Below are 144,179 nucleotides of genomic sequence, written 5' to 3'. Positions count from 1 at the left end.
CAGATCCCAGTATTTAGGAAAAAAAAAAGCTTCAGTTAGAGTTGAATCAACCACTATAGCCTCAAGCTCGCTCCTCCGGCCAGCAGCTACTCTGTAGATGCAGCCCTGGGCCTATGGTAAGTATCTATCCATGTACAGGCGTGTAATGGTAAAGGCCAGGGTTCCCTTGGATCTGCAGAATGGAGTAGCTTGCGCCAAGTCTGTCCGAGAAAGCCTTTTTGAGCTGATGGATTTAAACAAATTTCAACATGTAGGAAAAAAGCATTAATCTATTTCAGTTAGAGTTAATTCAATTACTCTAGCATAAAGATCCTAATTCACTTTGTCTAAAGGAAGTTAGTTGGCAAATTTTTATTGTGTGAGCAATGAGGTTATGGAACTCTCTACCACATGAACTTGAAATACTTAATTTTCTAAAAAAAATTCAAGGAGGGCATATGTGTGCCTTTCTTGAATAATATAAAATTGCAGGTTATCCGTACTAGATTTTGTTATGGGACGTTGATCCAGGGAACTAGTCTGATTGCCATATGTGGAGTCGGGAAGGAATTTTTCCTCTAATATGGGGCAATTAGCATCTGCCTCATGGGGTTTTTGCCTTCCTCTGGATCAACACATTAGCTTTTAGGTTGAACTTGATGGACTTGTGTCTTTCAACCTTAAAACTATGAAACTGTCCATGTATTGAGGTTCAAGGGTGAAGCCCAGGGTTCATTTGGAACCATCAGAAATGGTGTGTTTTGCATCCAGTCTGTCCAAGGAGACCTGTTTGAGCCAACGGCCTCAGAAATATCCTAACATTTAAGAAAGTAGCAATAGTTAGGGTTGGCTGAAACATTCTAGCCTTAAGTTTGCCCCTCCAGTCAGTATCTACTATGTAGATGCAATCAAGGCCCTGCAATAAGTCTTTATCGCTGTACAGAGCTGAAAGAGTGAAGGCCAGAGTTCCTTTGGAACCTGTAGGATAGACTGGCTTTTGCCAAGTCTTTCCAAAGAAGCTTTTTTGAGCCATAGGCCTCAGACAGGTCCTAACAAGAAAGTGGCATTAGATAGGTTTTTCTTTAGTTAGGATTGATTCAACTACTCAAGCCTCAAGCGCACTCCTCCGGCCAGCAGCTACTCTGTAGATGCAACCCTGGGCCTATGGTAAGTATCTATCCCTGTACAGGGGTGTAATGGTAAAAACCAGGGTTCCCTTGGGATCTGCAGAATGGAGTAGCTTGCGCCAAGTCTGTCCGAGGAAGTCTGTTTGAGCCAACAGCCTTAAACAGATCCCAGTATTTAGGGAAAAAAAGCTTTAGTTAGAGTTGAATCAACCACTATAGCCTCAAGCTCGCTCATCCGGCCAGCAGCTACTCTGTAGATGCAGCCCTGGGCCTATGGTAAGTATCTATCCCTGTACAGGGGTGTAATGGTAAAGGCCAGGGTTCCCTTGGGATCTGCAGAATGGAGTAGCTTGCGCCAAGTCTGTCCGAGAAAGCCTTTTTGAGCTGATGGATTTAAACAAATTTCAACATTTAGGAAAAAAGCATTAATCTATTTCAGTTAGAGTTAATTCAATTACTCTAGCATAAAGATCCTAATTCACTTTGTCTAAAGGAAGTTAGTTGCCAAATTTTTATTGTGTGAGCAATGAGGTTATGAAACTCTCTACCACATGAAATTGAAATACTTAATTTTCTAAAAAAAATTCAAGGAGGGCATGTGTGTGCCTTTCTTGAATAATATAAAATTGCAGGTTATCCGTACTAGATTTTGTTATGGGACGTTGATCCAGGGAACTAGTCTGATTGCCATATGTGGAGTCGGGAAGGAATTTTTCCCCTAATATGGGGCAATTAGCATCTGCCTCATGGGGTTTTTGCCTTCTTCTGGATCAACACATTAGCTTTTAGGTTGAACTTGATGGACTTGTGTCTTTCAACCTTAAAACTATGAAACGGTCCCTGTATAGAGGTTCAAGGGTGAAGCCCAGGGTTCATTTGGAAACATCAGAAATGGTGTGTTTTGCGCCCAGTCTGTCCAAGGAAGCCTGTTTGAGCCAACGGCCTCAGAAATATCTTAACATTTAAGAAAGTAGCAATAGTTAGGGTTGGCTGAACCATTCTAGCCTTAAGTTTGCCCCTCCAGTCAGCATCTACTATGTAGATGCAATCAAGGCCCTGTAATAAGTCTTTATCGCTGTACAGGGCTGTAAGAGTGAAGGCCAGAGTTCCTTTGGAACCTGTAGGATAGACTGGCTTTTGCCAAGTCTTTCCAAAGAAGCTTTTTTGAGCCATAGGCCTCAGACAGGTCCTAACAAGAAAGTGGCATTAGATAGGTTTTTCTTTAGTTAGGATTGATTCAACTACTCAAGCCTCAAGCGCACTCCTCCGGCCAGCAGCTACTCTGTAGATGCAACTCTGGGCCTATGGTAAGTATCTATCCCTGTACAGGGGTGTAATGGTAAAAACCAGGGTTCCCTTGGGATCTGCAGAATGGAGTAGCTTGCGCCAAGTCTGTCCGAGGAAGTCTGTTTGAGCCAACAGCCTTAAACAGATCCCAGTATTTAGGAAAAAAAAGCTTTAGTTAGAGTTGAGTCAACCACTATAGCCTCAAGCTCGCTCCTCCGGCCAGCAGCTACTCTGTAGATGCAGCCCTGGGCCTATGGTAAGTATCTATCCCTGTACAGGGGTGTAATGGTAAAGGCCAGGGTTCCCTTGGGATCTGCAGAATGGAGTAGCTTGCGCCAAGTCTGTCCGAGAAAGCCTTTTTGAGCTGATGGATTTAAACAAATTTCAACATTTAGGAAAAAAGCATTAATCTATTTCAGTTAGAGTTAATTCAATTACTCTAGCATAAAGATCCTAATTCACTTTGTCTAAAGGAAGTTAGTTGGCAAATTTTTATTGTGTGAGCAATGAGGTTATGAAACTCTCTACCACATGAAATTGAAATACTTAATTTTCTAAAAAAAATTCAAGGAGGGCATGTGTGTGCCTTTCTTGAATAATATAAAATTGCAGGTTATCCGTACTAGATTTTGTTATGGGACGTTGATCCAGGGAACTAGTCTGATTGCCATATGTGGAGTCGGGAAGGAATTTTTCCCCTAATATGGGGCAATTAGCATCTGCCTCATGGGGTTTTTGCCTTCCTCTGGATCAACACATTAGCTTTTAGGTTGAACTTGATGGACTTGTGTCTTTCAACCTTAAAACTATGAAACGGTCCCTGTATAGAGGTTCAAGGGTGAAGCCCAGGGTTCATTTGGAAACATCAGAAATGGTGTGTTTTGCGCCAAGTCTGTCCAAGGAAGCCTGTTTGAGCCAACGGCCTCAGAAATATCCTAACATTTAAGAAAGTAGCAATAGTTAGGGTTGGCTGAACCATTCTAACCTTAAGTTTGCCCCTCCAGTCAGCATCTACTATGTAGATGCAATCAAGGCCCTGTAATAAGTCTTTATCACTGTACAGGGCTGTAAGAGTGAAGGTCAGAGTTCCTTTGGAACCTGTAGGATAGACTGGTTTTTGCCAAGTTTTTCCAAAGAAGCTTTTTTGAGCCATAGGCCTCAAACAGGTCCTAACAAGAAAGTGTCATTAGATAGGTTTTTCTTTAGTTAGGATTGACTCAACTACTCAAGCCTCAAGCGCACTCCTCCGGCCAGCAGCTACTCTGTAGATGCAACCCTGGGCCTATGGTAAGTATCTATCCCTGTACAGGGGTGTAATGGTAAAAACCAGGGTTCCCTTGGGATCTGCAGAATGGAGTAGCTTGCGCCAAGTCTGTCCGAGGAAGTCTGTTTGAGCCAACAGCCTTAAACAGATCCCAGTATTTAGGAAAAAAAAGCTTTAGTTAGAGTTGAATCAACCACTATAGCCTCAAGCTCGCTCCTCCGGCCAGCAGCTACTCTGTAGATGCAACCCTGGGCCTATGGTAAGTATCTATCCCTGTACAGGGGTGTAATGGTAAAGGCCAGGGTTCCCTTGGGATCTGCAGAATGGAGTAGCTTGCGCCAAGTCTGTCCGAGGAAGCCTTTTTGAGCCAATGGCCTTAGACAGAACCCATCATTTAGTAATAAAAAAGCTTTAGTTAGAGTTATAGCCTCAAGCTCGCTCCTCTGGCCAGCAGCTACTCTGTAGATGCAACCCTGAGCATGTGGTAAGTCTCCATTCCTGTAAAGGGGTGTAATGGTAAAGATCAGGGTTCCTTTTGACCTGCTTATGCCAAGTCTGTCAAAGGAAGCCTTTTTGAGCTGATGGCTCTACACAGATCCTAATGTTTAGGAAAAAAGCTTATGTGTATTTCAGTTAGATTAAAAGTAAAGCCAACAAAAGAGAATTTAACTTTCCTCAAAAAATCAATTATTAATATAGCATTTACCTGCCCAGATCTCAGAACTAATGCACTATTAGGATGTAGCAATCCCATATAATTTTGTGTGCAGTTTTAATACTATGTAATCACCCCCCTCCATTAATTGGTAATATGTGAGTGGTTGTCGCATCAGTATTTTGCACCTGTATTGCTGTCATCGTTATTATATGGTATGATTAGTACTGAGACCTAGGCAGGTAAACACTGTTGCCCTTTTTTCCTGTGTTAATTCTTGAATTTTGGTGGGAATTTAAATTTGTCTTTGCTTTTAATGTTAGTGTAGGGACTCGCAAGTATGAGGACCCTTGACGCGGGTTGCGAGCTTGTGTATTTTGGCCAAAATATTTACTAATACCTCATATATATCATATATATTTTTTGCACGTTATTTTTATTCAGGGTGCAGCCAGACCCATCAATGTTGGCCTTGTAAACTAGGGTGTCTGTCTTCATGGGGTGCACTTAAAAAGTGCTGGGCAGCCCGCCTAATCTAATAGTTTGGGCTTCACTAATAGGCTGTAAGCCAGACATTGTGCACTACCTATGTGTGACCAGTGCCCTATACAAGGCTTATTTGTGTGCAGTTTTAATACTAAGCAATCACCCCCTCCATGAATTGGTAGGTTGTGAGTGGTTGTCTCATCAATATTTTGCACCTGTGTTGCTGACTTCTTCATTATATGGGTTTGCTGCATCCTTGTAATTATTGTTGCTGTATTTGCGGTGTTAATTCTTGAATTTTGGTGGGAACTTTAATTCCTTGTTTTTGTGACTTTGCTTTTAATGTTAGTGTAGGGACTCGCAAGTATGAGGACCCTTGAGCAGGTTGCGAGCTTGTATATTTTGGCCAAAATATCGACCAATACCTCATATATATCATATATTTTTTTTACATGCTATTTTTATTCAGGGTGCAGCCAAGCCCATCTACAGGTGCATCTCACAAAATTAGAATATCACCAGAAAAGTTAATTTATTTCAGTTCTTCAATACAAAACGTGAAACTCATATATTATATAGAGCCATTACACACAGAGTGATCTATTTCACGTGTTTATTTCTGTTAATATTGATGATTATGGCTTACAGCCAATGAAAACTCAAAAGTCATTATTTCAATTAATTAGAATACCTTATAACAACAGCTTGAAAAATGTTTTCAAAATCCAAAATGTTATCCTACTGAAATGTATGTTCAATAAATGCCCTCAATACTTGGTCGGGGATCCTTTTACATCAATTACTGCATCAATGCGGCAATGTGGCATGGAGGGATCAGCCTGTGGCACTGCTGAGGGGTTATGGAAGCCCAGGTGGCTTTGATAGAAGCCTTCAGCTCGTCTGCATTGTTTGGTCTGGTGTCTCTCATTTTCCTCTTGACAATACCCCATAGATTCTTTATGGGGTTAAGGTCAGGTGAGTTTGCTGCCAATCAAGCACAGTGATACTGTTGTTTTAAACCAGGTATTAGTACTTTTGTCAGTGTGGACAGGGGCCAAGTCCTGCTGGAGAATGAAATTTCCATCTCCAAAAAGCTTGGCGTAGCTAAGGTTTTGGTTCAGGGGGCCGAAACTTCTGAGTAGGCCTCTAACCAGGTAACCCTGATTACAACTATAGCGGCGCACCCAGATAGTGGATGTAGGAAAACCTCAGCAGATGACCGCGCTGTTACTAAAAATAATCTCTATACAAAGACCAGCACTGATATTACCGCCATATGGTGACATATATTGATAGATGCCAGTCCTGCAGAACATATAAGAGATCACAGCTCAGTTATATATAGTACCTTACAGCTGACGTTCTTTCTGATTAAATTGTTCACTTTTCCCGTCTTTTCCATCTGGCCCAGACCGACACGACAACTTCTCCAGCCAGGACTCAGAGTCTCAGGTCTGCAGAGATCACAACAAAGACACATTTGACTCCTTACATTTCAGGCACTGACCACATCTATCCCCAACCTGCACAAACTTCTCATCCTGCTGATACCCCAATACTGAGCCTCTGCTGCAAAATGTGTCCCTATTACTGCACCTACTGTGTGCCCTCTAGATGGTAAAACAAACCTCTAAAATAAAGTAATGCCTGTGCAAGTGTCCTAGAAAACAGTGCCCACATTGTGCCCCCTAGAAAGTAATAGTGCCCCTTCGACAGTCACGATAACCTGAGTTCTCCTATAACAATAAGTGCCCACCTAAGATTTAATAATGTCCTGAGTCTCCCCCCATGTAGAGCTCCGCTCTAACCAGTATGATGTTCTCCTATTCACGATATAATTCCCCCTCACTGTATAGTACCCCCACAAAGTATACTGACCCCTTAGTAGCCCCCAAGCTGATGGCTCCAACACTGTATGATGGCCTCCACACTATACAAAGACCCCACATTATCTCCCACACTGTATGATGGCCCCCACGCTGTTCAAAGAACCCACATTATCTCCCACACTGTATAAATAGCCTACATATAGTATAATGCACCAGATAGTCCTCAATATAGTATAATGCACTCCCCATAGTCCTTCGTATAGTATAATGCGCCCCTATAGGCAGAGTCTGTAGTAAAATGCTCCCCCCATTGACAGAGTCTGTAGTATAAAGCTCCCCCCCATAGGCAGAGTCTGTAGTATAATGCTCCCCCCCTCCTCATAGGCAGAGTCTGTGGTATAATGCCCCCCCATAGGCAGAGTCTGCAGTATAATGCCCTCCCCATAGGCAGAGTCTGTAGTATAATGCTCCCCCCTCCTCATAGGCAGAGTCTGTAGTATAATGCCCCCCCCTCCTCATAGGCAGAATCTGTAGTATAATGCCCCCCCCCCATCTCATAGGCAGAGTCTGTAGTGTAATGTGCCCCCCCTCCTCATAGGCAGAGTCTGTGGTATAATGCCCCCCCCATCTCATAGGCAGCGACTGTAGTATAATGCCCCACCTATAGGCAGAGTCTGTAGTAAAATGCACCCCCCATAGGCAGAGTCTGTAGTATAATGCTCCCCCTCTTATAGGCAGAGTCTGTAGTACAATGTCCCCCCCATAGGCAGAGTCTGTAGTATAATGCTCCCCCCCTCCTTATAGGCAGAGTCTGTAGTATAATGCCCCCCCATAGGCAGAGTCTGCAGTATAATGCCCCCCCTTATGCAGAGTCTGTAGTATAATGCTCCCCCCTCCTCATAGTCAGAGTCTGTAGTATAATCCCCCCCCCTCCTCATAGGCAGAATCTTTAGTATAATGCCCCCCCATCTCATAGGCAGAGTCTGTAGTATAATGTGCCCCCCCTCCTCATAGGCAGAGTCTGTGATATAATGCCCCCCCCATCTCATAGGCAGCATCTGTAGTATAATGCCCCACCTATAGGCAGAGTCTGTAGTAAAATGCACCCCCCATAGGCAGAGTCTGTAGTATAATGCTCCCCCTCTTATAGGCAGAGTCTGTAGTACAATGTCCCCCCATAGGCAGAGTCTGTAGTCTACTGCTCTCCCCTGCTCATAAACAGAGTCTGTAGTATAATGCCCCCCATAGGCAGAGTCTGTAGTAGAATGCCCCCCCATAGACAGAGGCTTTAGTATAATGCTCCCCCCCTCCCCATAGACAGTCTGTAGTATAATGCCCCCCCTCCCCATAGGCAGAGTCTTTAGTATAATGCCCCCCCTCTCTGTGGGCAGAGTCTTTAGGATAATGCTCCCCCATAGGCAGAGTCTGTAGTATAATGCACCTCCCCCTTCCCATAGGCAGAGTCTGTAATATAATGCCGCCCCCCACCCGGCAAAAAATAAATAAACAGTACTCATCTCTCCTCCTGGTTCCCTCGCTGCTCAGAGCACCCAGCATGCACACATCTTCAGCACAGCGGGCTGGGCGCCAAGTGATGATGTCAGAGACGTCAGTCACAGAAGGGACTAATGGGAGAGAGATCCGCGCTCCCTCTCTCATCAGTAAACTTGCGGCGGTGGCGGGCAGTGGGGCCCGATGCTGGCACCAGGGGCATGCTAGATACAGTTACACTGGCGTAGCCCTGGATGGGCCCCCTAAGAGCGAGGGGCCCGGGGCCACCGCCCCCTTTGCCCCCCTGGTAGCTTGATACTGTGGCAGAGGGAAGCATGAAGTGCTCTAAAATTTCCTGGTAGACGGCTGCGCTGACTTTGGTGTTGAAAAAACACAGTGGACCTACACCAGCAGATGACACGGCTCCCCAAACCATCACTGATTGTGGAAACTTCACACTAGACCTCAAGCAGCTTGGATTGTGGCCTCTCCACTCTTCTTCCAGACTCTGGGACCTTGATTTCAAATGAAAATTGGAACTCTGGACATCTGTCAAGTCAGCAGTCTTCACCATGATTGTCATGATTGTGGAGCCTACTAAAACAGACTAAGGGACCTTTTTAAATGCTTAGGAAGTCTTTGCAGGTGTTTTTTGTTAATTATTTTAATTTACTGAGTTAATGACTTTTGTGTTTTCATTGGCTATAAGCCATAATCATCAACATTAACAGAAATAAACACTTGAAATAGATCACTGTGTTTGTAATGACTCTATATAATATATGAGGTTCACTTTTTGCATTGAAGAACTGAAATAAATTAACTTTTTGATGATATTCTAATTTTGTGAGATGCACCTATATGTTATGGCCTTGTAAATTAGAGTGTCTATCTTCATGGGGTGCACTTAAATAGTGCTGGGCAGCCCGTGTTCTTGCCTCAGCAGCGAATTTAGCTATCCAGGGAATCTAGTCACTTTATGTGTATATCAGTTCTGACATTATGTTGCTTGCATTTGAATCCTGTCTCTTTTTATTGTTTGATAACTGCACTGTCTGCTAGTGATTTAATGTATTTGCTATAGTTTCAATTTGCAATGCATTATGGGAAAGTTCCAAGAGCATTGTGAGACAGTTCTTGTTGCATTGTGGTCCTGTTCTTGTCACAGTTTGGGCAGCGACCATTATTTCCTCTTCTCTTCTGATGGAGAAGTTCCCTTATCACTCATCTTGTAAAGTGGCACAGAGCGGTAGTCGTGACTGAACGTCGGTCTGATTTCGCTCTGGCACTTTACAGACAATGGGTGTCCCAGTCCCAGTGTGCTCTAGGGTGTGGGGTGCAGCACACTCTCTTGTAGGCCGCAGGCCTCCACTGCCTTCAGGCTTCTGTCCTCAGAAGCCGCCGCACACAATTTAGGGAACACGAAGTTCTTTGTAACAGTCAAACATATACTTGACAGTTCAAGTTCATCAGGTGGGTACAGATGGGATAAGGCACAGCAATTCACATTATCCTCCTTCTTAGCATAACTCCTCTTCAGCCCTGTTGCTAGCTCATCCTGTATTTCTCGTCCACCTCTGCAGTGCACCCGGGACTGGCCTTCAACTTCCATCTATGCAGGTCCCTGTCCATCTTCCTTTGTACTTCAGAGCACACAAAGTGTCCGGCAGCTCCTATGCCAGACCTTAGGCTCTGGACGTGACTGGAGCGACTGCTCTGGATCCCAGTAATGCCTCCCACTGCCTGGAACATTGAGTACTATATACAGTGGGTACGGAAAGCATTCAGACCCCTTTACATCTTTCACTCTTTGTTTCATTGCAGCCATTTGGTAAATTCTAAAAAGTTCATTTTTTTTCTCATTAAAGTACACTGTGCACCCCATCTTGACTGAAAAAAAAACAGAAATGTAGAAATTTTTGCAAATTTATTAAAAAAGGAAAACTGAAATATCACATGGTCATAAGTATTCAGACCCTTTGCTCATATTTAAGTCACATGCTGTCCATTTCCTTGTGATCCTCCTTGAGATGGTTCTACTCTTTCATTGGAGTCCAGCTGTGTTTAATTAAACTGATAGGACTTGATTTGGAAAGGCACACACCTGTCTATATAAGACCTCACACCTCACAGTGCATGTCAGACCAAATGAGAATCATGAGCTCAAAGGAACTGCCTGTTACGATGTTAGTAGATACCCTGAAGTCCAATGGCGTGGGCCAAAAGCAGAGACTGAGACAAGAGTAGTGTGAAAGTCTATTTTAAACTCAAGTGCAAAAGATCACAGCAAACAGTTTATGAAGGTAAGTTCATTCCAAACAACACTTCTTAGAACCTAATCTGTAAGGCACGGCCTTCATTACTATTAGGGTATGTAAACGTTAACGATAGTCCAAGTTTACTTAGGTACAGTAATATGCAAACAGAAATAAGGATAGTAAGCAGACGTAGGCATTCCTCAGTTGATTGTGGACTCACGTAGTGCAGAAGAGAAGACAAACTGGAATATGGATCTGGATATTGAAGAATGCAGGAGGTGCAGCGGAGGAAACAGCGATGTCTTAAGCAGAGCTGGAGCCGGGTATTTAAACACAGAGCAAGATGGTGACTATACCAGAGGTGTAGAGATCCAGGAGAAGTTTTCTTCAGGAAGACAAAAGTTCAGAGATCCCAGCGTGAGTGAACAACAGCCAGTGGTTCCTTTCAGCAGAAGTCCCCTTAGCAGAGGATTCAGGCAGCAATCCTTTCAGCGGATGACTAGGAGTAAACACAAGGTCAGCAAGACTCTATTCAGAGGGCTAGCACAGGTGAGTAGAAAGCTAAAAGCACACAATACTCAGGCAAGGCATGATTGCAACACATGCAGTTTAAGTAGGTCCACAGGCAGGAAACACATGACCCCAGTGAGGCAATGGAAGCCATCTTGGCTAAGGGAAAAACTACTGGCAAAGTAAAATTAAACCTGGCATCCTGACACTGCCCAAGGAGCTTAGAGACAGAATTGTGGCAAGGCACAGATCTGGCCAAGTTTACAAAAGAATTTCTGCATTAGTCAAGGGTCCTAAGAACACAGTGGCCTCCATAATCCTTAAGTGGAAGAAGTTTGGGACCACCAGAAGTCTTCCTAGACCTGGCCGTCCAGCTAAACTGAGCAATCGTGGGAGAAGAGCCTTGGTGAGAGAGGTAAAGATGAACCCCAAGATCACTGTGGCTCAGCTCCAAAGATGCAGTAGGGAGATGGGAGAAAGTTGCATAAAGTCAACTATCACTGCAGCCCTCCACAAGTCGAGCCTTTATGGCAGAGTGGCCCAACGGAAGCCTCTCCTCAGTGCAAGACATATGAAAGCCCGCACAGAGTTTGCTTAAAAACACATGAAGGACTCCCAGTCTATGAGAAATAAGATTCTTTGGTCTGATGAGACTAAGATAGAACTTTTTGGTGATAATTCTAAGGGGTATGTGTGGAAAAAACCAGGCACTGCTCATCACCTGCCCAATACAATCCCAACAGTGAAACATGGTGGTGGCAGCATCATGGGGGTGTTTTTCAGCTGCAGGGACAGGACGACTGGTTGGAATTGAAAGAAACATGAATGCGGCCAAGTACACAGATATCCTGGATGAAAACCTCTTCCAGAGTGCTCTGGACCTCAGACTTGGCCGAAGGTTCACCTTCCAACAAGACAATGACCCTAAGCACACAGTTAAAATAACAAAGGAGTGGCTTCAGAACAACTCTGTGACCATTCTAGACTGGCCCAGCCAGAGCCCTGACCTAAACCCAATTGAACATCTCTGGAGAGACCTGAAAATGGCTGTCCACCAACGTTCACCATCCAACCTGACAGAACTGGAGAGGATCTGCAAGGAAGAATGGCAGAGGAACCCCAAATCCAGGTGTGAAAAACTTGTTGCATCATTCCCAAGAAGACTCATGGATGCACTAGCTCAAAAGGGGGCTTCTACTCAATACTGGTCATTTGGTCTGACATGCACTGTGAGCTGTGAGGTCTTATATAGACAGGTGTGTGCCTTTCCAAATCAAGTCCTATCAGTTTAATTAAACACAGTTGGACTCCAATGAAAGAGTAGAACCATCTCAAGGAGGATCACAAGGAAATGGACAGCATGTGACTTAAATATGAGCAAAGGGTCTGAATACTTATGACCATGTGATATTTCAGTTTTCCTTTTTTAATAAATTTGCAAAAATTTCTACATTTCTGTTTTTTTCAGTCAAGATGGGGTGCACAGTGTACTTTAATGAGAAAAAAAAATGAACTTTTTAGAATTTACCAAATGGCTGCAATGAAACAAAGAGTGAAAAATTTAAAGGGGTCTGAATGCTTTCCGTACCCACTGTACTTCAATAAAACTCACCCTATAGATACCCTAGCCTGAACCTGAATATCAACGGAGATGGGCATCCTACATATAGATGACAATGGCACCCTTGCTGAACGGCAGCTGCCCCTAGACCCTAAAAGTCCCTTATTCGTACTTACATAGACCAAAGATCTGACAGTCTACCAGAAACTGGTACAGATATCACATCAAACAATCAATCCTCAGTGTGTACTAAATGATTAAAGTGACAACAGTGAATAAAGTGACAATGTGCAAATTTATAAAAACACCCAAGAACGGTCCTAATATCTTTGGACCTCCAAGCCAAAGGATACATTCGGGCATCCAAACAAAGGCTACAATCAGCCCTGTTCAACACCCTAGATGCTGATTACCTGCCTTATAGTGGAGGGTGACACCCTAGTTAATGTTGACACTGTGGCGCCCCGCTCCACGGCGGCTATCCCTGGATAACCCTAGCCAGCCCTGGAATTAATCACCCATAGAGGTATCAATGACATAAATGATCACAAGACTAAACAATAAAAGGAACTTATCTTGATAAAGTGCAATACTGATGCGGATCATCTTTATGCCGCATGTCCCGATTTTAAAGAGATTTAATAAAATTTGTATTTTAGGGTTTATGTTATACTTATGTCTTATGGTATCCTAAGCTTATCTTATGCTATACTCACATTATGCATTAACACTTCACATGCTGTTACATCACCATTATACATTACATAAGACACATATCACTTTTAGATATAAAACCGCAAGACAGTATTCACATGACGCGTTTGTTGTCTTCAGGGGCAGGAACAGGGTAAGACAGTCCACATCCCTACAGTTTTGTATCTTGGGCTCTGTGCACACAGCCTGCTCCAAGCTTAGCCGGTAAGAGTCCTATCTATGTGGTACAATACTGGGGTTCATCGTATGTTTTCCGCATCTACTGTATGGAGGTTTCTCTACTATCAATAAAGAGAAGGGTTTTCGCAGCCTTATTCTTAAGAAGACAGGGGGTTTAGCTCCATGTCACACTACACACCGTGGTAAGGTGTATGAGGGGAGCATAGCCCGCCTAATCTAATAGTATGGGCGTCACTAATAGGCTGTAAACCAGACACTGTGCGTGACCAGCGCCAAAATATCTACCAGTACCTCATATATAGATTTTGCACGTTATTTTTATTCAGGGTTCAGACAAGCCCATCAATGCTGGATTTGTAAACTAGGGGGTCTGTCCTCATGGGGTGCACTTAGATAGTGCTTTGCAGCCTGCCTAATCTAACAGTATGAGGGTCACTAATAGGCTGTAAGCCCTATATTGAGCACTATCTGTGTTAGGCGTCAGGTGTTTTCTGGATCCGAAATGGGTTCAGAATCATCAGTGGATTCTGTGGTCTCCCATTCCGGTCCAGATGCTTCTCAGCATCGTCATCGGTCCCAACGCCTAGCTGGTGCACGAGATGTACAAGCTGTCTCTCGGGTCTTTGTTCCTAGCAACATGAAGGATAGGTTGCGGAGGGAAACAGGGCTGTTACAACCTAAGTCCAGGATACACTGCACTGAGCATGCCCGTGACATGGCGGACCGTGATTGGTGGTTTGGGAGTCAGCTGATCCGGTGACGTGGCACCGCCTGATTGGTCGCGGGTGACGTCACCAATAATGTGACGATGGGCAGGGCTTAATATTTAAATAGCACGCCCACAAACATGGCGGCGCACTCTGATCATTGAGCTGAGTTGGTGTTATTGTGTGGACGCTTGGTCGTTTCGGCTCCACGTGTGCTTTTGCTGTTATAGCTTCTGACAGGCAGGTTTAGCAGGGGATAGACAGCCTTAGATGGAGGGAGGCAGGTAGCTTCGTCTGACACTCTGGCTCCAACAAGGGGGTCGCTATACACCCCGAGCAGACTGCGGACTCCGTATTCCCGGCACCGCCTGTTAGCCACGTGGAGAGATACTCCTCAGTCCGGTAGCAAGCCGGCTGGGAGCACGTATAAGCCGACGTGAATCACACACGCATCCGAGCGCCTGCTGCGTAGCCTCTGTGCAGTTAACAGGGCTACGGCTCCATTATTTGTCGCACATCTCTCGTGCAGTTAACGGAGATAGTGCGAATCCCTATTCCTGTTCCGGTGTGCAGTAACACGGGGGGGATTGTTATTTCAGTTGGTTGTTTTACCTTCTTACCCGGAAGGTGTTCGTCCGCAGTCCTCCAGGCTGCATCACGGACCCCGGGTTCGTTTGCTTTCCATTATTTAATAAAGTTGTTTGCAACCATTCCCCTAACAATCTGTGTGTGACCAGTGACCTATACAAGCCATTTTTTGTGTGCAGTTTTAATACTAAGCAATGACTCCCTCCAAGAATTGGTAGGTTATGAGTTGGTTGTCTCATCAGTATTTTGCACCTGTGCTGCCCCTGCCTTTATTATATGGTTTGCTTCATCCTGATTAGTGCATTAGTTTTGAGACCTGGGCTGGAGAATAAATACTGTTCCTCTTTTTTGCTGTGTTAATAATTTTTTTCAGTTTTAATTCAACTACTCTAGCATCAAGCTCCTAATTCGCTTTGTCTAAAGGAAGTTAGATGGCAATGTTTTATTGTGTGAGGTATGGAACTCTCTACCACATGACCTTGTAATACTTAATTCTCTAAAAAAAAGTTCAAGGAGGTCCTGTGTGACTTTCTTGAATAACATTACAGGTTATTCATACTAGATTTTGTTATGGGACGTTGATCCAAGCAACTAGTCTGATTGCCATATGTGGAGTCGGGAAGGAATTTTTCCCCTAATTTTGGGCAAGCAGCATCTGCCTCATGGGTTTTTTTGACTTCCTCTGGATCAACACATAAGCTTTTCACAGGTCTCTATATATAGTGTGATGGCTCCCACAGCTCTTTATATACAGTACTAGATGGTGGCCCGATTCTAACGCATCGGGTATTCTAGAATCTGTATGCGGCCGACCAGGCGCAATCAACAGAGTGGTGTTTAAATGTGGCGCCAAAATCGCTGATTGGTCGCGGCCGCCGGCCACGACCAATCAGCAGAGCGGTGTTTAAATTTGGCGCCAGTATCGCTGATTGGTCGCGGCGCCAATATCGCTGATTCCGACCAATCAGCGAATCGTATTACTGAGGACCGGGCAGCGACGCTACCTGTGCGGGTACTTCCGCTGCAAGGAACCGGGAGATGGCCGGCTGCTCACAGCCGAAGTTTCCCGACTGGCGGCGCCGCTCCCCGGTCCTCGCTTCACACTTGCCGTCGGGAGATCAGCGGCCCTAGCCATTGATCTCCCGACGGTAGCCGCATGGAGGTCAGCGGCGCCGCCGGTCGCGGTACTTCTGCTGCGAGCAGCCGGGAGATGAGCGGCTAACGCCGGTCATCTCCCGGCTGCATCGCCTCTGACCTCCGTGCGGCAGATGAGCTGCTAACGGCCGCCATCTTTTTCTGAAATCCCGCGTCGCTGATTGGCCGCGGCTGGACCAATCAGCGACGCAGGATTTCCTGGACAGAAGGACAGACAGACAGACGGGATAAGACGATTATATACAGTACAGACCAAAAGTTTGGACACACCTTCTCATTTCAAGATTTTTCTGTATTTTCATGACTATGAAAATTGTACATTCACACTGAAGGCATCAAAACTATGAATTAACACATGTGGAATTATATACTTAACAAAAAAGTGTGAAACAACTGAAAATATGTCTTATATTCTAGGTTCTTCAAAGTAGCCACCTTTTGCTTTGATGACTGCTTTGCACACTCTTGGCATTCTCTTGATGAGCTTCAAGAGGTAGTCAATGGAAATGGTCTTCCAACAATCTTGAAGGAGTTCCCAGAGATGCTTAGCACTTGTTGGCCCTTTTGCCTTCACTCTGCGGTCCAGCTCACCCCAAATCATCTCGATTGGGTTCAGGTCTGGTGACTGTGGAGGCCAGGTCATCTGGCGTAGCACCCCATCATTCTCCTTCTTGGTCAAATAGCCCTTACACAGCCTGGAGGTGTGTTTGAGGTCATTGTCCTGTTGAAAAATAAATGCTGGTCCAACTAAACGCAAACCGGATGGAATAGCATGCCGCTGCAAGATGCTGTTGTAGCCATGCTGGTTCAGTATGCCTTCAATTTTGAATAAATCCCCAACAGTGTCACCAGCAAAGCACCCCCACACCATCACACCTCCTCCTCCATGCTTCTCGGTGGGAACCAGACATGTAGAGTCCATCCGTTCACCTTTTCTGCATCGCACAAAGACACGGTGGTTGGAACCAAAGATCTCAAATTTAGACTCATCAGACCAAAGCACAGATTTCCACTGGTCTAATGTCCATTCCTTGTGTTCTTTAGCCCAAATAAGTCTCTTCTGCTTGTTGCCTGTCCTTAGCAGTGGTTTCCTAGCAGCTATTTTACCATGAAGGCCTGCTGCACAAAGTCTCCTCTTAACAGTTGTTGAAGAGATGTGTCTGCTGCTAGAACTCTGTGTGGCATTGACCTGGTCTCTAATCTGAGCTGCTGTTAACCTGCGATTTCTGAGGCTGGTGACTCGGATAAACTTATCCTCAGAAGCAGAGGTGACTCTTGGTCTTCCTTTCCTGGGGCGATCCTCATGTGAGCCAGTTTCTTGCAGCGCTTGATGGTTTTTGCATCTGCACTTGGGGACACTTTCAAAGTTTTACCAATTTTTTGCATTGACTGACCTTCATTTCTTAAAGTAATGATGGCCACTCATTTTTCTTTACTTAGCTGCTTTTTTCTTGCCATAATACAAATTCTAACAGTCTATTTAGTAGGACTATCAGCTGTGTATCCACCAGACTTCTGCACAACACAGCTGATGATCCGAACCCCATTTATAAGGCAAGAACTCCCACTTATTAAACCTGACAGGGCACACCTGTGAAGTGAAAACCATTTCCGGTGACTACCTCTTGAAGCTCATCAAGAGAATGCCAAGAGTGTGCAAAGCAGTCATCAAAGCAAAAGGTGGCTACTTTGAAGAACCTAGAATATAAGACATATTTTCAGTTGTTTCACACTTTTTTTGTTAAGTATATAATTCCACATGTGTTAATTCATAGTTTTGATGCCTTCAGTGTGAATGTACAATTTTCATAGTCATGAAAATACAGAAAAATCTTTAAATGAGAAGGTGTGTCCAAACTTTTGGTCTGTACTGTATATTAGATGATGACCCCACAGACCCTTTACACAGCATTATGTTTCCACAGCTCCTTGTATACAGTATGATTCCCTCATTGTTCCCTAAATACAGTATGATGTGCTCACAGCTCCATATACACCGTATGATGTCCCCACACATGCAGATACACAATATGATACCTATACACAGTATGATGCCCCTACATCTCCCTATACACAATATGATGCCCCTACATCTCCCTCCATCTGAACAAGTCTCTCCAGCTTCAGAAAGATTATGGACGCATCACATTTTTTTTTACGGACAGGGAAAAAAGTGCCCTATTTTTATGGACTGTCCAAGAATTTCTGGACAGTTGGCAACCCTGCTATTAGTTCCACTGGGGTGGCAGCCTAGGTGGATGCTGGAAGCACAACCGTCTCTCCCTAAGATTCGGAGAGGGAAGGCCACCGATTCCTGACCCTTGCTGTGGCCTTTTCGTTGAGAGGGATGGTTTATTGAGGGCCCATATATACACACAGTCATGGCCGGAAGTGTTTAGCAACCTTGAGACTGTTCCAGAAAGTGAAGTATTTCTCCCAGAAAATTATTACAATTACACATGTTTTGTTATACATTTGTTATAATATTTATTTCCTTTGTGTGTATTGAAACAGCACAAAAAAATGGGAAAAAAAGGCAAATTGGACATAATTTCACACAAAACTCCAAAAATGGGCCAGACAAAATTGTTGGCACTTTTCCAAAATTGTGGAAAAACAACTTTGCTTCAAGCATGTGATGCTCGTTAAAACTCACCTGTGGCAAGTAACAGTCGTGGGTAATATGAAAGTTATACCTGAGACCAGATAAAAAGTGGAGAAGATAGATAGATATGAGATTGATAGATAGATAGATATGAGATAGATAGATGGATATGTGGCACCCCAGGGTCTGGTTACCACTGTAATAGAAATATTATGTCTGAGAGCAAGTGGGAGGTTTCCTGGTTCGGAGCCCTTAAACATGCAACACCTCCTGTCCCAGACCAGATAGGGGAGGAACCTGCCCTATATAAACTGGATCTGGGGCGGGGTTAGTGAAGTCAGAGCCTGGAGTTAGTTCCAGACACAGGGAAAGTAACAGCGAGGAGCTCTGTAGGAGCAGGAGCTGAAGACCAGGGACTTGAGCTAAGCGGAGTTCGTCCTGGCAGAAGACTCTGAGAACCGGACACAGGAGTCCGAGGTTGCGGGGACTTATATATACCCAGCAGCAGAAACCCGCCGGCAGGGGATTTCAAGTCCTCTGGCCATAGAAGCCCGGAGGCTCAGTCACGCGCAAGGGACCAGCACTGCAATCGAGGAGCGGGGGCTATCAGAAGGACCCAAGTCACCAGCCATACAGGTGAGCACCACACGGAACACTCAGGGACGTGGGCTACTTCCACTCGCTTACAGCAAGGTAGCCAGGAAGAGTGCAGATAGTCAGGGAGGCCTACAACTCCACCTGGCCAGGGGAACTCCAGTTTGCTCACAGACTGACCAGGCCTCTTATGCTAGCCAGTACTCCCGGGAGGGTCTGCCTTATCACCATCAGTAAAGACCCTGAACTGCACTGCAAAGCCTCTGAGTCGTTCCTGCTGCGCTCGTGCACCATCACTCCTATCATCCACACTCACTAGCCTGAGGCTATACTCCTCCCGTGGGGAGTTATACTACACTCTGCTGCCCTCACAACATCAGCCTCAGAGGTCTGCTCAGCAGCGGCGGTTCTTATTGACCGCAATCCACGGGTGGCGTAGTCGGACATTGCATTATACTGATACAGAGACTGCCACAATATTGGTCTGGCCACCCTGAGCCACGGGACCGGGTCGCCACTACTACTCCCAGCATTGCCCTGAAGTCCGGTCCCGGGTGCCCCATGGCCCAGGGGGCGCGTCATATAGATAATAGATAGATGATAGATAGTCCTATGATATGAGATAGAGGTCGTTATAGACAGGTTTATACACTCTCTCCCGAAGTCGGTAAAATCCTGGGTTGCCCAGGGAGATCCCTATAATGCTGATGACTTGGTGGGGTTGGTGGAAAGATACCAGGCGGTTGAGAGTCCGTTGGGAAAACAAGGGGTCGTAGCCTCTCAATACTGGGGTTCCCAAAAGGTGGCGGACACCCAAAAGAAGCGAGCTAGCGCCACACCTGGGGGGCATCCTATAGTTCAGGAGGGGTCTGAGTTGCTGCCCAAGGTCCCACCCCATAATATAGTGTGTTGGAGATGTCATACCCCTGGCCATATTGCCTCCCGGTGTCCCATAACCTCTGAACCAATGGACTGTAACATGGGCCGGCGTTGCTCTTATTTTGCCTACCCCGCCTGCAGCGCGGTTCATCAACATGGCGAGGGCCCTCAGGCATGCTCAGTGTCAGTTAACGGGGCACAAGTCTCTGGACTATTGGTCTCAGGAAGTTTGGTGACCCTGATAAGGGCCACACTCCCTCATCGGCTGGTTTCTGGGAAGGTGGTGGATGTCCGGTGTATCCATGGGGACGCTAAGAACTATCCTGTGGCCCAGGTGGATGTAAACACAGACTGTGGCACTACATCTCATGAAGTGGCGGTCGTTAAGGACCTATTGCATCCCATAATAATTGGACGTTACTTTGCATTATTCTGGGAAATGTGGGGGAAAGCGGGGACACCTGGTTGCTTGGACGACAGCCAGATCGCCCCTAAGGAAACTTACCCGCAGAACATAGTAGATGAGTTTCCCATGTGTGTGCTGGTGGGCAATGAGGATGAAGTAGCATCCCCTGAGTCCAATATCCCTGAGCTGGAGGTGTCCGAGGGAAACTTTGGAACTGCCCAACTCAGGGATTTAACTCTGAAAGGGGTCTTTGAAAATGTTACTGTGTTAAATGGGGTGCCTCAGGAACCGGGGGCTGACACTCGGTTCCCTCATTTTGCTGTGAATGGGGATTTGCTGTACAGAATAACCAAGCCAAGGGGTGAGGTAATAGAACAGTTGCTGGTGCCAGGGCCCTATAGACGCAGGGTGTTAGACATGGCTCATTCTCATGTGTTGGGTGGTCACCTGGGTGCAGACAAGATTCAAGAACGGATCCTCCAAAGATTCTACTGGCCAGGTTGCTATAGAGAAATATAGAGTTATTGTCGTTCCTGCCCCACATGCCAGATAACCTCCCCAGTGGCCCACTTCCGCAGTCCCCTAGTGCCACTACCAGTCATCGAGGTTCCATTCGAACGCATAGCAATGGATCTAGTGGGGCCTCTGGTCAAGTCCGCCCAAGGGCATCAGTATATCCTGGTGGTATTAGATTATGCTACATGGTATCTGGAGGCCGTACCACTACGAAACTCCTCCACCAGGCGTATAGCCCGGGAGTTAGTCCACATGTTTTCAAGAACCGGGTTGCCTAACGAGATCCTAACAGACCAAGGAACTCCATTTATGTCGAAGGTCATGAGGGAATTGTGCAAGACACTGCAGATTGCACAACTGAGAACCTCCGTGTACTCTCCCCAGACGGACGGACTGGTAGAGAGGTTTAACAAAACCTTGAAAGCAATGTTGAGGAAAGCAGTGGAAAAGGATGGCCGAGACTGGGACTATATGTTGTTCGCCATGAGGGAAGTTCCCAAAGCTTCCACAGGTTTCTCCCCGTTTGAACCACTCTATGGACGACACCCTCAGGACTCCTGGAGGTGGAGAAAGAGTCCAGGGAAGCTGAGACCACTCCCTATAGGAGAGTGGTGGAGCACGTTGCCCAGATGCAAGAGAGGATTGCCCATGTGATGCCCATTGTGAGGGAGCACCTCCTCAAGGCACAAGAGGCACAGTCCAGGGTGTATAATAGGTCGGCCAGGGTGAGATCGTTCAACCCAGGAGATCGAGTGCTTGTGCTAGTCCCACAGTGGAGAGCAAGTTCATGGCCAAGTGGCAGGGCCCCTATGAGGTGGTAGAGAAAGTGGGGGAAGTCAACTTTAAGATCCACCAACCAGGGAAGAGGAAGCCCTACCAAATTTACCATGTTAACTTGATTAAGCCATGGCAAGATAGAGAGCCTGCGGAAGCTCCCTGTTTAGTGGCTGAGGCTGAGGCCGATGTGAAAGAGGTCAAGGTGGCAGAGTCACTGTCACATGCCCAAAAGCAACAGTGCAAAGAGTTGTTACAGCGAAATAAAGACATGTTTTCGGAGTTGCCAGGACTCACTCAGGTCATAGAGCATGAGGTTCTCACAGAGCCTCATGTTCGCGTCAATCTAAAACCATACCGGATCCCCGAAGCCCGCAGAGAGGTGATCTCTAAAGAAGTAAGGCGGATGCTAAACCTGGGAGTCATTGAAGAGTCCAAAAGTGGATGGTCCAGTCCTATAGTCTTAGTGCCGAAACCAGATGGGGAATGGCGGTTTTGCAACGACTATAGGAAGCTGAAGGAGGTCTCAAAGTTCGACGCCTACCCAATGCCTAGGGTAGATGAGCTTATCGAAAGGCTAGGACCCGCTCGGTACATCACCACTCTGGACCTCACCAAAGGATATTGGCAAATTCCCCTGTCCAAAGAGGCTAAGGAGAAGACAGCCTTCTCGACGCCAATACGTCAGGATGCCGTTTGGGTTGAAGGGAGCTCCGGCCACCTTCCAGAGAGCCATGGACCGGATCTTAGCACCCCACAAACAGTATGCAGCGGCCTACCTAGATGCTATCGTCATATTTAGCCAGGACTGGGAAAGTCATCTGGACAAAGTTCAAGCCATACTTGATGCCCTAAAGAAGGCGGGCTTTACTATCAACCCGAAGAAATGTGCCATGGGGATGGAGGAAGCCAAGTACCTAGGGTACGTGGTTGGTAGAGGGGAAATAAAACCACAAATAAATAAGGTCGAGGCGATCTTGAACTGGCCACAGCCCCTCTCGAAGAAGCAGGTCAGGGCGTTTCTAGGCATTGTGGGCTACTATCGAAGATTTGTCCCTAACTTTGCCCTGAAAGCAGCCCCACTGATGGATCTTCTGAAAGGGATGAAGTCAGCTATGGCCAAGTGGTCCCCGGAAGCAGAAGCGACCTGCCAGGAATTGAAACTGGTCCTCTGTAAACAACCAGTCTTGGTGGCACCCAGCTTCTCCAAGGAGTTTGTGGTCCAGATGGATGCATCGGATGTCGGGCTGGGAGCAGTCTTGTCCCAGGAGATTAACGGAGAAGAACACCCTGTAAAATACCTCAGTCTGAAGCTCTCCGCTTGTGAGAAGGACTACTCCATTGTAGAAAAAGAATGTTTGGCCATTAAGTGGGCGTTAGACACTCTGAGGTATTACCTATTAGGTAGAAGGTTCAGGTTAGTGTCAGACCATGCCCCATTGAGGTGGATGCGAGAAAAGAAGGGAAACAATGCCAGAGTGACTAGGTGGTTCCTGGCTCTACAAGATTTTAGTTTCCGGGTAGAGCATAGGCCTGGGAAACAACATGGGAATGCCGCTGCCTTGTCAAGGATTTATTGTATGGTGACAGAAGGTGCCAAGCCCTACGGCTTTGGACAGAGGGGGGGTGTATGTAAGGTTGCTGCCTAACAGATCGTGGACGGGAGGTATGTGTCCTCGAAGTGCCATGCTTCGGTGATGTAGGATCCGGAGAAGCAGGCTCCAGCACACATAGTGCTGAGAGGAATTTAATGGGTCCGGATTACAGGGCCGGGTTTTATGAGCAGCTGAAAGAGCACCTGTGGCACCTAACAGGTGTTGGCAATAACTAAATCACACTTGCAGCCAGTTAACATGGATTAAAGTTGACTCAACTTCTGTCCTGTGTCCTTGTGTGTACCACATTGAGCATGGAGAAAAGAAAGAAGACCAAAGAACTGTTTGCGGACTTGTGAAACCAAATTGTGAGGAAGCATGAGCAATCTGAAGGCTACAAGTCCGTCTCCAAAGACCTGAATGTTCCTGTGTCTTCCGTGCGCAGTGTCATCAAGAAGTTTAAAGCCCATGGCACTGTGGCTAACCTCCCTACATGTGGACGGAAAAGAAAAATTGACGAGAGATTTCAACGCAAGATTGTGCGGATGGAGGATAAAGAACCTCGACTAACATCCAAACAAGTTCAAGCTGCCCTGCAGTCCGAGGCTACAACAGTGTCAACCCGTACTATCCGTCGGCGTCTGAATGAAAAGGGACTGTATGGTAGGATACCCAGGAAGACCCCACTTCTTACCCCGAGACATAAAAAAGCCAGGCTGGAGTTTGCCAAAACTTACCTGATAAAGCCTAAAACTGGAAGTGCATTGAGGTGAAGGTGAAGAGGTATTGGGAATCCTGCAGAAAATACCTGTGTGAATTGCGTGAAGAGGTATTGGGAATCCTGCAGAAAATACCTGTGTGAATTGCGTGAAGAGGTATTGGGAATCCTGCAGAAAATACCTGTGTGAATTGCGGTGAGTGCTGCATTGTGATCTGCTGAGTGCTTTTCTACCTGTTTAGATTTATTGGGCTTTATAAAATCTATTTTCTCACTACAGTTTTAGTTTCTTAGTTTACTACCTGTGTATTTAAGGGTTAACTACATTGCACTAAAATCCTGAGGTGTAGATTTACTCACAAGGGGTTAATTAAGGGGAAGGGGTCATAATTAAGGGTTTATAAGGGGCAGCTGGTTGGGCATAAAGTCCTTTGGAAGTGCATTGAGGTGAAGGGTACATTGCTGGAAAAGGAAAAAAAAAAAAAAAAAACACTTTAAATCTCTTAGTTTGCGAGTGTGAACGAGCTGCGTGTGTCCGGAGCGTAAGTGCGAACGAAAGTAAGTGTGTGACTTGTTTTTCAGTGAAGAGGTATTGGGAATCCTGCAGAAAATACCTGTGTGAATTGCGGTGAGTGCTGCATTGTGATCTGCTGAGTGCTTTTCTACCTGTTTAGATTTATTGGGCTATTAAAAATCTATTTTCTCACTACAGTTTTAGTTTCTTAGTTTACTACCTGTGTATTTAAGGGTTAACTACATTACACTAAAATCCTGAGGTGTAGATTTACTCACAAGGGGTTAATTAAGGGGAAGGGGTCATAATTAAGGGTTTATAAGGGGCAGCTGGTTGGGCATCAAGTCCTTTGGAAGTGCATTGAGGTGAAGGGTACATTGCTGGAAAAGGAAAAAAAAAACAAACAAAAAAAACCACTTTAAATCTCTTAGTTTGCGAGTGTGAACGAGCTGCGTGTGTCCGGAGCGTAAGTGCGAACGAAAGTAAGTGTGTGACTTGTTTTTCAGTGACTTTGGATTCAGGGAGTTTGGAAGGGAGGACTTAGGACTGAATTGCTGACTGTATTTCATTCTTTCTTTACTTTACTTTTTACTTAATTAATCCACCTGACCTACTTAGCTGATTCCCCCGTCCATACTTGATACTTAATTGATCCCCCGTCCATACTTAACTGATCCCCCGCCGATATCTAATTGATACACTTGCACATCCCTAATTGATCCCCGTCCATACACCTATATATAAATAATTGTGTTTTGTACTTGTATATATATACTGACTGTATCCCCATATTTAGAATGACGTCCATGTTGGACGGAGCCGTGCAGTGTACATCTTGCGCAATGTATGCATTCCGTGAGCACCCGCTCGAGGATCCATACTGCTGCGAGAGATGTGAGCATATCGTGCACTTGGAAGCCCAAATTCTGGATCTAAGTGCTCAGATAGCGGTACTGAGGAGCATCGACAACATAGAACGGAGTTTGCTGCTCACCGAGCAGACACTCAATGGGTCAATACTGGGGGTGGAGCATAGAGGGGAAGTGCAGGCTGAACAGGCAGGGAGCTGGATAACAGTAAGGAGGGATAGAGGGAAGAAGTATAGGAAGGCTGGTTCAGAACCGGCATTATTGGAGCACGACAGATCCTCTGACCGCCGGGGGAGTGTATGCTCCAGTAATGAGGGGGAGGGGGGAAGTGTAGGGCAGGCAAGACAGGTTCTGGTAGTGGGTGACTCTATTATTAGGGGGACAGACAGGGCAATCTGTCACAAAGACCGGGATCGCCGAACGGTGTGCTGCCTCCCTGGCGCTCGAGTCCGGCACATCGCGGATCGGGTTGACAGGTTACTGGGTGGGGCTGGCGAAGACCCAGCGGTCATGGTCCACATCGGCACCAATGACAAAGTGAGTGGTAGATGGAGGGTCCTTAAAAATTATTTCAGGGACCTAGGTAGGAAGCTTAGGGCAAGGACCTCCAAGGTAGTTTTCTCAGAAATACTACCAATCCCGCGAGCCACACAGGAGCGCCAACAGGAGGTTAGGGAGGTGAATAAGTGGCTAAAGAGTTGGTGCAAGGCAGAAGGGTTTGGGTTCATGGAGAACTGGGCCGACTTCGCGGTCGGCTACAGGCTCTACCGTAGGGACGGGCTGCACCTCAATGGGGAGGGTGCAGCGGTGCTGGGGAAGAAGATGGCTAATAGGTTGGAGGAGTTTTTAAACTAGAGACGGGGGGGGGGAAACCAAGGAAATAGGTGGGATGTGAGGCAAGCAAGGGGGAAGGGGAGAAGTGAATATAATGAGGGTGGAGAGGGGGGTGGGGATAGTACAGTTAGATCGTTAGAGAAGAATAGGATGCTAAATAACCACAAAGTTTTATCTTGCATGCTGACCAACGCAAGAAGCCTGACCAATAAGGCGGATGAGCTGCGGGCGCTTATGTGGGAGGAGAGGTATGACATCGTAGGTATAACAGAGACTTGGCTAGACGATAGCTACGACTGGGCGGTAAATTTATTAGATTATAGTTTATTTAGAAGGGACCGGAAACAGGGGAAAGGCGGAGGAGTCTGCTTATATGTAAAGTCATGTCTAAAACCCAGACTAAGGGAAGATATAGGAGAGGGAGAAGAGGGGGTTGAGTCCATGTGGGTAGAGATAGAGGGAACTAAAAATAATAATAAAATATTACTGGGGGTCTGCTATAAGCCACCCAATATAACAGAGGAGAATGAGAAACTGCTATTAGGACAAATAGACAAAGTAGCAAAACATAATGAAGTGATTGTAATGGGGGATTTCAACTACCCGGATATTGACTGGGAAACAGAAACCTGTAGATCTCAGAAAGGAAAAAGGTTCTTGACAAATATTAAGGATAATTATCTCTCCCAACTAGTGCAGGAACCAACGAGAGGGAAGGCCGTGTTAGACTTAATATTGACTAATAGGCCTGATAGAATAACTGAGGTACAGATAGGGGGGCACCTAGGTAATAGCGACCATAATATTATCGACTTCAAAATGCCCTTCAGTAGGGTTATCAATAAGGGAACAACAAAAACATTAAACTTTAGGAGGGCGAAGTTTGATCAGCTGAAAGAAAGCCTTCAACTTATTGACTGGGACAAAGTTCTTAATCAAAGGAATACGAATAGTAAATGGGAAACCTTCAAAAGAATTCTGAATACTCAGTGCGAGAGGTATATACCGTATGGGAATAAAAGGGCCAGAAATAAGAGGAAACCAATATGGTTGAACAAGAACGTAAAAGGGGCGTTAAATAGCAAAAAAGAGGCATTCAAGAGATTAAAACAGGAAAACAGTAAGGAGGCACTAATGTGTTACAAGGAAAAAACGAGAACCTGCAAAAAACAAATAAAAATAGCGAAGGAGGAAACAGAGAGACGTATTGCTAGGGAAAGTAGATCAAATCCCAAACTGTTCTTTACGTATATAAATAGTAAAAGGATTAAATCGGATAATATTGGACCGATAAAAAGTGAGGAAGGCAAAATCATAGAGAAAGATGAGGATAAAGCTAATCTATTAAATAATTTTTTTTCGACAACTTTCACAAAGGAAATCGAACTAACAGGAGAAATGAGAAGTGACAAACTTAATCCTCCACTAAGTATGACAAATCTAACCCAAGCTGGGGTACAGAAACGCCTCAGTAACATTAAAATAAACAAATCACCAGGACCTGATGGCATACACCCACGGGTACTAAGGGAACTAAGTAATGTGATAGACAGACCGTTATATCTTATATTTAAGGACTCTGTTGAGACTGGGTCTGTGCCACTTGATTGGCGACAGGCGAATGTAGTGCCAATATTCAAAAAGGGAGCGAAAAGTGACGCCGGAAACTATCGGCCGGTGAGTCTGACGTCCGTTGTGGGCAAAATTTTTGAAGGCTTTATTAATGAGGCAATCATGGAGCATCTTGATGCTAATAATCTATTAACCCCGAACCAACATGGATTCATGAGGAATCGCTCCTGCCAAACTAACCTGATTGACTTCTACGAGGAGGTTAGCTCTCGAGTAGATCAGGGGGAACCAGTGGATGTCGTGTATCTCGACTTCTCAAAAGCGTTCGATAGCGTGCCACATAATAGGTTGGTATGCAAAATGAGAATGATGGGGCTGGGGGAAAATGTCTGCAAGTGGGTAGCTAACTGGCTAAGGGATAGAAGGCAGAGGGTGGTTATAAATGGAATATACTCAGATTGGGTAAGCGTCACTAGTGGGGTACCACAGGGGTCTGTACTAGGCCCAATGTTATTTAATATCTTTATTAACGACATAGTCAACGGGATAAATAGTAAAATATCAATATTTGCAGATGACACAAAGTTATGTAAAACAATTAATACAAAAGAGGACAGTGCAGACCTACAGAGGGATTTGGATAAGCTGGGTAGGTGGAGCATTAAATGGCAAATGAGGTTTAACGAGGAGAAATGTAAGGTCATACATATGGGAAGGAAAAATGGAAGTCACCAGTACTCACTGAATGGGAAATCATTGGGGAATTCAGAGATGGAGAAGGACTTGGGCATCTTGATTGATGGCAAACTAAATTGGAGTGCCCAAAGTCAGGCGGCTGCTGTAAGGGCAAACAGGGTAATGGGATGTATCAGAAGAGGTATAGCTGCAAAGGATGAGAACATTGTTCTTCCACTGTACAAAGCTCTGGTCAGACCACACTTGGAATACTGTGCTCAGTTATGGGCCCCAATATATAGATAGGATATAAATGAGCTTGAAAAGGTACAAAGGAGGGCAACAAAATTAATAAAGGGAATGGAGGGACTGCAATACCCAGAATGGTTGGCAAAACTAGGACTATTCAGCCTGGAAAAGAGAAGGTTGAGGGGGGACATAATAAATGTGTACAAATATGTTAGGGGACAGTATAGAGACCTTGCCAGGGATTTGTTCAAAAGGAGGAATATTACGGTAACAAGAGGGCATTCACTAAGACTGGAAGAGAAAAGGTTTCAGCACCAGCATAGGAAGGGGTTCTTTACGGTAAGAGCAGTGAGAATATGGAATTCACTGAGTGAGGAGACGGTAATGTCGGATTCACTACACCAGTTCAAGCGGGGACTGGATGCATTTCTAGATACCAGGCAGATTTCAGCATATACTTAAAAATAAAATAAAATAGTAGGTTGATACAGGGATTTATTCTGACTGCTGGTTTCAGAGTCGGGAGGGAATTTTTCCTCAGGTGAAGATTGGCCAAATCATTTGGGGTTTTTGCCCTCCTCTGGATCAACTTTAGCAATTACAGAACTAACAGGTCGAACTTGATGGACGCAAGTCTTTATTCGGCTTTACTAACTATGTAACTATGACTACAGCTGTGATCAGCTTATTGTCAAGGGACCCTTCAAACGAACCAAAGGGGGTCCCCGTAAAGTGAACCTGTCAGGTCCTTCAGGCATGCCAAATTCCTGCATTGACATCCACGGTATATATCTGGCAAAAATGTTTCTACCTTAAAAGACTAAACTTTTTATGTGCCGGCCGTCATATGCAAATTAGGCATGTGAAATTAAGTATTATACACCTGTCTTGGGTATCCGAGCTCTGCTTCCTTCACTTCGGTCTGCTGCCCCGTGTTGTGCTCCACGTCAGGTTTTACAGGTTGTCCTGTGTAGCTCAGTGACATAATCTCCTAAATCCTATTTATGGACCATTAGGACACACACCTGGGTCTTAGGATTGAGTTTTTAGACTTTTGTTTGGTGTGCTCCACCTTCTGCGTTAACTTTCTTCCATTCCTACTGGGTTACGCTACATCCATCCTGCAGCTCCCAAGATTCCTGAGTGCCAATTCCTTGCTGCTCATGTGCCTTCCTGCTTGCCACACCAACACCCAGGGTCCGTGTGCCCACCCAGACCCGAGGCTTAGAAGATCCACCTCGCCAGGTGAGACTAAGATGCCATGATTTGGGTGTGATCACAGCATCTGAGGTCGGATTTGTTTGTGGGAAGTGACGTCCCGCTGGACTAGTCCTAGATAACTTGTGTAGCACCCCGAGGACTCGGCTGCTACAGGGGTATTGCACCTCGAACCAGAGGTGTGGTATTCCACTCCCGGGTAAGGATGGAGTGTGGAACTGAGCTCAGTTAGCTGCATGCACTACACTCACCTCATTTCCGGGGGACAGACCAACGGTACTCCCACCAGATAGATGTGCAGGTACGACAGCTTCTGTCCCTGGCTGGAGTGGGGAGGGGGGAGGAACATCCCAGTGGTGTAGGAGCAGAGAGGGGAGGGACTCTGGGCATAGGTAGGAGCCCATTGGGTGCTAGTCACCTGGGCTCGGGTGTCAGAAGGGAGTATATAAGGTGGGCACCATCTTAGATCAGGGTCTGTTAAGAGAGGAGCTCAGCCAGAGAGGGCTGACAGGGAGCTGTGGCTCAGTCCGGGCCCAGCTCCAGAGTCAGGCCTGGAGTGGAGGCCTGAAGCAGAGAGACAGAGGAGGGAGAAAGAACAGAAACGCCAGGAGAGGCCCAGAGACGCAAGAGAAGAGGGAACCCTGAGATCCCACGAGCTAACGGGTGAAGGGTTGGCAGAACAGGGTACCGGATCCCAAACTGGTGGAGGCCAAATATCCTCATTTAGGAACCGGAGGTCGTGGACAAGTTTTGGCGCGACCCCTCGCCACATCCACCAGAAAGGCAAACCACGTATAGGGTCAGGGAAGCCGGGAAAGGTTTCACCACCAGAAGGCCCGAGGGAGCCGGACAAAGGTGGATCCCTGGTGGGGACGGCCAGTAGGAAGGAGGAGAGGGGAGATCAGGACCACGCTCTGGAACTGCCTGGGAGTTGGCCGAGTCCCGCACCTGGTGGACGCAGCACGGCTCGGGTCGTCATCACTTGCAGGACTGACGTTAATAACAACTGTGAGTAAAGCTGTAACGGGTCCGGGAGGCGGAACCTCTGAGCTACTATACAAGGGGGCGGCCCTTGTAAGGGAGCGGGTGGCAGTCTCTGGGTGAACGGACAGGGAGTTACGGCAAGTGATCAGGGCAGTCTCTGGGTAAGGGGTAGGTACGACCTGTGATGGCAGAGCCTCCGGGTAGGCTAGCAGGCAGATGGTAGATGTGTGCTCCCAGGTGAGCAAGCGAGAGTCTCTGGAATAGCAGGTGGTCACGGCACGTGACGGCGGAACCTCCGGACTGGCAGGCAGGTAGGTAACGGAGAAGCGCTCCCAGGTGAGCGGGCAAGAGTCTCTGGAATAGCTGGTGGTCACCGCACGTGACAACGGGACCTCCGGGCTGGCAAGCAGGCAGGTAACGGAGATGCGCTCCCAGGTGAGCGGGCAAGAGTCTCTGAGATAGCTGGTGGTCACAGCACGTGACAACGGAGCCTCCGGGCTGGCAAGCAGGCAGGTAACGGAGATGCGCTCCCAGGTGAGCGGGCAAGCTGGTCCATAGACAGACTGACCGGAGTAGTAAGGCAGACCGTCGGACCTCAGGCAAGCAGGCAGGTAGCTGATATGCGCTCCCAGGTGAGCGGACAGGCTGGTCCTTTAGACAGACTGACAGGAGTAGTAAGGCAGACCGTCGGACCTCAGACTGGCAGACAGGTAACAAGTATTCAGGCAGGAATCAGGCAGGTAACTGGCAGGTAACTGGCAGGAAACTGGCAGGTAACTGGCAACGGGACCTGAGGGCTGAAGCACAGGTGAGACACAGGTGCAAACAACATTGCTCGGGCACCTCCATTTTGGAGGAGGTGCCTTATATATGATGAAGTCCTCCGGCCATTGGCCGGGGACTCTTTAGGGCGGCGCGCGCGGCCCCTTTAAGAGGAGGGGAGCGCGCGCGCGCGCGCCCTAAGCACAGGGACCGGGAAGGAGCGCGCGCTGAGAGCAGAGCAGGAGGAGGACGCCGGGACGGAGCGCGTGCTGACAGCAGAGCGGGGAGAGGACGCCGGGACGGAGCGCGCGCTGACAGCAGAGCGGTGAGGGGAGCAGCGTCCCTGCCTAGCAGAGGGCAGGGACGCCAGCGCTACAGTACCCCCCCCTTTAGGCCCCCCCTTTTTTAGGCCAGACAGAAATTTAGCTAGGATGAGAGGGGCATGGATATTCTCCCGGGGCTCCCACGTTCTCTCCTCAGGACCAAACCCCCTCCAATCTACCAAGAAAAAGGTCTTTCCTCTTACCCTTTTGGTGGCAAGAATGTTCTCTACCTCAAACTCGTCCTCAGCAGAAACCGGAGCAAGAGGCGTACCTGTAGACTTAGAAAAAGAGTTAAGTACCACAGGTTTGAGGAGAGATACATGGAAGGAGTTAGGGATCCGTAAGTTGGCCGGGAGTTTCAATTTATAGGCCACCGGGTTGATCTGACTGATAACCTCCAGTGGGCCGATGAACCGAGGCCCCAACTTATAGGAAGGGATCTTGAGCCGGACATATTTGGACGAGAGCCAGACTTTATCCCCAGGACGGAATTGAGGAGGATCCAGACGTCCTTTGTCAGCGTGCCTTTTCATACGCTCGGATGACAGAAGGAGTGCGGACCGGGTACTCTCCCATATGGAGGAAGACTCGCTCTCGTGATTGTTGTACGAGAATTCGGCCCATGGCAGGAGATCCACCCAGTCAGAATGGTGAGCATTAACGAAGTGCCGGAGGTAACTGGTCAGGTTCTGATTGATCCGCTCCACTTGACCATTAGACTGTGGGTGGTAAGCGGAGGAGAAGTCCAGAGTGACGTCTAGCAATTTACAAGTGGCTCTCCAGAAACGAGAAGTGAACTGTACTCCTCGATCCGACACGATGTGACGGGGCAGGCCATGAAGACGGAAGATGTGGCGGATAAAGACTCTAGCCAGCTCGGGTGCAGACGGAAGACCTGGCAGGGGAATGAAGTGAGCCATCTTGGAAAAGCGGTCAGCGACCACCCAAATGACCGTACAACCGGCAGAGACGGGCAGATCAGTTACGAAGTCCATCGCTATATGCTGCCAGGGGGCAGCAGGTGCTGGCAGAGGAAGAAGGCGGCCGGCCGACAGGTGTCTCGGAACCTTGTTGCGGGCGCAGGACACACAGGCAGAAACAAAGTCCATAACATCCTTGTGCAGGTTAGGCCACCAGTAGTGCCGGGTAATAAGCTGGAGGGTCTTTTTCTGACCGGCGTGGCCAGCTAGTTTAGACGAATGACCCCAGTGTAGGATCCTCTCCCGATCAGGTACCGATACGAACGTCTTACCAGGAGGGAGACAATTTAGACTCACGGGAGCCACCTGCATTACTCTGGCGGGATCGATGGGGCAGTCACATGGTCTATGAGGTGGTAATGTCTCTGCCTCCTCCATATCAAAGACATCAGCACAAGACCAATAAGGAATCGGAAGTCCAGGTAGATTAGCTGGGATAGGAGAGGGACGGACGGAATGGACGGGAACCAGACAGGTTTTATGACAGTCTTGTCCCCAGCGAAGGACTTCTCCGGTTTGCCAGTCAAGCACGGGTGCATGTCTCTGGAGCCAAGGCAGACCTAGCAAGAGGGCGTGAGAGAGTCCAGGCAGAACGTGAAGGGAGATACTCTCTGAATGCAGCATACCCACTTGCAGAGTAATGGATTCGGTGATGAATTGGATGGGGCGAGATAAGAGGCCCCCATCCACGGCAACAACAGACAAGGGTACAGCCAGAGGTTTGGTGGGGATGCGGTATTTCTCCACCAGGGACAGTGAAATAAGATTTCCGGCTGCTCCAGAGTCAAGTTGGGCTAGTTCGGAAAAACGATTCTCCCCGCAGATGATTGAGACAGACAGCAGCAGGGATGGAGAGGATTTATTTTTGTCTAGATCAAGTCCTCTGAGCGAACCTAGACACAGGCGTTCTCCCGACCTCTCCGGGCAGGCACGGATCCGATGCTCCTTACTGCCACAGTAGAAGCAGCTCCCCTCGGCACGGCGAAAGTCCTGACGGGATTTGACCATCTTGGTCTGGTCGACCTGCATAGGCTCAGGAGAGTGTACCTGGGGAGAAACGGAAGGAGTGACGGGTTTCAGAAAAGTAGGAACCAGACGTGGAAGCCCCTTTCCACGGGTGACCTCTTTGGCACGTTCCTGGAACCGTAGGTCAATCCGGGTGGCAAGAGTTATTAGGTCATCGAGAGTGGTAGGAATGTCCCGACCAGCAAGTTCATCTTTAATACGGCCGGACAGACCCTCCCAGAAGACGGATACCAGAGCTTCGTTATCCCAGGCCAGCTCCGAGGCAAGGGTACGGAACCGTATGGCATATTGACCCACGGTGAGGCTTCCCTGACGGAGGCGTAGCAGAGATGATGCGGATGAGGTCCTCCGTCCGGGTTCGTCGAAGGCTTTCCGGAAAGCCGTGAGAAAGGCAGGCAAGTCGGACACCAGGGGGTCTCCTCTCTCCCATAGAGGATTTAGCCAGGCCAGAGCCTCCCCGGTGAGATGGGACATGATGAATGCAATTTTGGCTCGGTCGGAGTTAAACTGGTGGGACAATAGTTCAAAATGCAGGGTGCACTGATTTATGAAGCCCCGAGCCAGGACGGAGTCGCCTCCGAAGCGAGGAGGTGCAGAGAGCCGGGGTCCGGAAAAGGATACCATGGTACTGGCCGTAGTTGCAGGTGGTGTTGTCAGAGTATCCAGGCGAGTATTGACATTCCGCAGGTGACCCAGGATGGACTCCTGTTGGGACCTTTGACGGGACAGTTCATGACACAGGTCCGTGAGCGAGGGAGCTTGGGTGCCACCGGGTTCCATGGCCCGAGCAAACTGTAACGGGTCCGGGAGGCGGAACCTCTGAGCTACTATACAAGGGGGCGGCCCTTGTAAGGGAGCGGGTGGCAGTCTCTGGGTGAACGGACAGGGAGTTACGGCAAGTGATCAGGGCAGTCTCTGGGTAAGGGGTAGGTACGACCTGTGATGGCAGAGCCTCCGGGTAGGCTAGCAGGCAGATGGTAGATGTGTGCTCCCAGGTGAGCAAGCGAGAGTCTCTGGAATAGCAGGTGGTCACGGCACGTGACGGCGGAACCTCCGGACTGGCAGGCAGGTAGGTAACGGAGAAGCGCTCCCAGGTGAGCGGGCAAGAGTCTCTGGAATAGCTGGTGGTCACCGCACGTGACAACGGGACCTCCGGGCTGGCAAGCAGGCAGGTAACGGAGATGCGCTCCCAGGTGAGCGGGCAAGAGTCTCTGAGATAGCTGGTGGTCACAGCACGTGACAACGGAGCCTCCGGGCTGGCAAGCAGGCAGGTAACGGAGATGCGCTCCCAGGTGAGCGGGCAAGCTGGTCCATAGACAGACTGACCGGAGTAGTAAGGCAGACCGTCGGACCTCAGGCAAGCAGGCAGGTAGCTGATATGCGCTCCCAGGTGAGCGGACAGGCTGGTCCTTTAGACAGACTGACAGGAGTAGTAAGGCAGACCGTCGGACCTCAGACTGGCAGACAGGTAACAAGTATTCAGGCAGGAATCAGGCAGGTAACTGGCAGGTAACTGGCAGGAAACTGGCAGGTAACTGGCAACGGGACCTGAGGGCTGAAGCACAGGTGAGACACAGGTGCAAACAACATTGCTCGGGCACCTCCATTTTGGAGGAGGTGCCTTATATATGATGAAGTCCTCCGGCCATTGGCCGGGGACTCTTTAGGGCGGCGCGCGCGGCCCCTTTAAGAGGAGGGGAGCGCGCGCGCGCGCGCCCTAAGCACAGGGACCGGGAAGGAGCGCGCGCTGAGAGCAGAGCAGGAGGAGGACGCCGGGACGGAGCGCGTGCTGACAGCAGAGCGGGGAGAGGACGCCGGGACGGAGCGCGCGCTGACAGCAGAGCGGTGAGGGGAGCAGCGTCCCTGCCTAGCAGAGGGCAGGGACGCCAGCGCTACAAAAGCATTGAAAACTGCAATCAGTCTCTGTGTTCCATCGCACCACCAGCACCATAGGTACCGGGACGCTCTCACTATCACTCCCTTCTCCCGCACCAGCTGCCCTGAGGCTATACCTCTCCCGTTGGGGGTTATACCACCATAGCTGCACATATATACCACCGGCCTCAGCGGACTGTTTTGCAGCGGCGGCCTTGTGACCGCAAATCAACGGGTGGCGTAGTCGAACTCTATAACAACATTACAAATAGACTGCCGTCGGTTTGACCACCCTGGGCACGGACCGGGTCCCCGCCACTCGGAGACTACAACCCCCGTCGGATCTGGCTCCGGGTATCCCCCGCATGCGCAACGCAGCACAACATGGCCCAGGGGGTGAGTCAACTTTGGCGTAGTCGGCAGGATTTCGTGCCCGCAACCACCGGGTACTGCGTGCCTGAAGAAAAGTGCATATATACCTCAAAAAGGAGTCTCCCGCCAATTCCAGAGGGTTCCCGCCATCGGACGCCGTCCGGAGTCGTTTCCCGCCGTTTGCCCGCCATTTGCAGCCTTTACCCGCCATCCGCGGAGCTTCCCGCCATCAGGAGACGATTCCCGCCATCTGAAAAGGTTTCCCGCCCTGGCAGAGCGGACGCCATTATGGGCGTGCCAGAGGGTGGCAAGAGACCACCTCCCATCGTGGGCATGGCCCCAGAGTGGCGCCAAAGGAAGAGACCGCCCCCACCAGCCGAGACTACAGTAATGGAGTTGTCCATCAGAGTGGGGGGTCTGCCCCTGAAACTGACAGTCACCAAGTTGCCCCGGGACCACTCCCAATGGGGGCGGAGAGAGAACAAAGCTGAGAAGATGGGTGCGGCCTGGAGGAGTCTGGACAGATCGCACCCGGAGATGGAGGGAGAGTCGAGCAGCACCGACCCCGTGGTCCGGAGCCTGTTGCAGGCCGCCACCCCAGAAGGCCTGGTGGAGATCCTGGCACAACTCCCCAGAGATCGGGAGCGTGCACAGACCGCGCTGGAGGCCTTGGCCCGGAAGATGGCCCGAGTACAGCAAGAAGCACTGGCCGAATGGAGAAGGGAGATGGCCCAGCAGGCTGGAACCCGCCAGCAGAGGACGCCACCCGCAACGTGGGGCATGTCTGCCCCTGAGGATGGTGCAGGAGGGACGAAGGCCGGAGACGACGCCGCGGAGGGAGCTGCAAGGATGGAAGCAGGTAATGGGGACGTCATCACCCCGTGCCCAGTAGCCGTAAGCCTGCCCCAGCTCCCCGTCGCAGAGCCCGAAGTCATACTCACCGAGCCCGTTGCCGCACCGCCGCTGCTCCCAACTAGGCCTCAAGCGGCAGGAGCCGCGGTCACGCCCTCTGTTACGCCACGCCCCTTGACCCTGAGCGCGGCAAAACAGGAAGTGCCACCGGCCTGGGCGCAAGGCCGAGTACCCCCGGGCGCCGCAGTTTCCACAGCGCCCTCTACCTCCACTGTGCCGCCGGCCTGGTCGCAAGGCCTGGTGCATCCGGGCGCCGCTGCCCCCACGGCGCCCTCCTCTCCAAAGGTGCCATACCTGGACCCAAAGAGGATGCCTCCGGCCTGGACGCAAGGCCGGGTACCTCCGGGCACCGCTGCCCCAGCGCCCTCAACTTCCACAGTGCTGCCCCTGGGCGAAGATCTCTTCGCGCAGCATACTAGCCCGGATGGGCTGCCCTTTGTGTGGCCACCGGAGTACATCAACCCCCGACTCCGGAGGGAACGACCCCTGTGTGAGCCTCTGATCCCGGCACCGGCGCCCGCCAAAATTGTCCCGATCCCGTTGGAGGACGCCCAATTTGCATGGGACCCGACCGGTGAGGACCTCATGGGGTTCACCAAGGAGACCCGGGCGGCCGCAGCCCGGCGTGAGGAGTGCTGCCGTCAACAGCTAGAGGTCTTTGGGAGAGAACGGCGAGAGAGGCGGATCCGCGAGGAACAGCTGCAGGTCCAAAGCGCGGAGCAGAAACGCCGGGCCCGACGAAACCCCCGTACGGCCCACGGTCCCCGCGCCAACGGGACCGTAATAAAGTTTCAACTGGAACACGGCTGGGGCTTTATCCGAGACCACCGAACCCCCGGCGACGTCTTTGTCACCCGCAGGGATGTCGAGAGCCACCTGCCGGAGGGACACCGTGGACGTGACCTCGACCCGGGTGATGTGGTCACCTTCACCCGGCATCAGTGTGCTAAAGGACCGTACGCCCTCCACGTACACCGGCTGACTGAGGAGGAGTTGCAGGATGAGGAAGACCAAGAGGACCCGGACGGGTCTGAAGACTACCCTCAGGAAGGAGCAGGAGGACATCGTTACTAATGTACGGTAACTGAAACTGTATATAGTTACCCGTAAGGGAACCTGTCATGCTGCTAATTGGAGTGTGGTCCCCGTTGGGACTAGCGTGGAACTGTTTCCTGTGTGCCCCTATCCCTAACCAGGCTGAGGACTGTGAGCAGCCGTTTCCTTATTCCCCACTGGCCGAGGACTGAGAGCGGTCACCCTGTAAATAGTTGCGCTTCCTAAAGCGCCCCCTATTGGTTTTATAAAGAACTGTTTTTCTATCACGAAATTAGTGACTGTTGCACTTTACCTGGTCACAAGTTGCACGGTGGCCAGAGATCAAGAACGTGTTGGTCAAGAATGTTTTATATGAAAAAGTTTTATATGATGCTAAAAGAGTTAATGGTATTTTATAAGTGTGTGCAGAAAGTCTGATAATGTTTCCGTAATGTTTTATACCTGTAACGTTAAGAAGAACAGAGTACCTCCCATAAAGGGATGAGTTCATAGTTGATATGTCTTACATGCAAGTGTACACTTTAAAATTATTGTATGTTTTATATTGTTTTGCTCTGTTTCAGCCCGAGGACGTGCTGTGATTTACCAGGGGGAATGTAGCACCCCGAGGACTCGGCTGCTACAGGGGTATTGCACCTCGAACCAGAGGTGTGGTATTCCACTCCCGGGTAAGGATGGAGTGTGGAACTGAGCTCAGTTAGCTGCATGCACTACACTCACCCCATTTCCGGGGGACAGACCAACGGTACTCCCACCAGATAGATGTGCAGGTACGACAGCTTCTGTCCCTGGCTGGAGTGGGGAGGGGGGAGGAACATCCCAGTGGTGTAGGAGCAGAGAGGGGAGGGACTCTGGGCATAGGTAGGAGCCCATTGGGTGCTAGTCACCTGGGCTCGGGTGTCAGAAGGGAGTATATAAGGTGGGCACCATCTTAGATCAGGGTCTGTTAAGAGAGGAGCTCAGCCAGAGAGGGCTGACAGGGAGCTGTGGCTCAGTCCGGGCCCAGCTCCAGAGTCAGGCCTGGAGTGGAGGCCTGAAGCAGAGAGACAGAGGAGGGAGAAAGAACAGAAACGCCAGGAGAGGCCCAGAGACGCAAGAGAAGAGGGAACCCTGAGATCCCACGAGCTAACGGGTGAAGGGTTGGCAGAACAGGGTACCGGATCCCAAACTGGTGGAGGCCAAATATCCTCATTTAGGAACCGGAGGTCGTGGACAAGTTTTGGCGCGACCCCTCGCCACATCCACCAGGAAGGCAAACCACGTATAGGGTCAGGGAAGCCGGGAAAGGTTTCACCACCAGAAGGCCCAAGGGAGCCGGACAAAGGTGGATCCCTGGTGGGGACGGCCAGTAGGAAGGAGGAGAGGGGAGATCAGGACCACGCTCTGGAACTGCCTGGGAGTTGGCCGAGTCCCGCACCTGGTGGACGCAGCACGGCTCGGGTCGTCATCACTTGCAGGACTGACGTTAATAACAACTGTGAGTAAAGCATTGAAAACTGCAATCAGTCTCTGTGTTCCATCGCACCACCAGCACCATAGGTACCGGGACGCTCTCACTATCACTCCCTTCTCCCGCACCAGCTGCCCTGAGGCTATACCTCTCCCGTTGGGGGTTATACCACCATAGCTGCACATATATACCACCGGCCTCAGCGGACGGTTTTGCAGCGGCGGCCTTGTGACCGCAAATCAACGGGTGGCGTAGTCGAACTCTATAACAACATTACAAATAGACTGCCGTCGGTTTGACCACCCTGGGCACGGACCGGGTCCCCGCCACTCGGAGACTACAACCCCCGTCGGATCCGGCTCCGGGTATCCCCCGCATGCGCAACGCAGCACAACATGGCCCAGGGGGTGCGTCACTTGCATATGATGAACGGCGCATAAGCAGTCGATTTTTACTAGAAACATCAAAGCCAGTGCAGGGATGAGTCAATTTAATGACGGTTCGAGATAATATGCAAGAAGGTCCAATATGTAAAAAAAAAAAAACAGATTATGATCACACATACAGTACAGACCAAAAGTTTGGACACACCTTCTCATTTAAAGATTTTTCTGTATTTTCCTGACTATGAAAATTGTACATTCACACTGAAGGCATCAAAACTATGTATTAACACATGTGGAATTATATACTTAACAAAAAAGTGTGAAACAACTGAAAATATGTCTTATATTCTAGGTTCTTCAAAGTAGCCACCTTTTGCTTTGATGACTGCTTTGCACACAGTTTCTACTTTCTCCGCGGCTGAACCATCCACCAGCCAGCTGAAGCTTTCAACTATCAAATAATATAACACAGAATTTATAGTTGTATCTAGACTCATCTTAATATCGGGCGGAGAAAACTTTCAAAGAGGATTATACAGCTGATCGGACATGGATTTTTGAAAGCGAGTTCTCTGGCTTCATCAGGTCTAAGAAATCAATTTGATAATCTACATTTATATGGTGAAATCTAGAGACAGATCCTCTTTGAAGTGCTTGTTAGACCAATGATATATAGTATTTCTGCATGATAATGTCTGATAGATGAGGATCACACCTCTGGGAACCCCTAACACTGAGTTCAATGGCTTTTGGAAAGGTATCAGGATCAAAGCGTCCACAGGAATATCACGCTGCAAGCGCCGGCAGGAGATTTCTGATTGTGATTGTTCCATCCCTTTAATACTAGATTCACGTCCAGCTTCCCATATGTTCCATCGCTTTAATACTTACGATTCACGTCCAGCTTACTGTATGTACCATTCTTTTAATTATTCGCGGCCAGCTTACCATATGTACCATCCCTTTAATGACTCATGTCCAGCTTACCCTATGTACCATCCCTGTAATGACTCATGTCCAGCTTACCGTATGTACCATGCCTTTAATGATTCGCAGCCAGCTTACCGTATGTACCATCCCTTTAAAGACTCACGTCCTGTTTACTGTATGTATCATCCCTATAATGATTCACGTCCAGCTTACCGTATGTACCATCCCTTTAATGACTCACATCCTGCTTACTGTATGTACCATCCCTATAATGATTCACGTCCAGCTTACAGTATGTACCATCCCTTTAATGGCTCACGTCAAGCTTACCGTATGTACCATCCCTTTAATGATTCACGTCCAGCTTACCATATGTACCATCCCTTTAATGACTCATGTCCAGCTTTCCGTATGTATCATCCCTTTAATGATTCACGTCCTGCTTACCGTAGGTTTGGAAATGCCTGAATGGCTGGTGTAGATTGTGGCTGACGGCCTCCTTCAGCTTCAGCGCGGCAGAATCAAAGATGTAATCAGGGAGTTTGGCCTCGATGATCTGAACCGTGTTACTACCAGAAAGCCACGGCTGCACCGTCTGAATATTCTGGACAAAGAAGAACGTTCTATAAAGTGACATGAATACTGCAGAAGTCTCTAATATAAACCCCCTGAACATCCACCTATTGTGATATAAATAAATCAAAAACTCCATACAAAGCTCCATATCCTCAGCATAGACATGGAATAAAAGCTGCCATGCTGTGTATCCTCAGTGGCCACTAAAGGGAGCTTAAAGGGCATCTGTCACCCCAAAAATTCAGATTTAACCACTTATACATTTAAAACGCACCTGTCAGCAGGATTGAGCTCAGTAAAACACATACATTGTTAGGTGGGTGCCACTACACTGATTAAAATGGTATCATTTTACTCTGTGTAATGTCGCCCTCCTGACAGTGTATGTGGTTTACTGAGCACACTCCTGCTGACAGGTGCACTTTAATAGGGGACTGGAGTGGAGAGCCATCCCTTCATGGGGGCCCACCGGAGGATTCTCCATTTCTCCTGTTGGCCAGTCCGAGCCTGTAAAAGTGTTTATGCTACCCAACTCTTCTACTTATAATTCTCATATATTTTTGCAATGTGTATTACAAAGTCAATATACTCGTTGTCCTATCCCTGCATGGGGGCCCACCGGAGGATACTGCTGCGGACGCTCATGTAGCACCCTGAGGACTCGGCTGCTACAGGGGTATTGCACCTCGACCCAGACAGCGTCTGTCCCTGGCTGGAGTGGGAGGGGGGTGGAACATCCCAGTAGTGTAGGGGCAGATAGGGGAAGGACTCTGGGCATAGAGGTAGGAGCCCATTGGGTGCTGGTCACCTGGGCTCACACATAGAGGGAGTATATATGGTGGGCACCATCTTAGATCAGGGTCAGTTCAGCCTGAGGAGAAGCCGAGCAGAGGAGCTCAGCCAGGAGGGCTGACAGAGAGCTGTGGCTCCGGCTGGGCCCAGCTCCAGGGCCAAGCTTGTAGTGGAGGAGGAAGAAGAAAGGCCCAGAGACGCAGAGCCAAAGGGAACCCTGAGATCCCAGAATTAAGCCAAAAGGGTGAAGGGTTGGCAGAAGAGGGCACTGGATCCCAAGCTGGCGGAGGCAAAAGTAACCCTTAGCCAGGAACCGGAGGTCGTGGTCAAGCTTTGCCACGACCCTCACCACATCCACCAGGAAGGTACACCAAGAGTAGGGTCAGGAAAGCCAGAGAAGGTTTTGCCACCAGGAGGCCCAAGGGAACCGGACAAAGGTGGATCCCTGGTGGGGACGGCCAGCAGAGAGAGAAAGAGAAGGGAGCTCAGGACCACGCTCCAGAACTGCCTGGGGGTTAGCCGAGTCCCACACCTGGTGAATGCAGCACGGCTCGGGTGGTCACTCAAGGCCGGAGTGACTGAAAGAACTACTGTGAGTAAAAACCCTGAAACTGCATCTCACGCCTCTGACTCTCCTTTCTGCACTACCACTACCTCCATCATCCGCACCAGCTGCCCTGAGGCCATACCCCTCCTGTTGGGGGTTATACCACCATCGCTGCACACATACTACCGGCCTCAGCGGACTGTTCTGCAGCGGCGGCCTTGTGACCGCAAATCAACGGGTGGCGTAGTCGACACTTAAGCAACATCTACAAAGACTGCCACACACTTAGTTTGACACCCTGGGCACGGACCGGGTCACCGCCACAAGGACTACTACCCCTATCCAGATCCGGCTCCGGGTATCTCCTGAACATGGCCCAGGGGGCGCGTCAACTTTGGCGTAGTCGGCAGGATTACGTGCCCGCAACTACCGGGTACTGCGTGCCTGAAGAAAAGTCTAAATGTACCGTCAAAAGAAGTCTTCCGGCGATTCCGGAGGGTCTCCGCCATCGGACGCCATCACGGGTCGTTTCCCGCCGGTTGCCCGCCATCTGCAGCTTTTTCCCGCCATCCACGGAGTTTCCCGCCAATGGGAGACGATTCCCGCCATCTGAGAAGATTTCCCGCCCTGGCAGAGCGGACGCCATTATGGGCGTGCCAGAGGGTGACAAGAGGCCGCCTCCCATCGTGGGCCAGGTCCAAGAATGGCGCCAAAAGCGAAGACCGCCCCCACCAGCAGAGACTGCAGTAACTGAGATGTCCATCAGCGTGGGAGGTCTGCCCCTGGAGCTGACAATCACCAAGTTGCCCCGGCACCACCCTGAATGGGGGCGGAGAGAGAACAAAAGAGAGAGAATGGGAGCAGCCTGGAGGAGTCTGGAGAGAACGCACCCGGAGATGGAGGGAGAGGCAGGCAGCACCGACCCAGTGGTCAGGAGCCTGTTGCAAGCCACCACCCCACCAGGCCTGGTGGAGATCCTGGCACAGCTCCCCCGAGACCGGGAGCGTGCACAGACCGCGCTGGAGGGCCTAGCACGGAAGATGGCCGAAGTACAGCAAAAAGCGCTGACTGAGTGGAGCAAGGAGATGGCCCAGCAGGCTGGAACCCGCCAGCAAAAGACACCGCCCGCAGCGAGGAGCACGCCTGCCCCTGAAGGAAGAGCAGGAGGGACGAAGGCCGGAGACGGCGCCGTGGAGGGAGCTGAAGTAACGGAAGCAGGTAATGGGGACGTCAACACCCCGTACCCGGAGGCCGAGAACTTGCCCCAGCTCCCCGTCGCAGAGCCCGAAATCTCGTTCACTGCGCCCGTCGCTGCACCGCCACCGCTCCAAACTAGGCCTCACGCGGCAGGAGCCGCGGCCGCGCTCCCCGTGACGTCACGCGCCTCAAATCAGAGTGCGACCAAACAGGAAGCGCCATCGGCCTGGTCACAGGGCAGAGTACCCCCGGGCGCAGCCGTCTCCACAGTGCCCTTCACATTCAGAGTGCCCCCGGGCGCCGCGGCAATCATCGCGCCCTCAACCTCCATCGTGCTACCCCTGGGAGAAGACTTGTTTGCCCAGCATACTTGCCCGGATAGGCAGCCCTTTAGGTGGCCACCGGAGTTCGTCAATCCCCGACTCCGGAGGGAACGGCCTCTGGATGAACCTCTAATTCCGGCTCCGGCGCCCGCCAAACTTGACCCGCTGCCGTTGGAGGACGCCCAATTTGAGTGGGACCCCACCGGTGAGGACCTGATGGGATTCACCGAGGAGACCCGGGCGGCCGCAGCCCAGCGTGCAGAGTGCTGCCGGCAGCAGCTAGCGGTCTTTGACAGAGAAAGGAGAGAGAGGCGGGTCCGCGAGGAGCGGCTGCAAATCCAGAGTGCAGAGCAGAAAAGCCGGACCCGACGGAACCCCCGTGCAGCCCACGGTCCCCGTGCCACCGGGACTGTAATCAAATTCCAACTGCAGCACGGTTGGGGCTTCATCAGGGATCACAAAACCCCCGGTGACATTTTTGTAACTCGCAGAGATGTCGAGTCCCACCTACCGGAGGGACACCGTGGTCGTGACCTGTACCTGGGTGACGAGGTCACCTTCACCCGGCACCAGTGTGCCAAAGGACCCTATGCCCTTCATGTACATCGCCTGACGGAAGAAGAGCTGCGGTGGGAGGAGGAACAAGAGGACCCGGATGGGTCTGAAGCCTACCCTCAGGAAGGAGCAGGAGGGCATCGTCACCATTAAGAGGTGAACTGAAACTGTATATAGTTACCCGTAAGGGTATATGCCATGCTGCTTAATTAAAATGAGTTCCCCGTTGGGACAAGTGTGAACTGTTCCAGTGTGTCCCATCTCCCCACAGGCTGAGGACTGTGAGCAGCCACTCCCTTATCCCCACTGGCCGAGGACTGAGAGCGGCCATATCCCTTGTAAATAGTTGCGCTTCCTAAGGCGCCCCCTACCGGTTTTATAAGGAACTGTTTTTGTGACTGTTGCACTTTTACCTGGTCACAAGTTGCACGGTGGCCAGAGATCAAGGACGTATTGGTCAAAAATGTTTTATATGAAAAGTTTTATTATGCTGAAAGAGTTAATGTTATTTTATGATGTATCCGTAACATTTTATACCTGTAACATTTTAAGAGAGAAGTACCTCCCATAAAGGGATGGGTTGAAAGTTATATTTTATATGTAAGTGCACTTTAAAAATTTTGTATGTTTTTTATGTTTTGCTCTTTTACAGCCCGAGGACGTGCTGTGATTTACCAGGGGGGAATGTAGCACCCTGAGGACTCGGCTGCTACAGGGGTATTGCACCTCGACCCAGAGGTGTGGTATTCCACTCCCGGGTAAGGATGGAGTGTGGGACTGAGCTCAGAAGGCTGCATGCACTACATACATCCCATTTCCGGGGGACAGAACTACGGTACTCCCACCAGATAAATGTGCAGGTACGACAGCGTCTGTCCCTGGCTGGAGTGGGAGGGGGGTGGAACATCCCAGTAGTGTAGGGGCAGATAGGGGGAGGACTCTGGGCATAGAGGTAGGAGCCCATTGGGTGCTGGTCACCTGGGCTCACACATAGAGGGAGTATATATGGTGGGCACCATCTTAGATCAGGGTCAGTTCAGCCTGAGGAGAAGCCGAGCAGAGGAGCTCAGCCAGGAGGGCTGACAGAGAGCTGTGGCTCCGGCTGGGCCCAGCTCCAGGGCCAAGCTTGTAGTGGAGGAGGAAGAAGAAAGGCCCAGAGACGCAGAGCCAGAGGGAGCCCTGAGATCCCAGAATTAAGCCAAAAGGGTGAAGGGTTGGCAGAAGAGGGCACCGGATCCCAAGCTGGCGGAGGCAAAAGTAACCCTTAGCCAGGATCCGGAGGTCGTGGTCAAGCTTTGCCACAACCCTCACCACATCCACCAGGAAGGTACACCAAGAGTAGGGTCAGGAAAGCCAGAGAAGGTTTTGCCACCAGGAGGCCCAAGGGAACCGGACAAAGGTGGATCCCTGGTGGGGACGGCCAGCAGAGAGAGAAAGAGAAGGGAGCTCAGGACCACGCTCCAGAACTGCCTGGGGGTTAGCCGAGTCCCACACCTGGTGAATGCAGCACGGCTCGGGTGGTCACTCAAGGCCGGAGTGACTGAAAGAACTACTGTGAGTAAAAACCCTGAAACTGCATCTCACGCCTCTGACTCTCCTTTCTGCACTACCACTACCTCCATCATCCGCACCAGCTGCCCTGAGGCCATACCCCTCCCGTTGGGGGTTATACCACCATCGCTGCACACATACTACCGGCCTCAGCGGACTGTTCTGCAGCGGCGGCCTTGTGACCGCAAATCAACGGGTGGCGTAGTCGACACTTAAGCAACATCTACAAAGACTGCCACACACTTAGTTTGACACCCTGGGCACGGACCGGGTCACCGCCACAAGGACTACTACCCCTATCCAGATCCGGCTCCGGGTATCCCCTGAACATGGCCCAGGGGGCGCGTCACTCATATACTAGGTGACAGCCAATAGCAATTGTAAATCAGCCAGTGCTATATTTTTTTTTTGCTGTGATATTCCAAAATGGTGGCAGCAAATTTCCAATTTTTTTTGCTGCAGTTTTTACCTGTGAGCCACACATGTACCTACTATAAAAAGTAAGTTGTCAGCATTGAAAAAAAAATCCTGATACCTGAAGGGTCTTGGAGATCCGAGTTAATATAAATAGTAAAACTTCTTCTACGTCCTGGAAGCTTGGATAGAAATCCATTTTCTCGTCATCAAATGTAAGTTGCATTTTGAAGATTGGTAAAAATTGCCCGTCTATCAGGTCAAATAAACGGACAAAAGTTTCTACAGTTTTCTGCAGAAGGTCTCTCACCTGTGGGGGGAGAAATCAGCAAGTATATATTAGTGTTTATAAGGAGAAAAAATACATGACTACGAGAGTGGTGCAGAAAACAGGGAGACGGACTGGGCCATAAGAGAAGAAAGCTGAGTGACAACATTTACTGTGGGTGGGAAATCCTTAATCCCTTCAGGACCGGATCATTTTTTGTTTTGCATTTTTTCCTTTCCGTCTTCAAAAAGCCATACATTTTTCATTTTTCCATTGATATAGCTGCAAGAGGCTATGTAATGTGCTGTAGCTTAAACCCTTCCCAACATATGACATATTGTTATGCCATGTTCCTGTAGATGTGCAAAATTTGGACCTGGGCCCCCACCAGCATGTTGGTCAGATGTATGGGCCCTTATAGCATTCTAGATCCGATAATGATGCGCGTGTTCGCCCCTGCCTTGGATGTTTCCTGTAATAATCTCCCCCATCGTAGCTCTAGCCCCATCCTATAATAATGTCTCTCATTCTAGGCCCCTTCCTGGTATAATGTTCCCCTTCCTGCGCCCCTTCCTGTTATAATATCCCCTATCCTGGGCCTCTTCCTGTTATAATATCCACCTTCTGTGTATAATACCCCCCATCCTGAGCCCCTTTCAGCAATAACGTCCCAATCCTAGGCTCCTTCCTGGTATAATGTCCTTGGTCCAGGGCCTCTTACTGTAATAATGTCCCCCATCCTGGCCCCTTCCTGTAACAATGTCCCCTATCCTAGTATAATATCCCTCATCCTATAACAATGTCTTCCATCCTGGTATCCTGTCCCCCATCCTAGGCCCCATTCTGGTATAATGACCTCCATCATTGTGCCCTTCCTGGTGTAATGTCCTTCATCCTGGCCCATGTCATGGTATAATGATCCCCATTCTGGTATAATGCTCCCTATCCTGGGCTGCTTCCTTGTACAATGCCCCCCATCCTGAACCCCTGCCTTGTATAATGCTCCCCTTCCTTGTAAAATGCTCCCCATCATGCGCCCCTTCCTTGTATAATGCTCCCCATCATGCGCCCCTTCCTTGTATAGTGCTCCCCATCCTGCGCCCCTTCCTTGTGTAATGCTCCCCATCTTGCGCCCTTTCCTTGTATAATGCTCCCCATCTTGCGCCCCTTCCTTGTGTAATGCTCCCCATCCTGCGCGCCTTCCTTGTGTAATGCATCTCATCCTAGGCTACTTCCTTGTATAATGCTCCCCATCTGGCACCCCTGCCTTGTGTAATGCTCCCCATCCTGCGCCCCTTTCTTGTATAATGCTCCCCATCATGCGCCCCTTCCTTGTATAATGCTCCCCATCCTGCGCCCCTTCCTTGTGTAATGCTCCCCATCCTGCGCCCCTTCCTTGTATAATGCTCTCCATCTTGCTCCCCTTCCTTGTGTAATGCTCCCTATCCTGCGCCCCTTCCTTGTATAATGCTCCTCATCCTAGGCTACTTCCTTGTATAATGCTCCCCATCTTGGGACCCTTCCTTGTCTAATTCTCCCCATCCTGGGCACCTTCCTTGTATAATGCCTATGGGCCCTTGTAGCATTCTAGATCCAATAATGATGCGCGTGTTCGCCCTTGCCTTGGATGTTTCCTGTAATAATCTCCCCCATCGTAGCCCTAGCCCCATCCTATAATAATGTCTCTCATTCTAGGCCCCTTCATGGTATAATGTTCCCCATCCTGCACCCCTTCCTGTTATAATATCCCCTATCCTGGGCCTCTTCCTGTTATAATATCCACCTTCTGTGTATAATACCCCCCAACCTGAGCCCCCTTTCAGCAATAATGTCCCAATCCTGGGCTCCTTCCTGGTATAATGTCCTTTGTCCTGGGCCTCTTACTGTAATAATGTCCCCCATCCTGGCCCCTTCCTGCAACAATGTCCCCCATCCTGGTATAATGTCCCACATCCTATAACAATGTCCCCCATCCTGGTACAATGTCCCTCATCCTATAACAATGTCTTCCATCCTGGTATCCTGTCCCCCATCCTAGGCCCCATTCTGGTATAATGACCTCCATCCTTGTGCCCTTCCTGGTGTAATGTCCTTCATCCTGGCCCATGTCATGATATAATGACCCCCATTCTGGTATAATGCTCCCTATCCTGGGCCGCTTCCTTGTACAATGCCCCCCATCCTGAACCCCTGCCTGGTATAATGCTCCCCATCCTTGGCCTCTTCCTTGTAAAATGCTCCCCATCATGCGCCCCTTCCTTGTATAATGCTCCCCATCATGCGCCCCTTCCTTGTATAGTGCTCCCCATCCTGCGCCCCTTCCTTGTGTAATGCTCCCCATCTTGCGCCCCTTCCTTGTATAATGCTCCCCATCTTGCGCCCCTTTCTTGTATAATGCTCCCCATCATGCGCCCCTTCCTTGTATAATGCTCCCCATCCTGCGCCCCTTCCTTGTGTAATGCTCCCCATCCTGCGCCCCTTCCTTGTATAATGCTCTCCATCTTGCTCCCCTTCCTTGTGTAATGCTCCCTATCCTGCGCCCCTTCCTTGTATAATGCTCCTCATCCTAGGCTACTTCCTTGTATAATGCTCCCCATCTTGGGACCCTTCCTTGTCTAATTCTCCCCATCCTGGGACCCTTCCTTGTATAATGCTTCTCATCCTAGGCTACTTCCTTGTATAATGCTCCCCATCCTGGGACCCTTCCTTGTCTAATTCCCCCTATCCTGGGCACCTTCCTTGTATAATGCCTATGGGCCCTTGTAGCATTCTAGATCCGATAATGATGCGCGTGTTCGCCCTTGCCTTGGATGTTTCCTGTAATAATCTCCCCCATCGTAGCCCTAGCCCCATCCTATAATAATGTCTCTCATTCTAGGCCCCTTCCTGGTATAATGTTCCCCATCCTGCACCCCTTCCTGTTATAATATCCCTTATCCTGGGCCTCTTCCTGTTATAATATCCACCTTCTGTGTATAATACCCCCCATCCTGAGCCCCCTTTCAGCAATAACGTCCCAATCCTGGGCTCCTTCCTGGTATAATGTCCTTTGTCCTGGGCCTCTTACTGTAATAATGTCCCCCATCCTGGCCCCTTCCTGCAACAATGTCCCCCATCCTGGTATAATGTCCCACATCCTATAACAATGTCCCCCATCCTGGTACAATGTCCCTCATCCTATAACAATGTCTTCCATCCTGGTATCCTGTCCCCCATCCTAGGCCCCATTCTGGTATAATGACCTCCATCCTTGTGCCCTTCCTGGTGTAATGTCCTTCATCCTGGCCCATGTCATGATATAATGACCCCCATTCTGGTATAATGCTCCCTATCCTGGGCCGCTTCCTTGTACAATGCCCCCCATCCTGAACCCCTGCCTGGTATAATGCTCCCCATCCTTGGCCTCTTCCTTGTAAAATGCTCCCCATCATGCGCCCCTTCCTTGTATAATGCTCCCCATCATGCGCCCCTTCCTTGTATAGTGCTCCCCATCCTGCGCCCCTTCCTTGTGTAATGCTCCCCATCTTGCGCCCCTTCCTTGTATAATGCTCCCCATCTTGCGCCCCTTCCTTGTATAATGCTCCCCATCTTGCGCCCCTTCCTTGTGTAATGCTCCCCATCCTGCGTTCCTTCCTTGTGTAATGCACCTCATCCTAGGCTACTTCCTTGTATAATGCTCCCCATCTTGCACCCCTTCCTTGTGTAATGCTCCCCATCCTGCGCCCCTTCCTTGTATAATGCTCCCCATCATGCTCCCCTTCCTTGTGTAATGCTCCCCATCCTGCGACCTTTCCTTGTATAATGCTCTCCATCTTGCGCCCCTTCCTTGTGTAATGCTCCTCCTCCTAGGCTACTTCCTTGTATAATGCTCCCCATCTTGGGACCCTTCCTTGTCTAATTCTCCCCATCCTGGGACCCTTCCTTGTATAATGCTTCTCATCCTAAGCTACTTCCTTGTATAATGCTCCCCATCCTGGGACCCTTCCTTGTCTAATTCCCCCCATCCTGGGCACCTTCCTTGTATAATGCTCCCCATCCTGGAACCCTTCCTTGTCTAATTCCCCCCATCCTGGGCCCTTTCCTTGTATAATGCTCCCCATCCTGGGCCCCTTCATTATATAATGCGCCCCATCCTGGGCCCCTTGCTTGTCTAATTCTCCCCACCCTGAGCCCCTTCCTTGTATAATGCTCCCCATCCTTGGCCCTTCCCTGGTATAATGTTCTGTCGTTCTTTTCCAATACATTAAATAAACAAAAATAAATGATTCTTCTTACCTTCCTCCGCTCCCACGACATGCGGCGTCTTCTTCTGTAGCCGATTTCAGTGTGCCGGCACGGGCAGCGCATGACGTCACTTCCATGCGTCGCTCGTGACTGGCACGCCGACATCAGCTACCGGCCTTTGATTGGCTGGCGGCATGCATTGCAGCTCAGGGACCTGGCATGTCCCTGCGCAGCAATATACTTCAGCCGAATGTGCGTCCTCAGACTGTGGAAGTGCCATACATATATGAGATGGGAATACCACTCTGAGTCTATGTCTGATCCAGAGATACAATAATGAACATGAATCCTTATATATCACGGATCTTGCTGCCGACTTTACCTGGTTGGACATAAGTGTCGAGACGCATTTATAAAAGGAATCCAATTTGTCCGCATTAATCAACTGCAGGGCATCTTGATTGGCAAATAGATTGATCACTTTGGGGTACCAAGTGTTCAGCAACTTTTCTTCTGTCTTGGCACAAGCCAAGGATCCGCTGTTCCTCAGGGATTCACATTCTACAGGACCCCTGGACCCGACAAAGAATAAAGCACTTTATCATATTAAACCTGACAGGGCACACCTGTGAGGTGAAGACCATTTCCGGTGACTACCTCTAGAAGCTCATCAAGAGAACGCCAAGAGTGTGCAAAGCAGTCATCAAAGCAAAAGGGGGCTACTTTGAAGAACCTAGAATATAAGACATATTTTCAGTTGTTTCACACTTTTTTGTTAAGTATATAATTCCACATGTGTTAATTCATAGTCATGAAAATACACACATATACAGTATACATATATATACACACATACAGTATACACACATACAGTATACATATATACACCCATATACAGTATACATATATATACACACACATATACAGTATACATATATATACACACTTATACAGTATAGATATATACACACATATACAGTATACATATATACACACCCATATACAGTATACATATATACACACATATATACACACACATATACAGTATACATATATATACACATATATACAGTATACATATATACACACACATATATAGTATACATATATACACACACATATACAGTATACATATATATACACATATATACAGTATACATATATACACACACATATATAGTATACATATATACACACACATATACAGTATACATATATATACAGACATACAGTATAAATATATATACACATATATACAGTATACATATATACACATACAGTATACATATATACACATATACAGTATACATATATACACACACACATACAGTATATACATATATACACCCATATACAGTATACATATAAATACACACATACAGTATACATATATACACCCATATACAGTATACATATACACACATATACAAAATATATACACATATACAGTATACATATATATACACACATACCGTATAAATATATATATACACATATATACAGTATACATATATACACCCATATACAGTATACATATATATATACACACACACATACAGTATACATATACACACATATACAGTATACATATATATACACACACATATACAGTATACATATATACACACATATACAGTATACATATATATACACGCATATACAGTATACATATACACACATATACAGTATACATATATATACACACATATACAGTATACATATATATATACACCCATATACAGTATACATATACACACATATACAGTATACATATATATACACACATATACAATATATATACACATATACAGTATACATATATATACACACATACCGTATAAATATATATATACACATATATACAGTATACATATATACACCCATATACAGTATACATATATATACACACACACACATACAGTATACATATATACACACATATACAGTATACATATATACACACTTATACAGTATACATATATATATACACACATATACAGTATACACATATACACATATACAGTATACATATATACACACTTATACAGTATACATATATATACACACATATACAGTATACATATATACACACATATACAGTATATATATATATATACACATATACAGTATACATATATATACACACATACAGTATACATATATATACACACATACAGTATAAATATATATACACATATATACAGTATACATATATACACCCACTAGATGGTGGCCCGATTCTAATGCATCGGGTATTCTAGAATATGTATGCGGCCGACAGGGCGCAATCAGCAGAGCGGTGTTTAAATTTGGCGCCAAAATCGCTGATTGGTCGAGGCCGGCAACCGTGACCAATCACCAAAGCGGTGTTAAAACTTGGCGGCTATATCGCAGATTGGTCACGGCCGGCGGTCGCGACTGATCAGCAGAGCGGGGTTTAAATTTGGCGCCAATAATGCTGATTGGTCGCGGGCAGCGAACACGACCAATCAGCAGAGCGGGGTTTAAATTTGGCGCCAATAATGCTGATTGGTCGCGGGCAGCAAACACGACCAATCAGCAGAGCGGGGTTTAAATTTGGCGCCAATAATGCTGATTGGTTGCGGCCGACGGTCGCGACCAATCAGCATAGCGTTATTTAAATTTGGCGCCAATAATGGTGATTGGTCACGGCCGGGACCAATCAGCAGAGCGGTGTTTAAATTTGGCGCCAATAATGCTGATTATTTGCGACCGGTAACCGTGACCAATCAGCATAGCGGTGTTTAAATTTGGTGCCAATATCGCTGTATATGTATACTGTATATGTGTGTGTATATATATGTATACTGTATGTGTGTATATATATGTATACTGTATATGTGTGTGTATATATATATGTATACTCTATGTCTGTATATATATGTATACTGTATATGTGTGTGTATGTATACTGTATATGGGTGTATATATGTACACTGTATATGGGTGTATATATGTATATGGGTGTATATATGTATACTGTATATGGGTGTATATATGTACACTGTATATGTGTGTGTATATGTATACTGTATATGGGTGTGTATATATGTATACTGTATATGTGTGTGTATATATATACTGTATATGTGTGTATATATATGTATACTGTATATGTGTGTATATATGTATACTGTATATGTGTGTATATATGTATACTGTATATGTGTATATATGTATACTGTATATGTGTATATATGTATACTGTATATGTGTATATATGCATACTGTATATGTGTGTATATGTATACTGTATGTGTGTATATATGTATACTGTATGTGTGTATATATATGTATACTGTATATGGGTGTATATATGTATACTATATATGTGTGTATATGTATACTGTATGTGTGTATATATGTATACTGTATATGTGTGTATATGTATACTGTATATGTGTGTATATATATATGTATACTGTATGTGTGTATATATATGTATACTGTTTATGGGTGTATATATGTATACTGTATATGTGTATATATGTATACTGTATATGTGTGTGTATATATATGTATACTGTATGTGTGTATATATATGTATACTGTTTATGGGTGTATATATGTATACTGTATATGTGTGTGTGTGTGTATATATGTATACTGTATATGGGTGTATATATATGTATACTGTATATGGGTGTGTATATATATGTATACTGTTTATGGGTGTATATATGTATACTGTATATGTGTATATATGTATACTGTATATGGGTGTATATATATATACTGTATATGGGTGTATATATATATACTGTATATGGGTGTATATATGTATACTGTATATGTGTATATATGTATACTGTATATGTGTGTGTATATATATGTATACTGTATATGGGTGTATATATGTATACTGTATATGTGTGTGTATATGTATACTGTATATGGGTGTGTATATATATGTATACTGTATATGGGTGTATATATGTATACTGTATATGTGTGTGTATATATGTATACTGTATATGGGTGTATATATATGTATACTGTATGTGTGTATATATGTATACTGTATATGTGTGTGTATATATGTATACTGTATATGTGTGTATATATATGTATACTGTATGTGTGTGTATATATGTATACTGTACCCATTTACTGCAATGTAGCTGGCAATGCCACCCAGCGGATCTAAGCAAGTCCCGGGGCCACAACAATATACAGCCAGTGCCCGAGTATAGGATGGAAGATTAAAAAAAAATCTTCAAAAATGTATTTTGTATGAGGCATACATCAAAAATACAGGCAATGCTTTTCCTGACAACTCTGAGTTTTATAATGTGGAAAAAAACATTTAAAAAAACACTGTGTGAACACACCCCTAGCTGCATTGTGACTGTATATACATATATAAGCTGCTTCTCCCCCACCATGTAAGCATTCTCAGCGTGTACTGACCAATTCTGTCCACCAGGTGGCAACAGCAGGAAATTACAGCGATGAGACAAACACTGCATGACATCCCCGCCCTAATCTGCCCTATATCAGACACGCCCCCTACCAACGCCCCGCCTCCGCTGCCATGACAACCGAATTATTTAATGGCAGAAAGAGAGACCTTATATGAGCAGAGAAGTAGCGGCCGGAGCGCGGGGTCCGCACAGGTGAGCGCCCCCATAACACAGTGTATGTACTGCACGTCAGCTCTATGGCAGACTGTCACCTGTGCTGGATCCAGGACGTGTTACACTTATATCTGTACAGAGACACAGAGGACGCAGCGGGGCCTGTAGCTATATATGTGTGTGTATATACAGTATATATATGTGTGTGTATATACAGTATATATATGTGTGTGTGTATATATACAGTATATATATGTGTGTGTGTATATACAGTATATATATATGTGTGTGTATATATATACAGTATATATATGTGTGTGTGTATATATACAGTATATATGTGTGTGTGTATATACAGTATATATATATATGTGTGTGTATATACAGTATATATATGTGTGTGTGTATATATACAGTATATGTGTGTATATATATACAGTATATGTGTGTATATGTATACTGTATATGTGTGTGTATATGTATACTGTATATGTGTGTGTATATATGTATACTGTATATGTGTGTGTATATGTACACTGTATATGTGTGTGTATATATATACAGTATATGTGTGTGTGTATATGCTGTATTACTGTATATATGCGTGTATATATGTATACTGTATATGTGTGTATATATATGTATACTGTATATGTGTGTGTATATATATATACTGTATATGTGTGTATATATACAGTATATTTGTGTGTGTGTATATATACAGTATATATATATATGTGTGTGTATATATACAGTATATATGTGTGTGTGTATATACAGTATATATGTGTGTGTGTATATATGTATACTGTATATGTGTGTATATATACAGTATATGTGTGTGTATATGCTGTATTACTGTATATATGCGTGTATATATGTATACTGTATATGTGTGTATATATACAGTATATATGTGTGTGTATATGTATACTGTATATGTGTGTGTATATATACAGTATATGTGTGTGTGTATACAGTATATGTGTGTATATATATGTATACTGTATGTGTGTATATATGTATACTGTATGTGTATATATGTATACTGTATATGTGTGTATATATGTGTGTATATATATGTATACTGTATATGTGTGTATATATGTATACTGTATATGTGTGTATATATATGTATACTGTATGTGTGTGTATATATATGTATACTGTATATGTGTGTATATATATGTATACTGTATGTGTGTATATATGTATACTGTATATGTGTGTATATATATGTATACTGTATATGTGTGTATATATATGTATACTGTATGTGTGTGTATATATATGTATACTGTATATGTGTGTATATATGTATACTGTATATGTGTGTATATATATGTATACTGTATATGTGTATATATATGTATACTGTATGTGTGTATATATATATATGTGTATATGTGTATACTGTATATGTGTGTGTATATATGTATACTGTATATGTGTGTATATATGTATACTGTATATGTGTGTATATATGTATACTGTATATGTGTATATATATGTATACTGTATGTGTGTATATATATATATGTGTGTGTATATGTGTATACTGTATATGTGTGTGTATATATGTATACTGTATATGTGTGTATATATATGTATACTGTATATGGGTGTATATATATATATAAATATATATATATGTGTGTATATATGTGTATACTGTAAATGTGTGTGTATATGTATACTGTATATGTGTGTGTATATATGTATACTGTATATGTGTATATATGTATACTGTATATGTGTGTATATATGTATACTGTATATGGGTGTATATATATGTACACTGTATATGTGTGTATATATGTATACTGTATATGTGTGTATATATGTATACTATATATGTGTGTATATATGTATACTGTATGTGTGTGTATATGTGTATACTGTATATGGGTGTATATGTGTATACTGTATATGTGTGTGTATATATGTATACTGTATATGTGTGTATATATGTACACTGTATATGTGTGTGTATATATGTGTACTGTATATGTGTGTATATATATATGTATATGTGTGTATATGTGTATACTGTATATGTGTGTGTATATATGTATACTGTATATGTGTGTGTATATGTATACTGTATATGTGTGTATATGTGTATACTGTATATGGGTGTATATATGTATACTGTATATGTGTGTGTATATATGTATACTGTATATGTGTGTATATATATGTATACTGTATATGTGTGTGTATATGTATACGGTATATGTGTGTATATATGTATACTGTATATGTGTGTGTATATGTATACTGTATATGTGTATACTGTATATGGGTGTATATATGTATACTGTATATGTGTGTGTATATATGTATACGGTATATGTGTGTATATATGTATACTGTATATGTGTGTGTGTATATGTATACTGTATATGTGTGTGTATATGTATACTGTATATGTGTGTATATATGTATACTGTATATGTGTGTGTATATGTATACTGTATATGTGTGTGTATATGTGTATACTGTATATGGGTGTATATATGTATACTGTATATGTGTGTGTATATATGTATACTGTATATGTGTGTGTATATGTATACTGTATATGTGTGTGTATATATGTATACTGTATATGTGTGTGTATATGTATACTGTATATGTGTGTGTATATATGTATACTGTATATGTGTGTATATGTATACTGTATATGTGTGTATATATATGTATACTGTATGTGTGTGTATATATATATGTATACTGTATATGTGTGTATATATATATGTATACTGTATATGTGTGTATATATATATGCATACGGTATATGTGTGTATATATATATGTATACTGTATATGTGTGTATATGTGTATACTGTATATGTGTGTGTATATATGTATACTGTATATGTGTGTATATATATATGTATACTGTATATGTGTATATATATGTATACTGTATGTGTGTATATATATATATATATATATGTGTATATGTGTATACTGTATATGTGTGTATATATGTATACTGTATATGTGTATATATATGTATACTGTATGTGTGTATATATATATATATATATGTGTGTATATGTGTATACTGTATATGTGTGTATATATGTATACTGTATATGTGTATATATATGTATACTGTATGTGTGTATATATATATATGTGTGTGTATATGTGTATACTGTATATGTGTGTGTATATATGTATACTGTATATGTGTGTGTATATGTATACTGTATATGTGTGTGTATATATGTATACTGTATATGTGTGTATATGTATACGGTATATGTGTGTATATATATATATGTATACTGTATATGTGTGTATATATATATGTATACTGTATATGTGTGTATATATATATGTATACGGTATATGTGTGTATATATATATGTATACTGTATATGTGTGTATATGTGTATACTGTATATGTGTGTGTATATATGTATACTGTATATGTGTGTATATATATGTATACTGTATATGTGTATATATGTATACTGTATATGTGTGTGTATATATGTATACTGTATATGTGTGTATATATATGTATACTGTATATGTGCATATATGTATACTGTATGTGTGTATATATATATATGTGTATATGTGTATACTGTATATGTGTGTATATGTGTATACTGTATATGTGTGTATATATGTATACTGTATATGTGTATATATATGTATACTGTATGTGTGTATATATATATATATGTGTGTATATATGTGTATACTGTAAATGTGTGTGTATATGTATACTGTATATGTGTGTGTGTATATGTATATGGGTGTATACATATGTATACTGTATATGTGTGTGTATATATGTATACTGTATATGTGTATATATGTATACTGTATATGTGTGTATATATGTATACTGTATATGGGTGTATATATATGTACACTGTATATGTGTGTATATATGTATACTGTATATGTGTGTATATATGTATACTATATATGTGTGTATATATGTATACTGTATGTGTGTGTATATGTGTATACTGTATATGGGTGTATATGTGTATACTGTATATGTGTGTGTATATATGTATACTGTATATGTGTGTATATATGTATACTGTATATGTGTGTGTATATATGTGTACTGTATATGTGTGTATATATATATGTATATGTGTGTATATGTGTATACTGTATATGTGTGTGTATATATGTATACTGTATATGTGTGTATATGTATACTGTATATGTGTATATATATATGTATACTGTATATGTGTGTATATGTGTATACTGTATATGGGTGTATATATGTATACTGTATATGTGTGTGTATATATGTATACTGTATATGTGTGTATATATATGTATACTGTATATGTGTGTATATGTATACTGTATATGTGTGTATATATGTATACTGTATATGTGTGTGTATATGTATACTGTATATGTGTATACTGTATATGGGTGTATATATGTATACTGTATATGTGTATACTGTATATGGGTGTATATATGTATACTGTATATGTGTGTGTATATATGTATACGGTATATGTGTGTATATATGTATACTGTATATGTGTGTGTATATGTATACTGTATATGTGTGTATATATGTATACTGTATATGTGTGTGTATATGTATACTGTATATGTGTATACTGTATATGTGTGTATATATATGTATACTGTATATGTGTGTGTATATGTATACTGTATATGTGTGTATATATGTATACTGTATATGTGTGTGTATATGTATACTGTATATGTGTATACTGTATATGGGTGTATATATGTATACGGTATATGTGTGTATATATGTATACTGTATATGTGTGTGTATATGTATACTGTATATGTGTATACTGTATATGGGTGTATATATGTATACTGTATATGTGTGTGTATGTATACTGTATATGTGTATATATATATGTATACTGTATATGTGTGTATATGTGTATACTGTATATGGGTGTATATATGTATACTGTATATGTGTGTGTATATATGTATACTGTATATGTGTGTATATATATGTATACTGTATATGTGTGTGTATATGTATACTGTATATGTGTGTATATATGTATACTGTATATGTGTGTGTATATGTATACTGTATATGTGTGTATATATGTATACTGTATATGTGTGTGTATATGTATACTGTATATGTGTGTATATATGTATACTGTATATGTGTGTGTATATGTATACTGTATATGTGTGTATATATGTATACTGTATATGTGTGTGTGTATATGTATACTGTATATGTGTGTGTATATATGTATACTGTATATGTGTGTATATATGTATACTGTATATGTGTGTGTATATGTATACTGTATATGTGTATACTGTATATGGGTGTATATATGTATACTGTATATGTGTATACTGTATATGGGTGTATATATGTATACTGTATATGTGTGTGTATATATGTATACTGTATATGTGTGTATATATGTATACTGTATATGTGTGTGTATATGTATACTGTATATGTGTGTATATATGTATACTGTATATGTGTGTGTGTATATGTATACTGTATATGTGTGTGTATATATGTATACTGTATATGTGTGTATATATGTATACTGTATATGTGTGTGTATATGTATACTGTATATGTGTATACTGTATATGGGTGTATATATGTATACTGTATATGTGTATACTGTATATGGGTGTATATATGTATACTGTATATGTGTGTGTATATATGTATACGGTATATGTGTGTATATATGTATACTGTATATGTGTGTGTGTATATGTATACTGTATATGTGTGTATATATGTATACTGTATATGTGTGTGTATATGTATACTGTATATGTGTATACTGTATATGTGTGTATATATATGTATACTGTATATGTGTGTGTACATGTATACTGTATATGTGTGTATATATGTATACTGTATATGTGTGTGTATATGTATACTGTATATGTGTATACTGTATATGGGTGTATATATGTATACGGTATATGTGTGTATATATGTATACTGTATATGTGTGTGTATATGTATACTGTATATGTGTATACTGTATATGGGTGTATATATGTATACTGTATATGTGTGTGTATATGTATACTGTATATGTGTGTATATATGTATACTGTATATGTGTATATATATATGTATACTGTATATGTGTGTATATGTGTATACTGTATATGGGTGTATATATGTATACTGTATATGTGTGTGTATATATGTATACTGTATATGTGTGTATATATATGTATACTGTATATGTGTGTGTATATGTATACGGTATATGTGTGTATATATGTATACTGTATATGTGTGTATATGTATACTGTATATATGTATACTGTATATGTGTGTGTATATATGTATACGGTATATGTGTGTATATATGTATACTGTATATGTGTGTGTGTATATGTATACTGTATATGTGTGTGTATATGTATACTGTATATGTGTGTATATATGTATACTGTATATGTGTGTGTATATGTATACTGTATATGTGTGTGTATATGTGTATACTGTATATGGGTGTATATATGTATACTGTATATGTGTGTGTATATGTATACTGTATATGTGTGTATATATGTATACTGTATATGTGTGTGTATATGTATACTGTATATGTGTATACTGTATATGGGTGTATATATGTATACGGTATATGTGTGTATATATGTATACTGTATATGTGTGTGTATATGTATACTGTATATGTGTATACTGTATATGGGTGTATATATGTATACTGTATATGTGTGTGTATGTATACTGTATATGTGTATATATATATGTATACTGTATATGTGTGTATATGTGTATACTGTATATGGGTGTATATATGTATACTGTATATGTGTGTGTATATATGTATACTGTATATGTGTGTATATATATGTATACTGTATATGTGTGTGTATATGTATACTGTATATGTGTGTATATATGTATACTGTATATGTGTGTGTATATGTATACTGTATATGTGTGTATATATGTATACTGTATATGTGTGTGTATATGTATACTGTATATGTGTGTATATATGTATACTGTATATGTGTGTGTATATGTATACTGTATATGTGTGTATATATGTATACTGTATATGTGTGTGTGTATATGTATACTGTATATGTGTGTGTATATATGTATACTGTATATGTGTGTATATATGTATACTGTATATGTGTGTGTATATGTATACTGTATATGTGTATACTGTATATGGGTGTATATATGTATACTGTATATGTGTATACTGTATATGGGTGTATATATGTATACTGTATATGTGTGTGTATATATGTATACTGTATATGTGTGTATATATGTATACTGTATATGTGTGTGTATATGTATACTGTATATGTGTGTATATATGTATACTGTATATGTGTGTGTGTATATGTATACTGTATATGTGTGTGTATATATGTATACTGTATATGTGTGTATATATGTATACTGTATATGTGTGTGTATATGTATACTGTATATGTGTATACTGTATATGGGTGTATATATGTATACTGTATATGTGTATACTGTATATGGGTGTATATATGTATACTGTATATGTGTGTGTATATATGTATACGGTATATGTGTGTATATATGTATACTGTATATGTGTGTGTGTATATGTATACTGTATATGTGTGTATATATGTATACTGTATATGTGTGTGTATATGTATACTGTATATGTGTATACTGTATATGTGTGTATATATATGTATACTGTATATGTGTGTGTACATGTATACTGTATATGTGTGTATATATGTATACTGTATATGTGTGTGTATATGTATACTGTATATGTGTATACTGTATATGGGTGTATATATGTATACGGTATATGTGTGTATATATGTATACTGTATATGTGTGTGTATATGTATACTGTATATGTGTATACTGTATATGGGTGTATATATGTATACTGTATATGTGTGTGTATATGTATACTGTATATGTGTGTATATATGTATACTGTATATGTGTATATATATATGTATACTGTATATGGGTGTATATATGTATACTGTATATGTGTGTGTATATATGTATACTGTATATGTGTGTATATATATGTATACTGTATATGTGTGTGTATATGTATACGGTATATGTGTGTATATATGTATACTGTATATGTGTGTATATGTATACTGTATATATGTATACTGTATATGTGTGTGTATATATGTATACGGTATATGTGTGTATATATGTATACTGTATATGTGTGTGTGTATATGTATACTGTATATGTGTGTGTATATGTATACTGTATATGTGTGTATATATGTATACTGTATATGTGTGTGTATATGTATACTGTATATGTGTGTGTATATGTGTATACTGTATATGGGTGTATATATGTATACTGTATATGTGTGTGTATATGTATACTGTATATGTGTGTGTATATGTATACGGTATATGTGTGTATATATGTATACTGTATATGTGTGTGTATATGTATACTGTATATATGTATACTGTATATGTGTGTGTATATATGTATACGGTATATGTGTGTATATATGTATACTGTATATGTGTGTGTGTATATGTATACTGTATATGTGTGTGTATATGTATACTGTATATGTGTGTATATATGTATACTGTATATGTGTGTGTATATGTATACTGTATATGTGTGTGTATATGTGTATACTGTATATGGGTGTATATATGTATACTGTATATGTGTGTGTATATATATGTATACTGTATATGTGTGTGTATATGTATACTGTATATGTGTGTGTATATATGTATACTGTATATGTGTGTATATGTATACGGTATATGTGTGTATATATATATGTATACTGTATATGTGTGTATATATATATGTATACGGTATATGTGTGTATATATATATGTATACTGTATATGTGTGTGTATATATGTATACTGTATATGTGTGTGTATATGTATACTGTATATGTGTGTGTATATGTATACTGTATATGTGTGTGTATATATGTATACTGTATGTGTGTGTATATATGTATACTGTATATGTGTATATATGTATACTGTATATGTGTATATATGTATACTGTATATGTGTGTGTATATGTATACTGTATATGTGTGTATATGTATACTGTATATGTGTGTATATATGTATACTGTATATGTGTGTATATATGTATACTGTATAAGTGTGTGTGTATATATGTATACTGTATATGTGTGTGTGTATATATGTATACTGTATATGTGTGTATATATGTATACTGTATATGTGTGTATATATGTATATTGTATATGTGTGTATATGTATACTGTATATGTGTGTGTATATGTATACTGTATATGTGTGTGTATATATGTATACTGTATATGTGTGTGTGTATATGTATACTGTATATGTGTGTATATATGTATACTGTATATGTGTGTGTATATGTATACTGTATATGTGTGTATATACAGTACAGACCAAAAGTTTGGACACACCTTCTCATTTCAAGATTTTTCTGTATTTTCATGACTATGAAAATTGTACATTCACACTGAAGGCATCAAAACTATGAATTAACACATGTGGAATTATATACTTAACAAAAAAGTGTGAAACAACTGAAAATATGTCTTATATTCTAGGTTCTTCAGAGTAGCCACCTTTTGGTTTGATGACTGCTTTGCACACTCTTGGCATTCTCTTGATGAGCTTCAAGAGGTAGTCACTGGAAATGGTCTTCCAACAATCTTGAAGGAGTTCCCAGAGATGCTTAGCACTTGTTGGCCCTTTTGCCTTCACTCTGCGGTCCAGCTCACCCCAAATCATCTCGATTGGGTTCAGGTCTGGTGACTGTGGAGGCCAGGTCATCTGGCGTAGCACCCCATCATTCTCCTTCTTGGTCAAATAGCCCTTACACAGCCTGGAGGTGTGTTTGGGGTCATTGTCCTGTTGAAAAATAAATGATGGTCCAACTAAACGCAAACCGGATGGAATAGCATGCCGCTGCAAGATGCTGTTGTAGCCATGCTGGTTCAGTATGCCTTCAATTTTGAATAAATCCCCAACAGTGTCACCAGCAAAGCACCCCCACACCATCACACCTCCTCCTCCATGCTTCACGGTGGGAACCAGGCATGTAGAGTCCATCCGTTCACCTTTTCTGCATCGCTCAAAGACACGGTGGTTGGAACCAAAGATCTCAAATTTGGACTCATCAGACCAAAGCACAGATTTCCACTGGTCTAATGTCCATTCCTTGTGTTCTTTAGCCCAAATAAGTCTCTTCTGCTTGTTGCCTGTCCTTAGCAGTGGTTTCCTAGCAGCTATTTTACCATGAAGGCCTGCTGCACAAAGTCTCCTCTTAACAGTTGTTGAAGAGATGTGTCTGCTGCTAGAACTCTGTGTGGCATTGACCTGGTCTCTAATCTGAGCTGCTGTTAACCTGAGATTTCTGAGGCTGGTGACTCGGATAAACTTATCCTCAGAAGCAGAGGTGACTCTTGGTCTTCCTTTCCTGGGGCAGTCCTCATGTGAGCCAGTTTCTTGCAGCGCTTGATGGTTTTTGCATCTGCACTTGGGGACACTTTCAAAGTTTTACCAATTTTTTGCATTGACTGACCTTCATTTCTTAAAGTAATGATGGCCACTCATTTTTCTTTACTTAGCTGCTTTTTTCTTGCCATAATACAAATTCTAACAGTCTATTTAGTAGGACTATCAGCTGTGTATCCACCAGACTTCTGCACAACACAGCTGATGATCCGAACCCCATTTATAAGGCAAGAACTCCCACTTATTATACCTGACAGGTCACACCTGTGAAGTGAAAACCATTTCCGGTGACTACCTCTTGAAGCTCATCAAGAGAATGCCAAGAGTGTGCAAAGCAGTCATCAAAGCAAAAGGTGGCTACTTTGAAGAACCTAGAATATAAGACATATTTTCAGTTGTTTCACACTCTTTTGTTAAGTATATAATTCCACATGTGTTAATTCATAGTTTTGATGCCTTCAGTGTGAATGTACAATTTTCATAGTCATGAAAATACAGAAAAATCTTTAAATGAGAAGGTGTGTCCAAACTTTTGGTCTGTACTGTATGTATACTGTATATGTGTGTGTATATATGTATACTGTATATGTGTGTATATATGTATACTGTATATGTGTGTGTATATATGTATACTGTATATGTGTGTGTATATGTATATACGGTATGTGTGTATATATGTATACTGTATATGTGTATATATGTATACTGTATATGTGTGTATATATATGTATACTGGTATATGTGTGTATATATGTATACTGTATATGTGTGTATATATATGTATACTGGTATATATGTGTGTATATGTATACTGTATATGTGTGTATATATATGTATACTGTATATGTGTGTGTATATGTATATACGGTATGTGTGTATATATGTATACTGTATATGTGTATATATGTATACTGTATATGTGTGTATATATATGTATACTGGTATATGTGTGTATATATGTATACTGTATATGTGTGTATATATGTATACTGGTATATGTGTGTATATATATACTGTTATATGTGTGTATATATATATACTGTATATGTGTGTATATATGTATACTGTATATGTGTGTATATATGTATACTGTATATGTGTGTATATATATATATACTGTATATGTGTGTATATATGTATACTGTATATGTGTGTATATATATGTATACTGTATATGTGTATATATGTATACTGTATATGTGTGTATATATATGTATACTGGTATATGTGTGTATATATGTATACTGTATATGTGTGTATATATGTATACTGGTATATGTGTGTATATATATACTGTTATATGTGTGTATATATATATACTGTATATGTGTGTATATATGTATACTGTATATGTGTGTATATATGTATACTGTATATGTGTGTATATATATATATACTGTATATGGGTGTATATATGTATACTGTATATGGGTGTATATATATGTATACTGTATATGTGTGTATATATGTATACTGTATATGTGTGTATATATGTATACTGTATATGTGTGTGTATATGTATACTGTATGTGTGTATATATATGTATACTGTATATGTGTGTATATATATGTATACTGTATATGTGTGTGTATATATGTATACTGTATATGTCTGTGTATATGTATACTGTATATGGGTGTATATATATGCATACTGTATATGGGTGTATATATATGTATACTGTATATGGGTGTGTATATGTATACTGTATGTGTGTGTATATATATGTATACTGTATGTGTGTGTATATATGTATACTGTATATGTGTGTATATATGTATACTGTATATGTGTGTATATATATGTATACTGTATATGTGTATATATATATGTATACTGTATATGTGTGTATATATGTATACTGTATATGGGTGTATATATATGTATACTGTATATGGGTGTATATATATGTATACTGTATATGGGTGTGTATATGTATACTGTATTTGTGTGTATATATATGTATACTGTATGTGTGTGTATATATATGTATACTGTATATGTGTGTATATATGTATACTGTATATGGGTGTGTATATATGTATACTGTATGTGTGTGTATATGTATACTGTATATGGGTGTATATATATGTATACTGTATATGTGTGTATATATGTATACTGTATATGGGTGTATGTATGTATACTGTATATGGGTGTATATATGTATACTGTATATGGGTGTATATATGTATACTGTATACGTATACACATATACACAAACATATACAGTATACACATATACAGTATACATATATACACCCATATACAGTATACATATATATACACACACATACAGTATACATATATATACACACATATACAGTATACATATATATACATACATATACACACCCATATACAGTATACATATATATACACCCATATACAGTATACATATATACACACCCATATACAGTATACATATATATACACCCATATACAGTATACATATATATACACACATATACAGTATACATATATATACACACATATACAATATACATATACACACATATATACAGTATACATATATACACACACATACAGTATACATACATATACACACATATACAGTATACATATACACACATATATACAGTATACATATATACACCCATATACAGTATACATATATAGACACACATATACAGTATACATATATATACACACATACAGTATACATATATATACACACACATATACATTATACATATACAGTATACATATATATACACCCATATACAGTATACATATATACACACACATACATTATACATATATACACACATATACAGTATACATATATACACACATATACAGTATACATATATACACACATATACAGTATACATATACACACATATACAGTATACATATATACACCCATATACAGTATACATATATATACACCCATATACAGTATACATATATACACACATACAGTATACATATATAGACACACACATATACAGTATACATATATATACACACATATACAGTATACATATATATGCACATATACAGTATACATATATATACACACACATATACAGTATACATATATACACACATACAGTATACATATATACACCCATAAACAGTATACATATATACACATACATATACAGTATACATATATACACACACATATACAGTGTACATATATACACCCATATACAGTATACATATATACACACACATATACAGTATACATATATATACACACATACAGTATACATATATATACACACATACAGTATACATATATACACACACATACAGTATACATATATATACACACACATATACAGTATACATATATACACACACATATATACAGTATACATATATATACACACATACAGTATACATATATACATACATATACAGTATACATATATACATACATATACAGTATACATATATACACACACATATACAGTATACATATACACACACATATACAGTATACATATATACACCCATATACAGTATACATATATACACATATACAGTATACATATATACACCCATAAACAGTATACATACATATACACACACATATACAGTGTACATATACACACACATATACAGTATACATATATATACACACATACAGTATACATATACACACACATATACAGTATACATATATATACACACATACAGTATACATATATACACACACATATACAGTATACATATATATGCACAAATACAGTATACATATATATACACATATACAGTATACATATATATATACACACATACAGTATACATATATATACACACCCATATACAGTATACATATATATACACACATACAGTACAGACCAAAAGTTTGGACACACCTTCTCATTTAAAGATTTTTCTGTATTTTCATGACTATGAAAATTGTACATTCACACTGAAGGCATCAAAACTATGAATTACCACATGTGGAATTATATACTTAACAAAAAAGTGTGAAACAACTGAAAATATGTCTTATATTCTAGGTTCTTCAAAGTAGCCACATTTTGCTTTGATGACTGCTTTGCACACTCTTGGCATTCTCTTGATGAGCTTCAAGAGGTAGTCACCGGAAATGGTTTTCACTTCACAGGTGTGCCCGGTCAGGTTTAATAAGTGGGATTTCTTGCCTTATAAATGGGGTTGGGACCATCAGTTGGGTTGTGCAGAAGTCTGGTGGATACACAGCTGATAGTCCTACTGAATAGACTGTTAGAATTTGTATTATGGCAAGAAAAAAGCAGCTAAGTAAAGAAAAACAAGTGGCCATCATTACTTTAAGAAATAAAGGTCAGTCAGTGCGAAAAATTGGGAAAACTTTGAAAGTGTCCCCAAGTGCAGTTGCAAAAACCATCAACCGCTACAAAGAAACTGGCTCACATGAGGACCGCCCCAGGAAAGGAAGACCAAGAGTCACCTCTGCTTCTGAGGATAAGTTTATCCGAGTCACCAGCCTCAGAAATCGCAGGTTAACAGCAGCTCAGATTAGAGACCAGGTCAATGCCACACAGAGTTCTAGCAGCAGACACATCTCTACAACAACTGTTAAGAGGAGACTTTGTGTAGCAGGCCTTCATGGTAAAATAGCTGCTAGAAAACCACTGCTAAGGACAGGCAACAAGAAGAAGAGACTTGTTTGTTCTAAAGACCACAAGGAATGGACATTAGACCAGTGGAAATCTGTGCTTTTGTCTGATGAGTCCAAATTTGAGATCTTTGGTTCCAACCACCGTGTCTTTTTTCGACGCAGAAAAGGTGAACGGATGGACTCTACATGCCTGGTTCTCACCGTGAAGCATGGAGGAGGAGGTGTGATGGTGTGGGGGTGCTTTGCTGGTGACACTGTTGGGGATTTATTCAAAATTGAAGGCATACTGAACCAGCATGGCTACCACAGCATCTTGCAGCGGCATGCTATTCCATCCGGTTTGCATTTAGTTGGACCATCATTTATTTTTCAACAGGACAATGACCCCAAACACACCTCCAGGCTGTGTAAGGACTATTTGACGAAGAAGGAGAGTGATGGGGTGCTACGCCAGATGACCTGGCCTCCACAGTCACCAGACCAGAACCCAATCGAGATGGTTTGGGGTGAGCTGGACCGCAGAGTGAAGGCAAAAGGGCCAACAAGTGCGAAGCATCTCTGGGAACTCCTTCAAGATTGTTGGAAGACCATTTCCATTGACTACTTCTTGAAGCTCATCAAGAGAATGCCAAGAGTGTGCAAAGCAGTCATCAAAGCAAAAGGTGGCTACTTTGAAGAACCTAGAATATAAGACATATTTTCAGTTGTTTCACACTTTTTTGTTAAGTATATAATTCCACATGTGTTAATTCATAGTTTTGATGCCTTCAGTGTGAATGTACAATTTTCATAGTCATGAAAATACAGAAAAATCTTTAAATGAGAAGGTGTGTCCAAACTTTTGGTCTGTACTGTATATATATATATATATATATATACAGACCCATATACAGTATACATATATATACACACATATACAGTATACATATATACACACATACAGTATACATATATATATACAGCCATTTACAGTATACATATACACACACATATACAGTATACATATGTACACACATATACAGTATACATATATACACACATATACAGTATACATATATATACACACAAATACAGTATACATACATATACACACACATATACAGTATACATATATATACACACATACAGTATACATATATATACACATACAGTATACATATATATACACACAAATACAGTATACATACATATACACACACATATACAGTATACATATATATATACACACATACAGTATACATATATATACACATACAGTATACATATATACACCCATATACAGTATACATATACACACATATACAGTATACATATATATACACACACATACAGTATACATATATACACACACATACAGTATACATATATATATACACCCATATACAGTATACATATACACACACATATACAGTATACATATGTACACACATATACAGTATACATATACACACACATATACAGTATACATATATATACACACACATACAGTATACATATATACACACACATACAGTATACATATATATATACACCCATATACAGTATACATATACACACACATATACAGTATACATATGTACACACATATACAGTATACATATACACACACACATACAGTATACATATATATACACACAAATACAGTATACATACATATACACACACATATACAGTATACATATATATACACACATACAGTATACATATATATACACATACAGTATACATATACACACATATACAGTATACATATATACACATATACAGTATACATATACACACCCATATACAGTATACATATATATATACACACATATACAGTATACATATATATACACCCATATACACACCCATATACAGTATACATATATATACACATACAGTATACATATATATATACACCCATATACAGTATACATATATACACACATATACAGTATACATATATATACACACATATACAGTATACATATATACACACACATATACAGTATACATATATACACACACATATACAGTATACACATATACAGTATACATATATACACACATATACAGTATACATATATACACACATACAGTATACATATATATACACCCATATACAGTAAACATATAGACACCCATAAACAGTATACATATATACACCCATATACAGTATACATATATACACACCCATATACAGTATACATATACACACATATTTACAGTATACATATATACAGACATATACAGTATACATATATATACACACATATACAGTACACATATATACACACACATATACAGTATACACATATACACACACATACAGTATACATATATACACACACATATACAGTGTACATATATACACACACATATACAGTATACATATATACACCCATAAACAGTATACATATATACACCCATATACATTATACATATATACACACACATATACAGTATACATATATACACACACATATACAGTATACATATATATACACACACATATACAGTATACATATATACACACACATATACAGTATACATATATACACACATATACAGTATACATATATACACCCATATACAGTATACATATATAGACACACCCATATACAGTATACATATATAGACACACATACAGTATACATATATACACACACATATACAGTATACATATATACACACATATACAGTATACATACAGTGCCTACAAGTAGTATTCAACCCCCTGCAGATTTAGCTGGTTTGATAAGATGCAAATAAGTTAGAGCCTTCAAACTGCAAACGAGAGTAGGTTTTATGAACAGAAGCATAAATCTTACAAACCAAAAAGTTATGTTGCTCAGTTAAATTTTATTAAATTTTAAACATAAAAGTGTGGGTCAATTATTATACAACCCCTATGTTTAATATTTTGTGGAATAACCCTTGTTTGCAATTACAGTTAATAATCGTCTTTTATAAGACCTGATCAGGCCGGCACAGGTCTGTGGAGTTATCTTGGCCCACTCCTCCATGCAGATCTTCTCCAAGTTATCTAGGTTCTTTGGGTGTCTCATGTGGACTTTATTCTTGAGCTCCTTCCACAAGTTTTCAATTGGGCTAAGGTCAGGAGACTGACTAGGCCACTCCAACACCTTGACTTTTTCCCTATTGAACCAGGCCTTGGTTTTCTTGGCTGTGTGCTTTGGGTCGTTGTCTTGTTGGAAGATGAAATTACGACCCATCTTAAGATCCTTGATGGAGGAGCGGAGGTTCTTGGCCAAAATCTCCAGGTAGGCCGTGCTATCCATCTTCCCATGGATGCGGACCAGATGGCCAGGCCCCTTGGCAGAGAAACAGCCCCACAGCATGATGCTGCCACCACCATGCTTGACTGTAGGGATGGTATTCTTGGGGTCGTATGCAGTGCCATCCAGTCTCCAAACGTCACGTGTGTGGTTGGCACCAAAGATCTCGATCTTGGTCTCATCAGACCATAGAACCTTGAACCAGTCTGTCTCAGAGTCCTCCAAGTGATCATGAGCAAACTGTAGACGAGCCTTGACATGACGCTTTGAAAGTAAAGGTACCTTACGGGCTCGTCTGGAACGGAGACCATTGCGGTGGAGTACGTTACTTATGGTATTGACTGAAACCAATGTCCCCACTGCCATGAGATCTTCCCGGAGCTCCTTCCTTGTTGTCCTTGGGTTAGCCTTGACTCTTCGGACAAGCCTGGCCTCGGCACGGGAGGACACTTTCAAAGGCTGTCCTGGCCGTGGAAGGCTAACAGTAGTTCCATAAGCCTTCCACTTACGGATGATGCTCCCAACAGTGGAGACAGGTAGGCCCAACTCCTTGGAAAGGGTTTTGTACCCCTTGCCAGCCTTGTGACCCTCCACGATCTTGTCTCTGATGGCCTTGGAATGCTCCTTTGTCTTTCCCATGTTGACCATGTCTGAGTGCTGTTCACAAGTTTGGGGAGGGTCTTAAATAGTCAGAAAAGGCTGGCAAAAGAGATATTTAATCCACACATGTGAAGCTCATTATTCTTGGTGCCTGAACTACTTCTTAATACTTTAGGGGGACCAAACAGAATTCTTGTGGTTTGAGGGGTTGAATAATAAATGACACTCTGAATTAACTTTTTACGTTTTAAAAAAAAATTGCTGCAGTGCATTTCCCACTTCCAGGCTGATCTACAGTACAAATGTCACAATGCCAAGTTAATTCCGCATGTGTCAACCAGCTAAATCTGCAGGGGGTTGAATACTACTTGTAGGCACTGTATATGTATACTGTATGTGTATATATATATATATATATGTATACTGTATGTGTATATATATGTATACTGTATATGTGTGTGTATATATATATGCATACTGTATATGTGTATATATATGTATACTGTATATGTGTGTGTATATATGGTTGATTTAGCTGGTTGACACATGCGGAATTAACTTGGCATTGTGACATTTGTACTGTAGATCAGCCTGGAAGTGGGAAATGCACTGCAGCAAATTTTTTTTTTTTTTTTTTAAACGTAAAAAGTTAATTCAGAGTGTCATTTATTATTCAACCCCTCAAGCCACAAGAATTCTGTTTGGTCCCCCTAAAGTATTAAGAAGTAGTTCAGGCACCAAGAATAATGAGCTTCACATGTGTGGATTAAAGATCTCTTTTGCCAGCCTTTTCTGACTATTTAAGACCCTCCCCAAACTTGTGAACAGCACTCAGACATGGTCAACATGGGAAAGACAAAGGAGCATTCCAAGGCCATCAGAGACAAGATCGTGGAGGGTCACAAGGCTGGCAAGGGGTACAAAACCCTTTCCAAGGAGTTGGGCCTACCTGTCTCCACTGTTGGGAGCATCATCCGTAAGTGGAAGGCTTATGGAACTACTGTTAGCCTTCCACGGCCAGGACAGCCTTTGAAAGTGTCCTCCCGTGCCGAGGCCAGGCTTGTCCGAAGAGTCAAGGCTAACCCAAGGACAACAAGGAAGGAGCTCCGGGAAGATCTCATGGCAGTGGGGACATTGGTTTCAGTCAATACCATAAGTAACGTACTCCACCGCAATGGTCTCCGTTCCAGACGAGCCCGTAAGGTACCTTTACTTTCAAAGCGTCATGTCAAGGCTCGTCTACAGTTTGCTCATGATCACTTGGAGGACTCTGAGACAGACTGGTTCAAGGTTCTATGGTCTGATGAGACCAAGATCGAGATCTTTGGTGCCAACCACACACGTGACGTTTGGAGACTGGATGGCACTGCATACGACCCCAAGAATACCATCCCTACAGTCAAGCATGGTGGTGGCAGCATCATGCTGTGGGGCTGTTTCTCTGCCAAGGGGCCTGGCCATCTGGTCCGCATCCATGGGAAGATGGATAGCACGGCCTACCTGGAGATTTTGGCCAAGAACCTCCGCTCCTCCATCAAGGATCTTAAGATGGGTCGTAATTTCATCTTCCAACAAGACAACGACCCAAAGCACACAGCCAAGAAAACCAAGGCCTGGTTCAATAGGGAAAAAGTCAAGGTGTTGGAGTGGCCTAGTCAGTCTCCTGACCTTAACCCAATTGAAAACTTGTGGAAGGAGCTCAAGAATAAAGTCCACATGAGACACCCAAAGAACCTAGATAACTTGGAGAAGATCTGCATGGAGGAGTGGGCCAAGATAACTCCACAGACCTGTGCCGGCCTGATCAGGTCTTATAAAAGACGATTATTAGCTGTAATTGCAAACAAGGGTTATTCCACAAAATATTAAACATAGGGGTTGTATAATAATTGACCCACACTTTTATGTTTAAAATTTAATAAAACTCAATTGAGCAACATAACTTTTTGGTTTGTAAGATTTATGCTTCTGTTCATAAATCCTACTCTCGTTTGCAGTTTGAAGGCTCTAACTTATTTGCATCTTATCAAACCAGCTAAATCTGCAGGGGGTTGAATACTACTTGTAGGCACTGTATACACACATATACAGTATACATATATATACACACATATACAGTATACATATATACACACATACAGTATACATATATACACATATACAGTATACATATATATACACACATATACAGTATACATATACACACATATACAGTATACACATATACACCCATATACAGTATACATATATATACACACCCATACACAGTATACATATATACACCCATATACAGTATACATATATATACATCCATATACAGTATACATATATACACCCATATACAGTATACATATATACACACATATACAGTATACATATATATACACACACCCATACACAGTATACATATATACACCCATATACAGTATACATATATATATACATCCATATACAGTATACATATATACACCCATATACAGTATACATATATACACACATATACAGTATACACATATACACACATATACAGTATACATATATACACCCATATACAGTATACATATATATACACATATACAGTATACATATATATACACATATACAGTATACATATATATACACACACATATACAGTATACATATATACACACATATACAGTATACACATATATATATACATACATATACACACATATACAGTATACATATATATATACATACATATACACACATATACAGTGTACATATATACACACATATACAGTATACATATATACACACATATACAGTATACATATATACACACATATACAGTATACATATACACACACATATACAGTATACACATATACACACATATACAGTATACATATACAGTATACATATATACACCCATATACAGTATACATATACACACACATATACAGTATACATATATATACACACATACAGTATACATATATATACACATATACAGTATACATATATATACACACACATATACAGTATACATATATATACACATATACAGTATACATATATATATACACATATACAGTATACATATACACACATATACAGTATACACATATACACACATATACAGTATACATATATATATACATACATATACACACATATACAGTATACATATATATATATACATACATATACACACACATATACAGTATACATATGCACACATATACAGTATACATATATACACACATATACAGTATACATATATACACCCATATACAGTATACATATATATACACCCATATACAGTATATATATATACACCCATATACAGTATACATATATATACACACCCATATACAGTATACATATATATACACCCATATACAGTATATATATATACACACATATACAGTATACATATATACACACATATACAGTATACATATACAGTATACATATATACATACATATACACACACATATACAGTATACATATATATATATACATACATATACACACATATACAGTATACATATACACACACATATACAGTATACATACAGTACAGACCAAAAGTTTGGACACACCTTCTCATTTAAAGATTTTTCTGTATTTTCATGACTATGAAAATTGTACATTCACACTGAAGGCATCAAAACTATGAATTAACACATGTGGAATTATATACTTAACAAAAAAGTGTGAAACAACTGAAAATATGTCTTATATTCTAGGTTCTTCAAAGTAGCCACCTTTTGGTTTGATGACTGCTTTGCACACTCCTGGCATTCTCTTGATGAGCTTCAAGAGGTAGTCACCGGAAATGGTCTTCCAACAATCTTGAAGGAGTTCCCAGAGATGCTTAGCACTTGTTGGCCCTTTTGCCTTCACTCTGTGGTCCAGCTCACCCCAAATCATCTCGATTGGGTTCAGGTCTGGTGACTGTGGAGGCCAGGTCATCTGGCGTAGCACCCCATCACTCTCCTTTTTGGTCAAATAGCCCTTACACAGCCTGGAGGTGTTTGCGGTCATTGTCCTGTTGAAAAATAAATGATGGTCCAACTAAACGCAAACCGGATGGAATAGCATGCCGCTGCAAGATGCTGTGGTAGCCATGCTGGTTCAGTATGCTTTCAATTTTGAATAAATCCCCAACAATGTCACCAGCAAAGCACCCCCACACCATCACACCTCCTCCTCCATGCTTCACGGTGGGAACCAGGCATGTAGAGTCCATCCGTTCACCTTTTCTGCGGCGCACAAAGACACGGTGGTTGGAACCAAAGATCTAAAATTTGGACTCATGAGACCAAAGCACAGATTTCCACTGGTCTAATGTCCATTCCTTGTGTTCTTTAGCCCAAACAAGTCTTTTCTGCTTGTTGCCTGTCCTTAGCAGTGGTTTCCTAGCAGCTATTTTACCATGAAGGCCTGCTGCACAAAGTCTCCTCTTAACAGTTGTTGTAGAGATGTGTCTGCTGCTAGAACTCTGCGTGGCATTGACCTGGTCTCTAATCTGAGCTGCTGTTAACCTGCGATTTCTGAGGCTGGTGACTCGGATAAACTTATCCTCAGAAGCAGAGGTGACTCTTGGTCTTCCTTTACTGGGGCGGTCCTCACGTGAGCCAGTTTCTTTGTGGCGCTTGATGGTTTTTGCAACTGCACTTGGGGACACATTCAAAGTTTGCCCAATTTTTCGGACTGACTGACCTTCATTTCTTAAAGTAATGACCACTCATTTTTCTTTACTTAGCTGCTTTTTTTCTTGCCATAATACAAATTCTAACAGTCTATTCAGTAGGACTATCAGCTGTGTATCCACCTGACTTCTGCACAACACAATTGTTGCTCCCAACCCCATTTATAAGGCAAGAAATCCCACTTATTAAACCTGACCGGGCACACCTGTGAAGTGAAAACCATTTCCGGTGACTACCTCTTGAAGCTCATCAAGAGAATGCCAAGAGTGTGCAAAGCAGTCATCAAAGCAAAAGGTGGCTACTTTGAAGAACCTAGAATATAAGACATATTTTCAGTTGTTTCACACTTTTTTGTTAAGTATATAATTCCACATGTGTTAATTCATAGTTTTGATGCCTTCAGTGTGAATGTACTATTTTCTTAGTCACGGAAATACAGAAAAATCTTTAAATTAGAAGATGTGTCCAAACTTTTGGTCTGTACTGTATATATATACATACATATATACACATATACAGTATACATATACACACATATACAGTATACATATATATATATATACATACATATATACACACATATACAGTATACATATATATACACACATATACAGTATACATATACACACACATATACAGTATACATATATATATACATATATACACACATATACAGTATACATATATATACACACATATACAGTATACATATATACACACATATACAGTATACATATACACACATATATACAGTATATATATATATATATATACACATACATGTGCACACATATGCAGTATATATACACACACACATATATATACTGTATATACACACACACACATATATATATACTGTATATATACACACACATATATATATACTGTATATATACACACACACACACATATATATACTGTATATACACACACATATATATACTGTATATATACACACACACACACACATATATATATACTGTATATACACACACACATATATATACTGTATATATACACACACACATATATATACTGTATATACACACACACATGTATATACTGTATATACACGCACACACACACATATATATACTGTATATATACACACACACACATATATATATATACTGTATATATACACACACATATATACTGTATATATATACACACACATATATATATACTGTATATACACACACACATATATATACTGTATATACACACACACATATATAGCTACAGGCCCCGCTGCGTCCTCTGTGTCTCTGTACAGATATAAGTAACACGTACTGGATCCAGCACAGGTGACAGTCTGCCATAGAGCTGACGTGCAGTACATACACTGTGTTATGGGGGCGCTCACCTGTGCGGACCCCGCGCTCCGGCCGCTACTTCTCTGCTCATATAAGGTCTCTCTTTCTGCCATTAAATAATTCGGTTGTCATGGCAGCGGAGGCGGGGCGTTGGTAGGGGGCATGTCTGATATAGGGCAGATTGGGGCGGGGATGTCATGCAGTGCTTGTCTCATCGCTGTAATTTCCTGCTGTTGCCACCTGGTGGACAGAATTGGTCAGTACACGCTGAGAATGCTCACATGGTGGGGAAGGGGCAGCTTATATATGTATATACACAGTCACAATGCAGCTAGGTGTGTGTTCACACAGTGTTTTTTTAAATGTTTTTTTCCACATTATAAAACTCAGAGTTGTCAGGAAAAGCATTGCATGTATTTTTGATGTATGCCTCACACTAAATACATTTTTGAAGATTTTTTTTTAATCTGCCATCCTATACTCGGGCACTGGCTGTATATTGTTGTGGCCCCGGGACTTGCTTAGATCCGCTGGGTGGCATTGCCAGCTACATTGCAGTAAATGGGTGACCTGAAATCCCACATTTATCCTGTGACCAGTTAGGGACTGTTTTTTCTTAAAGAAGGGGCTCGAGTTATTAATCCCAGACAATCCATTAATGGAGTTTAAAGTAGTATAATAATGATGATTTATCCTGGGGATGGGTTATCAATATCAGATCGGTGGGCTCCGACACGCAGCACTGGCTCTACCCATCACTTGTTTGCAACGCTCAGATGTAAATAGTTTGAAGATCTGAACATCACCGCTCCATTCACTGTACTGCGGGTCCTGCAGATCAGCTAATATTCATGTAATAGGAGCTGATCTGCAGCACCAGGGAGCGGCCACTACACAGTGACCAGAGCTATGATGTTCAGCTCCTCAACAATGTTTACATCTGACCTCTGCCGAAGCTGCAAACAGCTGATTAGTGGAGGTGCCACGTGCCGGACCCCCACAAATCTGATATTAATGAGCTAACCAGGGGATAGGCCATCAATATGTTTGTCCTGGAAATTCCCTTTAAGGCCCACCTGCACATACTATGTATATAATATATATATGGCAAAGAGTGGGAAGGGGTTAATCACCGTCTCATAAAACAGACAAACAACACGAATATTGGTTCTATCTTTACACATTTGGGGTAGCCCTTAAGAGGGCCGTTGGGTCAAAGAGAGAGAAGAGAGAGGGGAGGGAGAGATACCGGGAGATACCAAGAGAGAAAAAAAAAGAGAGACCCAACCAGTGCAAGGCTAAGCCGGGCAGGCGGCAGCGGCTATTTATACCCACTGCTGATCTCTGATTGGTGGAAAATCTGGGTGTGGCTGCTCTCTGATTGGTGGAAAATCTGGGTGTGGCTGCTCTGTGATTGGTCAGCATTATGACCTCACAGTGGCGATGACTCATACCTCCTGGGTGGTTCTTCTGGGCGGTTCTGTTTTCTGACTGGTGGAAATTCTAATCAGCATTATGACCTCACAGTGGCCGTGACTCATGTTTCATGGACTGTTCTATCTGGGTGACCTGAAACATGCTGATCTCTGATTGGGGGAAATTCAAGTCATCATCATGACATCACAATCAGCATGTTATTACTGCTGAGATGTTCAGTTTTTTCCTAAATTTCCTACGTTTTGTCCTAATTTATTAGCACATATATACCACTCATTCCTACAATCAAAGGATCAGGAAACCACTCTGAAATCAATATCCTACAATTTACCCCAACAGCAAAATAACAACTATACACAAAATACCAAAAGATATATCAGATTATTAATGACTAGTGTTGAGCATTCCGATACTGAAATATCGGGTATCGGCCGATATTCGCGGTATCGGAATTCTGATACTTAATTCCGATACTTTTAGAATATCGAATACCGGAATCGGAAGTTCCCATAATGCCTGCGCTCTGCAGTGTCTCTGAAGGATGACAAGCTGGATGGCAGCGCTCAGCTGCGATCCAGCCTGTCATCAGAATGCCATCCTAGCGTGAGAGAATTCTCCTGATTGTTTAAAAGCCGGCGGGCGGTAAAAAGCCGCCGGCTTTTAAACAATCACACAGCCCCACACTCGCTTGCCCGCAGCCTCCCACCCTGATCCTCCGCTCCCCTCGCCACCTCCCATCCCGATTGTAAGTTAGGACCGGGCGGGAAGCGCAGCACCAAGGAGCGAAGGACCCGGGCGGGGAAGCCGGCAGTGAAAAGACTTCACCGCCGGCTTTCCCGTTCTGTGCTGCGCTTTCCCGCCAGTTATTTCAAATGAACAGCTGAGGTATCAGGTGATGCCAATCAGCTGTTCATTTGAAGTAGCCGGGTGCCCTCAGAGGGTTCATGTGAGTTCATGCTTGACTGCATTGCATGAACTCACATGAACTTTCCCACGGCCGCACAGGTCAGCCTCACCTCCCAGACCGGTCATGATTGGTGTGTGTGGGTGTCTGTGCGATGTCTGCGGGTGTGTGCGGGGTGTCTGTGCGATGTGTGCAGGTGTGCGTGGTGTGTGTGCGATGTCTGTGGGTGTGTGCGTGCAGGCAAACATAGGCCGATGTGACACTACTACTCCCATCGGCCTATGTCTGTCCCCCGTCCACTTGTGCCAGCAGGATCAGCTTGATGGGAGCAGTAGTTCCCATCAGCCTGATCCTGCTATTTAAACTACCCCATATGTGATTTTGGCCCTATACATGTTTTATTTTTTTTTTGTTTTTAGTCCCCAATAAATTTTAAATACATGTCATTGGTGGCCAGTGGTTACCTAAAATAAATTAGTTTATACATTACCTGTCCCCGCCGATCGCCACCTAAAATAAAGTAAAAAATAAAAAACTACACCTATACTCACCTAGACACCTAATTCCCCGAAGCCATCAATCTCCTGTAATAAAATTTAAAATAATAAACCACAACCTTATCCTTACCCCTCCGTAGTAGTCCACGAGTGTCCCACGATGATCTCCAGTTTAGAGCAGCCACATAGAATGTGACCGCTCTGAACCGCCGCCGCTAGAATGACGGGGCCGTAAAGCAGCTCCGTCATTGCATAAGCGGGTTCGCCGGAGTTCAGGCAGCGCTGCTCCGGTTAGCTGCTTTACGGCCCCGCTGTACCGTGAGAAATTCCCACGGTACAGCAGTGCCGTAAAGGAGGTCACCGGAGCTGCGCTGACTGAATGCACTCCGGTGACCTCAGTCAGTGGCTCCCGCTGCCGGGAGCGGACGTGTTCCCGGCAGTGTGAGCTTACAGCAGCCATGCACAGCTGTCACCATCTCCAGATGTGACAGCTGTGCATGGGAGATCAGCGCAGGAACGTGGACAGGTAACTATTTTTTTTTTTAGTAAACTAAGAATTAAATAAAATGGTGTGTTTTATTTCAAATAAATTATTTTTTTTCTGGGTGTAGTGTGTGTTTTTTATTTTTAACACTTTGTAGGTTAGTAATGGGGGTGTCTTATAGACGCCCATCATTACTAACCTGGGCTTCATGGCAGCTGGCGCTGACATGAACCCCACCACTATTACCCCCTGCCACCGCACCAGGGCAGCGTGGAAGAGCGAGGCCAAGTGCCAGAATTGGCGCATCCTATGGATGCGCCATTTCTGGGGCGGCTGACGGCTGGTGTTTCTAGCCTGGGAGGGGGCCAATATTCATGGCACCCTTCCTGGGTTATTAATATCAGCCCCCAGCTGTCTGCCTAGCCTTTGCTAGCTATTAAAATAGGGGGGACCCCACATCATTTTTTTGGGGGGTCTCCCATTTTAATAGCTAGTAAAGGCTAGGTATTCAGCTGGGGGCTGATATTAGTAGCCTGGGAAGCTCCGTGGGTATTACTCCCTTCCCAGGCTTCAAACATCTGCCCCAGCCGTCTGCTTAACCTCCGCTAGAGACTAAAATTATGGGGGATCCCACGCCAATTTTATTTTTAATAAATCCTTTATTTTAACACTAAATGACACTTGAGGGGTTAATAAAGATGCAGTCCCTAAATTAATATTTATTTTTTAATTAATTTTTCCCAAAAATTCTGACGTGGGCTTTGCCATATTTTTGTATGCCAGCCAGGTACAGCATCCAGGGACGGGCTGCCCCCAACTCCCAGCTGCCTATTTGTACCTGTCCGGACACAACAATATAGGGAAGCCCTTTTTTTTAAATTATTTCATTAAATAATTAAAAAAAAATTGACGTGGGGCTTCGCACTATATTTGTGTCCAGCCAGGTACAGCAGGCAGGAACGGGCTGCCCCCAACCACCAGCTGCCTATTTGTACCTGGCCGGACACAACAATATAGGGAAGCCCTTTTTTTTAAAATTATTTCATGAAATAATTAAAAAAAAATTGACGTGGGGCTTCGCCCTGTTTTTGTGTCCAGCCAGGTACAACTAGGCAGCTGGGGGCTGGAATCCGCAGCGCTGGGAGGCCCAAGCTTTCTGGGCCACCCCCGCTGCAAATTGCAGTCCGCAGCCACCCCGGAAAATGGCGCGTTCATAGAAGTGCCATCTTCTGGCGCTGTACCCAACTTATCCAGGGCCCTGGTGCGGTGGCTCACTGGGTAATAAAGGGGTTAAGGCCAGCTTGGCATTATCAGCTGGCCCTAAGCCCGAAATTCATGGGGTCACGCCAATATTAGACATGACCACCATGAATTTCTAGTAAAGTATTTAAAAAAAACACAACACCCAGAAAAAAGTCCTTTAATTGAAATAAACACACAATTCTTTATTGTTCTAAATTAAACCATACTTACCATCACGCCAATTCTAGCTGAAGCCAACGATCTCCTGCAATAAAAGAAAAATAATAAAGCAACCTCATCCTTACCTTTCCATGGTTCCCACGACAGCTTCAGCTCTGCTACATCGAGATGACAGGCTGGACCGCTGCAGAACGCTGCCATCCAGCCTGTCATCCCGCAGACACTGAGAAGCGCAGGCATGCTTGCGCTCCTCAGTGTCTCTCTGTGACGGCATAAAGATGAGCCGAGGTCATGTCCAATGAACTCGGCTCACCTCATGCACGTCACTGACAGCGTGGGAGAATTCTAAGTGCTGAGTGCAGGAGAATTTTCCCACGCTGTCAGTGACGTGCATGAGGTGAGCTGAGTTCATTGGACATGACCTCGGCTCATCTTTATGCCGTCACAGCGAGACACTGAGGAGCGCAAGCAAGCCTGCGCTTCTCAGTGTCCGCGGGATGACAGGCTGGATGGTAGCGTTCTGCTGCGGTCCAGCCTGTCATCTCGATGTAGCAGAGCTGAAGCTGTCGTGGGAACCATGGAAAGGTAAGGATGATGTTGCTTTATTATTTTTCTTTTATTGCAGGAGATCGTTGGCTTCAGCTGGAATGGGCGTGATGGTAAGTATGGTTTAATTTAGAACAATAAAGAATTGTGTGTTTATTTCAATTAAAGGACTTTACTCTGGGTGTTTGTGGTTTTTTTTAACTTTGACTATGGGGTTAGTAATGGGGGTGTCTTATAGACGCCTCTCCATTACTAACCTGGGTTTGATGTCAGCTGGCATTATAAGCTGACATCAACCCCAACCCTATTACCCCACTGCTACCGCTACAGGGCAGTAGGAAGAGCGAGGCTAAATGCCAGAATTGGCGCATCCTATGGATGCGCCATTTCTGGGGTGGCTGACGGCTGGTGTTTCTAGCCTGGGAGGGGGCCAATATTCATGGCACCCTTCCTGGGCTATTAATATCAGCCCCCAGCTGTCTGCCTAGCCTTTGCTAGCTATTAAATTAGAGGGGACCCCACGTCATTTTTTTGGGGGGTCGCCCATTTTAATAGCTAGTAAAGGCTAGGTATTCAGCTGGGGACTGATATTAGTAGCCTGGGAAGCTCCGTGGGTATTACCCCCTTCCCAAGCTTTAAACATCTGCCCCAGCCGTCTGCTTAACCTCCGCTAGAGACTAAAATTACGGGGAACCCCACGCCAATTTTTTTTTAAATAAATCCTTTATTTTAACACTAAATGACAAGTACAGTAATCAACACTGTCACTGTACTTCATATATATGTGACTGACATGTTTCTATTTATCTAATCTATGTGTGATTCTCTATTCCTTCTATTCTAAATTGTCGGGTACCGCTGCTGAATTGCCGGCCGGCTTTTTTAAACAGACAGTGCATGAAAACACTATTATTTTTTTTAATAAATCCTTTACACTAAATGACAAGTACAGTAAGCAACACTGTCACAGTACTTCATATATATGTGGCTGACATGTTTCTATCTATCTAATCTATGTGTGAAGCTCTATTCTTTCTGTTGTAAATTGTCGGGTACCGGTGTATGCGCTGATGAATTGCCGGCTTTTCGCATAATACATTCTACATTATTCTTAGTTGTTTTACTTCATGTAGAATTAACCTGCAAGGAAAGAAAGGGTTTATTTTCATTCCGATATTTGTGTCCCATTGACTTGCATTGGTTTCCGGTATCGGAATCAGCGATATCCGATACTTTTTGGGTATCGGTCCGATCCAATCCGATACGATATTTCTTGATATCGGAAGGTATCGCTCAACACTATTAATGAGCAAATAAAAGATACAATCACATAAAAATAATTTTTAGAAAGGTGTAGAAAAAATGCTGTAAAGTAAGAACGCTTCAAAAATAGAAATGTTAATGATTTATTTAATCAATTAACAAAATACAAAGTGATACAAAGTGAATGAACAAACGAAAAATCTAGATCCAATTAATATTTGGTGTGACCAACTTTTCACTTTAAAACAGCATCAGTTATTCCAGGTACACCTGCGCAAAGTCAGGGATTTTGTAATAATACAGTCAGGTGTCTGGTCATACACCATGGCAAGACTGAGCACGAATACACAAGGAAGTTATACTACATCAGCAAGTCTCTAAGGCACAAATTTCAAAGCAGATTGAGGGTTCAAGATGTGTCATTCAAGCACTTATGAAGAAGCAAGAAAATGTGCAACGTTGGGGTCAGTAGATGCAGTGGTCGGCCAAGAAAACTTAGTGCAGCAGATGTATGACACATTATGGTTACTTTCCTTCAAAAGCGGAAGATGTCCAGCAGTGCCATCAGCTCAGAACTGGCAGCAACCAGTGGGACTCAGCTTCACTCATCTACTGTTCAGAGAAGACTGGCCAGAAGTGGTCTTCATAGCAGAATTGTGGTGAAAAAGCCATATCTTCCACATCAAAACAAGGCCAAGTGACTCAACTATGCATTAAAACAGAGGAACCAGGGTGTAGAAAATTGGCAGGATGTGCTCTGGACGGTTGAGTCAAAATATGAAAAATTTTGTTGTTACAGAAGAGATTTTGTTCACTGAAGGGCTGGAGAGCAGTACAATAATGAGTGTCTGTGGGCAATAGTGATGCATAAGCACGGTCGAGGGTCCTGTAAGTTTGGGGCTGCATTTCAGCAAATGGAGGTGGAAATTGGGTCAGAATTATTGATTCCCTCAATGATGAGATATAGAGGCAGATACTTATCCATCATGCAATATCATCATGGAGGTGTCTGATTGGATCCAAATGTTTTCTTCAGCAGAACAACAACCCCAAACGTACAGCCAATGTCATTAAGGATTATCTTCAATGTAAAGAACAAGGAGTCCTGGAAATGATATGGTCCCACCCAGTGGAGTAACTAGAGTCTGATAGGCCCCCACCTGCATGTTGGTCAGATGTATGGGCGCGTGTAGCGTTCTGGATCCTATAAAGATATATGTGTTCTCTCCCTATGTAGTAATGTCCCCCATCCTGGCTCCTTCTTCTAATAATCTCCCACATGCTGGGCCTTAAGCTATAACATTTTCCCCCACTTGTGCCCCTGTCTGGTAATGTCCCCATTCTGGCATCATTTCCTTCATTCTGGTTTAATGTCCCCATCCTGATATAGTGTCCCCATTCTGATATAATGTCCCCATTTTGGTATAATGTTTCTAACCTGGTATAATATCCCCCATGCTGGTGTAATGCTCCCAATTCTGCTATAATGTCCCCAAAGGTGGTATAATGCCCCACATCCTGGTATAGTATCTCCAGTTCTGGCATAATGTCCCCCATGCTGCTATAATATCCCCCATACTGATATAATATCATCATTGTGATATAGTGTCCCCCATTCTGGTATAACATTATCATTGTGATATTATGTCCCCATTCTGATATAGTGTCACCCATCCGGGTATGGTGTAACCCATTCTGGTATAGTGTCCCTTATTCTGGTATAATGTCCCCAATTCTGGTATAATTTCCCCATTCTGATATAATGTCCCCATTCTGATTTAATGTCCCCCTTCCTGGTATATTGTCCCCATTCTGATATATTGTCCCCATTCTGATATAGTGTCCTTCATCTTGGTAAAATGTCCCCATACTAGTATAATGTCCCCATTCTGGTATAATGCCCCCCATCCTGGTTTAAAGACCATCATACTGGTTTAATGTCCCTCGCCCTGGTTTAAAGTCCCCAATCCTGGTACAATGCACTCCATTCTGTTACAGTGTCTCACATTCTGGCATAATGACCTAATTCTGATATAATGTCCCCATTCTGGTATAATGTACCCATTCTGGCATAATGTCCCCCATCCTGATATGGTATCTACTGAGCTGCCATCCTGGGGATGGGTTATCAATATCAGATCGGTGGGCTCCGACACATGGCAGTGGCTCTGCCCATCACTTGTTTGCAACGCTCAGATGTAAATAGTTTGAAGATCTGAACATCACTGCTCCATTCACTGTACTGTGGGTCCTGCAAGTCAGCTAATATTCATGTAATAGGAGCTGATCTGCAGCACCAGGTAGCAGCCACTACACAGTGACCAGATCTGTGATGTTCAGCTCCTCAACAATGTTTACATCTGACCTCTGCCAGAGTTTCAAACAACTGAGTAGTGGAGGTCCCACGTGCCGGACCCCAGAAATCTGATATTAATGAGCTAATCAGGGGATAGGCCATCAATATGTTTGTCCTGGAAATTCCCTTTAAGGCCCACCTACACATACTATGTATATAATATATATATATATATATATATATATATATATATATATATATATATATATGGCAAAGAGTGGGAAGGGGTTAATCACAGGCTCATAAAACGGACAAACAACACAAATATTGGTTCTATCTTTTACACATTTGGGGTAGCCCTTAAGAGGGCCGTTGGGTCAAAGAGAGAGAGAGAGAGAAGAGAGAGGGGAGGGAGAGATACCGGGAGATACCAAGAGAGAGAGAAAAAAAGAGAGACCCAACCAGTGCATGGCTAAGCCGGGCAGGCGGCAGCGGCTATTTATACCCACTGCTGATCTCTGATTGGTGGAAAATCTGGGTGTGGCTGCTCTCTGATTGGTGGAAAATCTGGGTGTGGCTGCTCTGTGATTGGTCAGCATTATGACCTCACAGTGGCGATGACTCATACCTCCTTGGTGGTTCTTCTGGGCGGTTCTGTTTTCTGACTGGTGGAAATTCTAATCAGCATTATGACCTCACAGTGGCCGTGACTCATGTTTCATGTACTGTTCTATCTGGGTGACCTGAAACATGCTGATCTCTGATTGGTGGAAATTCAAGTCATCTTCATGACATCACAATCAGCATGTTATTACTGCTGAGTAGTGTTGAGCGAGCACTAAAATGCTCGGGTGCTCGAAGCTCGGGCCGAGCTCGCCGTGATACTCGGGTGCTCGACCCGAGCAACGAGCCCAATGTTAGTCTATGGGAGACTCGAGCATTTTTGCGGTGGCACCCCCGGCAGTCTTTTAAAAGCCTAACAAGTGCCCAAAACGATAGTGACAGTGCTCAAATGACATGGGAACAGCATGGGGATCGCCCTAGGAAGCATTTCTGACCCCCAGGTCACTGCTGTCAACAACGTGGTCAGAGGTATTAAGCCACTTTTACGGGCTCACACTAAAACGTTCAAAAACGAAAGTGAAACGTTAAGGAACATCCTTTCCAGGGAAAAGACTTTTGTATAAGTTAAAATAAATGACCAAAAACAAAAATACTCCTCCACACCTTCGGCTATGTTCACAAGTAGCATTTTTTATGCGTTTTTGCACTTTTGTATTGCTTTCAACTATGACAAATGCATTCACCGGGAAATGTCATTTTAACATTTTACAACCTTATCTGGCCATGTGCTGTGTGACACATGCATAAAGTGCTGAAAAGACATGGGAACAGCATGGGGAAGACCCCTGGAAGCATCTCTGACTCCCAGGTCACTGTCTAGAAGTGTGCCCATCATAAGTGATCCTTGCCGCATCAGAAGATGCAGACTTGCAACTATCCCCATGCAAGTTCTAGTCCCAGGGCAGTGTTCAATTGTACCTCCCCCATTCCTTGCAATACAAGCGCAAGTATGCAGCCTGCCACCCACCCACCCCCAGGCTGCAATACCATACTGCTTGCTTGCTTGAACTTGAAATTGGGCCTTTTAGGCATGTGGAGGCGGAATCTGGCCACCACGTCATGGCTGTGTTGGCGGCCTGGAATCCATACTCAGTCACCAGCCGCCCCACGGACGGGTGTCCACACACGGTCCCCAGCCGCCTGGGGGCAGCCGGGTGTCCATAAACGGTCCCCAGCCGCCCCTATTTCTCCTTGGAACATCCCCCCACACACTTTTCTTAGCCCGGCCTGCTTTAGGCAGCATTGGACGAGCCCACCAGAGAACCAGACTCCTCCGGTGGGCCCTGACTTCTCCATCGGTGGAGTTGAGAGTGCCAAGGTGAGGGGCATGATGATGATGACAGAAGTTAGCATCTGCTATGTTTTCTTTTAATGCAAGTGTAAGTGTGCAGCCTGCCACCCACCCACCCCCAGACTGCAATTCCATACTGCTAGCTTGCACTTAAAATGGGGCCTTTTAGTTTGGAGGAGGCCGAAGCTGGCCACTACCTCATGGCTGCTTCGGCAGCGAGGTATCCATACTCAGTCCCCAGCCGCCCCTATTTGTCTTGGTGTGCCTTATACATAAGATTAAGCGCGTATACCAAAACATTACCCGTGCCCTCCCCAGTGCATTTAGTGGGAAGGAGAGCCTATTCCGCTGTAGTGTGTGCATGCCAAACCCCTGTTCATGGTACATGCGAAGATGCCTCCCACCTTGCACCTGTCGTTGCAGACTTGCAACTATCCCCATTCAAGTCCTTGTCCCAGGGCAGTGTTCAATTGTACCTCTCCCATTCCTTGCAATGCAAGCGCAAGTATGCAGCCTGCCACCCACCCACCCCCAGGCTGCAATACCAAACTGCTTGCTTGCACTTTAAATTGGGCCTTTTAGGCATGTGGAGGCGGAATCTGGCCACCACGCCATGGCTGTGTCGGCGGCCTGGTATCCATACTCAGTCCCCAGCCGCCTGGTGGCCGGGTGTCCCCGCTTGCTCCCCAGCCTCCAGGGGGTGGCCGGGTGTCCATACTCGGTCCCCAGCCACCCCTATTTGTCCCGGTAACCTTTCCCACACTTTTCTTAGCCTGGCCTGCTTTAGGGCAGCATTGGCCGAGCCCACCGGACTATCAGACTCCTCGGGTGGGCCCTGGCTTCTCCATCAGGGGAGTTGAGAGTGCCAAGGTGAGGAGCATGATGAGGATGATAGAAGTTAGCATCTGCTTTGTTTTGTTGTAATGCAAGCGCATGTATGTAGTAGCGGCTAGGCCTGAGGTGGTCAGCGTTTTGGCGCATATCCTACCTCCTCCGAAGATTGCTGGATGTTTTCCTGCTACTATCCAAGTTCTATGACTCCCATTAAAACAAAGCTTCAGGTGATAAATGATGGATGAGGTAGTGGCAAAGGAGAAAGAGCAGGAGGAACAAGGACCATTCACATCAATATCAGGCCAGTCAACCAGATATGTCTTGTAGGATATGTTTCTGTAACAAAAGGAGCGGTTCGGCTACACAGTTATAGGGCATACAGTAAGTGCAATACCTACCAAAAATTTCGAGGCACTCCAATGCCCCTTGGAAATGACATGGAGGTCAGAGGGCGTTAACTAAACCTTTTTTTCCATTTATAGCAACTGGGTCTCCTGTGCACTGTTGGCCTAAGCAGTGAATGGAAGGCTTTCCAAAAATTATGAGGAGCTGCAATGCCCCTTACAAGAGCCATGTGTGGCACCCCAGGGGTCTGGTCACCACAGTAATAGAGACATTACGCCAGAGAGCAAGTGGGAGGTTTCCTGGTCAGGATCCCTTAAACATGCAACATCCTCCTGCCCCAGTCCTAAGAGGGGAGAATTCTGCCCTTATAAACTGGATCTGGGGCGGGGTTGAGTGAGTCAGAGAACAGAGAACAGTCAGAGTCAGAGTGAGAGCAAGGGAAAGTAACAGCAAGGAGTTTTGTAGGAGCTATGAGCTAAAGACCAGGGGCTGGAAGCTGAGCAGAGCTCGCCCTGGCAGAAGACAATAGGAACCGGACACAGGAGTCCGAGGCTGTGAGGACTTATATATCCAGCAGCAGAAACCAGCCGGCAGGGGATTTCAGGTCCTCTGGCCATAGAAGCCCGGAGGCTCAGTCACAAGCAAGGAACCAGCACCGCCGTCGTGGAGCGGAGGCTAACAGAAGGCTCCAAGTCACCAGCCATACGGGTGAGCACTACACGGTGCACGCAGGGATGTGGGGTACTTCTACCCGCTTACAGCAAGGTAGCCAGGAAGAGTGCAGACAGACGGGGAGGCCTACAACTCCACCTGGCCAGGGAAACTCCTGCTTGCTCACAGACTGACCAGGCCTCTTATGCTAGCCAGTACTCCCGGGAGGGTCTACCTTATAATCATCAGTAAAGACCCTGAACTGCACTGCAAAGACTCTGAGTCGTTCCTGCTGCGCTCGTGCACCATCACCCCCATCATCCACACTCACTGCCCTGAGGCTATACTCCTCCCGTGGGGAGTTATCCCATTCTCTGCTGCGCACACAACACCAGCCTCAGCGGTCTGCCTCGCAGCGGTGGTACTCCCTGACCGCAATCCACGGGTGGCGCAGTCGGACAATTAACCTCAAAACCTAAGAAAGACTGCCACTGGTTTGACCAGCCTGAGCCACGGGACCGGGTCACCGCCACGGAGACTACAGACCCCAGAGACCCGGCACCGGGTATCCCACACACGTGTACACACGGCCCAGGGGGCGCGTCACATGCAGTACAGCATATTACAAACATAAGTCCCATTATTGGGGAGTGGGTCTCCCATAGTATTTGCTTATGCTTTACAAGAAAAAGCTGCCAAAAATTAGGACAGGATGGAGCAACTTGCAATGCCCCTTACAAGAGCCATGCAGTACAGCATATTACAAACATAAGTCCCATTATTGGTGAGTGGGTGTCCCATAGTATTTGCTTATGCCTTGCAAGCAAAAGCTGCCAAAAATAAGGACGGAGGAACTTGCAATGCTGGCACCCTGGTGGTATAGTGGTGGTGGAGGCTGAGGATAAGGAGAAGAAGATAAAACAGCCGAAACGAGGAAGCGTATACCCATGTGTGGGTGTGAAGCGGTGCATGTGAATACACCTCCCGAAATAACACAGTGGATTTGACTTTATGTTACTCTGCTGTCATTTGGTGGTGATGAGAAGTCTGGCCCAATCCAGCCCTTGTTCATTTTGATAAGGGTCAGCTTGTCAGCATTGTCAGTTGACAGGCGAGTGCGCTTATCAGTTATAATTCCCCCAGCGGCACTAAAAACACGCTCCGATAACACGCTAGCGGCAGGGCAGGCCAGGACCTCCAAGGCGTACAGAGCGAGTTCATTCCAAGTGTCCAGCTTGTAAACCCAACAATTAAAAGGCACAGAGGAATCACGGAGGACGCTGGTACGGTCGGCAAGGTACTCCCTCACCATCTTTTGAAACTTTCCACTCCTTGTGAGAGTACCCCGCGACTCAGGGCCTGTAAGCTGGGCGGGTGTCAGAAAACTGTCCCAGAACGTTGACAGTGTTCCCCTGCCTCTGCTGGATTGGAGTTGCATCTCTCTCGCCTGTACGCCTTGGTTGGGCTACGAACTGTGACCTCTGCCGCTAGCGTGTTCAGATGGGAATTTTTTTAAGAGTTCTGCAGCAAGGGCCTTCTGGTACTGCCCCATTTTTGTAGACCTCTCCACCACAGGAATAAGAGACTGAAAGTTCTCCTTGTAGCGGGGGTCCACAAGTGTCACCAACCAGTAATGACTGTCACCCAACATTTTGACAACGCGAGGGTCACGGTTAAGGCAGCGTAACATAAAGTCAGCCATGAGTGCCAGACTGGTAAAGGGCAAGATTTCCATGTCCTCACCAAGATGACGACTGACCATGCTCTCCTCCTCCTCCTCCTCTTCCTCCTCCCCCCTGTCCTCAGGCCACCCACGCTGAACCGACGGTATGACACTTGTACAGGTACTACCGTCTACAATGCATGATAGCAGCTCCTGTTCTTCCTCCTCCTCCTCCTCCTCTCCCTCATTGTCCCCCAATGCACGTTGGGATGAGATGAGGCTGGGCTGTGTGTAATCGCCCGCTACGGCTTCTTGATCCATCTCATCATACTCTGGCTGCAATGCCTCCTCTTTAATTCTCTGCAGAGAGTGTTGCAAAAGACAGACAAGTGGGATGCTGACACTAATGATGGCGTCATCGCCACTCACCATCTTGGTGGCCTCCTCAAAGTTTGTCAGGATGGTACATATGTCAAACATCCAGGTCCACTACTGAGGTCTTATGTGTGGAGTCTGACCAGAATATCGACGGCCTTGTTGCAGCTTGTACTCCACAACTGCTCTCTTCTGCTCACAAATCCTTTGCAACATGTGGAGGGTAGAGTTCCAACGTGTGGGAACATCACACACCAGTCGGTGTGCCGGAAGCTGCAAACGCTGCTGCAACACAGCAAGGGCGGCGGAAGCTGTAGCCGACTTGCGAAAATGAGCTGACATTCACGAGCAGATCTGGCAACTCGGGGTACGATTTAAGAAACCGCTGAACCACGAGGCATGGCATGGTACGTGTGTGATCTCACCTCGCCTCAGAGCCGCCACCAGGTTACGGCCATTGTCACACACGACCATGCCGGGATGTAGGTTCAGCGGTCTCAGCCACAGATCTGCCTGCTCTTTCACAGCTGTCCACAACTCACAAGCAGTGTGAGGTTTATCACCTAAGCTTATGAGTTTCAGCACAGCCTGTTGCCGCTTGGCGGAGGCAGTACTGCAATGCTTCCAGCTTGTAACTGATGTGGTGATATCTGAGAGGGAGGCTGAACATGAGGAGGAGGAGGAGGAGGAGGAGGAGCAGGAGCTGTACACTGTGGGGGCAACTCTGACTGACATAGGGCCCGCAATCCTCGGTGTGGGGAGGATGTGTTCCTTCCCAAGGTCCGACTGGGTCCCGGCTTCCACTATGTTTACCCAGTGTGCCGTCAGAGAGATGTACCGTCCCTGGCCACAAGCACTTGTCCACGTGTCCATTGTCAGGTGGACTCTCCCAGTAACTGCGTTGTTGAGGGCACGGCAGATGCTTTGGGACACGTGCTTGTGTAGTGCGGGGATGGCACACCGGGCAAAATAGCGTCGGCTGGGGACCGAGTACCGAGGGACGGCCACCGCCATAAGATTGCGGAAGGATTCCGTCTCCACCAGCCTAAAAGGCAGCATTTCCAACGCAAGCAGTCGTGAAATGTGCGAATTTAGGACTGTGGCCTGTGGGGCGTTAGCTGCGAATTTCCGCTTTCGTTCAAAGGTCTGGGATATGGACAATTGAACGCTGCGGTGGACGTGGACGTTGATGCTGTTTCTTGAGAAACTGCCATAACAAGTGAAGACTGAGAGGAGGGGGCATCTTTACATGCAGTATGGACAGGGGATTGCCTTGCACACACAACAGGGGGTTCTATTGCACGCACAACAGTGGAAGAAGCAGTGGTGACACCCGCTGACACTGGTCGTTGACCCTGGGTTTCGCTCCACAAAGTCGGGCGCTTTGCTGCCATGTGCCTGATCATGCTGGTGGTGGTCAGGCTGGTAGTTTTGTCACCCCTGCTGATGCTGGCATGGCAGGTGGAACATATGGCCTTTTTGGGGTTATCAGCAGAGTCTTTAAAAAAATTCCAGACTCTGGAAGACCTACCCCTTGTACTGGCAACGTCCCTCGTGTTGGTGTTACGGGGAATGGTTGCCTGCCTTCTGTCTGCGGCCACCACACTACTTCTTCCTGCCTGTTGGGGTACTCTGCCTCCCTCCCCCTGTGTGCTGTTGGCCTCACTCTGCATGTCCTCCTTCCACGTTGGGTCAGTTACTAGATCATCCACCACCTCCTCCTCTTCCACTTGCGCACCACAATCCTCCTCCTCACTTCCTGGCAATTGTGTCTCTTCATCGTCCACCTCTTGTGACAGATTGCCAACGTCGACTTCCTGTGGCCGTGGCTGTTCAAATATTTGGGCATCGCAACATGGGATCTCCTCTTCCACCACTTCAAGCGTATCAGGCGAGGGGCCCAAATATGGAAATGGACCAGTGAACAGCTCTTCAGAGTGTCCAAGTGTGGGATCACTTGCTGTCTGACGACACTCGGCATGGTGGGAGGAAGGAGCATCAGGGTGAGGAGGAGTATGCAGTCAAGACTCACGGCTACTAAGAGTTGACCGTGTGGAAGACAGACCGGAGGTGGTGGTGCCCAGGTAACTGGAAGTATTATCTGCTATCCAATTAATAACCTGTTCACACTGATCAGTTCTCAATACTGGTGTTGTTCTGTGCTTCCCTAGTAATTCGGTCAAGAAGTGGGAGCGAGAAGATGTGGCTGTTGGTTGTGGCACATTTTCACCTTGGCCACGTCCCCGTCCTCTGCACGAACCATCACCAGAACGTCCACTTCCACGTCCCTTGCCACGCGCCTTGCCCATTGTAAATGAAGTAAAATAGCTTACACTTGCACTATCAATGGAAAAATGGTAATAAAGAGTAGATTAGAACCGTGGAAGAGGAAAACCACAGTTATTGTTTACTGGGGTATACCACACTTTTTTAAATAGAGATATTTGCGGCTGAACAGTGAGCGACACACTCAAACTGCTTTTTTTTTAGATACCAAAGGCCCAAAACTGGATAGTACAGCGATTTGACCCGTGGAACTGCGAAACCACACTGGGATGTCGGGCCTACACAAGACTATTTTCAACAGATATATTTTTGTGTCACAACTGTCAGGAGACACTACTGTTTTTCTTTACGGAAAAAACTACCAAAAGCTGAATAATAGAGATTTTTTACTGTGGGATAGCAAAACCACAGTTATTGTTTACTGGGGTATACCACACTTTTTTAAATAGAGATATTTGCGGCTGAACAGTGAGCAACACACTCAAACTGCTTTTTTTTAGATACCAAAGGCCCAAAACTGGATAGTACAGCGATTTGACCCGTGGAACTGCGAAACCACACTGGGATGTCGGGCCTACACAAGACTATTTTCAACAGATATATTTTTGTGTCACAACAGTCAGGAGACACTACTGTTTTTCTTTACAGAAAATATACCAAAACCTGAAGAATAGAGATTTTTTACCGTGGGATGGCAAAACCACAGTTATTGTTTACTGGGGTATACCAGACTTTTTTAAATATATAGATTTGCGGCTGAACAGTGAGCGACACACTCAAACTGTTTTTTTTTAGATACAAATGGCCCAAAATGGATAATGCAGAGGTTTGAACCGTGGAAGTGCAAAACAACACTTTTGTTTCTCTAGCCTACACCAGACTATTTTCAACAGTTATATTTATGTCTGAAAAATCAGAGACACGCTTTTTTTTTGGGGGGGACGACACACCAAAAGGTTAATAAGACGGGTATTTGTACAGTGTGGAGGAAAAAAAAAGGAGGATTTAGATGAAAAAAAAGGATTTTTCCTGGCCCCCGACACCTGGTGCTAAGTCCAGCAATTTCGGCAACAGGAGCACACAGGACTGTAATGCAGCGTTTGCTGGTATAACCACTGTGTCTCCTATACAGCCTGCCTGCCTGGTATCTGGGATGGATATTAGTCCTGAAAAGGACTGTTTGTTTGTTCTGGCAGCCTTTACAGACCCTACACTAACTATTTCGCAGTTTATATCTCTCCCTAAATCAGCAGCGCTGTCCCTACACTGTCTAATCTGGAGCGACTGTGTCCAAGATGGCGGCGCCCGGTTTTAAATACTCGAGGTGACGCTGTGCGGCCAGCCAATCACTGTAATGCCCACAACCAACATGGCTGCAGCATTACAGTGACTGGCTGGCAATCCATGCATGTTCATTGGCTCTGTAAAGAGCGCCAAACATGCAGGGCGGAGACCCGAGCTCCCGCCCGAGTAACCCGGAAATGCTCGGTGCTCGCCGAACATCCCGAGTAGCGTGATGCTCAGGCGAGTACCGAGCAGTGTCAAGCATGTTCGCTCAACACTACTGCTGAGATGTTCAGTTTTTTCCTAAATTTCCTACGTTTTGTACTAATTTATTAGCACATATATACCACTCATTCCTACAATCAAAGGATCAGGAAACCACTCTGAAATCAATATCCTACAATTTACCCCAACAGCAAAAAAACAACTATACACAAAATACCAAAATATATATCAGATTATTAATGAGCAAATAAAAGACACTATCACATAAAAATAATTTTTAGAAAGGTGTAGAAAAAATGCTGTAAAGTAAGAACACTTCAAGAATAGAAATGTTAATGATTTATTTAATCAATTAACAAAATACAAAGTGAATGAACAAACGAAAAATCTAGATCCAATTAATATTTGGTGTGACCAACTTTTCACTTTAAAACAGCATCAATTATTCCAGGTACACCTGCACAAAGTCAGGGATTTTGTAATAATACAGTCAGGTGTCTGGTCATACACCATGGCAAGACTGAGCAAGAATACACAAGGAAGTTATACTACATCAGCAAGGTCTCTAAGGCACAAATTTCAAAGAAGATTGAGGGTTCAAGATGTGTCATTCAAGCACTTATGAAGAAGCACAAGAAATTGTGCAACGTTGAGGCCGGTAGATGCAGTGGTCGGTCGGCCAAGGAAACTTAGTGCAGCAGATGTATGACACATTATGGTTACTTTCCTTCAAAAGCGGAAGATGTCCAGCAGTGCCATCAGCTCAGAACTGGCAGCAACCAGTGGGACTCAGCTTCACTCATCTACTGTTCAGAGAAGACTGGCCAGAAGTTCTCTTCATAGCAGAATTGTGGCGAAAAAGCCATATCTTCCACATCAAAACAAGGCCAAGTGACTCAACTATGCATTAAAACAGAGGAACCAGGGTGTAGAAAATTGGCAGGATGTGCTCTGGACGGTTGAGTCCAAACATGAAAAATGTTGTTATTACAGAAGAGATTTTGTTCACTGAAGGGCTGGAGAGCAGTACAATAATGAGTGTCTGTGGGCAATAGTGATACATAAGCACGGTGGAGGGTCCTGTAAGTTTAGGGCTGCATTTCAGCAAATGGAGGTGGAAATTGGGTCAGAATTATTGGTTCCCTCAATGCTGAGATATAGAGGCAGACACTTATCCATCATGCAATATCATCAGGGAGGTGTCTGATTGGATCCAAATGTTTTCTTCAGCAGAACAACAACCCCAAACGTACAGCCAATGTCATTAAGAATTATCTTCAATGTAAAGAACAAGGGGTCCTGGAAATGATCTGGTCCCACCCAGTGGAGTAACTAGAGTCTGATAGGCCCCCACCTGCATGTTGGTCAGATGTATGGGCCCTTGTAGCGTTCTGGATCCTATAAAGATACAGTATATGTGTTCTCTCCCTATGTAGCAATGTCCCCCATCCTGGCTCTTTCTTGTAATAATCTCCCACATGCTGGGCCTTATGCTATAACATTTTCCCCCACCTGTGCCCCTGTCTGGTAATGTCCCCATTCTGGCATCATTTCCTTCATTCTGGTTTAATGTCCCCATCCTGGTATAGTGTCCCCATTCTGATATAATGTCCCCATTTTGGTATAATGTCTCTAACCTGATATAATATCCCCCATGCTGGTGTAATGCTCCCAATTCTGCTATAATGTCCCCAAAGCTGGTATAATGCCCCACATCCTGGTATAGTATCTCCAGTTCTGGCATAATGTCCCCCATGCTGCTATAATATCCCCCATACTGGTATAATATCATCATTGTGATATAATGTCCCCCATCCTGGTATAACATCATCATTGTGATATAATGTCCCCATTCTGATATAGTGTCACCCATCCGGGTATTGTGTACCCCATTCTGGTATAGTGTCCTTTATTCTGGTATAATGTCCCCAATTTTGGTATAATTTCCCCATTCTGATATAATGTCCCCATTCTGATTTAATGTCCCCCTTCCTGGTATGTTGTCCCCCTTCCGATATATTGTCCCCATTCTGATATAGTGTCCTTCATCTTGGTAAAATGTCCCCATACTAGAATAGTGTCCCCATTCTGGTATAATGGAAAACAAAAACAGTAGGAGCGCCAATGGTGAAGAGCCTGAGGTTTGGGGGGGGGGGGGGGTGAAGGGGGAGATGTAGTGACCACTCACCTGGTCCTGTTGTGCAAAGGAGCCCCGCACATCAAGGGAAAACGCTTCCAGGTGGGAGTCTGTAAGATGATCACAACTTAGCAGGAACTATTGTAGGGAGCTTCTGTCTGCTTCAGCGGTCACATGACCAGGACCGTGTGACCGAAGTGGGCGTTCCACAATGACATCACGGCAGGTCCTGTAGTAGGCTAGTTGTAAACAGAGGAGCTTCCACCGCTCTCCACAGGGGAGATTAGCAATTTTTTTTTAATTTATTTTTTATTTACATTTCCCCACATCCTAGTTGAGTGATATGGATTTTTATGTGACCAATCGGGAATCACATAGGGAATTCCTAATATGCAAAGCTTTGGATGATCCTCGTTGTGTACCCAAATCCTCACACAAATTAATTGATCTTCACCATTTAAGCGAAGTGGATAAGAAACACCTGATGGAATTGTTCCATGAATATGAGAATAAGTGCAAAGTAGAGATTACGAATCACCTTGATGCAATATTTTTGAAACGTTATTTATCCGAAGGCATAGCACCTAAGGGTTTTGCGCTTATCTCAGAAGTCCTCTTTCCCGCAGGACCCTGACTTTACTAAACTCTGGGATGAATTTTCCTTAAAATGCTCATTAGGGATGATACAATTATTAATTCAGAAGAGGGTTTCCTTAGCAGAAAAAGCCTTGAGTGATATGGTCTCTTTAAGAACTAGTATTGACTATTATTCCTTTTCTTTGGATTACAGGATTTGGATTCCAAATTGAGAATAAGACTAAGTAAATTAGAGGACGATATAATTAGAAAAAAGGTGGCAAAACTTTTACGAGATAGGGGCTTCACTGATTTAGATGAATTTATGGAGGTCTCCCCACAGCCGATACTGGAAGGCCCACAGGTCCCAATCCAAATCTCACAGAAGTCAGTGGGGGTTGAATCGCATATAGATCAATTACCCAGTAGTAATTCCTTAAGTGTACTAAAAACGGAGAAACAGAGGAATTTCTACGAATTGCATAAAAAAACTTTGAAGAAGGGTTCCTTGTTTCATAAGCAAACGGTGGATGATACCATGTTAGGGACTCAAAAGGCATTATCACTTGTAACGAACAGATCACATGACACTATAATTAATTTGGACACCTCTGCACCCCATACACGGCTATTGGCTCCGGTAATATTGCCTGATCCACCAGTCCCCATTGAGACAGAATCTACTGTTCCATGTATTTCCCCCACTTTTGATTTTGGTTTAGACCTTTCACAACCACTAGTCTCCACACAAGGTAATACGGATTCCCTTAATTTATCCCTATTAACTACACATGAAGTTATTTATTCCCAAAAAACCCAAACAGAGTCCCTTTCTCCACTTGATGAAGCGATGTACCAAATTCTACCTGAACCTTTGCCAGAACCTCCAGCTATACCAGTACCTTCAGCTGTGCCACCTATAAGAGATTATATATTCCCAATAACTAGTATAATAGATAATATAGCCCCAAAAACTGCATTGTGTTTGAATCCTCAACAGGACTCCATGCCTTTACACCCATCTGAAATAATTATTGAGGATTCAGCTAATAAAATAAACATTGTGATAGTAAGCAGTGAATCAAGGGGTAATGAGATTGACCTAATCCTCAATAAACCTCCTCCTAGGTTGAGCTTTTCCTCCTCACTGGATCTTATTGTACCTTTACAAGAAGTAGTGGCTAATGATTCTTTGTTGCCATCTGTTGAATTAGTAAGGAAATCTCCTTCTCCTAAGACTCTCAAGAACGCAAAAATTACACAGTTTTTTTGGGTGGCTCCAGGGCGCCACCCAAAAAGAAAGAGAGGAGGCGTGGATGCAGAGGCAGTGGACGAAGCTTCCGCCGAGCTGTTGATGGCGACAGATCTCACATTGAAAAGGACGAAAATCGATTAAAATCCCTTTCTGACTGTTCCTCTGAGTGAACGGGGATTTTTAATATCTCCGATATTACTCTCACAGAGGAACAAGTGTCACTACTTAAAAGGGGCCTTTCATTTTGCCCAAACTCACTGGCTAATCCCTTTACCTTGTATCTTGATTTTAATGAGTACATGAGGAAATTAACTGTTCAACGCCATTTTATTTTAGAAAGGCAGCACAAAAAATGTGGTCCAATTGATATGATGAGTGCCCCTAATGAACCTCTTACAGATGGGTTCCAACATGTGAACCCAAAAAATACTAGTAAATTTTTCCCTTTACATCATAGGGGTTCCCACTTGGAAACCTTCCAACATTTAGCCTTAAAAGAAATCCGGTCCTTTGCGAATATTAGAAAAAGAGATAATCTAACTCCGGGGGAAAGGCAGGCTATTAATACTCTAAGAGAAAATAGGGAGATTGTTATAAAGAATGCGGATAAGGGGGGGGGCATAGTGGTGATGAATCGCGTTTGGTATCTGAGTGAAGGTAAACGAATTCTCGACGACGTAAATTACTATGAGAGACTTGATAATGATCCTTCCGTCTCTATTTTTCTAAATTACAATAAACTTATTAAGAATGCCTATGCTCGAGGCATTTTAAATAAGAAGAGATGAAATTTTTAAACATCTCGAGGTATCAGACCCCTTTTTTCTATTTTTTGCCCAAAGTCCATAAGGACGCCAAAAACCCTCCTGGCCGCCCCATAATTTCAGGGGTAGGTTCTATTACTTGCAACTTATCACATTATATAGACCTTTTTTGCAAAAGTTTGTTCTTAAGTTAGCGTCCTATCTGAAGGACTTATCCCAATTGATCAGACACCTTAGAGATTTTCCTTCAGTGCCAGCTTGTTTGCTGATGACTTTAGACGTCACAGCTCTTTATTCCAATATTCCTCACGAGCTAGGCATATCTGCGGTAGATCATTTTCTGTCCTTGGATGATACTCTCTTGGAGGACCAGAAGGAATTTCTTAAGATGGGGATCCTCTTCATTTTGAACAATAATGTTTTTACTTTTGGGACATCTGTTTACAAGCAGTTGAGGGGCTGCGCGATGGGGACGAGATTCGCCCCCAGTTACGCTAACTTGTTTATGGGGGTGTTTGAGTCTGTCTTCATCGCGCAGTCCTCCTCTGCAGCAGGACATGTTCTCCTCTACAAGCGTTTCATTGATGATCTCTTCTTTTTGTGGTCAGGGACTAAAGAGGAGGCATCTATGTTTGTGGAAGAATTAAATTTGAATACATGGGGTCTTGCCTTTACAGCAACTGTGTCAGAAACAGCCCTCCATTATTTGGACCTTTTGGTGCGGGTTGACCCGTCGGGGAGGTTGTCCACGTCTACCCATTTTAAACAGGTTGATGTTAACAGCTACCTTTGCTTTGACAGTGGACACCTCCCTAGATGGGTCAGAAACGTAGCATATGGCCAATACTGGAGGATCAGAAAAAACTGCACTAATAATTCTGATTTTGCCCTGGAGGCCAAAATCCTCAACAAACGGTTCAGGCAAAAAGGATATCCACGGAAATTACTGAGTGATGCCTTTCAGAAATGTAGAGCATTATCTCAAGAGTCCTGTATCAAAAAACTCCAGCTCCGTTCCCAAGACAGTATTGTTAAGAGTATGACTTCGGCCAGTGATAAAAACCCTGATGATGCTACTGAGTTGAGTAACTGGAGCCTGGTGACTACTTATAACCAGTCTCACAGGAACATCCAGAAGTTACTAGACAAATTCTGGTTTATCCTTAAGAGCGATCCGGTCCTCTCTAGGCACCTTCCTGATAAACCAAGGGTGGTGTTCAGAAGGGGTAAGAACCTCCGCAATATGGTGGCTCCTAGCAATACGCTATGTGAATCCTCTCCAACCCAATCTACCAGCATGGGCAATTTGATCAGTGGTTGTTTCTCTTGTGGGTCCCCAAAATGCATGTGTTGCCAGAGCATCTTTAGTGGTTCAAAGACTTTCTCCTCGAATACCACTGGCAAAACATATACCATTAGACAATTTTTAAACTGTCACTCCATGTTCGTGGTATATCTTCTTGAATGTACGTGCGGCCTACAATACGTGGGCCGTACAATACAGGCCATGCATGCACGGATGAATAAGCATAGGTCTAACATTCGTAGTGGTTTCCTTCTACATAGCGTTTCTAAACATTTTTCTGTGGCGCATAATAAGGATCCTACTGACTTAAGGCTTAAAATTATTGATCATATTGCTGAAACCACGACTGACCGCTTGGGCCGTTTAATTAATCGTGAGAGCTATTGGATTTTTAGATTGGGCACTCTGTCCCCTGAGGGCCTTAATTTAACAATTGAGAATGCGATTCATTAACCCTATTTCTCTCTTGGTTCTTATTCATGCATTACTAGTTTTTATTTCATTTTATATTATATTATTTGTTTTTTTATTAATTTTATATTTTATTCATAATCCCTGCTTTTAGTACATCATGACATTATTGGGTATACTGTGGCATCTTTTATCCTCTCTTTTAACCTGCTGATCTAATGTAGTATTTATATTCATATTTATATGATATTCATTTCTTTTACTTACTTTTTTTTTTTAACTTCCTGTTTTGTATTTCCTGTGTTGTCATAATTGTTAGTGTCCTTTGATTGGTGCACCTACCCTATATAATGGTTGCTCTTTCATTTGCTCTCTAATCTACCTGAGGAAGATAGCGTCTGCTATCGAAACGCGTCGTGGCGTTAGAGAGCGTACTAAACAATAAAAGGTTTGTGTGTTATAACCTAATCCACTGTCTAGTTGTTCTAGCGCTTCACTAACACCGCAGAATTCCTTCTTTCTTGATTGCAGAGGGATGCAGCAGTCTTGAAATTTCCAAACTTTTGAAGCGTGATCACCAAACAATCAAGCGTTTCATGGCAAATAGCCAACAGGGTCGCAAGAACCGTGTTTGCCAAAAAAGGCGCAAAATAACTGCCCATGAATTGAGGAAAATCAAGCATGAAGCTGCCAAGATGCCATTTGTCACCAGTTTTGCCATATTTCAGAGATGCAATGTTACTGGAGTATCAAAAAGCAAAAGGTGTGCAATACTCAGGGACATGGCCAAGGTAAGGAAGGCTGAAAAATGACCACCTTTGAACAAGAAACATAAAATAAAACGTCAAGAATGGGCCAAGAAATATCTTAAGACTGATTTTTCAAAGGTTTTATGGATTGATGAAATGAGAGTGACTCTTGATGGGCCAGATGGATGGGCCAGAGGCTGGATCAGTAAAGGGCAGAGAGCTCCACTCCGACTCAGACGCCAGCAAGGTGGAGGTGGGGTACTGGTATGGGCTGGGATCATCAAAGATGAACTTGTGGGACCTTTTTGGGTTGAGGCTGGAGTGAAGCTCAACTTCCAGACCTACTGCCAGTTTCTGGAAGACAACTTCTTGAAGCAGTGGTACAGGAAGAAGTCGGTATCGTTCAAGAAAAACATGATTTTCATGCAGGACAATGCTCCATCACATGCATCCAACTACTCCACAGCGCGGCTGGCCAGTAAAGGTCTAAAGGAAGAAAAAATAATGACATGACCCCCTTGTTCACCTGATCTGAACCCCATAGAGAACCTGTGGTCCATCATAAAATGTGAGATCTACAGGGAGGGAAAACAGTACACCTCTCGGAACAGTGTCTTGGAGGCTCTGGTGGCTGCTGCACACAATGTTGATCGAAAAGAGATCAAGCAACTGACAGAATCTATGGATGTAAGGCTGTTGAGTGTCATCATAAAGAAAGGTGGCTATATTGATCACTAATATTTTTGGTTTTTGTTTTTGCATGTCAGAAATGTTTATTTCTAAATTTTGTGCACTGATATTGGTTTAACTGGTGAAAATAAACAAGTGAGATGGGATTATATTTGGTTTTTATTAAGTTGCCTAATAATTCTGCACAGTAATAGTTTCCTGCACAAACAGATATCCTCCTAAGATAGCCAAATCTAAAAAAACCCACTCCAACTTCCAAAAATATTAAGCTTGGATATTTGAGTCTTTAGGGTTGATTGAGAACATACAGTGGTGGCCAAAAGTATTGGCACCCCTGCAATTCTGTCAGATAATACTCAGTTTCTTCCTGAAAATGATTGCAATCACAAATTCTTTGGTATTATTATCTTCATTTAATTTGTCTTCAATGAAAAAACACAAAAAGAATTGTCCTAAAGCCAAATTGGATACAATTCCACACCAAACCTAAAAAAGGGGTGGACAAAAGTATTGGCACTGTTTGAAAAATCATGTGATGCTTCTGTAATTCGTGTAATTAACAGCACCTGTAACTTACCTGTGGCACCTAACAGGTGTTGGAAATAACTAAATCCCACTTGCAGCCAGTTAACATGGATTAAAGTTGACTCAACCTCTGTCTTGTGTCCTTGTGTGTACCACATTGAGCATGGAGAAAAGAAAGAAGACCAAAGAACTGTCTGAGGACTTGAGAAACCAAATTGTGAGGAAGCATGAGCAATCTCAAGGCTACAAGTCCATCTCCAAAGACCTGAATGTTCCTGTGTCTTCCGTGCGCAGTGTCATCAAGAAGTTTAAAGCACATGGCATTGTGGCTAACCTCCCTAGATGTGGACGGAAAAGAAAAATTGACGAGAGATTTCAATGCAAGATTGTGCGGATGGTGGATAAAGAACCTCGACTAACATCCAAACAAGTTCAAGCTGCCCTGCAGTCCGAGGGTACAACAGTGTCAACCCGTACTATCCGTCGGCGTCTGAATGAAAAGGGACTGTATGGTAGGATACCCAGGAAGACCCCACTTCTTACCCTGAGACATAAAAAAGCCAGGCTGGAGTTTGCAAAAACTTACCTGAGAAAGCCTACAATGTTTTGGAAGAATGTTCTCTGGTCAGATGAGACAAAAGTAGAGCTTTTTGGGAAAAAGCATCAACATAGAGTGTACAGGAAAAAAAAGAGGCATTCAAAGAAAAGAACACGGTCCCTACAGTCAAACATGGCGGAGGTTTTTGGGTTGCTTTGCTGCCTCTGGCACTGGACTGCTTGACTATGTGCATGGCATTATGAAGTCTGAAGACTACCAACAAATTTTGCAGCATAATGTAGGGCCCAGTGTGAGAAAGCTGGGTCTCCCTCAGAGGTCATGGGTCTTCCAGCAGGACAATGACCCAAAACACACTTCCAAAAGCACTATAAAATGGTTTGAGAGAAAGCACTGGAGACTTCTAAGGTGGCCAGCAATGAGTCCAGACCTGAATCCCATAGAACACCTGTGGAGAGATCTCAAAATGGCAGTTTGGAGAAGGCACCCTTCAAATATCAGGGACCTGGAGCAGTTTGCCAAAGAAGAATGGTCTACAATTCCAGCAGAGCATTGTAAGAAACTCATTGATGGTTACCGGAAGCAGTTGTTCGCAGTTATTTTGGCTAAAGGTTGTGCAACCAAGTATTAGGCTGAGGGTGCCAATACTTTTGTCTGGCCCATTTTTGGAGTTTTCTGTGAAATGATCAATGATTTGATTTTTGCTTCATTCTCTTTTGTGTTTTTTCCTTGAAAAAAAATTAAATTAAGATAATAATACCAAAGAATTTGTGATTGCAATCATTTTCAGGAAGAAACTGAGTATTATCTGTCAGAATTGCAGGGGTGCCAATACTTTTGGCCACCACTGTAGTTGATCAATAATAAAAATAATCCACTAAAATACAACTTGCCTAATAATTCTGCACACAGTGTAAAAGTAAAAAAAAAGTGTCAGAAAGTAAAAAAAAATAAAAAAAAATAGTAAAAATATATAAAAAAATAATAATAATCCACCAAAAATAAAAATATAATGTACCCATCAGTAAATATTATGAAAAAAACAAAAAAAGCAATAAAAGTTCACATATTTGGTATCGCCGCGTCCAGAACGACCTGACCTATAAAACTGTCCCACTAGTTAACCCCTTTAGTGAACATGGTAAAAAAAAAAAACGAAGCAAAAAACAATGGTTTATCATCATACCGCCAAACAAAATATGGAATAACACGCGATCAAAAAGACGAATATAAATAAAAATGGTACCGCTGAAAACGTCATCTTGTCCCGCAAAAAAACAAGCCGCCATACAGCTCCATCAGCCGAAAAATCAAAAAGTTATAGCTCTCAGAATAAAGCGATGCAAAAAAATAATTTTTTCTGTAAAATAGTTTTTATTGTATAAAAGCGCCAAAACATAGAAAAACTATATAAATGTGGTACCGCTGTAAATGTACTGACCCGAAATATAAAGCTACCTTATAAATTTTACCACACGCGGAACAGCATAAAAAAATGAAAAAAAAACAATTCCTGAATTGTTGGTTTTTGTTTATTCTGCCTCCGAAAAGCTGGAATAGAAAGCAATCAAAAAATGTCACGTGCCTGAAAATGGCACCAATAAAAACGTCAACTCATTCCGCAAGAAACAAGCCGTCACATGACTCTCCCAAAATAAGGAAAAATTATAGTTCTCAAAATATGGCGATGCAAAAACTAGATTTTACAAAAAAAAGCATCTTTTAGTGTGTGACAGCTGTCAATCATAAAAACCCCATATGATTCTGGTATCTCTGTAGTCGCACCGACCCGAAGAATAAAGTCGTCTCTTATACCGCACGAGGAACGGCGTGAAAAATAAACTCTAGTGCTGGGGTTGGGCTAGGGTAGGGTTAGGGTTAGGGTTAAGGTTGGGATTTTTTTCAAAAGTAAAAAAAAAAAAAGATGACGATATGGCGACTAATGTTGAGCGCAAGTGCTCGCTACTTGAGTTTGCATCGGATGCTCGGGTATGGACTGAGTATCGCGGGTGCTCGAGTTTCCGCTCCATATGCTTCGCGGCCAAAAATCCCTCACGGGGATTGCCTGCCATGCATGAGCGATCCCCGCATGGTTTTTTTTTGGGTGTCTAATAACCGTGAAACATGCAGGCGGGGACTCAAGCATGTCACTCGAGCACGCGCGATACATGGTGCATACCTGAGTACCTGATGCAAACTCAAGTAGCGAGCACTTGCGCTCAAGACTAATGACAACTTATTCAATATGATGACCTAATGTTATCAAATTCTGTGTCGTACCTCTGAGTTCAAAATGTTCACTATACCCCTTGATAAAATCCTTGAGGGGTGTAGTTTCCAAAATGGGGTCACTTGTGGTGGGTTTCCACTATTTAGGCATATCAGGGGCTCTCCAAACGCGACATGGCGCCCGCTCTTGATTCCAGCCAATTTTGCATTCAAAAAGTCACACAGTGCTCCTTCCCTTCTGAACTCTGCCGTGCGCCCAAACACTGTATTTTCCCCACATATGGAGTATCTGCGTACTCAGGAGAAATTGCACAAAAGTTTTTGGGTTCCATTTTCTCCTCTTACCACTGTGAAAATAAAAAAATTGGGGCTAAAACATAATTTTTTGTGGAAAAAGTTAGATTTTTTTTATTTTCACGGCTCCATGTTATAAACTTCTGTAAAACACTTGGTGGTTCAGGGTGCTCACCACACATCTAGATAAGTTCCCTGAGGGGTCTAGTTTCCAAAATGGTGTCACTTGTGGGTTTTTTCCAATGTTTAGGCACATCAGGGGCACATCCGCTAATTATATGAAAAAGTCAAATGGTGCTCCTTCCCTTCCGAACCTTGCCGTATGCCCAAACAGTGGTTTTCCCCCACATATGGGGTATCTGCTTATTCAGTAGAAATCGTACAACAAACTGCATGGTGCAATTTCTCCTGTTACCCTTATGAAAATGCAAAAGTGGGGGCTGAAAAACATTTTTGTGGGAAAAATGTGAAAATTTTATTTTTACGGCTCAATGTTATAAACTTCTGTGAAGCACCTGGGGGTTCAAGGTGCTCACCACACATCTAGATAAGTTACCAGAGGGGTCTAGTTTCCAAAATGGTGTCACTTGTGGGGGATTTCCACTGTTTAGGCACATCATGGGCTCTCCAAACGCAACATGCCATCCACTAATTATTCAAGCAAATTTTACAATCAAAAAGTCAAATTGCGCTCCTTCCCTTCCGAACCCTGCCGTGCACCCAAACAGTGTTTTTTCCCCACATATGGGGTATCTGTGTGCTCAGGGGAAACTGCACAACAAATTTTGGGGTCCATTTTTTCCTGTTACCCCTGCAAAAATAAAAAAAAAATTGGGTCTAAAGTAACATTTTTGTGAAAAAACTTAAATGTTCATTTTTTTTTTTCTTCCTCATTCCAAAAATCCCTGTGAAGCACCTGAAGGGTTAATAAACTTCTTGAATGTGGTTTTGACCACCTTGAGGGGAGCAGTTTTTAGAATGGTGTCACTTTTGGGTATTTTCTGTCATAAAGACCCCTCAAAGTGACTTCAAATGTGATGTGGTCCCTAAAAAAAATGGTTTTGTAAATTTTGTTGGAAAAATGAGAAATCGCTGGTCAAATTTTAACCCTTATAACTTCCTAATAAAAAAAAAATTTGTGATTCCAAAATTGTGCTGATGTGAAGTAGACATATGGGAAATGTTATTTATTAACTATTTTGTGTGACATACAGTACAGACCAAAAGTTTAGACACACCTTCTCATTTAATGATTTTTCTGTATTTTCATGACTTTGAAAATTTCACATTCACACTGAAGGCATCAAAACTATGAATTATCACATGTGGAATTATATACTTTACAAAAAAGTGTGAAACAACTGAAAATATGTCTTATATTCTAGGTTCTTCAAATTAGCCACCTTTTGCTTTGATGAGTGCTTTGCACACTCTTGGCATTCTCTTGATGAGCTTCAAGAGGTAGTCACCGGAAATGGTCTTCCAACAATCTTGAAGGAGTTCCCAGAGATGATTATCACATGTTGGCCCTTTTGCCTTCACTCTGCGGTCCAACTCACCCCAAACCATCTCGATTGGGTTCAGGTCTGGTGACTGTGGAGGCCAGGTCATCTGGCGTAGCACCCCATCACTCTCCTTCTTGGTCAAATAGCCCTTACACAGCCTGGAGGTGTGTTTGGGGTCATTGTCCTGTTGAAAAATAAATGATGGTTCAACTAAACGCAAACCGGATGGAATAGCATGCCGCTGCAAGATGCTGTGGTAGCCATGCTGGTTCAGTATGCCTTCAATTTTGAATAAATCCCCAACAGTGTCACCAGCAAAGCACCCCCACACCATCACACCTCCTCCTCCATGCTTCATGGTGGGAACCAGGCATGTAGAGTCCATCCGTTCACCTTTTCTGCGTCGCACAAAGACACAGTGGTTGGAACCAAAGATCTCAAATTTGGACTCATCAGACCAAAGCACAGATTTCCACTGGTCTAATGTCCATTCCTTGTGTTCTTTAGCCCAAACAAGTCTCTTCTGCTTGTTGCCTGTCCTTAGCAGTGGTTTCCTATCAGCTATTTCACCATGAAGGCCTGCTGCACAAAGTCTCCTCTTAACAGTTGTTGTAGAGATGTGTCTGCTGCTAGAACTCTGTGTGGCATTGACCTGGTCTGTAATCTGAGCTTCTGTTAACATGCGATTTCTGAGGCTGGTGACTCGGATAAACTTATCCTCAGAAGCAGAGGTGACTCTTGGTCTTCCTTTCCTGGTGCGGTCCTGATGTGAGCCAGTTTCTTTGTAGCACTTGATGGTTTTTGCAGCTGCACTTGGGGACACTTTCAAAGTTTGCCCAAGTTTTTTGACTGACTGAACTTCATTTCTTAAAGTAATGATGGCCACTCGTTTTTATTTACTTAGAATTTGTATTATGGTAAGAAAAAAGCAGCTAACAGTCTATTCAGTAGGACTATCAGCTGTGTATCCACCTGACTTCTGCACAACACAACTGATGGTCCCAACCCCATTTATAAGGCAAGAAATCCCACTTATTAAACCTGACAGGGCACACCTGTGAAGTGAAAACCATTTCCGGTGACTACCTCTTGAAGCTCATCAAGAGAATGCCAAGAGTGTGCAAAGCAGTCATCAAAGCAAAAGGTGGCTACTTTGAAGAACCTAGAATATAAGACATATTTTCAGTTGTTTCACACTTTTTTGTTAACTATATAATTCCACATGTGTTAATTCATAGTTTTGATGCATTCAGTGTGAATGTACAATTTTCAAAGTCATGAAAATACAGAAAAATCTTTAAATGAGGTGTGTCCAAACTTTTGGTCTGTACTGTATGTCTCTGATTTAAGGGCATAAAAATTCAAATTTTTAAAATTGCTAAATTTTCGCCAAATTTACATTTTTTCACAAATAAACGCAAGTGATATCGAAAGAAATTTTACCACAATCATGAAGTACAATATGTCACCAAAAAACAATCTCAGAATCAGCGGGATCCATTGAAGCGTTTCAGAGTAATTACCTCATAAAGTGACAGTGGTCAGAATTGTAAAAATTGGCCTGGTCATTAACGTGCAAACCATCCTTTGGGGTAAAGGGGTTAAACAGAGTTTACACAACAAAGATGGTGACGGCATTACTGTGATTGGCAAGCAAGTCCAGCATGTTCATTGGCTGCTAATAAAGCCCCATACATGCTGGGCGGATCACTTGAATATACCGAGGCGAATTGCTAATTACTCGCCGAATAATGAATAGCGTAATATTCGTGCAAGTAACGAATAGTGCCGAATGTATTCGCTCATCACTACCTGTTTCTCTTGCAAAAATTAAAAAAAAAATGGAGAAAAAAAGTTAAATGTTCATTTTTTTCTTCCACATTCCAAAAATTCCTGTGAAGCACCTGAAGGGTTAATAAACTTCTTGAATGTGGTTTTGAGCACCTTGATGGGTGCAGATTTTAATATGGCGTCACTTTTGGGTATTTTTTGTCATAAAGACCCCTCAAAGTGACTTCAAACGTGATGTGGTCTCTAAAAAAATGATTTTGTAAATTTTGTTGGAAAAATGAGAAATCGCTCGTCATGTTTTAACCCTTATAGCTCCCTAACAAAAAAAAATTTGGTTGAAAAATTGTGCTGATGTAAAGTAGACATGTGGGAAATGTTATTTATTAACTCTTTTGTGCGACATATCTCTCTGATTTAAGTGCATAATAATTCAAATTTTGAAAATTGCAACATTTTTTTCCAAATTTCTGATTTTTTCACAAATAAACACAAGTCATATCAAATAAATTTTACCACTATCATGAAGTATAATATGTCACGAAAAAACAATCTCAGAATCAGGGGGATCCATTGAAGTGTTCCAGAGTAATTACCTCATAAAGTGACATTGGTCAGAATTGTAAAAATTGGCCTGGTCATTAACGTGCAAACAGTCTTTGGGGGAAAAGGGGTTAATTATGGGAACAAAGAAGAAAAGATTGCTGATGATCTATTAATATTCATTAATGAGTCAGATAACTCTATTCCAAATAATGGACACAATTGAGAGTTTTGGGACCTTTTCGAGTCTGACAATCAGGGTTGCCACCAGGAATTTCAGGGCCCCATGCTGGAAAAATTTTTGGGCCCCCCTGAGACTCCGCCCCAGGCTCCACTCCAGCTTCGCCTCCACCCGTCAAACCTTCCATAGTGCCACCGCCCACTCTTGGAAAAACTCCACTTCTGCACCATGTCCTCACCAATCACACATTAACAGTTCCCATCATACACCACATCACATACAGGTGCATCTCACTAAATTAGAATATTATCAAAAAGTAAATTTATTTCAGTTCTTCAATACAAAAAGTGAAACTCATATATGACTGCCTTCTGGACATCTGTGTTTTTTGTTAATTATTCTAATTTACTGAGATAATGACTTTTGTGTTTTCATTGGCTGTAAGCCATAATAATCAACATTAACAGAAATAAACACGTGAAATAGATCACTCTGTGTGTAATGACTCTATATAATATAGGAGTTTCACTCTTTGTATTGAAGAACTGAAATAAATTACCTTTTTGATGATATTCAGATTTAGTGAGATGCACCTGTACATAGCTATCAGCTTTTGTTTTGGCCAAAAGATTTTTAAGCCGCCATCAGGACAAGGTAGACTCTTCTGGCCGGGCCCTACTCTACTTTAACCTAAACATTTCTTATAATACCCAATACACGTTCTAAGTATATTATTCTTTAAGGGAATGTGTCACATGCATTTTTTAAAAAGTACCAATAATACCACATACAAGGGACAAATACTGCCACATTATCACCACATAGTGACCGAATAATACCACCACACCATAACCAGACCACATATTACCACCACATAGTGAGTGAATAATGTCACATACAAGGAACAAATACTGCCACACCATGACCAGACCAAATATTATCACCACATAGTGACCTAATAATGTCACATACAAGGGACAAATACAGACACACCATGACCAGACCATATATTACCACCACATAGTGACCGAATAATGCCCCATACAAGGGACAAATACTGTCATACCATGACCATACCACATATTACTGTTACGCTCACACCCGGACTGTTTAGCGTGAGCGTGATTAGTGGTCCCACTGGGCCACGAACTGAGGAGTGCCTGGAGGGGCGTGACTAGGGGCCTCGCCAGATCCGACTTGGTAGCTTAATCCACTCCGTGGTCCGAGGAGGGATGTGGGAGGTGGCCCAGGTGCTACTCCAGGTCAGACCCCGGTCACACAGCTGTTAACCCACACCAGGGAATGCAGGAACGGGCAGGTTTGTCTGGTATGCAGACAGGCGGGTAGTGGCAGGCACGGCTGGATAGGGACCAGTACAGACTGGGATACAGGAACAGATCCGCAGGTGCGGAGGGGAAGCGGAGCAGGGCAGAGCCACAGGTGCGGAGGGCAAGCAGAGCAGAGCCGCAGGTGCGGAGGACAAGCGGAGCAGGGCAGAGCAGAGCCACAGGTGCGGAGGGCAAGCGGAGCAGAGCAGAGCCGCAGGTGCAGAGGGCAAGCGGAGCAGAGCCGCAGGTGCGGAGGGCAAGCAGAGCAGAGCCACAGGTGTGGAGGGCAAGCAGAGCAGGGCAGAGAAGAGCAGAGCCGCAGGTGCGGAGGACAAGCGGAGCAAGGCAGAGCAGAGCCGCAGGTGTGGAGGACAATCGGAGCAGAGCAGAGCTGCAGGTGCAGAGGAGAAGCAGAGCAGAGCCGCAGGTGCAGAGGAGAAGCAGAGCCACAGGTGCGGAGGACAAGAGGAGCAGGGCAGAGCAGAGCCGCTGGTGCGGGCAGACAGGACAGGGCTCTGTTCACATGGAACAGACTGGGAAACACAGGAAGATAGCTAGAACGCAGGAGGTAGATACGGAGGCTTGGAAACAGGACAAGCAGAACCAGATACACACAATGTACTTGCTATGAAATAGTGAGTGGACACAAAACTCACAAACAGAAGTACAGAGACAACGAGTAGGAGTTAGGTACTGGTTCAGACACTGCAGGAAAAGGGAAGGATCAGACATAGAGACAAACAGGTAATGGGCTAGGACACAGTTCAGACAGGAACTGACACAGGAATGAGATACAGGAACGAACCTGGGCATTCAGCCCCCAGTGTGGCAGAAATAGACTTGAAGTCACAAATACAGGTAACGGGCCTGGGTACTCAGCCCCCAGGGTGGCGGAAATAGAGTAGAAGTCACAGATACAGGTAACGGACCTGGGTACTCAGCTCCCAGGGTGGCGGAAACAGGCAAGATTCATGACAGGACCTGGCAACTCACATTTGCACAGAACACACTGTAAGAAAGTGTTGCTCAGGCCCCTCCTACTGGGCGGAGAAGGTTTAAGTATCCAGTGACTCACAGCAATAGGTTGGGGATGCATTAGGACTGTGCACACTGTAACTTTAAGAATCAGGAAGTTCCACCGCTGCCGCCCTAAGCCAGCAGGCAAGAGACATGCACACAGCAAGTAGAAGAGCATAATGCACAGCCTGGACTGGTAGGTAAGTTGGCGGTCTTGCATGATGGGAAATGGTAAGCCATGCCAGCACGCCGCCAGGGGTGTTACAATTACCATCACATATTGACCAAATAATACCACATACAAGGAACAAATACTGCCACACCATGGATGGCCACATATTACCATGACATAGTGACTGACTACTACAATACTGATCATTAATAAAAAAAACAACACAATACTAATATTACCATAAGTGCCATGATAAACAGGAGCTCTGCACATAATATACAGTGTATAGTGTAAGTGTATAGGTAATACAGTGATCACCAGTGACATTATACACAGGAGCTCTGTATATAGTGTCAGTGTACAGGTAATACAGGGATCACCAGTGACATTATACACAGAGCTCTGTATATAGTGTCAGTGTACGGGTAATACAGGGATCACCAATGATATTATACGCAGGAACCCTGTGTATATGTCATGGGTGTATCACAGGTGACAGACAGTCGCCCTGCACTTGGTTGCAGGAGATCTCTACATTTGGCATTACAGACTTCTTAGAGGCTACAGGCTGTCTTTAGGACCCAGCGGCTACCTCCCTCTGGCTAATTCGCTCCCTTGCCTGGGTGTATAAATACCTGGTGTGTCTGAAAGGAAGGTGCCGGCAATATTCATTACTACCTGTGAGGCTTTAGCAAGAGTAGTACTTCGTCCTCTCTGGAGCTTGAGGCCATGTGCGCATTTGTCTGGAAGTTGTCTAAAGCTAAGCAATCTCCCCATTTGTCTACCCTTGTTGTCTATAGAGTTTAGTAGAGATCGACTAGTGCTCATCTCCTCCCTTCCCTAGCTTTAGCCATATGCCAGGGCGAGGCACGCGTGCAGCGATTGCTGAAGAGACAGTATAGGGTCGGCAGTTGAGACAGGGTGACACTAGACCAGACTAGGAGGTCTCCACTTCCCCCTTTTTTCCCTAGAGTCTGGGCTCCCTTTCCCTCTTCCATTTGTGTAGCATTAAGTCTTTCCCACACCTGGAGTGACATTATCACTGGCCGAGCACATTTTGAAAAGTGAAAAAAAAAAACTGACATTTAGTTTTTTTTTCTCTGTGTGTTCTTGGGTGTGGACCATTTTTTTTCCTTCCTCCCTTGGTATAGGTTCAAGTTGCAGAGCTCGCAGAGCAGTTTCGCTCTCTGTCTCAGGAGGTGAATGACCTCCGCTGTGAGGTTCAACAGCAGCATCAGCAGCTGCAGGTCGCCAATATGGCAAGTAGGCCTGCCCAGCCAGAACCCAAGGTTGCCCTCCTGGACAGGTTTTCTGGAGGTAGAGACAAGTTTTTGTGCATTCAAGGAGGCCTGCAAACTGTATGTTAAACTTCGTCCCTATTCCTCCAGAAATAAGGAGCAACGGGTTGGAATTGTAATCTTTCTACTGCAGGAAGATCCTCAATCCTAGACATTTTCTTTACCGCAGGACCCTGTTTGTCTCCAGTCTGTGGAGGGATTTTCTGGGGCTCTGGCCCTCATCTATGATGACCCTGACTGAGTCGCCTTGGCTGAGTCTAGGCTACATTGCCTTCAGCAGGGGAATCGGCCAGTGGAGACATACAGTTCGGAATTCCATAGATGGGCAATGGATTCCAAATGGAATGACTCAGCCCTTAGAAGTAAGTTTTGTGAGGGGCTTAGTGAAACGTTGAAAGATGCCTTGGCAGTATTTGAAACCCCTCAGTCCTTGGAGGCTGCCATGTCATTGGCCCTACGTCTTGAATAGATGCCTTCCGGATAGACGGTTGAGACCACCTTCTCCAGGGCCTACTTGTCAAGGTTGTGTACCTCTGTCAGGGGAGTGGTCTGGGGGTGAACCAGTACTGGGGGAGGTGGAGGAACCCATGCAGTATGGGGGTGTCTCTTCATCATACATCTCCCCGGAGATTCGCAAAAAAAAGGCATATGTTTTTTTTTGTGGGAAAAAGGGACATTTTGTTGGGACCTGTGCTTCAATTCCTAAACAAAAGGAGACTCGATTAACTCTTGGTAGTCTGGAGTGGAATAAACAAGGGGTGCATTTGTGGTCAAACTGCAGTTCCCGCTTTGTCCTGACAGCAGAGGTGGTGCTAGAGAGCAAAACAAAGAAAATTTCTGTGTTTGTTGACAGTGGAGCCGGAATCAGCATAGTGGATGCTGAGTTTGTGAAAACTCATGGTCTTGCTTGCTGTACTTTAGATAAACCTATTTCCATTTTCGCCATCGACTCGGCACCACTTGCACTGAAAGCATTTACTCAGTACATAATGTAAAACTGAGGGTGGAGTCAGTTCATTGTGAAATAATCCCTTGCTATGTTCTGGACAATCTTTTCACACCGATTGTCTTGGGTATCCCTTGGTTTATTAAACATAATCCGTTGGTGGATTGGCAAGCCGGGGAGGTTATTGAATGGGGAGATTACTGCCATGAGAACTATTTAGATATTTCCCTTGCTGCTGTCTCTACGGAAATATTACCTGCTTTTCTGTCTGGTTTTGGGGACATTTTTTCTGAGATGGGTTGTCAGAATTTGCCTCCTCATCGTGCTTATGACTGTCCTATTAACCTGACCCCCGGAGCTAAACTACCGAAGTCCAGACTGTATAATCTTTCTGGCCTTGAGAGACAAGCCGTGAAGGATTTCATTGCGGAAAGTCTGGAGAAGGGACAAATCAGACCCTCATCTTCACCCATGGCAGCAGGGTTCTTCTTTGTGAAAAAAAATATGGTGGTCTACATCCCTGTAAATCAAATTACCATCCATGATCCATACTGTCTTCCTCTGATTTCTGATTAGTTCAGCCAGGTTGTGGGAGCTAAGGTATTCTCCAAGTTGAATTTAAGGGGAGCCTACAACCTGGTTAGAATCAGAGAAGGGGACGAATGGAAAATGGCGTTCAATACCCCAGAAGAACATTTCAAGAGTCTGGTTATGCCTTTTGGTTTGACCAATGCACCTGAGGTATTCTGGCATTTCATAAATGATATTTTCCATCATTTGGTGTGTGTGTGTGTGTGTGTGTGTGTGTGTGTGGGTGGGTGTGGGGGGGGTTGTGGTGGTCTACCTGGACGATATTTTGGTTTACTCATCTGATTTTGAGACTTATCAGGGGCATGTTAAGCAGGTGTTCAAGAATATAAACTCCTCTCTCACCCACAAAGCTCTCCACAGTTCTGCACCACCTTATATCTCCTCTCTCATCTCTGTCTATCGCCCTACATGTGCCCTCCGTTCTACAAATAACCTAAGACTAACATCCCCCATAATCCGAACCTCGCACCTCCGTCTCCAAGACTTCTCTCATGCTGTGCCAGTTCTCTGGAATGCTCTACCCCACACGATCCGACTGATGCCTAGCCACCATGTCTTCAAGCGCACTTTAAAAACCCATCTCTATAAACAAGTGTGTCACCCTGGCCTGGATGCCACAAGTGTAATAAAGCTGTGTCTGAGAGCAAGGGGGAGGTTCTCTAGCCAGGGGAACATTAGCATGCAATGCCTCCTGTCTCAGGCCAGTAGGGGGAGCTGGCTGCCCCTATAAAAGCTGGTACTGGGGGCAGGGTTAGAAAGAACTGGATGACCTGTCTCAGCACTGAGAAGTGTCCCAGAGCAGGGACAGAAAGTTGTATTGCACCTAAGAGGACGTGTGGCAGGAGGAGAGCCACAAGCCAGAGACAAGAGGCGAAGTGAGCCTGTCTTGGCAGATAAAGGACCTAATTTACCAGACTTTGGTGTCTGAGGCTGGGAGGATTCCACATTCTCCAGCAGATAACCAGTCAGCAGGGGACTGTATATTCCTTGGCCTAAGAAGCCTGAAGGCCCTGCCACAACAGAAGGGACCAGGAAAGCCGCACCAGGCCGGGAGCAGAAAGGAACCCACGTTGCAGGCCATACAGGCAAGAGTACACGGAGAGCTCGGAAACGTGGGCTGTTACCCTATAAGGAGGAGATAGCCAGAAGGAGCGCAGAAAGCACGGTAGGCCTACACCCTCACCCTGACCAGGGCCAATCTCCCAATTGCTCTCAGACATCCAGGTCTCCTCCTAGCCGGGACTGTTTATGGGTCAGTTTACCTGTTTTAGTAAAGACCCTGGACTGCAACCTGTTGTCTGTGTGCTCCTTCGCGCCTCCAGCACTACCGGTACTGGGACTCTCACCACCATCACTCCCACCATCCATTATACTGCCCTGGGGCCGCACTCTTCCCATGGGGAGTCACACTACCCTAGCTGCACACCTCATCAGCCCCAGCGGTCTGCATGCAGCGGCGGTTCCTATTAACCGCAATCCATGGGTGGCGTAGTGGGACATTATCAATAGTGCATAGCAGACTACCATTGGTCTGACCACCCTGAGCCACGGAACCGGGTTGCCACTACTACCCCCATCGTTTCCCTACTGCCCGGATCCGAGTGCCCCACGGCCCAGGGGGCGAGTCAGCTTTGGCGTAGTCGGCAGGATTGAAACCAACCCGCCACAAATGGGTATTGCGTGCCTAGAAAAGACTTTGCACTTACCTGAAAAGAGGTTTCCTGCCATCCGGAGCCGTTTCCCGCCATTTCCAGCCGTCTCCCGCCATCTTCCATCGGTTCCCGCCATCTTCAGCCATTTTCCCGCCATCGGACGCCATCTTCAGGACGCCGCAAGGGAAGAAGAGGGGCGTGGACGTCCAAACCGCGCGAGACCCGAAGCTCCGCCCCACGCACCGACGCTGCGCAAGGTCCTGGAAGGGAGAGAGAGCGACGCTGACATCATCAGGACGCGACGCAAGGTCCTCGTCCAGAGCAGCAGCAGCGGAGCCGCGGCCTACAGAAGAGGATCGTCGGAAGGTAGGCCACGCTTAACTAGGGGGGAGGAAGATGTCGGATACAGAGGCGCCCACTACCACCAACGCAGCTGCAGCAGCGGTGATGCCCTTTTCCCTGCCCTACATCCCTGGAGTGGCCTGGCTGCCCAAGTACTCAGGGGAGCCCCATGCCCTAACTGACTTCAAGGAAAGGCTGTACAGTTTGTTCCAAGTTTACCCCCTGACAGAGGAACAGAAGGTCAGCATACTAACAGGGCAGTTAACTGGCGCAGCCCAGCGGGAGGTAAAATCATGGCCCACTGAGGAGAAAAGGACCGTGAAGGGTATTCTGGCCCGGCTGCGGGGTACCTTTGACACACGTACCTCCGCTGAAATTAAAATGAGGTTCTATGGATGTAAGCAGCGGGCACAGGACAGCATCAGAGACTATGCCCTAAATCTGCAGGAAGCCTTGAGGGCTATCCAACAAACTGACCCTGGCAGTGTGCAGGAAACGGATAAACTACTAACAGAACAATTCATAGAAGGTCTGCTGTCCAGCGCCCACAGGGCCCAACTGCGCCTCATGTTCTTTCAGAACCCTGATCTGACCTTTGCCCAATTTAAGGACAGGGCCATAAGGGTGCTCCGTGAATCCGCAACCAGTGGCGCTATAAACCCCCGGCGCCCTGCTATCACCTACCACCAGGAGGCGGCGCCCTCCTCTATGGACTCTGTGGGGGCTGATGCACAGGCCCTGAATCAAGCCCCGTCGAAAGACCTGCACCACCAAGTCCAGGAGCTGACAAGGAGCGTCGCGGCGTTGACCAGGACCGTCCAGGCGTTGCAAGTGGACTCGTCAAGACCCATCGAGTTGGCTTCAAGCCCGGAGGATGTCCCGTGGCGTCGACAGAGGAGGATCCCGTCGTTCCGAGGGAGGCCCACAGACCGCTACGCAGAGGATGGACAGCCCATTTGCCGTCGATGCAACCAGCCCGGACACATTTCCAGGTACTGTAATTTAAACGGGTCCAACCTGGGGCAAAGGGCCAACCCCCAGGCATAAGATCACCAGGCCCTTATAATTGGCGTGATAAGTACATTGGGGGGCGTCCGGTTTTACCCGTGGTGCTGGACGGTATCCACATGAGCGCCTGGCTGGATACTGGGTCGCAAGTAACCACTATCCCTTATGTACTTTTTAAGCAGTATTGGACTGATGCTGATATCACACGGTATCCAGACAGTAACTTGAGCATCATCGCCAGTAATGGCTTACCCGTGCCGCAGATGGGGTTCAAGGAGATGACCATTAAAATTGGTAAAGTTGAACTACCGGCACAGGGAGTGATTGTTGTGGACATTGACCGTCATGAAAGTCACCCTAAAATAACTGTGGGTACTAACGTAATTGAAAATTGTCTTTCAGAGGTAATTGTAATTCTACAACAGGTGGCGGTGAATGCTAGTTCCAGCCAACAGAGAGTCCTCAACAAGGAGATAAAAGCCCTGATGAGACGGCAGCAGGTAGAACTGTCTGGTGGTGAGATCGGTAGCGTAAGACTGAGTGACCCATTCCCCATTTCCTTGCTTCCCAAAAGTGAAATGATGATCTGGTGTCGGACTGCAATCGGGTTGAGAGGTAGAGACTACCAAGCCATGGTAGAACCCGTGTACTCAGACAGCAGGCCCACCATTTTGACAGCCCGGGGGGTGGTTGATGTCCGTCATGGGAGGGTGCCTGTCCGCATCCTCAACATTGGGGAGAGGGAGGTACACTTACCCAGGTACGCTACACTCGCCAAACTGTTTGTTGTCGAACACAAAGCTATCAGGGCCGTGGAACCCTTGCCTCCATCTCCACAGGCGGAGGGTAATGGCTCCCAGAAACAAAAGGAGGACTGGTGCCAGAAACTCCACGTGGGTGCTGACTCCACTCCCCTGCACCAAAAACAAGGAGTCTACCGGGTGGTACAGGAGTACGAGAGAGTCTTTAGTAAGCACCCGCTAGACTTCGGCAGAGTAAAAGGGATAGAACACCACATCCCCACAGGGAGCCACCCACCAATAAAAGAAAGACACCGACCTGTACCCCCTGCACATTATCAGAACGCAAAGGGCATGCTAAGAGAAATGAAAGAAGCTGGGGTCATTAGAGATAGCTGTAGCCCCTGGGCAGCCCCCTTGGTTCTGGTGAAAAAGAAGGACGGCACCATGAGAATGTGTGTGGACTATAGACAAATCAGCCGTATCACCCACAAAGACGCATATCCGCTGCCTAGAATAGAGGAGTCTTTAGCCGCACTAAAATCAGCTAACTTCTTTTCTACTTTGGACCTTACTAGCGGGTACTGGCAGGTTCCTGTGGCAGAGGCTGACAAGGAGAAGACCGCCTTCACCACCCCGATGGGACTGAGCGAATTCAACTGTATGCCTTTCGGGCTCTGCATCGCACCAGGGACCTTCCAGCGGCTGATGGAATGCGGTCTAGGGCACCGAAACTTCGAGACGGTCCTCCTTTACCTGGACGACGCGATCGTCTATTCGAAGACCTACGAGGACCATCTCAAGCACCTGGCTGAGGTGTTCGAAGCCCTGGCAGGCTATGGCCTGAAGGTGAAACCATCGAAGTGTCACCTGCTAAAACCAAAGGTCCAGTACCTAGGGCACGTGGTAAGCGTGGAAGGAGTAGCCCCCGACCCTGACAAGGTCACGGCAATCAAGAGCTGGCCAAGCCCCTCGAACATCAAAGAGGTGAGACAGTTTCTCGGGTTGGTAGGCTACTACCCAAGGTTCATCCCCGGGTTCACTAAGAGGGCAGCTCCTATGCAGGACCTCCTGATCGGACAGTCTAAGTCCAGAAGTCAAAAGCCACCCTTCAAGTTGGATAAACCGGAAGAGGAGTCCTTCCGCCAGCTAAAGATGGCCCTCACGGGGGATGAGATCCTGGCCTACCCTGATTATGGCCAGCCTTTCATTCTCCACACAGACGCCAGTAATGTGGGACTGGGAGCCGTACTGTCCCAAAACCAACAGGGCAGAGAACGGGTGATCGCATACGCCAGTCGTAAGCTGAGGCCCGCCGTGAGGAACCTGGAGAATTACAGCTCCTTCAAGCTAGAATTCTTGGCGGTGGTGTGGGCCGTGACGGAACGCTTCAAGCATTACCTGGCCTCCGCAAAGTTCACCGTGTACATGGACAACAACCCGTTGACACACCTGGACAATGCAAGACTGGGTGCCCTGGAACAGCGGTGGATGGCCAGTCTCTCCAACTATGACTTCGTGATCAAGTACCGGGCAGGCAAAACCAATGCCAACGCAGACGACCTATCAAGGATGCCTCACTTACCTGAAGGTAACGAAGACCCAGAAGAGCTGGAAGAGGTAGAACTCCCCGCGTTTCACCGGTATGGGGCCGCTCAGTACTCCCACCACGTGAAGGAGGAAGATTTAACCACCGTTATGATAAATCCCCTACCTCACCACAGCTGGGCCGAGACCCAAGATAGTGACCCTGAAATCCGCCTGGTGAAAGATCTGCTGACCCGGGAAGATGCCCGCTTAGATCCAGATGCCCCAGAGGAAGACAAGCAGCTATGGAAAGAGAAGAGCAGGCTGTTCCTCTACGAAGGCAAGTTGTGCAGAAGGATTGTCAACCACCGGACGCACGAGCTGACCTGGCAAGTCGTGGTCCCAAGGCGGGATGCAGCTATGGTCCTGGGGGCTTACCATGACAGAGTGGGGCACTTCGATTGGAAGAAACTGGAGTTCCTGCTAAGAGGAAGGTTCTTTTGGGTCGGCATGAGAGGAGCTGTAGAAAAATGGTGCAGAGACTGTGGCCCTTGTCATCTAAGGAGGAAGGACCGCACCAGCCAGAAGACACCCTTGAGGCCCATTGTCACCACGCAGCCTCTTGAGCTGGTAGCTCTGGACCATGTCAAATTGGCTCCCCGCCGGTCAGGATACATCTATGCCCCGACAATCGTGGACCACTATTCCCGTTTTCTAGTGGTGGTCCCGGTAAAGGACTTGACAGCCCAAACAGCGGCCAGAGCCTTCCAGCAATACTTCTGCCGTCCACACGGGTATCCGGAACAGGTCCTGACAGACCAGGGTCCAGCGTTAGAGGCTGAAATCTTCCAAGAGTTCTGCAAGCTCTATGGCTGTAAGAAGATTCGGACAACGCCTTACACCCACAAACCAACGGGATGTGTGAGAAGATGAACAATATAGTCATTGATCTCCTGAAGACGTTGCCCCTGGAGGAACGCAGCCTGTGGCCAGAAAAACTGCCGGACCTGATAGACTTATACAATCATATCCCGGTGAATGCTACCAACTGCACCCCGGCTTACCTGATGCGAGCCAGACCGGGTAAGCTGCCCGTAGACCTGGAGATGGGAGTCCTAACGCCTGAGGACACCTCTCCGGATGCGGACTGGGATACGGAAAGGCAACTGCAGTACAAGAAGGTACAGGAGAGTGTGGAGAAGAGCCTGGCCCAGGTGAGAGAGAGGCAAGAAAAACTCTTCAACCAACATGCCCCTGCTGGTCCCCTGGAACCTGGTGAGCAGGTCCTGAAGCGGAAGAGAAGGCTACATAAGTTGAACGACCAGTGGGAAAGGGAACCCTACACAGTACTGCAGTCTGATCACGACAACCCGAAGGTGTGCGTGATCACCAAGGACGGAGGAGAAACCACTAGTACCGTCTCCAGAGACCACCTCAAAAGATGCCCCGAGCAACTCCGTAGTGCAGAAGAGGATCAGAGTGACCTTGAACCCGCAGAGGACAAGGAAGAAATGATCAGCACCGTTCTCGGAGAGTTCCCTCAGTCCTGGACTCGCATAAATGATGCCATAGTGGTACCCGTCCTGCATTTCCTGCAACCGGCACAGCAACAACCAACACCAGAGCCGGAAGGTGAAGAGGAGCAAGCGGTTCCAGAGGCAGAAGAGCCTGTACCAGCAGCCCAAGGGAGTCAACCCTCTGCTGACAGTGAGCCTGCCATGCCTGCGGTAAGCCAAAGGACCCACAGACAGCTGCCTGCCCTACCTGTACACCCAGCTGGTAGCTGCACCCCTAATGCTAGTGGGGAAAGCCACGTCAGTCCACCACCAGACAGTGGGTTAAGGAGGTCAACCAGGAGCACAAAGGGGCAGATACCTGCTCGCTGGAAAATATAGAGTGTACTAAACTTGTAAATAACCCTGTTGCCAAATGTTGAAATGTTTGCAAAGTTACATGCATGTTTGGTAATTCTATGTTTCAGTTTCTTGCAGCTACCGTAAGGACTCAAAGGTTATGGACTTTTTATAACCGGGACCTTGTATGGACTGCGTTTGGAGCCTAACCCAGGAATGAACTAAGACTGTAAAGGACTTGGGGTAGGACAGACCCCCACCTGGTTAAGGCTCCCCGTTGTGTTGGTGATATGGACACCCGGTCACAGACCACACTGTGACCTTAAGAACTCAATCTGGGCTCAGTCTGTCTGTTAATGTTTTATAGTCATGTATATTGTCTTTGTTTATTGTTTAGTCCCGGAGTACTAAAATTCTACTAGGGGGGAATGTGTCACCCTGGCCTGGATGCCACAAGTGTAATAAAGCTGTGTCTGAGAATAAGGGGGAGGTTCTCTAGTCAGGGGAACATTAGCATGCAATGCCTCCTGTCTCAGGCCAGTAGGGGGAGCTGGCTGCCCCTATAAAAGCTGGTACTGGGGGCAGGGTTAGAAAGAACTGGATGACCTGTCTCAGCACTGAGAGGTGTTCCAGAGCAGGGACAGAAAGTTGTATTGCACCTAAGAGGACGTGTAGCAGGAGGAGAGCCACAAGCCAGAGACAAGAGGCGAAGTGAGCCTGTCTTGGCAGATAAAGGACTTAATTTACCAGACTTTGGTGTCTGAGGCTGGGAGGATTCCACATTCTCCAGCAGATAACCAGTCCGCAGGGGACTGTATATTCCTTGGCCTAAGAAGCCTGAAGGCCCTGCCACAACAGAAGGGACCAGGAAAGCCGCACCAGGCCGGGAGCAGAAAGGAACCCACGTTGCAGGCCATACAGGCGAGAGTACACGGAGAGCTCGGAAACGTGGGCTGTTACCCTATAAGGAGGAGATAGCCAGAAAGAGCGCAGAAAGCACGGTAGGCCTACACCCTCACCCTGACCAGGGCCAATTTCCCATTTGCTCTCAGACATCCAGGTCCCCTCCTAGCCGGGACTGTTTATGTGTCAGTTTACCTGTTTTAGTAAAGACCCTGGACTGCAACCTGTTGTCTGTGTGCTCCTTCGCGCCTCCAGCACTACTGGTACTGGGACTCTCACCACCATCACTCCCACCATCCATTATACTGCCCTGGGGCCGCACTCTTCCCGTGGGGAGTCACACTACCCTAGCTGCACACCTCATCAGCCCCAGCGGTCTGCATGCTGCGGCGGATCCTAATTACCGCAATCCATGGGTGGCGTAGTCGGACATTATCAATAGTGCATAGCAGACTACCATTGGTCTGACCACCCTGAGCCACGGAACCGGGTTGCCACTACTACTCCCATCATTTCCCTACTGCCCGGATCCGAGTGCCCCACGGCCCAGGGGGCGAGTCACAAGCCTACCACCGCAACTACTCCGTAAACTAACTTTCCCCTGTTCTCTCCTTCTAAATATTATTCTTAATCTGCACCCTACTATTCATCTGTCTCCACACCCTCCATGCACACGATAACTACACTCGATACTTTATTATTGCACTTAAACATACTGGCTGATGACCGGCTCATGCAGTCTTATATGAAAATCCCTTCTTATTATAATTGCCTGACCTGAAATAACAAGCACTTTTCACCTATTGTGTCCCCCCAATTCCTTGTAGATTGTAAGCTTGCGAGCAGGGACCTCACTCCTAATGTAACTGTTTAAACTGTCTCACCTTGTATTGAATTTATTGTATGTACATGTCCCCGCTTAATTGTAAAGTGCTGTGGAATATGTTGGTGCTATATAAATAAAAAATATTATTATTATATTAAGGGATAACAAACTTGACACCACACTTGAAAAAATGTGTTTTCGATTTTCAGGAGGTGCAGTTTTTGGGGTACTTGTTGTCATCTTCCGGTTTTCGGATGGATCCGGAGAAGATCCGTGCAGTCCTTGACTGGGAACGTCCCAAGAACCTGAAGGCTCTACAACGTTTTCTGGGCTTTACTAATTTTTACCGGAAATTCATCCAAAATTACTTAGTTATTGTGAAACCCCTTACTGACATGATTAAGAAGGTGTCTGATTTTTCCAAATGGTCGGATGCTTCCCTACAGGCTTTTTCTTCTTTAAAAAATAATTTTGCCACTGCATCTATACTCAGTCAACCCGATGTTTATCAACCCTTTATTGTGGAGGTTGATGCTTCGGATATCGGGGTTGGGGCTGTGTTGTCTCAGGATTCGTCCCCTTGTAAATGGTGTCCATGCAACATCTTTTCTAAAAAATTGTCTTCGGCTGAGAGAAATTATGACATGGGTAATAGGGAACTTTTGGCGATCAAAGTGGCGTTGAAGGGGGCTGTCCATCCTATTACTGACCATAAGAATCTGTCATGTCTTCATATCAGCTAAACGTCTCAACCCTAGGCAAGCCAGATGTTCCCTGTTTTTTACTAGGTTCAATTTTGTTGTCACTTTTGGTCCAGGGGTCAAAAATGTCAAGGCTGATGCTTTGTCTCGGAGCTTCCCTGGTGGTGATGACCATGAGAACCCTGCCCCAATATTAAAGAAAGGGGTAGTCATTTCGGCACTTTATCCTGAACTGGAGGGTGAGGTGTTGGAGGCACAGGGGGACGCCCCTGCCTCCTTTCCTTCAGGAAAGTTTCTTGCACCATCTGATCTGCGCTGCAAAGTAATTAAGGAACATCATAACTGTGCTTGCTGGGCATCCAGGTGGTAAGGCAACCTATGACCTCCTCTCTCGTTTTTTTTGGTGGCCAGGGTTGCATTGGGATGTGATTGAACACGTAGCTGCTTGTAGTATTTGCTCGCGTTCTAAGGTTTTGCATACCCGTCCGTCTGGTACTCTTCTACAACTACCTATCCTTAGTAGGCCATGGACACACTTGTCCATGGATTTTATTGCTGACCTACCAGTTTCTGCAGGCAAAACAGTGGTTTTGGTGGTAGTAGATAGGTTTAGTAAAATGGTTCACTTTGTCACACTGCCTGCACTTCAAAATGCCAAGACACTTGCTCAGGTGTTCATAAATGAGATTGTGAAGCTTCACGGGGTTCCCTCCGATGTGGTGTTAGATTGGGGAATCCAGTTTGTTTCCAAGTTCTGGAAGGCATTCTGTTCTCGACTGGGGGTGCAGCTGTCCTTTTTCTCTGCCTTCCACCCTCAGTCGAATGGTTAGACCGAGCGGGTCAATCAGAATTTGGATACCTACCTCAGGTGTATAGTCTCCGAAAATCAGGAGGATTGGGCATCTTACTTACCGCTGGCAGAATTTGCCATTAATAATCATCAGCAAAAATCCACTGGCAGGTCACCGTTCTTCGATGCATACGGTTATCACCCACAGTTTGGTACCTTTAGTTTGGGAGGAGCTTCAGGAGTTCCTGAGGAGGAGCGGTTTGCTTCGTCGCTCTTCTCGGTATGGCAGGGTGTGCTGAGTAATTTAAAGATCATGGGAGACAGGTATAAACGTATGGCTGGCAGAAAACACTTGTCAGGTCTGGACCTGAATGTGAATGACTTTGCGTGGTTGTCTACCAGGAATATAAGACTGAAAGTCCCTTCTTGGAAGCTGGGACCTAGGTATATTGGTCACTATAAAATAACCGGCGTCATTAACCCAGCAGCGTTTCGTCTTGAACTTCCTCAGGCCCTTAAGGTCCACATTGTGTTCCACAGGTCTTTACTCAAAAAGTATGTGGAACCTCTTCAGCCCTCACCTCTAAACCCTGCCCACAGTAATGGTTGTTGGTAATTTGGAGTTCCAGATTTCGAGGATTGTAGGTTCTTGTCTTCAACGACATTCTCTACAATACTTGGTGCACTGGAAAGGCTATGGTCCAGAGGAGAAGATGTGGGTTTCAGCGTCAGAGGTGAACGCTCCCAGATTGGTTCGCTCATTCCACACCTCTTTTCCTGAGAAACCCGCTCCTGAGTGTCCAGAGGCCACTCGTAGAGGGGGTGTCACACCAGGTGATAGTGCAACACAGAGGGAAAAGGGAGAGGGAGCCCAGACACTAGGGAAAGGGGGAAGTGGAGACCTCCTAGCCTGGTCTAGCGTCAACCTGTCTCAACTAACGTCCCTATATTGCCTCTTCAGTAATCACCGCACGCGTGCCTCGCCCTACTTTCCCTGGCGTATGCCTACTGAGAGGGATGGAAGGAGATGAGCCCTAGTCAACCTCCACTAAACACTAAAGACAACAAGGGAAGACAAAACAGGGGGAAATTGCTTAGCTTTTAGAAGATGCCAAATATGCACACGGCCTCAAGCTCCAGAGAGGACGAAGTACTGCTCCTGATAAGCCACACAAGTAGAAATGAGTATACCCAGCGACTCCCTCTCAGACACACCAGGTATATATACAGTCATGGCCAAAAGTATTGAGAATGAGACAAATAGTAATTTTTCCAAAGTTTACTGCTTCATTTTTTGTAATGGCAATTTGCATATACTCCTGAATGTCAAAGAGTGATCAGCTTAACAGCAATTACTGTACTTGCAAAGTCAATATTTGCCCAGAAAATGAACTTTAACCCCCAAAACACATTTCAACATCATTGCAGTCCTGCCTTAAAAGGAGCAGCTAACATCGTTTTAGTGATTGATCCATTAACACAGGTGTGGGTGTTGATGAGGACAGGGCTGGCGATCAATCAGTCATGATTAAGTAAGAATGACATCACTGGACATTTTAAAAGGAGGCTGGTTCTTGGCATCATTGTTTCTCTTCAGTTAACCATGGTTATCTCTAAAGAAACACGTGCAGCCATCATTGCACTGCACAAAAATGGCCTAACAGGGAAGAGTATCGCAGCTACAAAGATTGCACCTCAGTCAACAATCTATCGCATCATCAAGAACTTCAAGGAGAGAGCTTCCATTGTTGTCAAAAAGGCTCCAGGGCGCCCAAGAAAGACCAGCAAGCACCAGGACCGTATCTTAAAACTGTTTCAGCTGCGGGATCGGACTACCAGCAGTGCCGAGCTTGCTCAGGAATGGCAGCAGGCTGGTGTGAGTGCTTCTGCACGCACTGTGAGGCGGAGACTCTTTGAGCAAGGGATAGTTTCAAGGAGGGCAGCAAAGAAGCCACTTCTCTCCAGAAAAAACATCAGGGACCGACTGATATTCTGCAAAAGGTACAGGGAGTGGACTGCTGAGGACTGGGGCAAAGTCATTTTCTCTGATGAATCCCCTTTTCGATTGTTTGGGACATCTGGAAAACAGCTTATTCGGAGAAGAAGAGGTGAGCGCTACCACCAGTCTTGTCTCATGCCAACTGTAAAGCATCCTGAAACCATTCATGTGTGGGGTTGCTTCTCAGCCAAGGGAATTGGCTCACTCACAGTCTTGCCTAAAAACACAGCCATGAATAAAGAATGGTACCAGAATGTCCTCCAAGAGCAACTTCTCCCAACCGTCCAAGAGCAGTTTGGCGCCCAACAATGCCTTTTCCAGCATGATGGAGCACCTTGCCATAAAGCAAAGGTGATAACTAAATGGCTCATGGAACAAAACATAGAGATTTTGGGTCCATGGCCTGGAAACTCCCCAGATCTTAATCCCATTGAGAACTTGTGGTCAATCATCAAGAGACGGGTGGACAAACAAAAACCAACAAATTCTGGCAAAATGCAAGCATTGATTATGCAAGAATGGACTGCTATCAGTCAGGATTTGGTCCAAAAGTTGATTGAGAGCATGCCAGGGAGAATTACAGAGGTCTTGAAGAAGAAGGGGCAACACTGCAAATATTGACTTGCTGCATTAACTCATTCTGTCAATATAACCTATTGGTACTCATAATATAATTGCAATTATATTTCTGTATGTGATATAAACATCAGACAAAGACTAATAAAAAACAGACGCCAGCAGATCATGTGAAAATATAATTTTGGTGTCATTCTCAAAACTTTTGGCCATGACTGTACACCCAGGCCAGAGAGCTAATTAGCAACAGGGAGGAGCCGCTCGGTCCTAAAGACAGCCTCTTATCTAAGAAGCTGTCTAGAATGTCAAACGTAGAGATCTCCTGCAACCAACTGCAGGGCGACTGTCTGTCACCTCTGACACACAGGGGGGGGTACTGTCACGGGTGTATCAGAGGTGACAGTCGCCCTGCACTCGGTTGCAGGAGATCTCTACGTTTGGCATTACAGACATCTTCTTAGAGGCAAGAGGCTGTCTCTAGGACCCAGCGGCTACCTCCATCTGGCTAATTAGCTCCCTGGCCTGGGTGTATAAATACCTGGTGTGTCTGAGAGGGAGGTTCCGGCAATATTCATTACTACTTGTTAGGCTTTAGCAAGAGCAGTACTTTGTCCTCTCTGGAGCTTGAGGCCGTGTGCGCATTTGTCTGGAAGTCGTCTAAAGCTAAGCAATCTCCCCCTTTTTGTCTACCCTTGTTGTCTATAGAGTTTAGTGGAGATCGACTAGTGCTCATCTCCTCCCTTTCCTAGCCTTAGTCATATGTGGCGCCCCTGCGGGTTCAGTCGCCACAGAGGTACTGCATCTCACCCAGAGGTGTGGTATCTTACTCTCAGGTAAGGATGGAGTACTGCCCGGGACCCTAACACCTGCATCCAACACTACACTACTCCAGACCGGCAGGAGGGGCAAGATGCGTCGCTCTCCTGCTGAGCCCTGTCCCTGGCTGGAGTGGGGGGGGGGACCAAAGTAGGGGGAAGCATGTAGTGGGTGTGTGTGTGGAGGAAGTAGTTCAAGGGAGCTCAGTAGGAAGCAATATAAAATGGGATGGAACCATCTAGAATGAGTTCAGTTCCAGTCAGAGGAGAATTGAGAAAGAGTCAGAGGAAGAGTTGGGAGCAGGAGCTCTGTAGGAGCTCTGCTCAGGGAAGCGCGGGCCTGAGTGAAGAGGCCCAGGAGAAGGAGAGGAGGAAGGAAAGGAAACAGAGAGAAGGCTCCAGGAGTGAAGAAAGGATCCCAGTGGTACAGGCAGTGCTGGAAGCCACATTTAACTCACTGAAAAGGTGGCTATAGAGCACCCAGGGGACAGAGAAGATGCCGCCCGACAAAGTCCGCGGTCACTGGATTGAGACACTGGTTGTGAGGTGCAGGAAGACGGCCAGAAGGAACACACAGAAGGGGGTCCCGTTATGTACTCCGGAGGTAAATGAGGGTTTGCTGAACCCCTCCCTGAGTAAGCACAGGACGACGTGGGAAGTTATGATCTGCAGTTGTAACCAGGAGCAAAGTGAGAACTGTGAGTAAATCCGGAAGACTGCACCCCACTGTCTCTGTGAATTATTACTGCTGCGCCATCACCCCCTGCACTACACTGCACCACGAGCGCTACCTCAATATCTACAACATCTACACAGCCCTGGAGCTAAGCTCTGCCTGTGGAGAGCTGAACCAACTCTGCTGCGTCACCATCGGCTCCAGAGGTTCGGCACCGCAGCGGCGGCTCCATATAGCCGCATATCACAGGTGGCGTCACAAACTGTATATAAGAACTTTAATTCCCCTGTAAATATCACGGACTGGGTCACCGCTACTGTGACATCTCCCCTAGCAACAACCGGCCCAGCTCAGAGTACCCCACGGCCCAGGGGGTGCGTCACATACGCTAGGGAAAGTCAGGGTGAGGCACGCGTGCGGCGATTGGTGAAGAGCCAATATAGGGTCAGTAGTTGAGCTAGGGTGACACTAGACCAGACTAGGAGGTCTCCACTTCCCCCTTTGTTCCCTAGAGTCTGGGCTCCCTTTCCCTCTTTCTTTTGTGTAGCACTAAGTCTTTCCCACATATGGCGTGACAGCATAGTATGTAGTGTATAGTGTCAGTGTACAGGTAACACACTGACTCACCAGTGCCGACTCTAGTTGAAGTCCTTCATCTTAGCTTTTCTTGTTCATCCAACACAGACTGCCATCACTTCTTCTAGCCAAGACTCATCTCTGCAGAAAACAACACATCTAGAGCAGTTTCCAAAGCACATTCCCTAGTTTTTCCCCAATTTCTACACTACATCAGATGAAGAAAAAAAGCGACAAAGTGTCACCCTACACAGTAATAGGGCCCCCTCCCCCACTGAAAACAGTATCCTCAAAATTAAAATACATCACAGCAGTAATAAAATCCTTTAATCAGCCCCTACAGTAATATTGTTCCACATCCTGCCCTCATATGTTCTCTTATCCTGCCCGCATGTCTCTCCATTCTGCCCCCGTCTCATCTCCCATTCTGCCCCCATGTCTCTCCATTCTGCCCCCATGTAGCATTTCCCAATTTGCCCCCCATGTCTCATCTCTCATTCTGCCCCCATGTCTCTCAATTCTACCCCCAAGTGTCATCTCCCATTCTACCCCATGTGTCATCTCCCAATTTGCCCCAAGTCTCATTTCTCATTCTGCCCCATGTCATATCTCCCATTCTGCCCCTATGTGTCTCCATTCTGCCCCCGTGTGTCATCTTCCATCCGCCCCAATGTGTCATCTCCCATTCCGCCCCCATGTGTCATCTCCCATTCCGCCCCCATGTGTCATCTCCCATTCTGCCTCCAAGTCTCAAAAAAAAATAAAGTTCCTCCTCACCTTGCTGCTGCTCCAGCAGCGACGCTCCTTCGTTGATTTGAAGCACGGATGTTAGCCAGTCACAGGCAGGCAGTGACATCCTACACCAGCGACGTGCTTACGGACGTCAGCTACCGGCCTGTGATTGGCTGGCGACTTAACTATTGCGGTGCGGGAAGACTCCCACACGACAATAGATTTAAAGTGAACCTGTGTCTGAGGACGCAAGTTCAGTTCGCTGGGGCCCGGTGAGCAGACGGAGGGGCCCTCTACTCACCGGGCCCCATACGGGAGTAAGGGCAGTAATGCCCTGATGGCGACCCTGCTGACAATAAACTGGTCTAAATCCGCTCCTTTTGGATTTGCAAAAATTGCTATATTTCTGGGGTTTTTTTCAGTTAAGATGGGGTGTGTTACGCTCACGCCTGGACTGACTAGCGTGTGCGTGATTAGTGATCCCACTGTGCCATGAACCGGAGAATGCCTGGAGGGGCGCAACTAAGTATCAACCTGATCCGACCGAGGTCGCATGCCGGCTACGACACCGTGCACCAGGGAGGAACCGAGCAGAGGGACCAGGTGCCACTCCAGGTCAGACCCCGGACGCGGCTGTTGACCCACACTGGGGAATACAAGAACTGGCAGGTTAGAGCACAGGCTGGGTAGGGTCCAGTACAGACTGGGAGACGGGTTCAGAGCCGCAGATGCGGTAATCAAGCAGAGTAAAGAAAAACTGCAGATGCGGTGGACAAGGCTGAGCAGAGCGAAACCGCAGATGCGGTGGACAAGGCAGAGCACAGCAAAACCGCAGATGCGGTGAACAAGGCTGAGCAGAGCAAAACCGCAGATGCGGTGGACAAGACAGAGCAGAGCGAAACCGCAGATGCAGTGGACAAGGCTGAGCAGAGCGAAACCGCAGATGCGGTGGACAAGGCTGAGCAGAGCGAAACCGCAGATGCGGTGGACAAGGCTAAGCAGAGCGAAACCGCAGATGCAGTGGACAAGGCTGAGCAGAGCGAAACCGCAGATGCGGTGGACAAGGCAGAGCGGGCAGGAACCGCCGGAGCGGTAAGCAAGGCAGAGCAGAGATAAACCGCAAAAGCGGTGAGCAAAGACAGAGCAGAGGGGACAGAGCTCTGTTCACATGGAACAGACTGGAAGGGAAAGGCAGAACCATATACACACAAGGTACTTGCAAAGAAGTAGCGAGTGGACTCCAAACTCACAAACGGAAGTACAGCGACAACGAGTAGGAGTTAGGTGCAGGTTCGGACTCTGCAGAAAAAGAGAGGAAACGAACATAGAGACAAAACAGGTAACAGGTTAGGAGACAGTTCAGACAGGAACTGTTACTGCAACGAAATACAGGAACGAGCCTAGGTATAGCCAAGTGCTGGTTCAGAAACTGCAGCAAAAGGGAGGAAACGGACATGGAGACAAAACAGGTAAGAGGCTAGGAGAGTGTTCAGACAGGAACTGAGTGTTCAGACAGGAACTGACACTGCAGCGAGATACAGGAGTGAGTCTGGGTATGCGGCCCCCAGAAGGCGGGACGAACAGGCTAGAAGCGTATTCAGACAGGAAATGAGTGTTCAGACAGGAACTGACACTGCAGCGAGATACAGGAGCGAGTCTGGGTATGCTGCCCCCAGAAGGCGGGACGAAAAGGCTAGGAGGGTGTTCAGACTGGCCTGGAAATACAGCCTCCAGGAAGGCGGACAGACAACAGGCTAGGAGATAGTTCAGACAGGCCTGGGAATACAGCTCCCAGGTTGGCGGACAGGCAAGAACAGAACAGGACCTGGCACATTCAGAGTCAAGGAGCACACCGAATGTTAGAGTTGCTCAGGCACCAGCTTCCAGGTGAAGCTGGTTTAAATATCCAATGACAGACAGCAATAGGCTGAGGACGCATCAGGGGTGTGCCCATAGCAGCTACAAGAAACAGTCCTAAACAGTCAGAACAGAGACAAACAGACAGCATGAATAGAAGCCAGGCTAGCAGACTGGACTGAAGATCAAGTTTGCGATCTTGCATAATGAGAGATGGTGCACCATGCAAGCCCGCCACCAGGTATGTTACAGTACCCCCCCTCCTTATGCCCCCTCTTCTTCAAGCATGCATGAATGTTCTGCAGAGAATTGGGAGGCCAATCCTTCTCTTCGAGAGGATTACCTCTTCTGTCCACTAGAGGAAACGAAACTGTTCTCATCATCTTAGTAACTAGGATGCTTCCTCCCATCAAGCCATCCTCAGCAACGGATGAGGTGGGTGAAGTACCAGGTACAGGGTGTAAGAAAGTCTCTGTCCATTTGTTATCAGGTAGCACCCCGGAGGATTCAGGAGGCAACTGGAGGTCCTCCGCCTGGTTGGAGGGGTGCAGAGACTCGGGGGTAACCACTGCTTCGGGGTACACTTGGTCAAGCTCACCGGACGAAGTGAGCGAGGTATCAGGTACAAGGTGTAGGAAAGTCTCTCTCCATTTGTTATCAGGTAGCACCCCGGAGGATTCAGGAGGCAACTGGAGGTCCTCCGCCTGGTTGGAGGGGTGCAGAGACTTGGGGGTATCCACCGCCTCGATGGACACAAGGCCAGATTTATTAGAGATGGAGGGTCCATGCTTTGGGACCATCCTTAAACTGGTTTCAGAGATGACATGTTTGTGAGGCGGGACGGTACCTGAAACCAGATCATTGGTACAATCGTCGAGACTGTGTGGGGACATTGCCTCCGCTTCTCTTCCTTCGGAGACTTCAGCGCACAGCGAGTCAGCGACAAGCAGATCTGGTGAAGAAGAAGATATTGCTGACTGTCCTGAAGATATGGGGACTGGACACCCCTTATACCTTAACAGTCCCCCAAGATACACCATACAAGGTCTCCAGACCTGAGCGGGCACTAGATCTCTCGGCTCTGGACGACTTGTGGGTAAACCAGTCAGCATCTGAAAGGAAAGCTTCTTCAAGTGTAATGCTCCAATCTGGAGCTTAATTTGTACAGACATCTTTTGACTGTTTCTGAGTAGGGCTCATCCTACCCCTGACAATGCCCAAACCGGCTTCTGGAGTTTTCGGACGGGAATCAGACACCGACTCTTCAAGGCTTTAAGCCCGAAACTTCCGATTAATCGGAGGCTTTTACTTGCCACGGAGCCAGTCATGGTCATCTGTGGAGCGGAAACACTAATGCCCAGGACAGCCTCTCCTACAGGCCTAATGTCTTTGGATTCTCCAACCTTCACTAGACAAAGACCATCAGGGGGTCCCAAACAACCGCAGCGGGACTGAAATCCGATTTCGTGACTGAGTTCCGGCCTCTGCTTTGCCTGTCAAACATGGTCAACCTTCATGGATTCCGTGCGGGTAGCTGTTTCTACAGGCTGAGGAACAGGAGGTCTTTGGGAGGACAGAACCTGGCGAGATAGCTTGCCTCTACACCTAGCACGTCTGGACTGCCTCTTGAGGTTGGGAAGAGAAGTATTCTGTGGAGCGTAGTCATCCTGTGAGGATTTGGGGTGGGCAGCAGTCTCTTCAGGCTGGAGAACTGGTGAGTTACCCACACACATTACCCATCGGGGCTGCTCCGGGATATTGGGAAGGGAAGCTTTAGCAGAGGCTTCAGGATTGGGGTCATCAAAGACCATTAGAAAGGGCACCAGGAAGGCCTGCAGGTCAAGGACGATAGGATCCCATGCTTCCCATAGGGGGGTGATCCATTTCAAGGCATCACCCGCTAGGTAGGGTATCATAAATGCCACTTTAGCCCAATCGGTAGGAAAATAGAGGGGGTAGAACTTGAAATGCAGCATGGATTGCTCCACAAATGCACGGCTTTGTTTAGGATCCCCATAGTACCGTGGCGGATCCGCAGGAACAAGTGCTGATAGATCCATTTGGGCTGGTGCAAAAATCGCCTGGGCCATAGCTAGAGAAAAAATATATATTTTTTTATTTTTAATGCACGTATTCGCTGGACACGGATTCAAAATGTCTCTGAGAGCGAAGGGCCGTGGGGCTCAACGGGAACCATGGCCTGAGCAAACTGTTACGCTCACGCCCGGACTGGCTGGCGTGTGCGTGATTAGTGATCCCACTGTGCCATGAACCGGAGAATGCCTGGAGGGGCGTAACTAAGTATCAACCTGATCCGACCCAGGTCGCACGCCGGCTACGACGCCGTGCACCAGGGAGGAACCGAGCAGAGGGACCAGGAGCCACTCCAGGTCAGACCCCGAACACGGCTGTTGACCCACACCGGGGAATACAAGAACAGGCAGGTTAGAGCACAGGCTGGGTAGGGTCCAGTACAGACTGGGGGATGGGTTCAGAGCCGCAGATGCGGTAATCAAGCAGAGTAAAGCGAAACCGCCGGTTCGGGGGACAAGGCTGAGCAGAGCGAAACCGCAGGTGCGGTGGACAGGGCTGAGCAGAGCGAAACAGCAGATGCGGTGGACAAGACTGAGCAGAGCAAAACCGCAGATGCGGTGGACAAGGCAGAGCAGAGCGAAACCACAGATGCGATGGACTAGGCTGAGCAGAGCGAAACCGCAGATGCGGTGGACAAGGCTGAGCAGAGCGAAACCGCAGATGCGGTGGACAAGGCTGAGCAGAGCGAAACCGCAGATGCGGTGGACAAGGCTGAGCAGAGCGAAACCGCAGATGCGGTGGACAAGGCTGAGCAGAGCGAAACCGCAGATGCGGTGGACAATGCTGAGCAGAGCGAAACCGCAGATGCGGTGGACAAGGCTGAGGAAAGCGAAACCGCAGATGCGGTGGACAAGGCTGAGCAGAGCGAAACCGCAGATGCGGTGGACAAGGCTGAGCAGAGAGAAACCGCAGATGCGGTGGACAAGGCTGAGCAGAGCAAAACCGCAGATGCGGTGGACAAGGCTGAGCAGAGCGAAACCACAGAAGCGGTGGACAAGGCTGAGCAGAGCGAAACAGCAGATGCGGTGGACAAGGCTTAGCAGAGCGAAACCGCAGATGCGGTGGACAAGGCTGAGCAGAGCGAAACCACAGAAGCGGTGGACAAGGCTGAGCAGAGCGAAACCGCAGATGCGGTGGACTAGGCAGAGCGGGCAGGAACCACCGGAGCAGTAAGCAAGGCAGAGCAGAGATAAACAGCAAAAGCGGTGAGCAAAGACAGAGCAGAGTGGACAGGGCTCTGTTCACACGGAACAGACTGGAAGGGAAAGGCAGAACCAGATACACACAAGGTACTTGCAAAGAAGTAGCGAGTGGACTCCAAACTCACAAACGGAAGTACAGAAACAACGAGTAGGAGTTAGGTGCAGGTTCGGACTCTGCAGAAAAAGAGAGGAAACGAACATAGAGACAAAACAGGTAACAGGTTAGGAGACAGTTCAGACAGGAACTGTTACTGCAACGAAATACAGGAACGAGCCTAGGTATAGCCAAGTGCTGGTTCAGAAACTGCAGCAAAAGGGAGGAAATGGACATAGAGACAAAACAGGTAAGAGGCTAGGAGAGTGTTCAGACAGGAACTGAGTGTTCAGACAGGAACTGACACTGCAGCGAGATACAGGAGCGAGTCTGGGTATGCGGCCCCCAGAAGGCGGGACGAACAGGCTAGGAGCGTGTTCAGATTGGCCTGGAAATACAGCCTCCAGGAAGGCGGACAGACAACAGGCTAGGAGATAGTTCAGACAGGCCTGGGAATACAGCTCCCAGGTTGGCGGACAGGCAAGAACAGAACAGGACCTGGCACATTCAGAGTCAAGGAGCACACTGAATGTTAAGAGTTGCTCAGGCACCAGCTTCCAGGTGAAGCTGGTTTAAATATCCAATGACAGACAGCAATAGGCTGAGGACACATCAGGGGTGTGCCCACAGCAGCTACAAGAAACAGGAAGTAACCGGGCCGCCGCCCTAAACAGTCAGAACAGAGACAAACAGACAGCATGAATAGAAGCCAGGCTAGCAGACTGGACTGAAGATCAAGTTTGCGATCTTGCATAGTGAGAGATGGTGCACCATGCAAGCCCGCCGCCAGGTATGTTACAGTGTGCAGAGTGTACTTTAATGAGAAAAAAAATGAACTTTTTAAAATTTACCAAATGGCTGCAATGAAACAAAGAGAGAAAAATTTAAAGGGGTCTGAATACTTTCTGTACCCACTGTATGGGGGTACTACTTAGCTTCCCAATTTCAGCACTTTTAAGGCTAGACACTGAAGGTGGCCCAGGAATCAGGATCGATTATATTAAAACACTTGGCGAGGGGAGGAAGAATTTACTGGAGATACCGGAATCCCACAAATTTGTAGGTAGCTCGAGTATATAACCTACCCAGTAACTGGTACATAAAATTTGGTGGACATGTAAAAGGTTGTTTGGAATGACATACCAAAGTGCATGCCTATCTGGTATAACTTTATTCTAGAGGAGTTGCGGAGATTGGAGGGATTTGGAGAATGGAAGAATCAGGGATTGAAATTTGTGCATCAGCTATACTCAGATAACCATCAGTAGTTCAAACAGCTGAAACAGGAGTTTAATTTGATTTGCGTGAATCTGAATTGGGTGACCCCATGGCTCAGGTTCGGAGTAATTGGGAGGAGGATGTGGGTAGCATTTCTACAGAGGAATGGAACAAGGTGCTGGAATCTCCAGAGTTGCTTTCAATAATTACGTCGCAAAGGTCTCAACTGTTTCTAGTTCATAGAGTTTATAAGATTCTCAAAGTATTGTATAGAATGGGCCTAATGATGCGTGGCTGTTGTCAGTGTTGCAGGGGAAAATATGCGGACCTGATGCAAATGTTTTGGACATGCCCGAGACTGGTGGTGACTTGGGAGGGGAGGTGGGGAGGTGTTAGGTAGATTGTCATGGAGATACTGAGAAAATATTAAAAATCTCCCCCAAACCTCTTTTCCCTCTCACCCCTCCCTTATCCACCATTTTTCAAAGAGAAGAGCTGACACTTGGACCATCTGACTGTATGCAAATTAACACACACATGAGAAGTGCCTTGTAAACAAATGCTAGGTGCTGCCAGCCCAATTAAAATGGGAGGGAAGATGCCTCTGACACAGACTTGTGATAAATGTACATCTAGCCAAGGAAGATTAGTTCCCGGGAATTCAACAGAGCTCTGCAGACGGCCTGAGCCGTGGATAAAGGAATCCACGGAGGATGGAGTAGTATTCATTGCTGGGAGTATACATTTATTATAAGCAACAGATCCCATTCGGTAACGGTCAAGTCATAGGAGAGCTCCCTTCCACCTATATTGAGTCATCTCTGCGAACGTATAGTAAGTTTCTTCTTTAATCCTGTTTTATTTGTGTAACTGCGTATGTATTGTCCCCTTTTGTAAAATCTTGTATATTTTTCATAAACACTGCCTCCCTTTTGGATTAAATATAACATTTAATAGCTCTGTTTCTTTTGCTCTGTAATCGTTCCCTCACCCAAAGCCACATGCTACCAGAACGCAGGCGTCCGGCCAGGCCTGTATTATATTTCAAACTCGGCCGGTGGTGGCAGCGAATAATAATAATTGGGCTATCGCGAAGCTGGCAGTAACAGTCAGGGGGCGAATACACATATTCCATGAGTTGGAATCCGGAGGTGTGACACCATTCGCTTTCTGCTCGCTTGCCGATAGCTGTGTAGTGAGTAGTCTGGATCGTGTGCTTATGGATCCCTGACGAAATCCTGACAGAGTGAAGAGAGCGGTGAGATATTGTGTGATCTCCCCGGTGTTGTGCCTGTGGAACCCTGACATAGATTAATAGCAGAAGTGTTTAATATCCAAACCACGCTTAGTGCGAAAACCTGTGTTTGGATTAACCGGGGAGGTGGGAGGATCTCCCCAGGTACAGTTAGCTATTGCTAAAATCCTCTGCTAGACTAGAAGATCCATCCATTGCCAAACACTAGCTGGCAACCAGACAACCCTATGTAGAAGAAGTGGTCCAAGCTCTCAACTCTATTATTTAATGGAAAAAAAGGTTTATATAAAGAGGGGATGATTGGTACATTGGGTAAAGTATGGGGAGACTGGATTAGGTGCACAGCTGTGGTTTCGGAAGAGCTGGCTAGAGATGTCTTATTTAATTTACTGATCCTATCAATTATGATCATCACCGGTCTGGGTAGTAGGTTGATGTACTTGAGTAACACCTACTTGAGTATGGGCATGGTTTTACTGTAATGCACACAGTCAGAGAGGGTGGGGAGGGTGGATGTTATTTCTGG

General features: G+C 44.8%; 1 long non-coding RNA gene across 1 annotated transcript; it reads right to left on the bottom strand.

Moving 5' to 3' along the window:
• Positions 1–41,351: 41,351 nt before the first annotated feature.
• LOC141229241 (uncharacterized) lies at positions 41,352–101,669 on the bottom strand. Its single transcript, XR_012295967.1, has 3 exons — positions 101,545–101,669; positions 46,942–47,130; positions 41,352–41,469 (listed from the first exon to the last, which is right to left on the bottom strand). It is a non-coding gene; the product is annotated as an uncharacterized lncRNA (long non-coding RNA).
• Between the last annotated feature and the right edge of the window lie 42,510 nt (positions 101,670–144,179).

The sequence above is a fragment of the Phyllobates terribilis genome, unplaced genomic scaffold (genome assembly GCF_046119375.1).
Source record: "Phyllobates terribilis strain yellow unplaced genomic scaffold, ASM4611937v1 Scaffold_468__1_contigs__length_1428546, whole genome shotgun sequence".
In the NCBI taxonomy this organism is placed as follows: domain Eukaryota; kingdom Metazoa; phylum Chordata; class Amphibia; order Anura; family Dendrobatidae; genus Phyllobates; species Phyllobates terribilis.
The sequence above is the reverse complement of the archived record's forward strand: the minus strand, read 5'-3'. Positions and strand labels throughout refer to the sequence as shown.